This window comes from Synchiropus splendidus, chromosome 5, assembly GCF_027744825.2.
Source record: "Synchiropus splendidus isolate RoL2022-P1 chromosome 5, RoL_Sspl_1.0, whole genome shotgun sequence".
NCBI lineage: Eukaryota > Metazoa > Chordata > Actinopteri > Syngnathiformes > Callionymidae > Synchiropus > Synchiropus splendidus.
Window position 1 is genome coordinate 8,055,098 of NC_071338.1, and position 144,179 is coordinate 8,199,276.

A 144,179-nucleotide genomic window follows, 5' to 3' on the forward strand; every position below is an offset into this window, starting at 1 on the left:
TCATTAAATAAACCACAACAACCCTGGATGTGAAGCAAAGTACTTTCTTAGATTCTGCTTTTCTTATGCATTGTTTTTAACCACAGTTTTGGGCTGTAGCTGCACCACTAAATCAATTTGGTACATCAGCCTGAGTGACTGCAAAAGTGCTGGACAAGTTGTGTAAATTATCACCTGGTTCAATAGATGGCTCTTGTTCATTTATTGCATCTCAATGAACGCATTTTTATCCACAGCTGCTTTAGTTTGGATTGCTCGTACAATTGACCATACTGTATTGGGTTGCTGGAGCTGATCCTAGCTACTGGGTCAAGGGTACACTCTTGATCCGCAAATCCCCACTCTTTATTTGCAACACATCAGCAATCGTCTAGTGGACATTTGTGTCCAAAGTTGAGGCAAATGTCAGCCTTCTGTGTTGCATCTTGATATATGGGTGTTTCAATGGAGTCAAACCCTTCCTCTCTCAAGTCATGTCACTGGTAAATGATGTTCCCTGGCATATATAGCACCTTAGATGGCTTTCCACCTCACTCGCTGCCAAACACAAATCACGTCAGGTGCTCTATAAACTAAGAGACAAGAGGTAAAACTAGTGGCACCTCATGACTTAACCCAAACCACATCCATCGCCTTTATTTTACATGGTTTTCAGCCAGGAAATGCTGCACAACATAGAGTTCTTTCACTTTTGAATGCAAATGTTTAATGAAGAATAGTGGATATTTGACTCCTTAGGAGTGAGACTAACTTCTTGACTGGCTGGTCAGTTGCATCTTATGGATGTTTACAATTCTGATTGCGCCACTATATCCTGAACGGGCAAACCCTGAAACTGGATACATCCCAGGAAGTAGGCAATGATCATCTGCCATGTCAAATGGGTCAATGAGAAACCGAATGTTCATATTGTCCAAGATGAAGCAGCTTGAAAAGTCCAGTTCTAAAAATCTAGGAGATAAAAGCAAGTTGTCAAAGGTCAACAATGGAACCCTTTAGCCTCTTACAGTGTTATTAGCTTGTATGCTTGAGAAACAGTTACTCTCGGCTGAAGAAACAGATTGTAAGTGGAATCTGAGGACTTTAAATCAACAAGCCAGAAAGACGTGATCTTCCTAGTATTGGCCACTGATGTGCGACCTAGTAAAATGCATAGTTGTCTACTATGCCACTCTTAAATTCTTAGCTTTACAGCAGAACTGGCACACTAGGTTAGAAGAGTGGCAAAGTTCATGAGAACGGCGGCATTCTGCAAAGCCATGCCTGCTATACTGTCGCATGTGAAATTGCATAGGAATGCTAGAACACATACCTTGAGGACTGAGACTTTAATAAGCAGTGATTTGTGAATGATGATCATTTTGAAGGGCAACATTTTAAAAACACCAAGGATGCTTCTGCATGAGCAGTCTGGTGTGGATTCCAGGCTTTACACACGGAGGAGCCATTGCTATCAGGTCAACACGTTCGTGGCATTTCATGGAGCACTCATTTGTAACAAAGGTTTGATTCATAGCCGGGGAAACTGGCGACTCTTAGGTGACAAACTAAGCATGCATATTCCAAATTACAACATGGCAACAGTTTCCAATAAAAGCAATCAACGTGGTGATTTCATTTAATGAGAGCGCAGCAACATACAAGTGGTTTCTGGTTGAGGCTCCAAAGAAGTGTCACCATTTGCAAGCACATTCTTGTGTCGGAAGCCACAGAGAAATGTGTCTGACAGACGTTTTCGTCTTCCTGTGCCACCACCACAGTTGGTAAAGTAACTAATGACACAGCAGTTAATGGTCAACATTAGGGAGGAAGGAATAATAGACTATAATCCACATATCGACCTCATAACCCCAGCTCTAATTGGCCACACATACTGTGTAAACTTGCCCAGGTTTTCAGTCACACGCTGGCATCTGTGACTTCACCACAACAGACAACCATGGCGAGGAGACGGGCGGCGCTCAGCAGAACGAAGGTGGCAGCGTAAAACACACCAGAAGTCTGTCTGCTTCTTCCCTCTCCTCACTGTCACCGCTGCAACCAGAAGCATCTCATGCCACTGCTGCCAGCCAGGCCCGGGACAGCTGCTCGCCAGAACACCCCGACACGCACTTAAGAACCAGCCAGCGACTAGAACCAGGCCCTGAGACCTGAGGTAATTGGGTTCTTTCACTGCAGCAGCCAACAACAAGTAATGGCACATTCCTGTCTTGCCACAATGGCAGTAAAAAAATGGCACAGTAAAAGACAAACAAACATCCCAGAGGACCGCCGGCTGTGACATTCAGATGGTGGCAAACTAGGCGATAAACTCAAGCCGAGGAAGAGGGAGGCCGAAACATACGGAGCTGATTCAGTTATACGCTGAGCAACTTTGAAACAACTTGAAGTTTTGATCATTAAAATGGGAAGACGGCAGCATAATTAAAGAAAGATCTCAATCCATATTAAAAACATAAATGTAAAAAAATGACATGTACCAGTCAATTTAGGAAAGGCAAACAAGGCGAGACTGTTTTAGATGATTTTTCAAGGTTGTAGCCGTGTTCATATTCATTCTTCAGTAGTTGCCACAGCTGCACCTCCGTATAAACCTTTCAACGTTCAATCTTACTAGTCACTCTGGTCCCCTTCATGTCCTCCTTTACCAGAGCCACAGACCTCATTGTTTGTCTTCCATTTTTTTCATTAACGTTGGGTCCTCATCCCAACATTCCTTCTTTCCTAACTTTGTCACCAAACATCTCCCTTTGGAGTCTGCACGTGGAACTAAGCCTCACAGATTTTAAAATAAATGTAGATGCTTATTATTCAATGTATTTTATTTGAAATATTGCAGTTAGCAGACTTCCCAAGGGGGCATTTTCCGAGAAGTTTCTCGGTCAATCTTGAGCTATCATTACTGGTAAGAGTTGAGCTGCCTCAGCTAGTTGATTCTACACGAGGCACACTAATAGCCAAAGCAACAACCAGAGAACATGGTCCAGTAGTATCCTGTCCAGTATGTTGGCTCAGCAAAGGGCTGCACATCTCACTGACTACAGGATTTAGTCTAGTTCGGTATTCATGTGTATTTTGGGTATTGTTTCAAGGTACAATGTTGGTGCAGAACCCTAACACAGTCATGGACCTTAAATGCAATTGTTTTTTTTGTTTGTTTTTTGTTTGCCATAGATGTTTCAATAGATCAATGTGCAGAGTTACTGGAATAGAATATGAATGATCTGAAGGATTTTTAATTTTCAAACTTTCTTGTTCTGTCTTTTTTTAATTCCTCTTTTAATTATCAAAAGCAGAACTTTCACTTCCCACTGTTTGTTTCTGGGTTACCCAACACGTGACCCCAAATCGACCTAATAAAAACATGGCCTGGAAAACAGGAAGCACAAACAGGAAGTGACACTGGCCTCTCATCTCTGCGCGCGCGCTCCATAACGTGGGATAAAAAGAGAAACTAATATGAAGAGAAAAGAGAAAGGTAGGGTTGTTTACAAGTGTCTGCCTTTAATTTGAGAGCGAACTGAAATGGAAATTGAGGACAAACAATCAATGCCTCATTATAATCTGGCATGGCGGAGCACAGGCTTGTTTTTATACCCCTGTCAGTTGACTGTGAGAGACTAATTTTGGCTTGTGTTTGTTATGCTGTTGCAATTACAGGCCGACGTGTCCTCATTCTTAATTTCTGTCCCAGTTCCTTTCTTTTAGATATTGTTTATCTTGCTCAAATATACTTAGTATTTACTTTGCACCCGTGTTCTCCCAGCCCCCGCCTCGACAGTGACACACTTAAGCAAATGACACACCGATCTGTGCTTCATATCTTCTTCTCATTCTGCGTGTGCTCCCAAGGCCAGGGGAGTGTTGATGTCTGCTCACTTTGAGCCCGACCCTCAATTACCGCCTTGTCTATCTCTACCTTAAACATTGCTTAACAAGAAAAATATGCCAATACGCCGCAAACGCTTTCATTTGGGCTCTGAAATTAAACAAGCTGCTCGGAGCCATGTTGTAAATTACCCTGAGGAATGCGCAACCCGGTGCAGACACAAAAGGCAGCCGCGTAGACCGCCGCGACTTATAATTTGTAACATTTTGAAGATATTTATTATTTTTTTCTAACCGTCTCTTGTCTGATTGGTCCGATCCCGGAGCAGAGCTCTTATCTGATGAGCGTGTCGTGTCAGAGATTTGTCAAAAAGCGTCAAGATTGCACTTTTGTCGAGGCTCTTTCTCAGCATGTGAAGACACGGCCGGGTTCATGCCATCACTCTCCTGAGGCCATCTTCCTTTTTAATAACTCTGTCTTCATTTATTACCATAAATCATTTGAGCGAGTTTGACTTGAGTTCATGACGACGCAAGTTTACAAGTCTGTAAACATTGCAATGCCAAGAGTAAATAATATTTGATAAGAGTCTAATGAACTGTTCAACAAGACTTTGTGTAAGAGAAAACATATTTTTAATGCTTCACATGATTACTTGTCCAATTATTTTACCATAATAAATAAATACAAGCTCCTAGTTGTTTATCGTTCTTCCACTTTTCTACTTTACTGGGTCACGGCATGGGAGTCTACCCTAGCTAACATACATTACATACACACTCAAATGAAGGCCAGTTTACAGCGACCACCTACTCAAATGTCTTTTGTTTTTGGCATGTGGGATCAAAGCGGAGTGCAATGAGGACTATTGGTTTTCCAACTGTATTAAATAGATTTTAAAATATTGTAAAAACACAGTTTGTTGGTTAGTTACGTTGTTCCTGATAACTCCATGTTGTATGTTTTTTTTTTTTTATGTTTGGATTCAAAATCCAAACATACTGAAGATTTAATAGAAAGCAAGTCCTACACGTACCCACTATACCAACTTTCATATCGACGTTTGGAATCTCTCCAAATTAGAAAACAGGTTAAAAGATAAGTAGAAAAAAACATCTAATGCTGACACCGGACAGACAAGAAATATGGCACATATATCAACTTCAGTTTAACTGCGTTGTGTTGGTAGTTTTTACAGCTTCAGGTGAGGTGGCTCTAACTTTTACGTGCTATAAAATGGCCTCATAGCATTGAAAACGGATGGTTTCAGTGAAATAATATTGAGATATAATCGGCAGGAGTGGACCTGAATTCACCAACAAACTATATTATTTTTCACTTTTTCATCCGCCTCAAATGTTACACATCAGTGTTCAGTCCCAGCTGATGGACAACAGTGTCAATCGCTTTTGTTATTTTCATGTCCTAGACCAGCAAATGAGGAGGACAATGCAGTGCCACCAGTCGTGCCTGACTCTAACCTGTACTTGGAGGGTTGGCGGGTGTTAATTTTAACGTCATGACCACAAGTACCTGAGGGCAGGACGGGGCCCAAAACAGGCCCTAATACCTGGCTCCGTGTCCTGCCTGAGGCTGCTGTCAATGCATGATGGAGCAGACACACAGATGGCTTTATCTCTAACAAGCATCTCCGAATCCTCATCAGAGCACTTACCGAATCGTGATTAATTCTCCCCAACATTGCTGACAGACAAGGTGCTTCATCTGTCGCCGCTCACTTGCTTGGCAGGGCCCCAAGCAAAAACACAGGCGGAGATAGAGCGATACACGCAGAGACCAAAAAGTAGGTGTAATGCAGTTTAGCTGCTGGTAAAACAAACAATATCGAGAGGAGCATCGCAAAGGTGGAAAAACAAAGCGTGAGTGATCTCTTGGCAAACCTTTTCATTGAACAAAGGGAGTACTGTGAGACCAGCAGAGATGCAGCGCGGGAGGAAAAAAAGAAAGATGGAGACATAGAGACGAATGACAAGAACAAAGCAGGAGGCAAAATAAAGAAAATGGCAGGCAAACAACAAAAGGATTACGGGAGAGACATGATGAGACGCGGAGATGTTGGTTACGCGCTAAGCAGGGTAGACAAAGACAATCAGCTTCTGACACCTTTACACTTTAATTGCCAAAATAAGAAATTAGTGCTGGCTCTTTTGTGTTTTCTCCTGAGGAAATACAGGCAGACAGCGAGGGAGGAAGAAACACAAATCGCGAAGACACAGGCCCTGTTGCCAACACATAAGCCTCTGATACACACCCTGCATGAAACTTTGCCAATGTGGAGGTCAACAGTTTCCGAAAGAAGTGATGGACAGATCAAAACATACAGTGCTAGTGAGTAAAATACTTTCCATTAAATGACATAAAATTTGAGGAATAAATGTCACCCCTTTCGCTATTTCCATCCAAATGAAATGAAATAATAAAAAAATATATTAGAAATATTCATTGAAAATCACTGATCTTTCTCTATTCAATGTTGAATGGATAGTGTATAAATGGTAAATATATTGAATATATTAGCCTAGTTTTAATGGATGTTTTATGACCTACCACAACTTTGCCAATGTGGAGGTCAACAGTTTCCGAAAGAAGTGATGGACAGATCAAAACATACAGTGCTAGTGAGTAAAATACTTTCCATTAAATGACATAAAATTTGAGGAATAAATGTCACCCCTTTCGCTATTTCCATCCAAATGAAATGAAATAATAAAAAAATATATTAGAAATATTCATTGAAAATCACTGATCTTTCTCTATTCAATGTTGAATGGATAGTGTATAAATGGTAAATATATTGAATATATTAGCCTAGTTTTAATGGATGTTTTATGACCTACCACAAAGGCTCAGCAGAATCGCAAATACATGAACTAAAAAAAGAAAAAAAAAGCTCATTGTTATGATGCAACTGATGCTTTCATTGAAATATTCCGATCATATTTGAAGTTACTTCAGAAACAGAACCACCTGCACTAATCGTTTCCTGTTAGTTAGTTCCATGGATTTCGTGCTCGATTACAACGTGAGAGGTTTAGGAGCAGCCGTTGCCTCAGTGGCTGGTCTCCAAGGCTGAAATGGAGCGTCGGTGAATCAATGCGAGCTGCTTCAGCCCTGTCATCACTGATATCATAAGAAAGTGCTAATTAACTTACTGCAACCCCTGGAACAGCTCTGACCAGAGGGCTAATGTAGCCTAATCGCTCGTGGGGCCCAGCGCTTGCTTCCCCAGGACTTTCCCCCCCTCCTTCCCAGTCGGAGTTAATCGATTGTAAACTGCAGCTGGGGTCACGGAAGCCCACAACTTCCCTGGCTGACCCTTCCACACCCCCGGGCGGGACCTTAATGGAGCCTTGCTCGCCAGAAATCAATACTCAAACTGGGCATGGATCACGATACGAGTCTTGTCCTGATGGGATCTGACAAAAAGGTTGCACCTTGAACGTCTAAACACAGGAAGCAAAAAATCACTCACAGTCAAATTTTCTCTCTTGTTAACTGGAATGTTATACCAGAAAATGATGCTGCCAGCAAAAGGAATCATAAAACCGCTGCATTCTTCATCTGATTCTATTTGCTCTGCAGTCCAATTCATTGGCGCCAGCATTTAGAGACTCAGTATAGTGAGGCATGCACGAGAGAGATGTTGACTTATTCCAGGGACAAGAGCCGACTGCAGCGCATCGTACGTTCTGCTGAGAAGGTGATCGGTTGCAGCCTGCCACCTCTTCATGACCTGTATGCCTCTAGGACCCAGAGACGTGCAGGTCGGATCAGAGCTGACCCTTCTCACCCTGGACATGGACTGTTTGTTCCTCTTCCCTCTGGCAGGAGGCTACGGTCCATCCAGACCAGAACCTCCCGTCACAGGAACAGCTTCTTCCCCTCGGCCGTCAGACTGTTAAATTCGTGAACAGCCTTGTTGTTATGTTATTCTATTAATTTTATTTTATTTTATTTGTTTTTTGTTGCACTTTATTCCAAGACACTTTTCTAGTCAGTGGGCTCCCCACTGACCATGGCAATAAATCTGATTCTGATTCTGATTCTGATTCTGATTATTGACTTGGATTAACTGTGTTGAAGATCCAAACAGCGACTTAGTCAGCAGGATGTTCTGGAAACAGTAGCCAAACTTGAGCCCTGCCTCTGCGACACAGCAAATGTGGCATCAGCTGTGTGGACGGTTCCCTAGGGAGTGGTGACGGAACATCACACATATTTGAGGAACACAGAAGGAAGGCATGGGCTTCTTACTACCAGGAAGATGTGTAGTCAGAGGGTGCAATTTTTGGCTTCCTTCCTTTTTTTGCTGCAACACAAATCCACAAATTATATATATACAAATGATGATATTTATTTGGCTGCAACGAAAGCTCACACACGTAACATTAAGCATTGTTCTTATTCTGAAATCATGTCTGACATATAGAGATCACAATTCAAGCACATTATTGTGAATGAGTTATGCACCTTTTGCCACACGTCTATGCAGCTCGAACCACACTTGCCTACAACCCGGATTTCCAGTCAGAGATTGCCACAGCGATACAAAAGCACTAGTACATTCAAAGACCAACCTTTTCATTGGCTTTGGAAACTGCTTTCACAAACTTACAAAAGTCATAGTTATCCAGTGCTATATATCTCAGAACACTAACAGTGAATAAACAATAGGGTTTAATTTTAATCTGCGATGGAACACAGGCACATAGAATCAAATGGCCGCCCCCCCCCCAAAAAAAAAATCCCCCAAAAAACAGAAGCCAATAACCAATAATGCAACCACGTTAAATCCTCTTCACCTTGGGAGGACCTGTTTGAGTGGCTGTGTCACGTTAAGATTAATTCCCCCCTAATACTAATTGGTCCTTTGGCTTGAAGGGCCCTGAGGGACGGGCTCCCTCTGGTTCACACTCAGAGGGGCTTGCCACCATTGGAGGGGTGCTGATGAGCTTGCGTTTTTATCAGCGGCAGCATTCCGCCAGAGCTCCCCCGGGGCGCCGCGCAAGCTATAATTAAGTCTCACACAATCCATAATTGCTGTGTTTACAATTGATGTAGAGGAGCAACAGAGAGTGAAGAGGGAGCGGAGACATCGTGGAACACCATTGTCCTTTCTAGTTACGTCCACGTCCGACTTTATGGTCGATTATAAGTTGAGATGTGGTGGTGGGGTTGTTTCACAGGGAGTTGGAAACATAGAAACAAGCACACATGCGTTGTAGTCACAAGAGAAAACACTAAACAGCAGACGTGGGTTAGAGAGAGCCACACGTGGCCATTGCACACACAAATCTCAGTCTATTTGCTCATGGCAAACTCACATTTAAAAGTTTGCACCATTTTACAGTCTAGGTGACCGTGCACAGGAAAATGGCATGGAAGAGGGAGAAAGGAAGGCAGGAAAAATCGAGTGTGGCTGCACATTAAAAGGTGCAAATTTCATATTAAAATGGCTTCTCAGCTGCCTCGGCTCACTTCCCTCCACCTTAATAAGCTCTCTGGGCTGTTTGGCAAAGGCTAAAACCCATCACTTATTTATTTTCTCCAGATAGCCCTATTAATTTTCCTCAGGCCCGGAGTGCTCCAGCAGACAGCGATGTGGACTGGAGCTGTTGTCCCTTGGGTGCTCCTTGAGGAAGAGCCATAAATGACCCAAATAAAGGGGTACTTTTGAAGGCTGAGGAGAGGCGCCGGGACCATTAAAACTAAATGAAGTGTTTATTAGCCGTGCCGACAGCACTCTAAACAGCGCCAGATCAAGGGCAGTTACAGTTAATGCGTCGCGCCGAAGTGCTCACTGTTTGTTTGGCCTCTCCAATCTACCTGAAAGAACCAAAGGGCGCCATTTTTCCCACTTCTTCCAGCTTTTTTTCCCTGACTTTTTTTCAGACAGTGTTTATCGCTCTCTCATACAACTTTTATTTATTATTCTATTGTAATTTAATTATTAATTTCACTATTATATTGGACAAATCCAAGACATTAGTGTATTTGGATGAACTTTAAGCTACATTGATAAACATATGGACCTCTTCTGGACAGTTAAGTTTTCTGAGGTATAAAATAAATATAAACAAATACAAAACCAAACTATGCTCCAAGTTGCAGCCTGGCTGAGGTTTGTCCTAGTGAATCAAATACAATGAGGACAGGTAAGGCCTTTGACCCCACATGGTCTTGATGTCACTAAAGTTTTAGTTATGGATTTGTCTTTGAACAAAACATGGATCACCACACCAATATCTCCCCACTACCTTGGGCTGCAAGACGGGAGGATTAGGATATCTAAGTCAGGTGCACCGGGTCCCTCTGGAATCCCCCACAGTTTTCAGACTAAAGGAGACTGTTACAGACTTTGCGACAGGCCACTGCCTGGATAGTGAATCCTGCATTAGATTTTGCGAAAGATTGGTGGAACTCTGAACCTTTGAGGCCAGAATCCATATTTAATATTGGGTTATGAATCCAGGGGTACAAGAAAACACTCTCATGAATGGATCTAAAATGAACCAGAAAAGTCTCATGCCAACCCGAGACATACGGTAATAATTTGTGTGAAGCTTGGTCCAACTCTGTCCTTTCCTCATTCAAAGAGCAACTCGATGCACTGAGACCAAATTGCAGCACAGTTATGTTTCAAATGTCTCAAGTGTGCTTTCTAGCACATAACTATTATTTTCAACATATGTTCCTTTGTCCCAAAATGGTGAATGAAGCGTCCGACTGGAAAAGGCGGCCTGGTTCTTCTTTAAAGAATTTGCAGAGAAAAAGTGCCACAGTCGACTGGATCAATAGCATGAAATCGTTGGCCGCGGAACATCAAAACACAAACTGTTTCCTCTATTGAAAATCTTCAAAATGCCTCTCCATTTCAGTTAGGGTGGGGTATGTCGGGAAGTACCCAAAAGTAACTGAACCATAAAATAGATGTGCTTTTTCAACCAATTCACTGGGGTCTTTGAAAAAAAATGGGCGATTTACACTTTAAGGAGGTGATAATGAGGTTTGAGGTTCTCAGTGTGTCATCTTGATGCACCAAAAGCTCCATATACAACCATGCCAAAGAAAATGTGGCGGTTTCTCGGGACCCCTTTAATGTTAGGGAGGTGTGACAGCAGCTAAGCGCACCCCATTAGCAGGAAGAATAAAAACAGTAAGGAGTTGTATGTCTCTCCGCCGAGCGGGGGCCATTACACTGTGCGACCTGACACAGTCTGTGGCTGGGCAAGAGACGTTCTGATGGGGAACCAAAAGCCGCTTTTAAGGCTCTGATTGCTTGGTATTCTGAAATTCCCCTTAAAAGTTTCCCCTTCCCTCTAATTACATTCTTCATTGCATTTGGCCTTTCAGACAAACTGCCAGAGAAGCTTTTGGAGAAGGCAAAAAAAGTGAAGTCGGGCTCAAATTCACTTTCTTCTAATATGAGCCGAGGTGTAATGAAAAAAATACACTGAAAATAGATAAACTATGGAATAAAATGTACATTTATCTTCCCACTAATAGGCAGAATTATTACACAAGTGACATTGACAAGTTCTTACATTGATCCATATACATTTCATCGAGGAGGGGAAAAAGAAAACGCTGTACCTGAAAGGACTCGGCAGTAGTTTGCGACAATCCCTCTGCGAGTGTTATTTTCTCATTAACTCATATTTAACTTTTTAATGTGATATTTCTTTCCCATAAATTTGCCTCCATGGTAATAGAGTGTGTGAGTGAGAATAATGACGCTCATTTAGAGCTGAATTAAAAGTTCAAACAAAGAAAAGTTCCATAAATCCAAAACACATTTTTTTCCCCTCATACTGATCTCTAATTATTTTTCATATCCTCAAGCAGTGTACGGTAATATCGTGACTTCCTGTTACGGCTTGCATATCTGAAGCTCACACCACGCGGAGCACCATTTCTGCCCCCTCTCCCCCCACCAACACTTGACTATTCCTGAAAGAAATTATCCGAAAGTGGCAGCAAATGAAGTTGGTGTTTAAATTGCAACGGCGTTCTATGAAGATTGATGTTGGACACAGTAGACTTCTGAAGTCGGAGGTGGCAATTACGATCCGGAGTGATTATCCTTGCCCATTAATAGCAGCAGATAGCATGTCACAATCAAGGATGTGCATAATTAATCAGCGGTTGCTCTTTGTAGCCCCCTCTCGCTCTCCTCTGACTCCTTTTCCTCTGGGCTATTTCCAATGTAAAACAGGGTTACGGACAATTCCCTAAAGTGGAACTAAATGCATCGCCCAGAGCTTACAAGACAAAGCGAATGCCACCATTGACAGAAACATCAGTGGATAGTCATGAACTCAAAGTCACGTGAGTCATTCCTTCATTCAAAATCCATGAGATGTACAAGCAAGCAAGACGACTTTTTCAAAACTTTCAAAACGTTACCCTAATACCTAAGAGACACGGTCTGATGGTTGGGTCAGGATTGCAGACGTTTGTGGGATTCCCCTGAAACATTGTTGTTCATTCTCCTTAAATACTGACAATGATAAGAGCCATATGAGTCAGTGCTACATCAGTATTGTCCTCTGAAATGTTAATACTAGTTGCTTTATTTGACACTGGTGCCCCAAAGTTACCAAACGCTTCACCTTGAAACCTGGATTTTCCATTTAAACCAGGATTGAACATTTGTTGCCTATCTCGCTCATGTAAAGGTGCTGACAGGTAGCTATAAATCCTGATGACTTGTTATTGTAACGTTGATTGTGTGACAGCTGTGAGAATTCAGGTTTTTTACTGTAACCAATGAGTTTAGTATACATGTTTGATCTGGTCTAACTCTTGTTTGTTATGGTTATTTGTTTGGCAGTGGTGCTATGTTAGAACCGTAGGAGTCATGGGGTGCTGTGTCACCATTATATAATAATAATAATGATATATTTTTTTGTACATCACCTCTACACCATAGTGGAAAACACAGTAAATAGCGCTTAAAGACTAAAAATGTCCTTTATTCTACCTTACCTAAACTCTCTGGTCAATTCTTTACACAGACGAACTCCTCAAACTTTTTGTAGCGTACACAAGACGCTCTTCTGACTGGTGCAGTGGAGACCCAGAGCTTTCCATCAATGCCAAACCCTAACTGAGAACCTCCAGCTCAGCCAGAGTGATTTATTTAAGTTATTATAGCCCATTACAGAACAAAAACGTAGCAAAAACCCACTCCATAATAGAAGCCATTCAAACAATGGGACTGCAGAAGCCATCGCTGGTGTTTGGGCCGGTGACGTCCAGCACACGCCACAGCAGCCACTCACCCTGCATTGTCTTCAATCAAATTCTACACATGGTTTCGTTTCAATCCGACTCAAAAGCTCTCGTGTTAACAAACCATAACAGATCTCCCTTAATCCGCCTGGCAACAAAAGATGGATGCAAGAGACACTCCGCCTCTCCGTCCCTTGAATCACTCCTCATTTGCATACAAAACACTTGCTTTAGGTGAGGGCATATATTAAAGCCATTATTTCCTCTTGTTCCCACTGAAGAAAAAAGTTTGCATAATTATGTTTAGCACAATGTCTTATGGAGACTCCGCTATCCAAGAGCAGCTTGACAAATCCTTCCTGTAGCTGACGGCCATCCAAACACTGTCCTGCAGATAATGGAGGCGAAGACACATCCAGCCATGTCTCTCTCTCTCAATAAACAAAACACACCCGAAAGCAGTGAATGATGCGCTGTTACTTCTGGTGACCTTCCGAAGTGAGGATTATTTAAAATATTATCTTGGCGACACAGAAAGGCAAGTTCTACAATATTCTGAATTCATGGTCTCGACCTGGATTAGATTACTAGGAAAACTCTCTGGTTAGTTTTACCACGGGATATTGCTATTCTTAACAGATGAAAACATCTGAAACGGAGAGCATAGGTGTGGAAACAGTGTGGGATGCTCTGAGGAGGGGCAGCAAGGCTAAAGTTTAATAGGATTGCAGTGAGACCTGCCATGATGTTTGGTTTGGAGACGGCAGCTGTGACACAAAGAGAAGAAGAAGTGGCAGAGTGGAAGATGATTAGCTTCTCATTGGGAATGACTATGAATGGCAAGATACTAGTATATCAGATGGACTCATGTAGAAGTTTAGAGACAAAGTAAAGACTCAGAAGGAGAGGAGAGACAAGGAGCATGGGACATAGAAAGTTTGAGATGCAAACACAACAGATCAGAAGAATATGAAGGGGAAGACCACCTTTGAGGTGCAAGGAACATGAAGAAGACAGGCGTGAGTAGGGAAGACGAACTAGATGGGCCAACAAGAAGAAGTGTCACTAAACTTCCGTAACTGGGAGGGATGAATTCACTCACACACCACTGTCTCCTACTGCTATCAAGTATTGCTGCATCACCTGCATGCAACAGTAGTAAGGTAGAAATAGGAGGAGGGAGGTCTCTTACTTCTGTTAGGGTGGAACGCAGGCTTCAAATACAGTTTAATGCCATGGTTCACAACTACGACATTTGGCCAAAGATCAACAAGTCATGTGTTCAAGATTTTTGCGTCAGGAAAACAAATCTACACTCACATTTACAGTCTATTTGCCGTGAAGTACTTTAGTATCATTTTACTTGACTGTTGTCCAATAACAATTTCAGACATGGCGGACCAAAATAAAAATGTCATCATTTTCCCTGGGCATTTGTTGTAAAACTAATCAATCAGGCTTGCGATCACTCACATGATAAATCCACCAGCTATTGTGGAGGCACAGAGGAAAAACCTTCATTAGTGGTCGCCTCCTATGCAGTAAGTGATAGAATAATGTGGCAGATATTCAGTGTATTGCTGATATTTTTCTTGTTTCAGCATGTCATCAAGTCACCTTCCTTCCTTCTAGGTTACCTGAACTTGTTTCCTCTCCAAAGTGGCAACAACAGATCAGCGGTTGTTTGATATATGTTTTCTTTCTTCACTGTCACCCAAACTCTATAATCAACGCATAAATGTGTCAACCTATGTGCCTGACAACATAATTGCACGTTCACTCAAAGTCTGACCTTTTATTAAACACTGAACACAGATACCATTCCCTGACTGACAGCTCAAAGTGACATCGGAGTTCTATAGCATACAAAGCGGATGGGCGGATTTAGTACTAACAATTCCAATCCCATTACAAATCCTGGAAAGGAACTGGAGTGCGCTGTTTTTAAATACAAATGCGGGGGAATTAGTCAGCGCTAATGTGGCCACTTTGCGAGATCAAACGTAAAAGAGGTGCGTTCCTGGAACAGGACTCGGTAACGGGTGCCGAATAGCAAGTCGGTGCAGGAGGCCTGATTTGCACAATCTTCATATTCATTCGCTAATGATGAGTACCTGACTTGTACATCTGTTCCTGACAGTCACCCCAGGCAACGCCGGTTCGATGAAAACATAATTCATGGCGCAAAAGTGCCGTTTTTGTTGTTGTACAGACTCTGACCCCAGTCCCTCTCACAAACGCTGTTCACATGTGCGTTGATCGCTATCTCTGGATACGCAGAAACTCACCCGGCTTGACTTGCCGGGCCCTGTTCTGCTCTCGGTGGCTCCAGGGGTTTTACCGCACACCTGTGTGGTGACGTTGAGTCCTCTGAACGGTAGTTTCTATGCCGTCCCTGCCTCCTGGTGGTTTAAAGCGGCATGAAAAAAGCCTCAAACGCAAACATAAAGGCCGTGGTGAAGGCTTTTATCATGTTACACATTAGCCCAGCCCAATTCATACATGTGAGTGTATTCCCTTAAAGGTGTGCTCATATCGTTTGTGCGCAGCCCTGTCATCTGCATAAAAGCAATCGCACACATACAGGGAAAAACACGTACACATTAGCATGTTGTCGTGGCTGTGTGAGTGGCAGCTGGGTGTAAATTGTGCACGGGTCTCCCGTAATGAGGACTGATGGCTTGTGCCGGCTGTATATTCCAGGAGGGTGTCTTCTGACAGCTTTGGGAGCCGATAAAGTAATAACTAATAATGTGCAGATAACGGCGCCGCTATGTGACAACTGTGCTAACGCTGAGAGAGTGTGAGGTTGTGTGCGCCTGAGTGATGGAGTGAGAGAGAAAGAAAGAGGAGGAAATCGAGAGAGGAGGACCGAGTAAGAGGGGGCTGATGAGAGAAAGGGAGGGAGCCTGTGCTACGGGGGCTTCCTTTCAAGTTTCAAACACAACCTCCGGTGATGGTTTCAAACCTAATTCACTACCTCCAATAAACACACTGGCAGAAAGAGAATACATAAACTGTTTAACAATCACTCACTTTGAAAAAAGGGAAAAGAACAGAAGGGGGGAAAGAGAAGGTATCCACCCGGCATTGCTTTTTTATAATCCGTCAAAACTATAAACAGAAATTGAAATAAGAAGAGATAAGGAAGGTGTGTAAGAGAAGCACCAGGGACAGAGAAGGCTGCTCTCCTCCTCTTTCTTCCTGCTGGAGTGAGTGATCCTATTCAGGTTCTTACAATGTGCCGACTTCTCTGTAAATCACAGTTCGAACTCAGGAGTGACAGAAGACAGCGTGAATGTTGCTATTTTCCCTTTCTCTTATCCCAGATGTACATTAGCGTAGGCCCTTGGAGTCACAGTTAAAAGTTGGATTGCCGTGTTGTCCAGTAGAGGAGGACTAGCAAGTTTGCATGAGGATTGAGTACGGGCCTGTGTGGACCAGCTGTTTAGAACGCAGAATAGATTGAACGCAATGATCTGCTCTGATTTTCACACTGTAGACATTAGCACTACGAATCTGACGGCTAGAGCCACAGCCCCATCTATTCGGGTCCACTTTATATGCTGGACGTAGTCAAGAGTCCTGACATTTTTGAGGGCTGGCTGTTTAGAAAAGAATGTGTTGAAAGAAGAAGAACGGATGGCACGGATGAAATTGCCTATAGTGTGACCCTGCCCTAAAATTTGAAGTTTTCATTGATGGCCAGCTTCTGCTTTAATGGTGCATGCGTACAAACTCAACACCCAAAATACTAAATCAACCGGCAAAGCAGAAGGCTACGTCACCAACATCTCACCCACACAGGACTCAATGTTACCTATTTGTGAACAAATCAAATTTGACCTGTTCTATTGTTGTAATGTAGAAGGGTCACGATAGAGACGCAGCAGCACAAGCGTTTCAGCGGGAGGAAAAAGAAAGTGCAAAGACATAACAGTGCGGTTGTGTTTCGAGAGGTAAACCACAGGTTGGGTCTGGTGTCTCGGTGCTGATCCAACTTTTCCCTCGGTGTGATTGGGTCTCTCATTAGGAGCCAGGGCCTGTAACAAGAGACCGTGCTAATGCCTAGCTGTGTTTAGAGAAGCAGAGAGCAGCAGTAGCAACCTTTTCAAAAACAAGGCTTCAACCAAGGGACAATGACTATTCTCGAGACTACTGCAGAGAAAGAGACTTTTCTTCCTCTGCTGCAAAAACAAAAGCTTCAAAAGTGAAAAATCATTGCGAACAAAGTTACTAAATAAACATATGCAAAAAGGCAAACTGAAATGAGCTGAAATAATGAGACACTACTGGCTATTTGTTCACAGAAATGAAGTTTAAAATGGCAACCATTAACTTGTAAATGATCGCCTGGTTTGATAGACAGCTTCTCATAAAAGAGCAAGTCAGTATGCATCTCAATTGAGAAGGACCTGAAGGCGACAGAGCTGAATTGGGCACATGCAAACTCCACATTCCACACCATCCAGAACTGAATTGCGCTTCAACCTCATCCCTTCTCCAGCATGCTGTCTTAAACTTAAAGCTCAAAACCCTTCATGCCACACAGATCATGTCAGGATAAGCAGCTGTCTCTGTCACTTATCAGTAAATGACGACTACTACTTTTACCCCTCTGTCTGAGTCTACACAATATGAGCTTGTTTTTGTGCCCGGAGCCGTGTGAGTGTTGTTAAAGACAATCATGTATCACAAAGACTTGAGTTTCACTGACATCAACAAGCATAACCTTGGAATTTTCCATTTTAATGAACCCACAGAAGACGCCGTCCTGCCCCGACTTGCTGCGATGACTGTAATGAGGATGACTCGGTGTAGCCACTATGTTTTCAAGTTAATCACAGAGGATGTTCAGAGTGGACGTGTCACTTCAAAAATAGCAGAGTTAGTCAAAGGGGTAACAGGGTTTGGGGTCAGGAGTGCGGGGTGTGGACGCATCCAAAGTTCAGAGCTCCACGCTTCGGGGGACAGTCCATCAAAAGAGCAGGCCACCCTGTTCAGAACAGCAGCCAGGGCCTCAGGGGCCCCACCAGTGACAGCTCCCATGTCACAGTGAGTGCTGTAGAACACAGGTAGTGCACCCTGGGGGCCTGCTGAGAGATAAAAATGCACCCGGACACCTGCATGTGAAACTGTAATTTGTCTTCTCTCATGTTCAAGGTGTTTTATGAGCGTAAGAGGACAAGGTGAAACAGCGAACAACACAAGCAAGCTCACGTACGCATCCGGAAATCCTCGCTCTACAGCTCTGCGTTTTTTTTTTAAACTTAGTTTGACCGTTGAAGGGGAATGTTGCTCACACGTCAATAACTTAAAGGAGTAGGTCTAAGGTTAAGCAGCATTTGCAGCCATAGAGAGTGAGCTAATCGACTTGCCAATTGAAACTGTAACTCACGCTACATGTTGGACTAGCTGCTTCGCACGAAAGCTCTGACATGTATACGTTCATCCATACGTTCTATCACAGCTACTTGAGGCAAGTAGTGGAGGACACCCTGGACCCTTGACTGGAAGCCCTGCTCCAGTCAATCTCAAGCAAACATAGTGTAGATACACAGTCATGACATCGGACACATCATCTGTTACCCACTCTATGAGTTAGGACAGTGGAAGGGAACCAAGCAAGCACCTGGAGAACATACAAACTCACAGAAAGGGCCCAAGTTCACTCCAAGAGTTTGCCCAAATTACAACCGAACCTGCTACATACAGTAGGTTGGTTTGAAACCAGCTTCAAAGATCAACAATGAGCATTTCTATCGCAGAGGTCATAAACAAAACCACCATGTGCTTCACAATTGATAACTTTTCCTCATCTAGGTTCTGAGAAGAAAGTTGTGGACCAGAAAAACTAGCAGGCAGCAGAATTGAGAAAAAAGTTCACAAGGAGCATTTTCCCTTGTTGTGCAAATGGCTGTGTGCGTGTCTATAAGCATGACTGTGTGTGTATTGCTCGGGGTGACTGCAGATCCCTGCCTCTTGCTGTATATCTAATGCTGAGGTATTAGTGAGGGTCCCTCCCAGAGGCAGTGACTACACAGGCTCTACTGAGAAGGAGCTCATCAACGCCCCGACTTTCAAAGGCAGCTTTAGCCAGTGCCATTCAAAGCAATCAGCCCAGTCAGGGTCTGCCCATCCAGCCCAAATCCCTTCATGGCTGTAAGAAGAACTGTGAGTGGAGCCCGCTGGGCCAACGCAGAGATGGAGGGTGGGATTTGCTTATGAGGGATTGTGAAAAGCCCGTGACACATGCTTATTCATGCCCCAATAACCCACAACAAAAATATATACGGCATATGAAGGCAGTAATGAATTATAAAGAAAACAAAAGCGGGAAAGACAGCGATGTAGAAAAGTCTGCAGCCGAGCCACACTAACTTCACTGCTGGAGCTGTGAATCAAATGGAAATACCTTGGATTTGGAGGTAGACGAGAAACATTCAACAGGTAGAGAAATGTTCGCTAAACACAAACAGTAACTTTTGCAACTTGAATTCATTCACTGCTTACGGCATATTGACTGCCGGTGGGAAAAACCCCAGATGAGTTTGTCTCATAAAGTAGTCAGATGAAGCATCTCTGTAATACAATAGTAATAATAAAACTAATAATAGTTTGTACAACAAGGAGGAAAAACAGAGCTTTTATTGTGACCCAGTCATGGTGAGAAGAACAATTTATGAAAAGCTTATGTTGAAATTTGCCTCACCACAAGTCTGACTCAAATCTCTCGCCTTTCATTCATGGAATACTTCTAATGGATACAGACAGCTAACCACATATTGCAGGTGCAGTTCTGGAAAAAAAAAAGTCAAGAAATTTGATAGATACAATTGAGAATAATGATCAAAGAAGGAGCCTTTAATCATACATGGCAAAGTAGAATTCTCTTTGGTTGGCTTATATTAAGTTACGTGCCTCACCCTGATAATTGTCATCATAATAAACCTGTTTTTTGTTTTTTTTTCTTATTTTATGAACGCTTTGACCTGACATTGCTTGAAAGGGAGCAAAAAAAGAAAAGGGGGAAGCTTCAAGGTACCACATACATGCTTGTCGAGATGAGTCATAATGTATAAACAGCGCAGGAGAACAGGGAGCATGTTGACCTAAAACAGGATAAGGGACAAGGGGAAGGGCACTTACAGGAAGGAGGTTATTGGCCCACTCTCTTAAAACAAAAACTCTGCAGAGGAGTGTTCAGCAAGGATGGATTCAATTCTCCTATTGAGATCAGGGAGCATTTGGCCCTTTCAAGCCTGGGACAGTTGGGATATGAGGAAGGTAAAAGCCTTATTGAATGCCGAGCCATCTCGCCCTGGCACTTAATCAAAGGAGTGAGAGCATGGGAAGCCAAGCTCGCAGGTTATCCTCCAGGAAGCATACCAAGTAGTTATCAAAAACATGCAAGTTCAAAGCGGCCCAACTTTCCTAAATCAGAAGTGTTTTGGTCCAAGCCCTGAGCAATGATTATAGACGTTGACACATAAAGAAGGAGCCTGGCATTTGCTTGGACTTGCAAACATGCAAGACACTTTAACCGATCAGTTTGCCCATATTTTTTACGGAATAATTTACGTTATAAAATCACAATAAATGTCCAAATAAAACATACTTATGGTTTAGCACAACTACAGATGCATTCTCTTTCACTTCACTTTCTGTTACATCTCTCCTCTTTGCACTGGCTGTGCCTACTTCCATCCTCCACCTTTCTTTTACGCAACACTCTGCCCAGGGCTTCAGTATATGCAGTGCAAGGTGGCACGTACATTTCAGTTGAAAGCTTAATGCATCAACATGCAAATGCAAATCATTGCTATTTGACACCTTGGATGTGGGAATATGTTGGTGAAAAAGCATACATGTACACATACAGTTGACCGATGAAATGGTGCCACGAGCAATTCTAATTGTTTTTGCAGTGAAACAGTCGATATGTTGCTAATATAAACAAGGGTTGCATGAAGAGCTGCCCAGTAGGATGTTACAAATGTAAATTTTATTGCTTAAAGTACTGCAGGGTTTCCAGCTTTAGAGGGAGTCAGATCTCTCGTGCCCCGGTGGACGCCAGGCTCAGATGCCCACCAGATGTAGACCAGAACCGGAGCGGTTGTTGTCTCATTCACTTGATCGCTAATATGTGAGATGTTGGCTACAGTACTGAATGATGATGGCATTGACCATGAAATGCCTAGTAATAAATGCCGTCCGAACTGAACCATCCTATCTTCTCCAACTTGAAGCGGTTCTGCCACAGACAGTGTGACAAAAGAGCAGCCGAGTGGAGTGAAGGCAAAATTGCGTGGAGCACTCTTCATATATATATATATATATACTTCATATTTTATTCTGGAGGAAACCTTGCCTCTTGCAGCACGTTCATTACAGAAACCTGTAACCTGTCAGGGTTTTCAGAATGTTCTCATTTAACCGAGTCCATCTGTCTGACCATTGAAAACAGATGGACCTTAATTTGTATTTTCGTCCACATTGCAAACTAACTACTTGGGAAGGCTAAAATAACACACAAACAACATCAGCTATGCCAACAACGAAGAGAGTACAGTACCAGATCAAAACCAGGAGTTGAGCAAATTCAGCTAGGCCCTTTGAAAGAGGATCCCCCAACTATTACCCACCTCCTATTGATTCGCTCAGCAATTTCGTGTTCCTTCCACCAGTCTTGGTCGAACTGGCCATCCAGCAAACACTCATCAGTTTTTCTTTTTTTTTCTTCCTACACATGAATGATTGATACTCTGCTTCTTTTCAAAACAATAATTGAGGACCACCTGAAACTGATACTTACTGCAGAAGGTGAGTCTCAGGCCGCAGTTTTGCCAATTAGCAATGCCTAGAAAAGTTGTTTTGTTTTCGAGACAACACAGTGTTTACCAATTGTTTTTTTCATTGCGACCTAGCAAACTTACATCAGCAAGTTCTGAAAAGAGCTTTTGAGACGTTCTAAAGGTGAATTGGGAATTTGTCCCTCACGCTGGTGCACTAGTTTCCTTGCAGTTTAGTACGTGGTCAACAGTAGAGGTGGGAATCCAGTGACTCAATATCATGATTCACAAATGTCAAGCAATATAACAACTATTCTGATTGTCATTACTTCGTCGATATTACAGTGTAATTGTACTGGCTATGGTGAAAGTACTGCAGAATATGTTTCAATAAAACCACATTTTCATCAATGGATTTGGGTGTTGTCTTAGATTATAGGAGTTCCATTTATGATACTGCATGTGATTGTCAGTTTTTAAAGAGTCAAATCAGGATCACAATTCTTGAAACTTGAAACAAAAAGCTCAGTGGATTTAGCATCAGAGCAACAGGAATGAGTCGCCCTGTCTGATCTGGAACAGAATTTGACCCTGTGATGCCTGAACGATGACACAGTTGACAGAGAGCTACTGTTGTTTTAAACTGAAAGTCTTCATTGGTCCTTGGTGAACAGTCTAAAACATAAATGTATGTACCTCATTTAATATATCAACTCATCACGCTTAAGAGGTCTTATTTGAATAACAATGCAAACTTCTAAAATGATGTGTTCAGTGTAGCTCCCAACTTATTATTATCTGTGCAGGAAACAACACATGCTACCTGAGCAAACAAATCTCTAAAAACAAGCATGGTCATAGCGGGAATCAGATGTGTGTGACATTATTTAAAACCAATAATTTCCTCTGACAACAACAGTTACCGCCATGCTAACCGTCAAGGTAGCTATTAGCTCAGGGTTGTCCACTGTCAATGATCAAACACAGAACTCTTTCATCACTATACCATGGTGTCGAAGGGGTTCGCTCGCCCTAATGCCGCATTGTCTCTGCAAACATTTCAACTAACTCCACTACAGCCAGATCTAGTAGGTTTTTACTTATTCCACAAACACAAAACCACCTTCAAAGACAGTTTCAGTTTGTTCTTTTGTCCGAATTGAGTCTTGATCTTCATTTCTAGGAAATGACGAAGTGTGCACAAAGAAAAAATTAAATAAATTCCCCATCAAATCAGTAAAAAAAAAATCAAATAAAAAAAAAATCAGTAAAATTACTTCAAATTACCTTGGATACTTGAAGGAATGTATTTGGATGAACCCCAGGTGACAGACATAACAGGAGGTGAGCGACCAGCCTTGAATGTGCTCAGGCGAGGATTTGTGCACATTTGCTGTCGGGATCATGGACGAAAAACATTTCCAAAGGAAGATTGATGCTAACAATAGCCAGTGGCTGAGTTATAATATCATTTAAACTATACAATATATTTGATATGCAGTGTATTTTATGCAAAATAATGCATAAAGAATATTCACTTTTGACCCAGCCATTCCTCTTCTGTCTGAAGGTCGCTGTTTCCCCACAATAAACTGAAAAGAAAGAACATATATTGCACTCCAAATCTCATCACGTATAAACAGTGAGCTCTGAGCACATCTCCAATTCTTTTTTCAAAGTAAGTCCTGCTGTTACATTTCAAATACCTCGGGGTTATGGGTCATAATGCTGCTTTCCAGCTTCTGAACACATTTTATTCAGGCAGCCTACTGTAAATAGGGGGAGATCCAACATCAAATATCTCTATTCCCCACGCTGCCCCGTTCGTCTGTTCCGAGTGGATTTGTGCTTTTGGTGAACAAAGTAATGGTTTCTACTTTTCTCTTAACAGACTGTGAATAGCGAGCGACAAAATAATTGAGGCAACTGTGTGTAGTATAGCTCACTTTGATGTCGCACTGCATTAAGCAAGACACTAAAATGACTCGAAATCAATCAGGCTGGCAAACATAACTGAGAGACAACATAAAGCCAATATATGTCAGAAAAATTAATTAGAGTTGCGTGTGTTATGGCTCAACGCTCTGTGGCCATTAAACTGGTAATAAATGTGTTATAAAGCTTTCACAAACCCTTGAGGCTATTAAGGATTGAGCTGCAGAGTTGTTTACGAGTTGGGCTTTATTAGAGGCTGAGCTTATCACCGTTTACCATGCAGGGAGCCTCAAATAAACTTCATAAATAGCAGGCACTCGGCAAAGCTAAACAAGCCAAGGATATGATAATTGTCTGAAATGCATCATAAAACAATAAAGAGAAGGAAGTGGAGGAGAAAGAGAGGGTGGCACAACAACCCCGTGGCTTCACATTGCCTCTGGGAGATGGAACAATTTCAGGAGACAATTGTTAAAGTTGACTTTGTAGATTATTTGTTCAATATTCAGTCAGTTAAAGACGATATGGAGTTCTCACTGTTTGAGGTTCATATTGTCATTTCTTGCACATGCAAAACATACAGTACAAGCTTTCAAACATGAAAGCAGACTGACTGGTCATCTATCACCACGTATTGCGGCATTTTTTGTGTCATTTAAAAGATTGTGGGCAGTGCTGAGATTTGTGAAGACAGTTTTACTGCAGTAAGTCTGAAGAGGATTATAAAAAAAAAGTGTTCTTGACAAATATTCAACGGAATACAACCATGTTGGAGAAACAATTATGACCATGGCTTGGAGTCAGACCGGGAGGTTGGCAATGGCGAAACGTTGGGCAATGTTGAAACCCACAATGGGGGCACAATCCTTGTGTGACCCCTGTCAGATGAAAGTGAAAACTAAAGCAATAGTTTCCATAAACTTCAACAAGAAGAGCAGAGAAGGTGAATAATGACCATTGACCTATTTTGATTGGTCCATAATATCAGAGCAGTGAAAGTAAAGCCAACTGTCAATCGTGCCCTCTGTCAACTGAGGTGTGAATATAAGACAATGTCTACCTACTCAAACCTTGGATTGATGAATGTGACATCCTATTCAAAATACCTCGATAGAACTCAGCCACATGGAAATAACAAGAAAAGTACTTAGAGAGCGCCAGCCTCCGCCAAGTTGGGCATTCCATGTCTTTATCATGCAGGGTCACTTGAAAAAAGAAATGTTGATCCTGAACCAAAATCTCATCACCTGTTAGTTTGCTAACAGACAGCTAATCGTGAACGATCACTTGAACTCCTTGGCGAAGCCAGTAATGCAGCTTTGAAAGCAAAACAAACAATATGTTGACATGAGACCTTCGGAGTCCCTGCACTGGATAGATACAGAGCAATGTACGGGCATCGGTTACCACAATGGCATATGCTCATTTGCTTGAGTCAGGCGGCGTAGACAGCTCGCCGCTCGCTATGTGCAAGCCAAACCACATCTCATTATTAAAAGTAAACACTGATACCATCACAATTGCCTTCTTTATTGCATCTTTTATGCGCTCTGACCGACACCCCCTCCTTCATCTCCTAACAGTCAGACAATATAAACATAAACAGCCGCGTGCCTCATTTGGATTCGAAGTGAATGAGAGAGATTTGTATGAAGCCTTCGCAGCCCTGTGTGTCCCATTTGCATATGAGAAAACCGTTTCAAAGGACTTGTCTATAATGCATAAGAGCCTTTTAGGCTGTGTTTACCGCAACACTCGATTCCTCCCACTGACAATCCATGCATAGGTTTGCATCATTTTGTGAGACATGCCACTTTTGAATAATTCAGCCACTCATCTCTGCCACAGCACCACATTTAACAAACACAAATGCACACTCACATATGAAAAGACAAGAGTGGTCTACAAGGAAACTACAACAGTCACTCCCTTTGGAGAGACGGGAGTTTCATTACCTCAACGGCAGAACCTGTCAGATTCCTTTTGGCTTGTCGGGCCTGTGTTGTTAACAGGGAATACGATGTACACCACCGGTCCATTTAGAGGCAGCCTACGTCTGTGTACTTTAATGGGCCTTGGGTCTTGAGTGTCATGAGCAGAAAAAAAACGCTGTTCAATTTCCCTTCACGAGAGCTTAAAACAAGCGCCACCACTGTAGCAGTGCAATGCATAATTCACCACCTCTGATGTGTGTCTTAAATGCTGCTGAAATATACATGCCGGCATATGCAAATGTGGCAGCGCTCGCACATGCTGTAGTTGCTAAACAGACAATCAGAGAATAGCATGTCATGCAGAAAGTCCCTCCTGGACATGCAGAGAGTGTAGTGCAGTGTGTAATTGTGCGTCTGTCTTTTAAACGGGGTGTTAGCGGCGCACATTAGGGCTCGATGGTGCTGGGAAATGTGGCAACGCTTCGTTTACCTCAGGAAACACTTGATCGACACTGAGATGTTTGGTGAGAGCACTTTGTAGTTGTGTGATAATTGCAGACACAAGGGTCATAGGAAAAGTTTTCTTTTGAATATAAAAGTTTTTAAATACACACCCCAAGAGTCTGAACCGAAACACAGTGGAGACACTGATTTTCTTTTTGTTTTGTAGGAAATGTGTGATTTTTATTTTTTAATAAAAACTATGTATACTGTCTTTGAGTCGATCTAATATATATAATTCACCATCATTGCAGCTTTCCTGTAATACAGGAAGTTTATCTTCTCTGTGTGCATACAGTGCCATCGTCTATAAAACTTTTTCCTCAGCTACTCAGATTTTCTTGGGGCTTCCGTCGATGACTGACTTCTGACGTATTTACATTTTTAATTTATAGTCAAAAAATGGATGAAGTCATCTTCTGCAAATCACCATTGATGTTTGGGAGATGACACAAAAAGAAAAAAAAAATGTAAATAAAACATTTAGAAGTTTGCTCATGACGCGTTGTTTTTGCGTTGACGTTGCTATACAGAAAAGTAGTCATTTTATAAAACTGTTTACAATATGTTTCACATTGAACAAACAAAGCAACAGCAAAGTAGACGCGCAACTGGAGACAATATTTATGTTCTTGGACATAGCATGTGGAGTGTTGAAATGTTTTTGATATTATCAAAAAGTGTTTGATGAACTGGAAAGAAAAATACATGCTGCATCTAAGAACGTAAATAACATGTTCACTTGTGTGGTCAATATTAATCTTACTGTAAATAGTGTATAGTGCGACATAGGTCAAGCAAACTTCTAAATTTATTTTAAATTTATCAATATTTTGCTTTTATAGATGTGTTATTTACATTATTGCACATTTATTATACACAAGACATTAACAGTGAGTTGCAGCAGATTAGTTGCACAGTTTTTGTACTGTAAATTCCCAAAAAAAATAGATGTATCAGATGTTACAGTCATCACCCGAAATGCCGGGGAGCCCTGCCTAGAGAAAATTTCAGTGACAAAAAAAATAATTTACAAACCCCGGATGAATAAATCTCTCCATCAATAAAAAAGGCAGACAACAGTTATAGTCAGTTTAATAAATAGCAATATAAAGAGGGTTCAAATTTGGCCACTGGTGTGATTCAGTTTGACAGCCCAGCTTTAAAAGCAAAAAAAGTCAATATCATGGCCAAATCAGTTGGAATAAAAAGATTTTAAAAAAAAAATAAAACAACCTTGAATTTAACACAGCAGTTTAACTGACAAAAAATCCCATGAGTTATGACAGAGCACAAACCAAACTGTACATGTAAAAGCAAAATTTAAGAGTGTACAGGACAAGAACAGCAGCTTGTTATCTTTACACCCATCGTCCGAGTTTATGAGGGAAGAGGAGAAAAGGCAGATTGGTGATGTCAAACGTTATAAATGAGTAGATGTCTTCATCCCAAGTTATGGAAAACCCCCACCAACCTTGCTGAGCAATCCCTCCCGGTGGGTGCATGCATGTGTGTGTTGCGGTTCGGACCACACTCCAGCTCAGTCCGATTCCCAGCAGTGTATCTTAAACAGGGCCTTCCTGCCGTGCTGCCAGCCTGTTCCCCCCTGACAGGACAACAGCCCAGCTGACACCCCCTCAAACCTGCCAACACAACATGAGCCTTCGACCTGCAATCTGCTCGACTGATCCCGCTTGAAGGTGGGGATGGGGAGGAATATCAAACTACAAAGAAGACGCAAAAAATATTGCCTGATGTGCCTTACATCAGAATTGAATCCTATCTATGTATTGTTTAAAAGGAGGTAATGATAAACCAAGAAACACTGCAGCAATCAGAAAAGAATATGAGGCAAAGCTGTGAGATGTTGGCATCAATCCCAGCTCACATTAACCCAGGTGCAGGTACATCCTTGGCAGGAAGAGAAATCATGCTCCTGTATAAGAAATGCAGAGGTAAAACAAACAAAACAACGGTTGTATGGTAGCTGAGAGTCACGACTGCCGGTGCTCATGGCTGTGGGAAAGTTTGGAAGACTTCATCTCATGTAAGGCAACCTTTTATTAAGCCCAACTTAACTTTCAGTGCCTTTCCTGATAAAATGGTAATTCCCTCTAAGTCTGAACAGTATGTGACAGAGTTGAAGCTTTTCCCTTTCCCTTCAAAAATGTAAAATGATTTATACAAAATGCAATCTATAAATGTATTATGATCGTATCAATCTACAAAGGTTCAAGATCCATCAGTACAGTATTTCTTTGCAATACTGGTCAAATCAAGATTATATTTCACAACATTAAAACATGCAATGACTTAATTATTTGTTTTATCACATTACGATTATTACTGTTGGTATAAATATTATTTTTTCATTGTTCTTTTACCATAAATTTTGTGCTGGCTGTTTTATTTTCTATACAACAGCAGAAAAGAATTCTTGATTTGACCTTGTTCCACTCCATGTCAAGTCAAATGTGTGGATTTAACTCAGCCGACGCAATAATACACCTGACTAAACTTCTGACTAACCCAACGGCAGCCATTAGTTAAACTAGCCAAGAGTCCATTATGCATGTCTGTTTGAGTGGGACGGTGAGATTGGTAAATGGTTAAACCGAACAGGAAGCTCTGTCGGGATGCACGGAGCGTTGAACAGCGTAAATCGCAGACAGCTGACTTTTATATAGAGGAGGTGGGTGGTTATGGTGTTTGGGGGTGTGCAGGGTTTTATAAGAGTGTGAATGACTGATTCCCAGACACAGAGCATCCTGAATGGGTAAATGGCATTTACTCAGCCGGTTAGTCTGGGAAAACATATGGTGCCATTTGGAGGCCCAGACTGGTGCACGCTGTTCTCCTGTAATTAAACCGGCCCAGCAGAGAAGCGACATAACTGCCGCGTGATATTGTCGTGCAGCCCGTCGTGCTGCCACCCAGCTCGGGCTGCAGCTACGCGGCCAGAACTCTGTGTCATACGTCCTGTTAACACACTGTTCGACACCAGTAAACACCTTTGACACGTGACGCTGGCAGCTGTGCACTTTGGGCCGGTTGATCTTGGTGAAAGTCAAAGTGAAAGTGAGATGATGAACCTCTTTGTTGAAACTTTAACAGGGGTTTACAGGAGAGAAAAAAACACTGTCTTTCCACAGTGTTAATGTATTGTACATATTAGCATTAGTTTATTAAATAAAACCAAGGTATGAATCCACAATTTCCCCATTGTGGGAAGAATAAACGCAGACCAATCTAATATACAGCTGTGACTCCATTGTACACAACGGAAGACAATGTTTTGGGGAGTATAATAAACTATATCAAAAACTTTTGCCATAACAAAACGAATGTAATAAAAAAAGATACATCAAATTTCATTTTTGTTGTAGTTGTTTCGGTCCATCCAGCAGGGAGAAATACCAGCTCTGTTGATGTGGGGGAATCAGCACACACATACACACCTACTCGGGCTGTGTATTGGTGGACATCTTAAGATACGTATCCCGATGCAGTAGTGGTGACACGTTACATTGCAATACTGCATGCTCAGCAATATATTGTAATAAGAATGCTCATTTTGTTTGTTGTGACATCAGTCCAGTTAGACTTTAAGGTCCTTGCACATCAGACACCTATTTTTGATGCACATATTTCACACATAATTTGTTTTTGGGATCTGCTGTTTTCCATTGCAAGTTTGCACAACAGTATTATTTCACTGAGCGAAATTGAGACGAAACGCTCGTTGTTGACACGTCACATACCAAAACATTCAACATGGCGGAGAGCTTGATTGTGTTCATATCACAGCAGCCGATTCTTTATACAAAACAGGTAAAAAAAAAAAAAAAAGACAATGATCCGAAAGACAATGTTTGGAGGAAAATTGCTGCGGAGATTGAATATGATGACGGTGTGTGTGTAATCGAGCCCATGTAAAGTGCTAGCATTGTACCATGGACCAGATCGGCATTGAAGGCGGATAAACACAAGGGCCACCCACTGTAAACGGAGGGAGAAGCCCTCTCGCTAACAGGCAGAGCTCCGAGCAGCCGTCAGTGCATCAGGCTCTCCATGCCTTCAACAGCAGCTTCCCACCTCACAATTCTCCTTGTCCTCACATGTCCCTTTCCACACAAAATATTTTATCAGCGATACTCCAAGTAAATTCCGTACGTAATACAGTGATCGCAAAAAATAGGACCCTGTGACTTGCGTGCTGCGAATGTTATGTATTTAATCGCACCGCCCCCAATGTGCAAAGACAGGCACGTCAATATTCACATTAGAATATTTGCCAATTTCATGCCGTTTATCGGCGTCACTGTCAGTTAAATCATGGAGTCCAACAGAGAAATGAATCTCTCCCTGAATCAACAAAATAAGCCCAGTGTGCAAAAGAAAACACCAGGCACCAGTGCAGCAGTATATCCAAGTATCTATGTATTAAATATCAATATGGACAACTTAAAATATCAAGACAATATCAAACAACCAAGTAATGCCAAATTTCAGCAAAAAACTGAGTGAAGTATCATGATATTTGAGTGTATGGATCATTTCTTTCACCCCTTTCACCTACAGTGCACAAATCCAATCCACAGTCCACAATCCAAAGACGTTACTTTGATTCTCTAATGGGGTTGATGTCCGGGACCAAATTGCACGTTCCACTTTTCAGCAAGTCGAATATTTCAGCTCAAATATTCTTTATAATACAAAGTCTAGAGACCAGTGACAACTTAAGCAATGGGCAAAAAATAATATAAATACTTATCGATTTCGGATTTCCACCATAAATTAGCCATTGAAAGATACAGAATTTGAAGGCAGACGGCTGAGAGGGAAGAGGATTTTTTCTAAGATGTTATGGATGATTATAATGGCCGACTGTGTTTAGTTGATCTTCCAACAATGACTGGATGCTACTTCGTTTGCTTTAATTTGAAGTCAGATATTTCCGATGAACCCTCACTGGCAGAAAACCACAATCACACACTGTCACTGATAAGGCGAACATAATTCTTTGTGGTTGTGCGAAGCTGACAACATTCGTATCATGACCTCCTTTTTTGGGAAACGCGAGATAGACCTATCAGTTGGTTAATGAGAAGCGACGGAGGCTGAGGAGCTCACAGATGAATATCGAGGGCAGAAAACAAAAAGAGATTGTAAGTAAATATGGACTGTAATTACTATGACAAGGTTGAAAAAACAGATAACACACCACGGCAGCCTGAGGGCCCTCTCACTCTCCCTGGCATGTGCAAATGGAAAGTCGCACCAACACAGACACTTGACAATCTCCGCTCACTCTGGGAACAAATCACATGTTTTAATCAGCTTGCTACAGCACCTAATTAGGATCCACTAAGCCGCAGCTATCAGCCGCCATCGGCCACTTCCTTTCGCCTTCAAAGAGCTGATTTTTCACTTCTTCTGCAAGCGACTTAGCACGGCAGCTATCGTGACGGAACACTCAGATGTGCAATAAACCTGAAAAGTGTAAGTGATGTCTGAGGAAAAAAAAAAAAAAAAAAAAACGGATGTGTAAGTCGACAAGACGCTGCAGCCTGCAGGGAAAGTATGAGTTGTAGCAAGTACATGATAATAGGATTTGGGGATTGCAACTGAAGAAGAACTTGTCTTTAATGCTGGACATACGCAAAACTAGTCTCTCCTCCCACTCCTGTCTGCCAGTGCTGGTGACCGCAGCGTGCATCCGCCACAATATGCCTTCCAGAGATTTCTGACTTATCTGAAATGTTTTCATGATGATAAGGACAAAACTTCTGAAAAAAAAAAAAAAGTTTTCCAGGCTAAAAAGTGGTGCACCGTGGAGGCTTGATGTCCTCAAATCAGATGAGCTACAGTGTCCTGAAAATACAAAAATAAAATAAAATAAAATAGATATCATAATGTTCCATTGGCACCAGTCACAAGGCAAGTCCCACGGTGCACGGAAACAAATTAGTTTTCAGTTTTTAAACATGTGCTCCTACTAAACAATGCTGATCCAGTTTCTCCAGTCAAATTACACACCCCCAAAACATTCATTTAAAGCCTTAACTTGACAATAAAAAGATCTGCAAAAATTACACATTATTTCTTTACAATACTCCTCAGTACAAAGCTTCTAATCTTTATATATAACCACTAACCTATATAGATCACACTATACAAGACAAAGAAGTGCTCCTGTATAAGTAGCATTTTAGCATGTTTTTTTTTTTTTTTTTTTTTTAAATAATATTTACATTAGCTTAAATGAGTGTTTATCACTTTAAGAAATATCAGGTTCATGAACACACATTCAAATCACATCTTAGGTATAGTCCATGGACACTGTGACACAATAAACTCGTGGGTAGTGAGTTCCTCAGACACACCCTGCTTTTCAGCTACTGCCACTAGCCCCTCAACGGACAAACAAAGAAAACATTTTGTACCTGATACGTATTGTACCTGAAACTCAATTTTCCAATACCATTTATTTGTCCTCCATTTTTTTGTACAGCACCTTCGACACTTGGATTAAAATATGCTTATCGTACAATAAACTATTGGATAAAAAAGGAAGAAAGAAAGAAAACATGATACACAAAAGAAAAAAATATGTATATATTCAATGAAATTATTAAACAAAATGATGGACAATAAAATGCCTCTCCATTAAAAAAAACAAAGTTTAAAAGGGATCTCATGGAAGTCACAGACCGACATGAATTGCTCATGCCATCCGTTACACCACAATTTCTCTTCTAAGCTGCATATCCGTCAAACTTTTACTTCATTTTTGTACAGTACGATGCGCACTGAAACGACTACATGAACACCTGGCTATGACTTCAGGCTTTAATTCATTCATTCCTCTTCGCACTCACTTTCGAGAAACTCGCCAACTGCTGGTTACTTGGAAAACTGGTGAGGTGGTGCACTCATAAATCAAGGGCCCACTATGCATGACGATGCGTTTTGCTGAGGTCAAATCTAATGTTCAAAACGTCCACATAGAAATATGTGACCTGACAGAAGATCAAATAAAAAAGTCAGTGATAGCATCCCTTGGAAACACAATGGGAGTTACACATATGCTTGACCTGAAGGAAGTTATTGAAGCTCAATTGTGCAAGATGTGAGCTACACACACGATCTGCTGTACACCTGCGCTTCTTTTTACACCTACGGGGTATGAAGCTCCTTAAATGAATGTCTTGGCATGTTTGTTGAGCAAGAGTGTGGGAACCAATCACCAACATGACAGGAAATGCAAACTGTACAGGAAGAGCCTAAGCGATAACTGATCTGCTCGTTCGGTGGCGAGTACTCCTTTGAGGCATGAGTGTCAACGTAATTAAACCTTTATCGAAAAGTTAAAGCATCTCTGATTCAGATCATAAATCTGGAGACATGCGTGGAACTTGCATGCCTTCACAACAAAAGTATCAGATTTACGCTTCGCCTAGAGAGGATGATGCTTAAGATTCAGAGCTGTGTGCACCTGGACTCTCCACACCTGCTACAGCAGAGCACGAGGTGAACACATGAATCAGTCAAGTACAGACGGCAGGTATGCTGAAGAAATTCTTCCTCAACGCTCCAGGTGTGTGAGAGACTGTGCACCGGGATGAGATTTTCTGCAATGCTGACCTCTGAGGAAAGTGACAGCAAGCCACCAGCTGGAGAAGAGGTGACCCTGGCACTATAAAGTGTGGACATTTGACCTCTTCTCTGTTCAACCTAGAGGGCAGCTCAGCCTACGTACTTTTCTTTCCTCATTCCTTACTGGACTTGCCAAACAGGAAAAATGTTGATAATAAGCTGATGGCTTCAAAGAAATGAAGAGTGACCTTTTAAATCAAAAGGGAAGGCAAAATGAATTAACACAAGAAGGGACACAAATACCACCTTGGACAAGTATGTTTTGTCAGACATGAGCATCCTGTGCCAAGAAGAGATACAATAGTCCTTTATTTGTCCTATAATAGGGGAAGTTGGCTTGTCACAGCAGTAAACCAAAATAGACTCGAAAAAAAGATTTATAAATAAATAAATAAATAATATAAATAAATAATAACAATCATAATAATAACACGGTGAGTCCAGTCTGAGTATAGAATGAAGAGACACACACCAATTTGAACAACTTTTCAAATGTACCAACCACTGGCAGCGCTTTAGACAGACTATACGTCAATATACTGAATCTAGAGATCCTCCAATGGGATGTTTGATGGTACAACAACCAAGTGGTACATCAACCACCAGCAAATCTCAAGGCAACAGAGCATTAATTTGTGTATATTGGAATCTACAGTGTCATTACCTAGCTGGTCAAAATGTAATAAAGTTTTATTGATGTTAATGACCCAATATCACCTAATAGAACCTAATTTAACCACATTGAACAGACTCTTTTGTGCTGCAAGTCCTGTCTTACAGGCACTTTTCAACATTCCCTGGACAAATCACCCAATGACACAGTGCTTGCCAGTTAGGTAAATCAAAAATATGCCTTCATCATTCATAAGCAGACATATTTGTACCTCTTTTTCCCTCACAGCTCACCCCCCATCATGACCACTGGAGAGTGATTTAACCCAAGATCCTAGCAGAAGTGCTGTCCATTCCATGCCAGAGATTGCCAGGCTTGTCACATAACGCGAGCTAACCCTCTGTAGCAACACCCAGTGCAGCCTGCCGTAAAATAAATGACGTTGTTAGCTTCCATCTCGCAGGTGAAATGTGCTGCTGCTACCATTATTCTAACGCCAGCGTGCCAGAATGCCAGGCATACCAAATGCTGCTGTCAACCCAGGGGTTTAATTAGTTTGGCACGTGTGCCACTTATAATCACCTGCCATTACCAGACCTGGCTGCATCTGCTTACACTTCTGTCAGGCGATGGCAGGTCACGTGTGTGTGTGTGTGTGTGCGTGTGGAGATGAAGGTGTGTGTTGGGCCAGGGGTTAAGGCGAATATCCTTTGGCAACACACATAACTCTGCTGGAGCAAACAGGATTTCAAAATCATATATGGGAAGCTTTTTCTAGGATGTTTTTGTTTGCATCCAAAACAGAAAGGACTCTGCTGAATTTCTTTTTCATGATGTCAGAGCTGTGAAAGAACTTTCCCAACATAAAAAAAAAAAAAAAATAGTTATCCACATTTTAACTCCCAAAGTGTAATGTATTTATACCAAGAATTTGTGCGTAAAAGGAGCAAGTGCTCCCGGTCTTAACATCATTTCCTCCGCAAGAAAATGAACAATCAATCAACACCATTTCATGAGCTAGAAATGAGAATATTACGCTCTCATTCTTCCATACCGAATATCTGGACATAAATATTGCTAACTGTTCGGTGCAAGCTTCCATATGGTGCCAAACGGCGCGATGAATCCAGCTGCACCTCAGGCTGAATACATCACATTGTGATTTCATGAGTGCTGCAAGAAATGAAAACTTCAGGCTGGCACGTGAATCGCAGCCCAAAACTGCAGAAAACCGAAGTTTAAAGTGATCATCCGCTCCCGCTGGCGTAGCTCTAGCTACCTTTAGGGCTGAAGGAAGAGGCGGAACAGGAGGAGAAGCAAAGCCTCCAATCCCTTGGTACTAAAGCACAAAGACCAACCGGAGGATATGTATTCGGCTATTAGGTCACGAGGCCTGTGTGTGTGTGTACAGGTGGTTGTATACACTTGTGTGTTCTAGATGGCGGCTGCGTTCCTCCGCTTCTTCACCTCCATCTCCAGCAGCACAATAGCTCCGACTATTCCCATTATTTCCACAAAGTTTCCATTTAGCACTAAACCGATGCTTCAATATTGTGTCGCCTCCAAAACATCTGTCGGGGACTTGTGTGGCTACACTAATTACAAATATCTGCAGTAATCCGCCTCCGATAACAGAGTCATTACTCCGCCAGACATTTATCACTATGGGATTGATGACCCATTTCACAGGGAGCCTTTGTATGGGGAAGTGAAATCGCTGATATCCCCTTTATCCTACATCATTGCTGAAACCATCCATTCGTCAGGAGGCAAGCTAGTTAGAATTGTAATTAACAGCAATGGACTTTGCCCCTAATAGAATTTTCACAGGAAACTGGCGAACACACTGGCGAGGAAGGGGAGGTTAATACAGTTTTCCTTTTCCCAACTCATTAACATGAGGAGAAACTGTCTAAAAGACGCGAATTATCAGCGCTGCCAAAACTCAGTGCCGGAAAACACCATACGTGACGATTGTGCATTTGTGCATTGTGCAACACTGAAGTCTTTTTAAAACAGAAATATATTATTATTTTTCACGGAGTTCATCTATCATTTTCTCCATTCCATTCTCAGCTAGTGACACCCTCAAACTTGGAAGCTCACCGCACCCTTTAACAGACAGCACACAAAGCTGAAGTGCCTACAGGACACACATTTAAGCATATGGAGAACATGGAAGTGTCCCCCAGTTGTTTCAGACTGGACTCAAAAAGTGTGGTGCCCAAGATTGCGTCCCTTGTCTCAATAATACCGGTAGTAATTATGCTTTATGTGTAGAGACATCAATCCAAGAACCCCTCACTATAATCACTCACATCCGTCGGACATAAATCTGCATTTTCCAACCTAACCATGTACACAGGCCCCGACTTAATGCTCAAACTTGCACACAAAGTGGAGCAGATGATCACAGTGGGTAGAGAGCAAAGGTCCAGCCACCTGCTGGCTGTGTCCCGTCTCTGTAGCCGTAATGAACAGAGACAGCTTGGGGACCGCCCTGTGAGACTGTGTCCCCTCCCAGTCTCGCTGCTTCAGGGCAGAGCCAGGGGGCCCTGAGGTGACAGGGACGCCAGAGATGTTCCGCGCACTGACAGCCGGGTCCTACCTGGCCAACCCACCGGACATACTAACACGCAGCACACAAAGACAAGAGCGGGCACTGCAGAGAGCATAGTGTATTTTCATTTGCACACACCAGCGCGTTAACACACCCACGCTGACCCGGTGTAATTTCTCCAGCGCACGGCTGGTGACAGGAGCAGCTGCGGCCGCTACGGCAGACAGATGAAATTTTCATAACTATCTCCTCCAACTTCCATCCTCACCTTCAGGATAATTTATGACCTGCCTGCCAGCCTTGAAGAGACAATATGCTCAGGATGAAATGAAGTGTTCCAGCGGTGTAGGTTATAATTAACACAGGAGGGTAAGAAAGATGTGTGTGCGCATATCTGAGGGGAGGGGTGGCTGTGTCAGGGCAACCCAGGTGGGGTGGTGAGCCAGCTCAGGTGTGTTTTCGACTGTGTATTACACAGTGGTCATTACTTCACTGAATATTATGAGATCCGCCACGAGTTCATTTGAATCTCAAACAACCAACAGATAACTTTCACATGTGATGTCACAAAGGTTTGATGGAGGTTGAAAGCTATTTGTTTCAACTTTTTGCAGTTGAAGTCCATTATCATGAGCACAATGGACTTTGGTTGAGCAAAGGGATACATATCGGAATGAACCACTGGTGACAGTGCCAGAAAAATCAGATATTTTCCTGGGACAACAAGCTATGTCCTCCCTAGCTTGTCCTTGTTCTCCCAAGGGCCTTCTTCCACTTGGTCATGTCCAGAGCAGCTCAATAGGGAGGCAAGTGGGAGAGACCGTGACGAGCTGCCTGGGGCACTGTGAATACCTTTTCAGCATCTACACTGAGGCTCTCCTCACCAAGACACTTGGTATCCTTCTCATTTGCCAGGGCGTGTGTTGATCCAAAGCATGAGCTATGACAACTTCAGACAGAAAAGGATCCTTTAGAAAAATCGGTATCGAGAAATTTCACCTCGGTGACTCTCTCTTTTTAGAAAATATTTTTGAAAGATTCCAGTCAGGTTTTAGATCAGCAAAAAACAATGGAACCAGCTCATCTGAAAGTAGCCAACAACCTCCTCTAAGCTGGAAACAAAGGTCCATTGTAACGCTGTCTTGGCACCGTTGATCATGACATTGTACCGCACTGCCTGCACTCCTGAGTGGGACTAAAAGACACTCGTCGTATGCTTCATCCATATCTCTGGGACAGCACATCTACAGTCACCATAGGGAACCTTCCACTATCAAAATATACCTGTGGTCTTCCGCCAAGTTCTAGTTCAGGTCCCACCTTAATATCCATCGACATAGCAACTACTGGCCCAAACATCCAGCACACAGATGAAGTTGCTGCATGTCTTGATCGTGTCACCAATTAAATGGCAACAAGTAAAGCCTTGGTCTCCTGTCTAGTAATGTAATTACCCAGAGAAAGTGTTTCATTGTCCTGTCACGCACCCTGATGTGACTTGACTGTCCTATGTAAATGGGTGATATGCAACTGGTTTGAATAGACAACAAGACATTAACCAGTTTTGGATGCACCAAACATGCTCCATATCCACTATAAAATTAGCTAAAATAAATGTTTTTAGTTCATTTTTTTCCATATCTATTAAAAAGTTCTTGTTGAAGGACTTGGTTTTCATATGAAACATATAGCGAAGCAATGGCTGTGTGCTACAGCGATCACACCCTCCCTTTCAGGAACCTGTAATGTTATTTTCAAACAGTTTATTTCACTTGCCTGCCACACATCCCCACCAAATCATACGCTATCAGCTCCCTGGGATGTCGAGTCGCACCACAAAGAATGTCCTCATTTTCTCAACTAGCAGTAAAACGGGCACAAACCCATTCCTCCTCGCCACACGCACTTTTCCGAAAACAAATCTTGTTTCCATATTAAAATGTTTAACAGGCATCTGTCTCAGCGACAAGTGCATTTAAATATTTGAGGGAGTTTTAATGGCTGTTCGAAACTTTCCTTTTCTCTCTAGTTTGGTTCGACGCTTGCCATCTATTGTGATGCGTAAAAAGGTTGTTAGTTAGTTCTTAATGTGTGCAACTCAGTCAAGAGCGATAGATACGGATTCCCTCCATGAGCGCAGCGTGAGAGAAAGCAAACGCCTCAACAGCGAATTACTGACTTGCTGGAGTATCGGTGCATATTTACCCAACGAGAACATGTTTGTACAGTAAGTGGAGGGTGAGGGAAGAGCATCATCAGTCATCTCGTTCAAAGCACATTCCTGCAAGCATAAGACACACTCGTGTACTTTCCAGCCTGGGAGCGAAGTAGGATGAGAGGACGATGGCTCTGATAACAGCAGCTGCAAGGCTCCGCTGAGGTCAGGACGTGTCATGCATAACTGAACGGTTGCTAAACAGGGGCGGATCCGCAGAAGAATTCATAATTTACAATCAAGCGCACACAAACACCGCTCTCTCCCCGCACAGGCCGCAGTCGGGCTCTCGCTGGATACACATGTACCTTGTCTGAAAGGACCACACAGACATGTTTTAGATAAAGACAGACAAATTAGACGACAGCATCGTAGGCTAACCACGGGGCCCGTGCTAATTACAGGCTGGCCGGTGATGAAAGAGGCAGATGACATGGCCTTATTTGTTTTCTCCTGCCGCAGCGAGTAAACACAGGGACGGCAAAACAACTTGGCCCATGCGGAGACAGACGAACTGCAGGGACAGAAAATGATTTTGGGACAAGGAGTCCACCCACCAGAGTCGGGTGTAACGTCCCACAAATGAACCGTTTACAGCAGTCATATTACATTTGTATGGAATGTGTGATCAAACTCAGCACTCCACTGTAGTCCACGACTGCACACAACTACTGCACCATATCCAAACTGGATCATTCAAAAGGGAATAATAAATGATGGGTGAAATGAACATGAATTGATGTTATTGTATTTTGAATTAAAGATTGAGGATAAAAAGGCTAGTATTACTTAATGAACTCTAACTGTAAAAAACTCAACAATTATGGAAGTAGCTAGATCTCATGTGAAGGAATTTTTATGTAAACATGAAATTTAAAATATATATATATATATATATATATATATATATATATTATGCATGAAACCACACTTTGTTTGTCTGAGAAAAAAGTTTATTCCTTCTAGGATAAAAAATACAAATAAAACCTGGACAATGTGGAAGATTTAGAGTTTCAACTAGAAGACATCAAGCTTGCAGATATGGTACAAATATTAATCGAGATAGTGAAATACAACAGCAACTCATCATTTAAAAATGTCAACACAATCATAGCATGGTGAAATGAAGTGTCAGCTAATCCCTGACGTCTCTTCTCCGTCTGGCGTTGGGAGCAGGTATCAGTGAGTGGCAGGGTCTGAACTGTGGACCAATGTCAAATGAAACACTGCGTTACATTTTGCTTTCCTCAAAACTTGAAGGTATTGAACCTCATCTAGACGTGGTGAAAGAAAGAGGTTACATTATCATATTAGAGGACCTCTCAATCATTGTAAGTGAAAGCACAACAGATGCCAAAGAACCCCAGAGTGTTTAAAGGACTTGAATTGGGGCATTAATGTAATCTCTGCCGTGTGTTCCACCATTACTTAGACTTTAAAAAAGTCATTCACCAAATTAGACAAGGCTGTCCCCTGTCTGTCTTAATAGAGCAGACAACATTGACAATGTTTCCAACTCCCATCTGGGACCGGCTACCTCTATTGTGTCCTAATGCTTTGTCCCCACCCCAGTGAAGCAATGAGGGTGGGATGTAAAAGAGAGACGTGACAAAGGAAATGTCACCACTCTTGGAATGAAGTGCTAGCCAATGAGGGTCCACCGCTTCTTTTCATGGGACTCCTTGGAGATGAAACTGGTAGCAGACAACACTGGTGGGGTCATCCCCAACTGGGCACCACTGTGACTTCAGTTCTCTGGCCCTCTCTGGCCCTGGTGACCTCTAGTTTTGATGACAGACTGCGTCTTTTGTGGAGCAGCACCCCATCCAGGTGAGGACAAGAGGAGAAAACAATGCCAGGAAACATAAAGCTGGCGGAGGCTGGAAGACAGTTCAACAGGGTCACAGGTCAAGCCGGACAGCTGAGTGATGATGGCAGCTGTGAAGATGTTGACCTCCTTCTAAGTCCCTTAGCCATGTCAGCTGATGATGCTTTTGTTTTGGAATAAAGACCTCAAAGATCTTAACAACTTTGAGAGAAGTAATAAACACAGTCAACAGATGTAGAGAGCGTATTTCTATTACGCTGACGCCAAACCACGGCGTCGGCACGACACACTCAGTCAAGACGTTGGACAAATGTATATTGAGGTTATACAAAGATAACACTAAAGTAAATCATATGTCCACATAAATAACTGAAAGACACAGTATGTAGTAAGAGAGCAAAAATTCTCAATGAATGGACTGAACACTCGTGTACGATCTGGATCAGGGGTCACTACCGTGGTGGCTTATTTTTTGCATTACGCATTCTCCAAATTTTTGATTTGATGTTTTTTTTTCGTTTTTGTTTTTGTTTTTTGAAGCACTCTTTACTATTTATAAAGAATCTAAGGTCAATCTAGCAATTCTTGTTATCTCAGTATGACACTGGTAGTAGCCCATTAGACCATTACTGCACTTGGAGTAACTCCCAATTTCGAAACGCCCCAACAATATTTTCTATATCGGAACTTCAATCATAAATGTGAGTGTAGGCTGCATAGCAGTTTGAGAAGTATAAGTCGTGGTGCAGTCATCACTTTTTGATCAAGTGACAGTCAATGTCATGGTTATGAGGACTCTGTGAGTCTCCAAAACACAAAATGTAATTTCATATTTTTAAATAGTACATTGTACTTGACACATGAACATGCAAATAAAATGTACCCGTGTCAGTGCTTTACTGTCTGCTTGTGCCCTACGATGGCCTGGCCAGGCTGCCCCCTGTATCCCAAGCCAAGCAAACGTGTGAATGACTTTAACAGACTCTGTTTTGAATGTATTCCTATCATGGCACGCAGTGACTGATAACAGCAACTAGTGCTACAAGGTTTTCATTCGCGGCTCTTCATCTGCTACCGAGGCCAGAGGTCATCCACCGTCTCCTATCTGACCAAGCCAACACCGAGCTGCGGGAGGTTTGCCAACTCAGGCGCAGAGCTTACTTGGGTCATAAACACTTCCGCCTGTCGCCCCCTCCGCTCCTCTGAGGTGAGTCGGGTTTGCACTCTGTTAATCGTTCACTACAGGCCCCTCTCTTTTTCAAGCGGCCCACTGGAGAACAGAAGAGGGGAATGAAATGGGGTAGTAAAAGATGTGGCCGGATAAAAGAGCTGCAAGAAAAAGCTATAGAGAGGGCCAGATGGGCACCTTCACAGTCCATTTATCAAACCCAATGTGGCCCTTCCCTCCCCTCCCTGCTGCTCTCATGTCCTAAACCCCCATGTAATTCTGTAATGATTTTCATTATCATATAATGACCTTACAAAGCCTACAGCAGTTTGCATGGTCAGTACAAAACTCGCAGCTGTTCCCTTTAGTGTTTGCCCGCAGCTTGTGACAAAGCTTTTCTGGGTTTGTTTTTTTTTTTTTACTTTGCCAATGGTCAAAGACATGATCTTAGGGCTCACGAAGTTCAGGAGGAGGTCAACGTATCATAACTCAGGGTGCTGTCACCGATCGAGGAACAAGTCCACCTATTCCGGTTGTAGTGAAGAAGTTTTATTATTTTAAAGATACCCAGAAAGATATTCCTTATTGAATCAGTCGATCAAGATTTTGTAGAAAAGGATACCACTATTCAGGACTCGGAAAGTTGTGCATTGTCTGTCAAGATGTGGCCACATATTTTTGTTGGTCAATATGATGTACATGTGTGATGTTTCAGCATACACTGGCCGTGCTGCAACAAAGAAAAAGTTACAACCACCTCATACCCCTGACTGGCTTCTTCTGTCCTTATAACGTTCATATTTTGCTTGGCTTTTCACTCTTCCTGTGCGACAAGTGCAAACTCTCCAAACAGCCGCCCTCTCACATATTAATCCATCTATTTCCCAGATACTCAAGGGGCATTTACCACAGGGACACGGAGGGCGGCATCTATCAAAGAACTCACCATATGCATGGGGCGGAAATCCAGTTACTGGAAAGGCTCATAAGAATAAAAAAGATCTCATAACTTTGTTGGCCTGGTGTGAATGAATGGACTGCTGCTGCAAGCAGGGCGATCCCAAACATCACTCACTCTGAGTGCTTATGAAAAACCACTGGTCACTGAGCGCAATTTTTCTTTCGAGCCTTTTCTGCTGGTGCTAAAAATGCCCCGGAGGCACAAAAAATGGGAGCGAGCAGTTCTCTGCTCCAGCGCCGCTTTAACTGGTGTTTAAGAAACAAAAGTCAGCGAGAAACTTAATCAATCAGTGCTGGTTGTTTATGTTTATCTGCCTCCAGCGAACAGTCATCAATCATGCTTTTTTATGTCCTCAGCCATTTGCAAGGATTTGGAGCTGAATGAAAGCATGAAGGAAAGAGCCATTATGATGATAAAAGTCTGCCTGTTGAGCGGGAAACCTAATTAGAAGAACCAATCATAAAAGAAAAGTTAAATGAATCAGCAAATTAATTTCAATTGTACTTTTTGGTCGAGTGCTTTCATGGAAACAAACGACGGCATAAATACAAATATCTGCAATAAACGCCACTCTTCCCGTCGAGACACGAAAAAGAATTATTTCATTAAATGTACTATTTAACTAATTCTTTCAAAAGGCCCAAAGTGAATTGAAAGACAGAAAGTGCTGCATCGGACAGAAAAGTCATCATGGTTTATGTTAGGAAGTTATGTTTAACAAGCAACATTAAGTATGTAAGTTCCACACATAACACATACATGTAAATAATGTTGATTTTTATCATCACAGCTGAAGAACTGTACAAAAACTACATACACAATAATATTAAACTAGTAAAAAGTTCTGTTTACCATGTCTTCATTTAGATAGAAAAACAATATATATATATATATATATATATATATATATATATATATATATATATATATATATATATATATATATATTTTTTTTTTTATATTAGTATTATTGTTGTATTTTACTCTTTATTATTCATCAAAACTTGTTTCATACATTTATAGAGTCGTGTTATTTAGCTTCACCTTGTCTTTTCCCAAAGACATCATATTCTATATTCTTTTGTGTTTAAGAAACAAAAGTCAGCGATTTTATTTTGGCAGCAAAATATTTTTATTCACCCCTCCCCTGTGGTGTTTGCTTTTATTTATTTTTATTTATTTTAGACTTTTAGATTTTCTTTTTCTTTCTGTCTTTATATGTCCTCCTGTGCCTGTGCGGCACTCTGGTTTTCGCCCAACAGTCCCAGAAAGTGCAGATAAAAATTTGTGTGGTGTGTCCTGGCGACTGTCTCCCGCCTCTAATACTGAAAGTTTTGATCACTACAATGGCACTGACTAAACAATAAATATATCGAGTAAAAGGTGAAGTGAATACATTTTTTTATTGGACATGTATTTCATGAGGAAATTGACGGCGTAAAATTCCTCTGTTGAGCACCGGTGGGTCTCACTTAACATTGCAGCATGGCCATGTGTTTTGTTTTGTGTAAATGCTATCTGTTGACAGCCACTTGAAAGGGTGACCTCTGGCTTCTTGAGAGTGGGGGGCAGCGGGTCTCCATGAGAGATATTTAATGTGGGTAAAGGCAAAGAGGAGATATCAGCAGCAGCTGGAGTTCAAACACATTGTGGGGGATGCTTGCCCTCCTTGAAAACTAATCTAATCAGTCTTTCACTGCAGATAGAGAAAACGTCTGTCTGCCCCGCTGACAAGGACGAAGCATTTCCTGTCCCGGTGTGATACTGCACGTCAAGATCTGAGGTCAGCCCTGCTAAGTCAAGAGTAAGACGCGACTATAAGTTAGCAACAATGCATTGTGGGTGGCAGGGCGGGAAAAGAAAAATGTGTAGGGGGGTCAGTGATGATGATGTTTGGCTTCGGGTGGGTGGGGCGAAATGGTTTCTAGCTTTCAGCACCTGACGATGGAATGTGCTATCAGAGCTTCCTAACAACTTCAGAGATGAGAGGCGGTAGGCGTCAATGCAGCAGAGCAAGGTGTGTCGAAACAGCATGTTTACAAGACTCATATGGACGGGACAAAGCTCGGGGTCAACTGGAGGGGACAACCCAATACAGATGGTAGTAAAGGAGAAAAAACGCCAGACGTTGATCTTCGATTTTACACAGCGTTCCAACAAGACACTTGCAAAAGTCACAGACAAATAACAGCAATGCAACTTCACCAATGGCATGTTTTCAATCCCCTTTCAGCAAGTCACAGTTACTTCTATTTCTCTTTTCCTATTCACGCCAACTCTGACCAGGGGGTGAAATATGCATCTGGCAATACTCTCTTCAACAGAAAGCTTTCTTCAACAGAATTTCGGTGTTTTCTGGTAAAAGTAATTGACCTTTTTCTGCCTTGGTTCATATTTTAAATCCAAAAAGGCCAAAGGCCAAAATGTTTAACAGACTATTAAGCTTAACTCAATCTCAGCAAACAAGTCAGTGCCAAACGGTAAGTGTGTGTGTATTTGTGTTTTTCTGCAAGACACTGTGGTCAAATCTGTTCAGAAAGACAATAAGCAAAGAATGGAGGCATGGTTTACACACGCATGCCAGTGTTTGTGTGCCTTCGCCAGTGCTGACGGCTGAGTGGTTGAGAGAAAGAACAGCTAAAATAACACAGATGTGTGAGTGTGTGTTTGTGTGTGGCCCTGCTGTGTCTAAATGAATGGCCAGTGTTCTAATCCATTCGCTTGCAGTCCTTATCTGAAAGGAAGGAAGTGAATGGACTTATCCCAGACACATGTCGTTGGTAAAGCTTTGATAGCTGCCAAGGCCAAGGACTGGACCAAACATCAGTCCACAAGCGTGTGAAGAGTTTCTACGACTCACTCCTCTACTCAACAATCATGACGCACTGGATTTCACAAAGGTGCCTTCATGTTTATGGTGCCGACGTAAGTACAGGCAAAAAAATATGTGTTCCGATATCATCATAGTCATTTTGTTTTAATGTAGGTAAACAAGGCAATGGCAGAACATTGCTAACCTGTCTCTCCATGTCTGTCTCTGCTGTTGTCTCTCAGTCAGGGCTGCCAGAAGGATCTCTGCCATCTCCCTCCTGCCCTCCTCTGCTTGGCCTTCTTCCTCCACAGTCGCCAGGAACAGCATCGTCTGAAACAGGACATTTTCAAGTTGAACACTTGGAGAATTCATTTGAAATTGTCATTCTGTAGAGACCTAAAACACTTAATAAATCAATCATTTAATAAATAAATCCTTAAATAAATCAAAATTTGTAAAGCTGGATAAGTTGATAGTCGACATTAGAGTTTGGTGTGTGAATCCAAATGTGACTGCAACTATTAGAGACACGAGAGGTTGGAGCATTTGACGCTTCTTTAACATAAGCAAGGCGCATGCAAGAGGGCATAAGGTCCTAATTTGCGCTTCCATATCATTGCGTCCGTCACCCCGTTCCTGGATTCAGCACAGACTTGGACTGGCGACTTGGACACACCTCTCCTCCTTGACCCTCAGAGGTCACCAATGGTGAAGATGTGTCAGTCTTTGTTGCGTGTGCATTCTCTTTTGGCAGGAGTGAGCTGTTATACCAAAAGTAGACTTTTGGTTTGATGGTGTTTTTTGGCAACTCGCAGAGGATCGCAGAGTTTGTGTTCTGACATACCATGACGTCAGTCCTGACTCGATCATTGTGGTGACTGTGCTGTGTTGTTTAAGAGTAAAAAAAAAACTTTCCATCACCAACTTTCATGTGTACATTTTCATGTGTAAATGGCCTACATTTCGGCTATGAATACAAGAACATGGCATCGTGAATACCATTCAGTATATTCAGATGTATAATGTCGTGATGTGAAAACTTCCGATCAGCACAGACAGTTACTTTATTTTGGTTAGATGAAAACATCTGTTTACAAACATTATGAGCCTTGGTTTTCTGCTTTCTACATGTTTTGTGAGGAACTCATGTCGCGATTTGAGTGGATTTTACAATGATATTGGATGCCTATTGAACACATCATGATGTGTCTGCACAAAACACTTTTTATTTAAATATTTACATGAGAAAATGTGCATAAACCCCGCCCATCAAAAATGCTTTGTTTCGAGGGAGCTAAAACCTTGTTCTCTCAAACCACGCCCACTTTGCTGTGATTGGTCAGGAGGACGCCTTGAGGCCGCCACTGCTCACGATCACTGACAGGGACGTCACATTGTGCTTCACTCTCATGATCTCTGTTTTCAAGAGAACTATATCCAGCAGTAACTTTAAAATGATGAGCAACTTACTGCATCATGGAGAGGAGGACCTCAACATTAGTAACCATATACATGAGTCAGGAAAGTTGGATTTGGAGATTGGTTGCTCTTGAAGAGCAAAATGTTCATCGTGATAAGGAGTTGACCTTGTCGGTCATAATGTTATGGGTCTATTGGTAAACGTCAAGTTGTCTATTGTTCTGCAGACGTCATCATCAGACATCAAGCCAATATCATAACTAAACACATTTCAAGGATCGCATGCTTTTAATGCATTTTGCAGCCGGCGATGAATAATTGCTGCGAATCCCATTGAAATATTCTTGTAAACATTTAAGGCTTAATTTTCTTCATAAATATTCAAACAAGATGAAATCAAGCGGGAGGGAAACTCGAGCGAGCAGCTCTGTTTTTATCCTTCAGTCGGAGCCAAGACTCCATGAGAACATCCCTGGGACAGCATCATACAGTTAGTGGAGTATAAAGTCAGTTTCACATCAGAGGACGGGCAAATTACACCCAATATTAGAGTGTGAGTCAATTAATCACGTCCTGCACAGCGGAGTGTAATGTGTGAGTATCCCCCTGTTGAACATGAATTACAGGCAGGCTTAAAGTGTGACGTGGCACATCAGCGCTAATCTGAGACATCCTGGCAAACCTTCGCCTCCAAGTCCTCCGCAGCCTCTAAGCTGGTTGAGAGGGAGTCAAATGAAAAAGGATCTGGCAGTCCAAATTAAATGCAGCGCTGTCAGCCACACTCAAATCCCCGTTTCCCCTCGCCGTCTCCCTCGTCTTCTCTACCCTTCACAGACTCGCTCCCTCTTTGAATATCCTTAAATGTCTCCCCCTCCTTCACTCTGCTTCTGAAAAGTGATGGATCTGTAACTCTGACTGACTCTGACGCCTTGTTAAGAACAGTCTCTTCCTGTCATATGCACCAGTCAAGCGCATTCATTTTCCCCCATTAACAGTCATTCGCCTCCCCAGTCATCCAACACTCCTTTTCAAAAAAAACCCACAATGTTCAGGAGCCTTCATTTCTTCTCCACTGCCTTTTTTCTAATCCATTTCTGACAATCTACCTGTCTGTCTCAATTCACGTGAAGCAAGGATTGATTGTCTCTGTGTGTGTTTCCGACGAAGCGGAGTGTGATTTTCAAAGAGAGTTACGCGCCTACTTCCTCCACGCCACAAGGACAGGTGTCAAAAAATGTGGCAGCGTGTGACTGATTACACCTGACTCGGGGTAGACACCAAAGATTACAGTGACCAGAAGGAAGCAGGCTTGCCGATGTTCCCTATGGAAACTGTACATCTCTGTTTGGATCAAACCCAGGCCTCGCAGGCTGAGTGGCAGGGCCAGTAAGTGCCAGGAACACATTAAGAGTTTATCACAATCTCAGATGGTAGACGTCAGACTAACAAAGCACCCGGCTCTCCTCAGTGCATCAGGACTAAGAGGCAGTTGTGACATTGCTGAATAAACAAGACTAAAACAAAGACAGAGGGCAAGGAGGTAGGGCTCGTGGTGTCACAATGATGAATGCAATTTCAAACATAAGAAGATACTTATCAAGTTAAAAAATAAGAGTTTACTCTCACTATTTTAGCTTATTTGCCAACTGCTACAACACAACAAAATACTTAAACAATGTTATTATCATGGATTACCTTAGTATTGTTAGCGTACAAAGAGAACAAAATACAGAGATTAATATTTAGTGAAGGAGGTAAATACATACGGTCATTAATATGTGCTTTTTTTTTCTATCATAAAACAGTTAAGGAACCACAAAAGAAGGAATTTATATTTGAAGATGGACAACATGGACTGTGTTTAAAAAAATGTTAATTTTCAGTGGAATGGAATATCTGTGTGATGGACAGAGGGGCAGACAGACACACAGACGGGTAGACAGACAAACGGATTGCTCTAAAAGCAATGTGTGTGTGGCACTTAATATGTCACCTGAACGTCCGATTTAGTATTGAACTATTTATTTAACCATCGACGCCAGCAAATCGTGCTTATTTCTTTGTTATTGGTGACCAACTGTGAACTCCCATCTGCCACCCAACCCATGCAAACATGTGGATATTTGCTTGTGTACCAGGTGTGTTTGTGTGTCATACTGTGTTCAGACGACTCTGTGTTGAGAGAGTCCTTCAGGGTTTGGCCCCAGGCTGATCTCCGGGCCATTTAGACACCCCGTCGCTTGTTTACTGGTCAAGTCTGGCCCCAGCCTTAGCTGAACGATAGCCCTTTATCTCTGAGCCAGTGTTAGCACTAATCAGTTCCCTCTTCCCATTCTATTTACTCTGTGATGGCAGTAGCTGTCGCCAGCCCTTGCCTCCCTCCTCTGCCTCTGCTGACCACAGACGTCCATCTCACGACCTCGCCACACCTTCAGGTGAAACAGAGGACACGCAGGATGAGATGCCCTGTTGTCGAACACAAATATCTACCTTTAAATGTGCATCTGCACATTCACATTGAAACTGTGGTGCTGTTTTTGCTGAGCTGCTGGAGTGACGACAGCCCGGCCAGAGGGCAGCCTGGGGCAGCTTACCAACACCTCTGGCAAGGACTGCAATTTAACACCGACAAGCATCTGTCTATTCTTCGATCACATAACAATGTGCCACTCAGTCACAGCAATCGAAAAGGAACAGTGTGTCCGAGAGAAGATCACATAATGATGTGCTCTAATAAACACTGCATAGCTGAGGATGAGAAAAAAGGTGCTATTACGTGGCACAAACCGAACTGAAGGTTTGCACTTTGCAAAAGAATACAACTAGCTGACCACCAGCATTATAGAAATTGTTAACACCCCATGAGTGCCTTCGTTGACTGAAAACAGGGCTTCAGGCAACCAGAGTTCCCAAGAGATCCCAGTCAACGGCCACACCACTTTCAGGCCGGAAAAAAATGTAGTTTTAATAAAAAGTAGTTGAAGGACTGAGGCTATTGCAGGATGAGAATACAGTGAGAAGGGGCAATGATCAGCAGTTGATCACGATTTACAGGAATATTTTGGCTGGGTTGTTTTGGTTAGGTGAAGGTGCTCCTCAGAAAGCAACGAAGTCTGCGCCCTCCAACAACAGCTTGGTTGGTTTAACCAATAAACCACTCCACTTTTCAGACTACCTGTATGTAAGGCAGACGTTTGAAAGACGAAAGGAAGTGACCCTGCACGAAAACCCTTCCAGTTTCCTATAAAGATTCTATGGTGGCTGCTGGGAATCTGCAAACTTGGTGGGTGTAACTGATACCTTCTGCTAAGTGAGCGCTTGCAACGGTCAGCAGCTCTGTTGGAGAGATCAGGCGGGTGGCAGGACACTGTGGTGTCAGTCTCCCCAGGTGGAAATTCATGACTCCAGGAATGTATAAATCCATGCCAAATTTACTTTTCTGAAACGCGCGAGGCAGGTTTGCACATTTTTCCGTGGTCTGTTTGCCCTCTCGCGGTGATTGATTGGCCTGGAATTGACACACGTGGAAAGTAAATAGAGATGTGCAGTCAAATCAATATGTGTTTGAAGGTGGTGTGAGAGTGAAGGATTTCAATCACTCTGCCACTGCTGTCAAATGACGGCCGGCCTTTCTCTTTCAGGGGTTTTAAAGACACTGTAGAGGCGGGCACGGAGGCCGAGGGAAAGACTCAGGCTCTGTCTCGGGCATGGCATTAACAAATGGTGTGGGATGAGAAAGAAATCTGGATGTACGCAAGAATTACTGAAATGCCAACCTCACTCATTCAAGATTAGACCTCTGTACTCTCGTAGGAGTGTTGGCAGAATATCTGCACCGCTACTGGTGTCTCTCTCCCAAGCCATTCGGCCAGACTGACCCTTGCTTTGCAGCCACCATCAATTATGTCGAGCAGTAAAAAGGGTTTCGCCACACACAGCAAATTATATGGAGTGTAAAACATTAGAAAAATGTGTCTGAAACATCAGAGCAACATGTTTGAAGTGACAAAAGGCTGAAGAGAAAGAGACCACTCCCATAGAAGGAAGACCCCAGACAAGTGATTTTGTTTGAAGGCATTGTAACACAGTCGAGAGGGCAGGGATGCTTTCTACGGCCCCTACAGCAGTCCATCTTCTGGGCAAGAATACGAGCGGGATGGAGCGACATATGCTTTCCACAGGATCAAATGAAGCAGAACTCACAGGCTTTTGTAGAGCTCTCTTTTGGCCGTTGGAAGAAAAGGGAAATCTGTTGTCGGGTCGTGGTCCCAATAGGCCCACAAATATCATAAAGGTTTACCAGCATGGTCTGAGTCAGGGTCTTTAGGAGCGTTAGCTTGATAGTTCTTCTTAAAAGAAAGGAGCATCCTAGCATGCAGCGAGCGAGAGCACGCCCACTCTTTACTGGCCCTGGCAGGAATGCACAAGCCATCCATCACGAGAATGTATAGAGAGATGGTCTGACTAATTCAGGACAATGAAGACAGAGCCGGACTGAGACACTCGTGATGAGCGTGACACTCAGGCACCTTCTGTTCAGTTAAAGTCAGGTTTCTCTCTTTCACTGTATGAAAGCTGAGTCGAGATTCTCACTCGATAGCAGATTGCGATCAGCCGCTCGCTCTCCTGCCAGTAAAAAGCTTTCTGCTGACTGGGTCAAGTGCCAAGTACATTTTCGGAAAAACCCAAACGTCCACTATAACAAAACGGCATACTTGTCAGACTCTTTGAAATGCTTGAAAATGATTTTTTTTTTCATCCGTCAAGTCCTCAAGTCACATACGTCACTGATGGGGTATGAAGTGCCATTTTGTAATCCTCAACCATAACGTTGTTACCATTACAACACACTATTTTAACCGCTGGTTTATATTTATGTGAAGTATTGCTAATTTTAAATTCACATAAAAACTCTCTTCTGTTCTCTTAATTTTATTTAAATACATTAATGACTGTTTTTCCATATGTATTACTATATCTTTCTTGATCCATTTTCAAAAATGTTCTTTATTGAACAGGCACTGCAGACAAAAGAGATTTCAATGCTGTGTGTTACATGTGTCAAGGACCCTAGAAACCATTGAGTTTAAACACTTGAATTGTGCAGTAAAATCTTACTATATTAAAAAAATATAAATGGAAAAAAAAGACAAAGCAAACATCTTACAGGAAAAAAAGAATATTTTGATGCAGCACACATTTATTCAATAGAAATGTACTATTTTCAAAAAAAATCTAAAATAAATTACATAACAGACACATTTTACACAACTTATATTTAGAAAGCACGATTACTCCTTATTTTGAATTTATTGAGTTATTAATTTATTGTAAATTAAAGAGTAAATATATTTTATTTATCAAAAGGAATGATTATAAAGACGTATAGTTTGCATATACAAATGTAGTTTAATACACATTTTCAGTCGTCTCGGCATTTTAAAGTACATGATGTCTATCAGAAATAAATTGTTTTCATGAGAGAAGGAGAGAAAAAGGAGAGAGACCTATCGAGGTGAGTGTTACTTTACAGGTCCTCTGTGTATTACTAGCCGGCAACTGTACAGGTGCGTGATGGCTCCCCACCCGTTGAGACTGATGAAGAGCAAAAGGGTGTTTATGAGACTGTTTACCAGTAGAGAGTGCCTCCCTGCAGCTCTTACCCAAATAAAAGCCTCATTTATTACATCCAACATGACCCTCTCATTATACACAAATAGGAATTAATGAGTGCTATATCTGGTTCTCCCAGTGGAGCAAAGCAGTTCCGCTTAAGGACGAGAGGTAATTATACTGTCCTACATCTCACCCATTTAACACCATGCATCAGATCTCTCTATCGAGCCACAGTGGAATCAGGTGGAAGTGTTTGACTCACACTGAAGACTTTCAAAGGGAAACGGCTTTTTAAAGGTTTTCCTTCCAGGTTTAAGACTGTTTGCAGGTGCTTCACTTGAGGCAGGTTAGAGCTAAGGGACATGGGTTAACAAACAAATAATAAAGGAATTCTGTTTGTGTTCGAGTTCGTGATAATGGGCTATGATGACAGAAAGTCAGGAATAACGTGAAAACGTCTCTCAAAAATAAAGTTGTGTGGTACAACACCAGGGACAGTACTGTTGTTGTCACTCTCACTGAGTGAAGCTACTTAGATCTTTGTCTGATTTGTTTGTCTTGTTTGATGAAACATTTCAGAGGACGCAAACCTGATAAATAGTTCACATGCATTTTTCTTGAACACACTTTACAGTAGTGGTGGCCCTAGACAATTTTTACTGCAGGGGGGCACGAGGTTCAGTCACGGGGGCTTTACATTGAAGTTTAGAACAAGATTATACTCAAAACACTGAAACTTGAATTTCACATTCACTGCACACCATTGAACAAATTACCATCAAAACATGCGTGCAGTGAAATGAACTACACAGTAAAATTACTCTCCACTCACTTTCAGTGAGTCCCTTGTTTAAAATAACATCTTGTCAGTTTGATGAGACAATCGATACGATTTTGCATAAAACTTAAAAAATTGACTGAAATGGAAATGTTCTTCTCTTTTCAGAGTTTACAGAATAAGTGACATGAATAAAGAAATGCACATAAAACTTGCAAAATGGATTTGTGATTTTTCTTCATTTTCGAGTAGTGGTTTTACGACATTTTGTTTCACTCAGGTTCATGTGTCACGTCATGTCCACTGCAGGACACTGTCCGCGAAAGTGGCAGCTCCTACGACACCGTTCACGGCAGCAGAACACCGTAATGCTCCATTGGCACGCAAACGCAACAATTAGGAAGGGTTGACTCCAGCGCACCCCTGTGACAGTCTCTCTCCCGCCAGAGCAGCGTTAGGGTGTGTTAATTCCCTTCACATAGCTGAAACATGGATCGCAATGTCTGTCAGCTCACAGGAGCACCAGCCCCTTGTGGCCCACGTGAAGAACTGCCCCTGAAAATTTAAAGTAAATTTCTAAGGGAAGCATTAAGAACAAAGTCAAGACAAAACTTTGCTTCACCTGTGGACATGAGCATCTGGGTAGTGACCATAAGATTAGGATCACCACGCATCCCTTGGATGGCCGAGCTTCACACCCTACCTCTATGGGACAGTTCCATCAAGTAGAGCTTTACATTTGACGTGCATCAGTACCGCAGTCTGGTGAGTCGAGGCCAACTGGGAAAAGAGAGTGGGCAGATACCAGGGAGTCTACATCCCATTCCTTGAGAGGCAGAAGGAGAGAAAGGAAAGACTAGGGATCTTTGCATCAACTTCTGCCCCCGTGATATTACTGTTTACTGACTCAAGAAACATTTCCAATAAGCACTTCTTATTGAATTTCAATTGTGGTGTTTATTTTTGTGTTATGAAATTATAATATATGTGAAATAAATGCCACGTTGTTGTGATGTCTAATTGGATGATCCAAACTGACAAGCGACTGCCAGTTCTGGAAAAGTTCTGTGACATCTACTGAAATTTAAAAAAAAAGAAGACCCACAGGAGATTTCAAACAAAAACAAAAAGGAAACATCTGGGGTTCCAAGTTTACTGTTGCAGCGAACTCAGAGTCCAATAAACTATTATGATGGACATTGCCTGGTTCAAAACAGCAACAGCTGAACCCTAAAACTGACACTGGAACATAAAATATTAACACAATCAATAGGAGCGCTGGTAGAAATCAGACTTGTGTTGTTCGAGTGGGGAATTTTTCTATGCAGTTTTGCTCTTAGATTGTGTTTTACCAGGAAACTCAGATACCTGTTTTGATGTCTGTTTGGTTATTCTCTTCACACTGCATATGTTTTGTTTTGCACAATGCACAGAAACACAACAACATTCCCCGGAATGCTCGCAGGACTTGTTCTTCTTCCTGACTCAACTTATATCCACTTCTGCACAGAATCACTTGCTTTGTTTTCTCTCAAGCGCTCTGATTCTGACTTAAATCTCGACTCTTATCTCTCTCTTGCGTTCACCTTTGATAACGGCACCTTTTCCTTTTTTCATCTTAATCCTCTCTAACCCATTAAAAGGAGACAATCATCATCATCATCTTTTCCTCGGTCTTATTTCATATCTCTTCATGCGAATCAAACAAATTTTACACCGTCTTCCCATCTGGATCAAGCATTCATTCCACTCATTGTTTTCAAAGGCGGCTTTGTGTACTTAAATCCCGAACATGATAGATGCTCTAATGGTTTTGAAGAATTAGAGGTGCCGCAGTATTAAATACTTGATGTTTTCAAAGTCACTGGACCAGAAGCTGATTGCGGATCAGCTTATCATGATGGCAGTTATTTCGGTGGTGCTTATTTTATGTATCACAGATTAGGATGGGCCAAGTTCGACAAATAAACCCCTTCCTTTAACCTGATGACTTTGACGCAATCTTGGAACACTGGAAAATTGTTTATCAAGAAGTGTGATGAATAATTCATCTTTGTTCTGTCAATCCAAGAATGTCATCGATGGGGGTGAAAGCCTGTAAGGTTACACCCAACTATAAATCCGTAAATGATTATCAAAGTGATGTTGAGGAACCAAGTTGCTTTATTCCTTAGCAACCAGGTGAGACTAATGATTCAATTTCATTGTTAGATGGCCTTTATTAGTCCGACACTGGACTATTGGTGAAAAGCAATACCCACGTAGAGAACACATGGGAGTATGTGATGGGTGACGGCAACATGGTTTGAAACGGACAGGTACAGTTTCGACTGTAAAGGGAGCATAAATGGGCCTTTAAAGGGTGATGGATACACACAAGTTCACTGTTATCCACCATCATGAGCTAAAGAAGCCAGCCCTTGTCTGACCATCAAACTGCAGTATTTACTTTCTAAACTACTACAGTCACTCACACAACATTGCCGGAAGCCTCACAGAACCATCACCACCAAGACAAGCATGCTAGTTTTCACAACCCGAAAACAAAATCCTGCCATGCTTCAGCATGCTCAACATGCTAAAGAATTAACATGTAGCAGCCAAAATCTTGTTTAATTTCTGTTATTTTCATGACTCAATCCCTGTTGAATGACTGTGTTTCAGGGGTGAATTCCATGAATGAATGATCGAATGTATGATGAATGCTTGTGCAAGCTTTATGAACTAAAATTTACCACCTGCCAATGCAGTCGACTGACTAATACATGCATACACACATCATCAATTAACCAGCGCTTAGTCCTGTTCAGGATTGCAGTGTGTTGGAGCCTATCCCAGCAGTTATTTCTGTCATTACCAGGACAAAATTTATATCCCAGTTTAAAGGCATCAAATGTGTCTTTGTGATGCATCACTCTGTGGCACTGACCCAAGTGTTCCTGGAACAGTAAAGATAAAGACAAAACAGGCAACAGAAACTGTTAAGTATCCTAGAAATATCACATTCACCATGATCACAAACTGTCTTTCCGCCTTCGTTTACTTGCTATTCCATATGATTAACCTTTCACACAAACACATCAAAGACTGTAATTTTGAATGACAAATCCATGTGGTTTTCTTGTGTTCCTATCTCACTAGCCACTTTGACGCGATTGCCTGCGAGAGTAAACAATTACACCTGGATCAAAGCTGCGGCATAATTATACATGTCTGTCTCTATATGAGAAGTAAGAAATATGTCAGGCGCTGATTCGTGGTTATGTCTGCAGTCGTGAGTTATAAGAGGGGCGGACTGCGCTGCGAGATCCTCTGAAATCTCTCTTTCATCATTTCATACTTTTCCACCACATCAAGGCACTTTTTCGGCAGATAAACACACACAGCCCATCCTTGCATCTCTCCCTCCCTGTTGATACGACACAGGAAGGAGCCAGAGCCCGCGGCTAACCCCGCCGTCCGCGTTGAATGCGATTAAACTGAGCAGTGATTAATCTGGGCTGCCCCATAATTCCTCTTTACCACTTTAATGGATGTTATCTCTCCTCCTCTGAAGGCTTATCTTGCTGATCGGGGCCTCGGATGAGGGGAACGAATGGCTGAAGAAGAAGGGGGGGGGTAGAAATCAAACCAGATCCATACAGGGGAGAGTAAATAAATAAATGAGTAAATAAGTGAGGAAGTAAATAAATGCAAGGATTGAGGGAGCTGCTAAGCGGATAAGGAAGATCAGGCGCTGTAAAGTGCTCATTTGTTTTCTAAGAAGACGAGACAAACCGCCCACAAAGCCTGATGACACAGTTAAAAACACTGTCAACGTTACAATTTGCCGGCTAGCTCAATGATTTATCCAAATACCGCTTGTCGCAGATCTACTGCAATTGAAATGGCGATAGAACCTGTTTAGACAAGTCAGCTTTAACCAAAAGGAAAAACGGTGCAGTCAATTTCTCTTTCTACCATTACTTTGTTATGACTTGACCTCTTGGTTATAATAAGAAATTAATATTGCATGATATTCCAAAGACGTTTCCTAGTTGGTGGGATCCTGGGCAATGAAGCTGATTCTGATTCAGATGTAGTGGATGAGGACTTGAGGAGGATAGATGTTCAGATCATAGATGTTAGATTACATTTTTGGGCCATTTTTCACATATCAGTCCACATTGTTATCGGCCTTCATCATATCTGTCTCTGCTGATGTCTGTCTACTGTCTTTAATAGGCACTTATTCAGAATATTGCCCTGACATACACATAGAGTACTGGCCCACATGACTAGGTGATATGTATGTGAAGGGCCATGGACAGATACACATCTGTATCAGGTGGAAATATGCCCATCATATTGGAATCTCAAGTATCTCTGGAAAAGGAAAATGTGAATTAATGATCAAAAAAATGAATAAACGCAGTAAAAAGCCACACTTCATCTTTCAATAATTTGTTGAAGTTGGTGCTCCAAAAATGTTCTAACCAAATTCTCTTTCCTTTCAAGGTGTTTGTCAAGGTATGTTTGACAATGTTGTCTGTCTACTGTATGGAGAGGGGGGCATTTTAAAGGTGAGTGTCCCCAACTGAAAAGGCTCTTCTTCAGTAAGCTTTCGCTAGGATTTAGTCACCACCAGCTGGTCAACTGAAAAGTGATTTTCTACTGCCCATAACAAGGCTGTAAGTCGAGTCTACCCAGTGTCCTTTTATTGTGTCTTCTTGGTGTGTCTGTATGTGTATGTGATGCTTGCTGAATGGTGCCACAGTGAAACCTGTTCCCGACACTTTTCTTTTCAAGCATAAATCCTCGTGGCGGCGAGATCCTGTTGCCGACAAACCTCAGTGGGATTCTACTCACGACGAGTGTACATCTTGAGGTACAAAGCTGCGGGCTGCATTGGCTCCAGGTAACATAAACGCTCCTTTTTCTTCGAGCCGCCACATATCTGGCCATGAAAATTCTCTAAAGGGGTTTAAGCATTTACGCAGAACACTATCAGGCACCGCTGAAAATTCAGCTTACCCTGTTGAATGGGGACTTCAAAGAGAATAGCAAATACCTTTGCACTGCTACATTCTCTCCCTTCCTCGCTCTCCCTGATTCTTTTCATTATATATTGCAGCATGATGTAAAATGTATTATCAGGCATACATTTCCTCTTTAAATGAATAATAACAATAATCTTTGCGTAATTTTTTTAATACAGCTGTCTAAATAGGGTGCATCCTGCTCACTAATACGGGGTTGCTTGGTAAACAAGTAATAGCAATTATAAATATCGGTGAATGCACGGCGTCCAGGGAATCAAACGTACCGGCTTTCTCACCCCAGAGAAAACACGACTCAGACCTACAATCAAAGCTGGAGAACCGGAGGATCTGCTTCAACTTATTTTTCAACGTTCAACTTATTCAGAAAAGCTGCTTAGTATGCCATAAATGTTATATTTGCATAATACCTTGGATTAAAACACTCTTGTTGAGATGTCCGAGGAGACGACAAGTGACAAGCAGATTAAAGATGGACTTGCAAAAGAGACACAAACATCTGAAACATGTTTATTTTAGTGTTTATTTGAAGATATCGCAGAGAATTTACAGTGTTACGAATCAAAATAGAATGTGTTATCGCACGCCTCTTTCAAGGTAAAGAGGAGCTGTATTGCGCTTAGAAGAGGATAATATTTATTTTCTCTGTGGTGTGTTTTACCAATGAGTTTAAGTATTTCTCATCAAGCTAGCCTGGGTTTCTCTGGGTGCCGCTCTGTATTGTTGCAACAGTGTCTCATTGCTATGCAGTTGTTTTATTGAGTGACTCTCATGTGCCAATACTTTTAGCATCATGAACAAGTCAAACATTATTACTTGACTGAAAGGGTTATTACTTGATTCGTGCAAGTGAAAAATAACTAAAGTTGTTTTTTTTGTAACACTTTCAAATTACAGTACTGTTCCATATTGCATTTGGTCTTCCTCAAAAAATCTTAGCAACAGAAATTAAACATATGTAATGAACAAAGAGAAAGTTGCGAAGGCGGAAAAGGATGATTCCACTTCCTCACCTGAATGCACAGCTTCACAATACATGTGTTTTAGAACAGAACTAGCTTAGAACTAAGTAAGAAAAACTATCGGATGGTGAAAGTTCTTTATGTCCTTTCGGTGATGAAAAGATGGAGGAGGAAAAAATAGCCAAAATCAACATATCACCTTCAAAGTATCAACGTGAGTTATTAGTTGCCACATCTCAATCGCCTATTTTAGAATTAGGGCTGCACTATATATCAAAAAAACACTAAAATACATCTCAACTCTAACTGAAAAATATGCTTATGTCAGCCATTACATTAAATGTTTAAAAAGTGATCACACCAATTTTACATCAGCTGTAAAACAAAAATGCTAACTAATGTATAGCTAAAGTAATAATGGAAAACCCTTGCTCACACTGTTGGAGAAAGAGTCTTAAGGCATGGAATGTGGCTAGAACTCACACTCATTTAAATGTGTACAGTATGTCTATGAGCACTACAGATAATTGGAATATAATATATGTATTAGACCATTTGAGCTGGATAGGGCTTGAAATGCAAAACATTATAATGAATAAACACAGTGTGATTTAATGTAGGAGATAATAAATGGCTTCATAATGAGCAATAAAAATGCTCTTTAAAGACTTTACTGCTTAGTTCACACTTATAATTAATCTGGGTTCCATGTGTGCATATAAAGTGGGCATAAAACTCGAGAGCAGCGAGAGAAAAATGACTGCCGGTAAACATCTGCAACAATGACTCAACGACGGCCTCTCGCTTTTCGACATGTGCTGCCTTTTATTTCCTCAGATGGTGAGCTCGACAAATAACACACTGCACAAAAAAAAGGGAATTATTTACGGTGGAAGGCACAACAGAAACCATAACATTTGTAATGTTTTACAAAGCCATCACATAAATGGACTTGGGATTAATTGCCCCGGCCCGGCCTTAAAATAATTATTTGGAGCGGTGCAACTCCAAACTCCGATGAAATTGATACACTTTGATAATTAGATTCTTGGCACTGACCCCTTGAAGTCAATAAAGGTTATTAAGGCCAATTGCTGTCTAAACGCATTACAGGCGGGGCAAACTGTCCGTCGGAGGCCCCCGCTACTCCGGTGCCAATATGATAATCCATTCTCCGTCCTGGAGGTTTCTTCCCTAGCGCCTGTGTCTCCACTCTGCCATACAAAACCAGATTGGATTCGCTTAACCTTTCCAGGACTTTGATCAAATGAGCTCACACAGCAATAACATTTACATTGACCCCCCCCCCCAGCCCTGCTTCCACTAACACACACGCTCTCTTTTCTCTCTCGATGTGAAACCTCGGTGCTGCACTTCAACCGCCACACAGCACCTGCCCCTCACACACGGGTCGAAAACCTGTCATCAATAATCAGCTATCCATGGAGACTTCAGATGACGGCACAGCTGCACTTGACTCTGCTCATGTCAGCTAAGAAAGTTATTTTTGAATTTAATGTTATTTTTTATGTAGTGATTTCCAAGATGATTCTGACGTGTCCCTACTGTATGTCTTGGTATCCCTCCAACCGATTTCTCTGTATGTGGAACTACAGACACAAAAACATGATTTGCTTCTTAAATCGACACTTAGAATTGTAGTTCACTGACGAGTGACTGCTGCACGAACTTCCCTAAGACCAATATTCACTTTTCCTGCAGACTTCTCCAAGTTAGCTTTGCCCCACACTCAGCCCTTCTGCTTGTGAACCTTTTCTTGTTTCACCAGTTTTGATGGTTAGTGGTGAGGGGTAATCACCAATGTGAATGAAAACATCTTCAGAAAGCTGTCCATTTAATATTTTATCTATTTCTGTTTAAAAAAATCAAGCTATTATACAGCAGCCATTTAAATTATTTTAATCTGGTCCACTGAATATAAACAATACAAAGACAATTTTGTCCAAGAGAATTTGAATATGCACAGAGTGAAGAATGACGACTTTTATTTCTGCCACTTTGTCTGTCCTTTCGACATTTTTTCACGCTACATTTCGCAGACATGAATCAAATGGACAGTGATGACCTTGAGACTGCAGTAGAATATGAATGTTAATAGGCATCTGTACATCCAACATCAAGTTCTTCTGATTCTTCTGACTGCTTTGTATGAGCTGAAAGTTTTCACTGACAAAAAGCACTCATTGAAATCGCAATTAAAGTTGTCCAACAGCACTATAAAATCAACACAAAACGTTTCCCTGCAAGATATAGAAGTAAAGTGAGTTCAAACTACTCGCAGCTACCTATGACAAACATTAGTTTACCATATACTGAACAATAACATATTGTGGTCATTTCAAACTGTGTACAATCAGCAAAACAACCACCAACAACAAGGAGTGAGTCAGTTCTCTCAATGAATATTTGTATTTGATGGACCACGAGTCCACATCAGAATAAACTGAAGAATTACAGAGTAATATTTTTATACTAGCTTTTAACTATACGGTGAGCTACACTTCAATTTGCTTCAAAAAGTCTCGACAAAGTAAATGTAAATAACTTTTCTTGCCGTCATTCTGGCACACTTCAGCGGTTTCAGAAATTTCATTTCCAAAGGAGTTACAAAAGTGGTTTGAAAAGAGGCACTGTGGCTGCGTCGCAACAGGAGGGAGGGGGTGGAAATTAATAATTACAGCATATAATGTAAACCCAGCATACAGCCAGCTGAATAGCTGTTGTCGCGCAACAGAAAAAGCAGTGAGCAAATGCAAATGCATATGACCAAACTGTTCGAAAACAGGCGCTGACAGTCTGGTTGAATGGAGAAGAGCAAGACATGGCCCCGATACCACTTCCTGTTTTGTACATCTTGAAGTATACAAATGTATTCAACTGAGTGGCTCCCATTTATTTTTGAAAGTAGATTAATTTCCTTGATATGTGTTGAAAAGACTTCCATCTACGAGCCTGGTTCTGCTGTCAGACGAGGGAGGAAGAAGAGAAAACAAGCGAAAGAAAGAACAGCCAGCGAGAAGGAGAGAGAGAAAGACCGGGTGCATTGAAATCTCTTTGCATCCACGGTGGCTTTTGAAGCTGTGAGATGAGCAGCCACAGAAGTCAGGAAAGTGACAAATTAGGGAAAAGGCTGTACTGTGCGAGCAGAGCTGCTAAATCAATTAAAGTCATGCCGAGTGCATATATTAACATCAATGGCGCACGCACATCCTCTCTCTTTCTCAAGGAGAATAATGTGCTCACGGGCTCGCCACTGCTTTGTAAGAAATGCCACACATGTATTTAACATATTCAGCAGGAATATTGTCACTGTTGCCTGGACTGTCACGATGGTGTGATGGAGCTGATAGACTGCAGATGGAGCAGGAACCGGTGAGCCCGGCGGGTCAAAGTGGACCCTCCATCACAAGGGAGAGTAGAACCTTTAATGTCCTTCCCCCCTCCTGCGTAAAGATTATTCACAGAGCTGTCTGTTTTGATCAAGAGAGCACATGCAGGGCCAGGTTGGCGATGCTGGGAAAGCAGACAGGTAAGAAACTGGTTCAAGTTATTTATCTATTTATTTACGTATTTTATCAGAATAGAAGGATAAGTATTTGCATGACAGGAGCAGAGGCGCAGGTCTGGGTGGGGTGGGGGGCAAATACAGAAGGGTCTTCAATCTTGCAATATATTTATGAATGATGACGGCAATAAAGAAGCATATTTGTTGGTTTGTTGGTTTATGTTTTCTAAGCATCACCTCATATATTAAATCGGCCTATTTAAAACAACATGCAAATCCGGATGAATAAAAAAGCACAGGAGGTCACGGATACTCACAACTGAATTACAGCCAGCATGGATATGTACAGCCGCACGCAATAAAAGAACGAGAGATCCCAACGTCATTTGAATTACTGGAGGTCGTCGAGAGGATTTTAATCTAAACCGCAAAAGCGGCTGCGGCAGAGTAAGAGCTGCAAAATCTATAAGTCACATCAATAAAGTGCTTTTCATCAACATATCAAGGGTCGATGCATGTATGTAAATATTGCTTGTGAGAGCAATAACGCTGCGGCTGGCGATGGGGAATCATTACATCTGCGCCGTCACAAGTGTATTATTTTGGTTCAATAATGATTTCAGGGGAAGAAATATTGTCTGAGGTGACACCACACTGATATATGAATGTGATGCTGCCATAAATTATGAAAAAGGTTTGGGATTTTTTTTTTTACTTAAATAGATATAAATGCATCTATTTGGATTTTAACTGAACCAGTTTTGGGTTTCGCATTCTTTAAGCATGGAGGATGGAGTGCAGTTGAAGTGAATAGCGTCACAGATGCTTGCACAACGGTTGCAGTTGCTCATAGAAAACAAAAGAAAAGAAAATGAAAAATGTATGGCACATACTGTATATAAGTGTAGAAAAAGGTTTTTAATATCTAGTGTGAAAAGGAAAATCTTGGACTGCTTGTCTATAAATTACATTGACGCATGTTAGCAAACCAAATAAACTCCAGTACTTTTGTTACATACATTGTGATCTTTAGAACTTTATTATTGATTCATTTCTGGCATTACACACCAAATAAACAAAATGAAAGTGTGTTGTTGTTTTTTTTGGAACGTTTACTGTCGCATTGCACCACGTTTTAAAAAAGCCCAGTTGATATGAGAAGCATTCTTTGAAAACACATGTACACACACACACACACACACACACACACATATATATATATATATATATATATATATATATATATATATATATATATATATATATATATATATATATATATATATATATATATATATAAAATTCAGCAAACAATGACATATAAAGGACCTCGCCCAAATGCAGGCCCCAGTCGCACACTTCTAGGCCTTGAGGTGGAGTTTAGTCCCTGTCTACTAAAGTGGACCCCAACCACCCACCATCCCTGTGCCAGAGTGTGTGCGAGAGTGAGAGAGCGGTGGAGAGCCCATGACTAGCGCTGAGCAGCACGGTTCTCCTCCAGCTCCTGTCTTTATCCCCGCCTGAGCATTAGATGTGATTACTGCTCAGCGCTCCACACTGACAGAGACAGAGAGCTCCCAGAGACAGCAGGAGTGGGTAAGTCACATAAAGAGACAGTAGGAGAGAGAGAAAGCCACGGATGGCTGTTCCCTGCTTCGGTGATACAAGAGTGCCCCCTGCTGATTCTGCTCTCCGAGCGCTTAACACACACCGCCAGTAAGAGCAGCCTGTCTTTAACACTCATCTCAGCCGCTGCACAAATAGTCTTTGTGAGGTTTGTTCTCTACAAATACACCCAGTGACTAAGGTGACTTAATTACAAGTCGGAAAAGTGATTCCTCCATGTGTGTAACTAATAGCTGTGTGCCCACGCGCTTCTCCAATAAAACCTTCGGGAGGCCACAATAAAGCAAATGACACATCTTTAATAACGCACGGCGGTGAAAAGTTAGACAAGTCATCATGTCGTTTTAAACACACACCGCCTCACGTGGAGGGTGATTGGGCAACAGATGGCTGGTGGAGGTTCAAGTGGAGGCACGCAAGGCCTTGTTTGAGGTTCAGACTGTTTTGGATGACAGTCATCCCTGTGATGCATTATTATAGTGATCATGACTACGATCACTGAAGTAGTTGATATAAGGCAACGTAAAGGAAAGTATTTTGATGTCATACAGTAGCACTGTACTGTAGCAGAAGCAGCAGTAGTGATGGAGGATGTGTTAGTCACAGGAGAGGAATAGTGGTTTAATTCTAGATAGACATGCGGGTTGCCATTTTAGAGCAAGACGGAAGAGCTGTTGTCTTCAGAAGCATGTTTGTGGTTAAGAAGAAGCACTCGTGCTTGTGGGTTTGACATCCCAGCATAATCTTACCATGGTTTCCATCAGCTTCCAGTCCTTCTCCAGCTGCTCCATGGGCCCAGTCCACCAACTGCAGAACCGTGTGTAGCGCTGGCCCTGAAACCAGTACTGCCGCAGCCACTCAAACTCCACCTGCGCACACAAACGCTTGGCTTACAAACTCTTCTCTTCTAGAGAAACGATTGGATCACTTGGGGTGGGAGTGAGAAGCAAGCCTTATTCTTATATACACTTATATTGGAAAACACATTTGAAAATTAGACATGAAATCACAATCACACACCTTGCTGTCAGCACACCTGAAAACTCCGCCCTCGTACTCTGTTCCTTATTGTCCTCCTTCATTCCCCGCCTCTCCCCCTACGTTGCTCCGTCTGGAGATGACAGTCTCAGCGCTCCCCTCTCCTCCACTGGGACTATTTTTGTTTCCGGCTCTTTTGAAGTGCTGATTTAATCCTCGCACGGATGCCTCATATAGCCAGGTGTAGCCTATCTATTTCTAAGTGTGTCTGTTGGGGTGTTTTGTGCTTGCGTCTGCCTACATAAGTATTTGAGTGGCTTTGTTATCGTCTCTGCATAAAAGTGCCAATGTAAGCGTTTATGTCAAAGGGTGCCCTGCTAGCTGCCACCCTAAATGCAATGCAAGGTGAGTTGCCCTCCCCTAAAGCGCCCTACAAAGCATCATCCACCCAAAACAATGCAAGCTGGATTTTATTTTGACGTCGACAACGGCGCATAACAACGTGTAGTCGCGTATAAAGGGCTTGAATATCAAATACAGCTCAGAATGCCATTGTTCCTTTTATGAGTGTTTTTTTCTTTACAGGCTTGCTAACAGAGTATTAGCCACACTCACGCTGCAGTTGCGTTTAAATGCTGTGAAGGTGCAAATCCTTGCAGCAAGAGTTCTAAGGTCAGGTTTCTGTGACCTCCCAGCTCTGTTCTTGGCTTCTCCTGCCTCGACCTTGCTCGGTCCTTGTGTGAATAGAGAAGGCAATCATCTCCCAATTTACTGTATATCACAACAGCAGAATTGTCATTAAAATATATATTTTTTCTAATTCAGCATACATCCGACTCCCTGGTTTCCAGTTTGGAGCCATTTAATGAATGGGGGAATGGTGGCCATTTTTTGTTTGTTTATTTCTTTTTCTACGGTGTTCAAAGCCCATTTAAATTACCAATAAATACTGATAACTAACACCAATAATACTCACATTATTAAGGAATTTGTAATAATGTATAGTTGTAAAAATACATATAATTTAGATAATACTGCAATAATGACATTTACAGCGTGAAGCTGGAAACACAGAAAAATTCATATAATTGTACTTGATTGAAAAATATGTCGAACTCAATATTCATTCATTTTCCGTTGATGAATCCAGTCTAAATGCTAAAATATTCATCCTTTAAAGACACGTATAAAATAAATAGTGTCATTCTAAGAATATAAAGAGAAACATTTCAGTTTTGTAGTACACAAAAAAGAGGCGATATATTGAACGCATGCTATTAATCTTTGGAATGTCCCAGGAATGTTCATTATATTGTTAGAAAGACCACGACTTTTGAATATGACAATGACAGTATTTTGAGATGAGAGAGAAGAAATTGTTTTTAAACAGTATATATATTTTCACTGTGATTTATAGTTATAGTCTAGATAATGTAGTTAAATAACTAATTTTGTGAATGAGTGCATGTTTGTGTGACAGCAGAAAGGAAAAACAATAAATGATTAAATTACACTTTTACATTTTGAATAATTATTAACAAAAATTAATGAAAAAAATTCACTATCGAGGAAACACTTTTGTAAAAGCCTGATTAAAACTAACATTGTAAATATGAATTCCATTTTACACTCAAAATTGGGTTCCTGCCTCTTCGTATCAAATACCGGAAACCATTTGTTCTATACAGTATTGACTATATACTTGAATTAAATCACAGAGAAAGCAACATTTTAACACAGCTTAAACCTCCACCGTTGTGTGGTTTCAACAATTCAATGACAACAATCACACCATATATAGGGGAAGTCATAAAAATTCTCAAAGACATTACTGCGTATTATCTGAGGCCAGCCAAAACAAAGGGCAAGACATATTTACACAAACAACTTGAGTGAGGTGTGTCGAAGCTTTGCCGAGAATCATCCTCAGAAACGCTCTGATCACAGCGGGGTTGACATGCAAAGACCGGGGCATGTCAGGAAGAATACACAGCCAGTGGCAGCCCTCGCCAGCCCCTCACTCACTCCATAGAACACACCCTTCAAAGAAATGTCATCCTTTATGGTTCCCTCCGAATCCACTGCGCTTCGATTACTGCAGCTCAAACACAAAACAAAGCCACGGAGAGCCGATATCGGACGTCCTTTTCTCTCTGTCTGTCCCTGCTATGATTGTCTGCCTGTCCTTTCGCGGGAAGAAGCCAGTTGGTGTCTCCGCTTTGAGATGACACGGCTGCCGGTTCCCCACTGAGCAGGCCGGATGCATCCACAAACCAGGCCATGAAAAGCAACCAAAGGACATTTGCTGCCCAGCAGAGGCACCAGGTCGTAAGGAGAGTTTGTTTTATTCACATGTGACTGAAAATATTATCAACACTGGAGATTGCACAGTTGAATGAACAATTTAATGTCTTTAACATTTTAATAATGAATGAAACCATTAGCACAAAGATTACGGAATTGCATAGAAGCGGTTAGTCACGTTTGGTTACTTTTGGGTGAAGGATGAACAACAGATTCCCTGACACTCACAAGGATGAAAAAGAAAAGCACCATGTGCATGGAGACTGGAGTTTAACACTTCTCATGCAGGCCAGATGATAGATGGTCAGAGGAGAGCACGCAAAGCTACTGGTCCCCCATAGCCTGCCATATCTCCAGAGGATGGACATAGGAACTGTACATTATCCCCACATTAGTCAACCACCTGAGCGGCTTGAGCATTACAGAGAAGTAGCCCCCCATTTCTCCAATTTAAAGAGGCCCTCTTCTTTTTCCTCACCTTTACTGTGGTCCCTCAGTGGGCCCAATCAATTTACAGGCCAGCGCCTGGAGGTGTGAGCTGATGAGAGCGGGATCGATTCCTCTCAGCTGCACTGTGTTTACCTTAATACCAGATGGAGGAAGTTGGCCGCACCAGCTCCACAAGTGAACACGCTCAGACATCGGATTGATCTGACACACCGCACGTCAACACATCACAGTCGAGGTGGGAGATATGACGTCACAAGTCAGTGACAAAAAGGGATTTCTAAAAATTCAAGAGAAAGTACGCATATTGAGAAAAAGGCATGTTATAAGTCAAGATAATAATGGAGAAAAGCCATTAAAAACTCCAAAAAATTGAGATGCATTGAATGCACCTTGAGGAAGCAGTGAAAACATTGTCAGTCCATCAGCACGGGTCTTCCCTGCAAGATTTTGGCCGCCACATTGGAACATAGCAAAGTCATACAGTACTTAGACATTTGCATTCAAGATTTCTGTCGGAACATGTGGGGGAACTTTGTCCCTCCTCTCAATATTTGCTGTGGGGGTACTAGATCATTAGAAAGGGTCCCTCAGGGTCTTCTGTCACACACCCACCTGGTAAGTGACATGGTATCTTTAAATGAGACAAGACGTTTGCATCTGGCATTAGCATTTCAAAGACAGACATGCACGCGGTGGCCGGGTGCTTGCGACGGAATAGGTCGACCCAACCCCCTTTGACAGGAGGTGAGCCAATATCGAGACAGTGACTGGGACCCTCTTTGAAACAGGTGGGAACTGCCTTTGTCTCCGTCAACCCCAAGCTACCGCACGAGCCCCCCCAAAAATTATTTGGCAAGTGTCCACCTATGTCCCTGACTATCTTACAGTACCCCACATTGGCAGTATGTCTGCAGTAGCTTGTTCAAGGAAGGGCCAAAGAGACTGTGTGTCTCAGGGTTGTTCACTTCGCTGTTGTCCATGTTCAACATGGGCTGCACAACACACACATCCGAATACACGCTGATGTGGGCCGGCATCATAAATAACTCTGCTAACAATACATCATTTAAGTGGGTGTTCTACTCTCTTGGGCAGCTCCAAACAAATGGCTACATCCATCATAGCGAGTGCCAGGTAGGGTGGGCCGAGCCCCTGAGAACAACTGCAACACAACACACACAAATCGGTATAAATAGGGTTGTTTTGGGTTTTTTTTTTTCAGAAATAAACCTTTCAGAAAAGAGAATTTTGCTTATGTTGTTGTACATACGGACATATTGTACAGCTAAGATCAACTTTTGTTTTATGTTTCATTTGAAGAATTCAAAATGACATTGAACTGAATTAATGGGAAAAGAATCATTGAAATGGTCCAGCAGATATTGCTCAAGTCTCCTGGATCCTGGAACTACAAGTCTATGACTTCTACAATTGAAAAGAAAAACAACAGCACCAACGCATGACAGATGTTAGTGGCTTGCAACTATCCAAAGATAGTCCAATTATTTGGCAGTGCTAAATAATTAATATTGCTGACAACCTTTAAACAACCTTACGTCGGGCTCATCTGTCATGGCATCCCACCGAGGGTTAGTGAAGATGTGTGCGCTGAGCTCAGGGTTGAGAGGTGAAGTGCTATATTAACTGTTGGCCTGCGGCAAGCTAACACCGAGGGCAGCCGTTGGCCCTCGTGTTCCTCTCTGTTGACCCCGCTCTACCTCTCAATACCCAGGACCAGCATCATTCTTTGTTGAGAGGGGGAAAAGGGTAAAGAAGCAGAGCAGGGCATGACTCTATCTTGAGACAACATATGAGGAAGCCATTGTTTCTCCATCCATCATCAGCCAGGACAAATGAGAGCAACTGTGGTATTGTAGCAGAGGTGTTTCCCTGAGTGGGTCATGCAGGTAAGACGAGGGCGGAACGCTTGACTGCCGCAGTTTACAGGACATTAAACTGCTGTTGGAGAGCTGGACAAATCCCAGGCTGAGCTGTGCGTGATGTAGCAAAGCTAAAGGGTCTAAACCAAACCTGGCTTCTCCAAAAAAAAGTGTGTCTGTGTTTATGATGACAGCTATACTCCTGACTGATATGGTCTCATCGATAAATAAAAACAATAATAATTTAAAACAACAATAATAATAGTATAGTATAGTATAGTATTATAGGATAAATGTTTTTTTTTTTTGCACTGAATGATATTAAAGTGAGTCACCTCCAAGAGAGAGGCTTGAATCATTCTTTTGAGTGAGTGGATACACTTTAATGAAAGACAACCAAACAATACAAATGTAAAACAAGCAAAACAGATGTTTAGCAATTAATGTGTTCCTTGCAACCATCTGAGTTCAATCCGCCTTTTCATTTTATTTTTGTTTATCAGCCATAAAAGCCTCCTTTGACTTGAAGTGGAGAAAGAATTACCCACGAGCGAAACGTTACTTTCAATGACACAGTAAGCGCAGCCAAATGTTGTAAAACACGTTGCTAGCTCTGTAGAGTTGCTATTCTAATATAAGAGTCAGGCAGACTTTTGTGTCCCTCGCAGATGGGCGCGCACGTTTGAACACACAGGGACATAAGAACACAATGTCCTCACCTCATTGTGAATCTCCTCACAGTGCTGCAACATGGAAGGCCGCAGGGCGAGCAGGCTGTGGGACCCCGTCTCTGGGTCAACGTGCAGGTTGGACAGGGCGTCTTGGCACCGTGACCGGATGTAGGTCAGAGTGCCGCTGGAACACTGACAGTAACAGGAACACACAAGTGTTTAACACATCCTTGATGTGTAGCTATTAGAAACCTTTACTTGACCCTTTGTCTCTTCAGATAAAAACTTCAATCAAGTATAAACTGCAAAAAGCTGTGGAATTCATTAAATTATAATATAAGCTGGAAACTACATTTGGTATCCATTAAAAGCTATTTTTCTTTTTCTTTTTTTAAACTGGACAGAAATGTTCTGCTTGCTACATAAAGTTTTTGAGGCCAAATGACATCATTTTAAAGCTCAAATAATAATTCAATAATAATTAATAAAAATAGATGTGGTGTCGCCTTGGCTAAATAGCATTGTTTATAGCATAATCAAAAACACAACATTGAAAACATGTTGACAGAGGAAATAAAAATTCCTTTGAGTGACTTCAGTTGAGTTGACACAGATAACAATAGAACAGAAACATATGACCACAGTACAATTGACCACTGAGGAAGAGAAATGCAGCTTTATGACTTTTACGCTAATGATGCTAATTCTATTGCAGGTGCAGGTGGAACAGGAGAGGTGAACACTGTGAAAGGGGCTCACCTCTGCAACTCTGTGTGTTGAACTGAATCGTGCAGCATCTCCCGCAAGGACACAATGCTGGTGTGTGGCGTTCAGGTTCTCTGAAAACACGTGAAAACGGAAGGTTTAAACATAACTCACGATTACAGTGCAGTAATTATGAAAACAACGAACAATTGATGAATTGAATATAATAAAACACAACTTAAACTCAGTGAATTACACACTAAATTGACACGTATAAGCATGGACTTTTGTGCGGCCTACAAATTCCAACTATAACTAGGATGGTTATTGTTATTGAGTCATTTTGGCCTGGATCGGGAATGAGCACAAATATTAGCAGCCTAACTTTCTGTGGAATGCCAAACTGTATTTTTGATTTCACAATGGTGAGTCAAATAAGTTGAGTAGTTTGTAGTAGTAGTAGTTTGTTTCTTTTATTATTTCAATATTGTGGCCCTTGTGCTGTCAAAAGCGTCACAATTTAATAAAGCCAGATGAGTTGTGTACCACTGTGGCGTGGTGTTTTTAGGTGTCAGCATAAAGAAGTTCACATCCATAAACATTATTCACAACTTTTTGAGTGACAAGTATGCACCAGAATGGATCGGAATCAGCCGAGGCTGCACAAACGGTATTGTATGTGAAAAAGTGGTATTGATCTAACCTTAACTGCGACATATGTGCAAACACTTTTAAACGCGTACAAAACATATATCCCTCCATCAGGTTCCGGGGGCGGGAGCCTAAATAAAGAGGTTTATCCATCTCCAGGATCCAGCAGCTGGACTACAGAGAGGACCCCAGGCCAACCGGAAAATGTCGAGCGTGTCTTTGGTCCCGTCACCTACTCCCACTTTGGCATTCCTAGAACATTTTAGGAAGCATCGTGACACTTGACATTTGAGCCACGTCACCTGGCTTCTCTCGATTCAGAGCAGTTGAGGTTCTACTTTGAGTCCAAAAGATTGAGCACCTAACTGATGTCTACAAAAGAGTCTAGCCACCCTGCTGAGAAACTCAACTCACTCAGTTGCTACGCAAGGTGACCCCAGGTAAGAATAGGTGTGGCTTGTAAATCCGTAACTTTGTCTTTTTGCTCAGCTCTTTCGTCAACCGTAATGCAAAGGGTCATCCATCAAACAGGACCTAGTGATGAACCAACCGCCATAGAACATTCCAAACCATTGTCTCAGATCAAGAGTGGCATACAGAAACCTGACTCACTTGGACTGATAACAAACAAAACAGACCAACACTGTTACATCGAGTTTTACGGCATGTGCCAACCCTAGCCTCAGAAACATTTACACATGAAGAAACAGCAGAAAACACTGCACTACGCACGGAGACACGCACTTTCATAACCCCATATTCGGCCCAAAATAAGTGATGGATTCACCATATATCATGCTGGCAATGTGGACTGATTGAAAGTGGATCACTTCCTGCCGTCAAAAACAAGTACGACTGATGAATTAATAAAGACAAAAGGGAAAGCTTCCCCGCCACACAAACTGATTACTGAGCATGCGGCCGATTAGTGAATAATTCATTAAAGAGGGATGAATATGAGGACTAAATGATTGGTCTCAGACAGATTGAGCTCGGTCCATCCCGGACTCACATGCTGTCCTCTCATTGTGCAATAATTTTAATTAACAAACAAAAGCAAATCACTGTTAATCTGTCAAGATGGAGGAGCCATACCAACAAACATTTGTCCAATATCGCAGCAGCTTAAGTGAGCAGTCGTACCGCGGTTCGCGGCGCATCCCTCAATGTGTTTCTCTGTGTGCATAGATGTTTCGCAGCTCTGCCATTATTTGCCTCATACCAATAATTAATTTAGCCATGACAGAGCTGTCATTCACAGCACATGTGCATATTTACACCTGCCTTGAGCAAGAGTACACCAGCTAATGCCTGTGATTTGAAAGTCAAACAACCAAATGCTTTGGGAGAGCGATATTATTGTTTGGTGGGCAAGAGGGGGGGAAGATGGTGACAAAGAAAACAACTTGGCGTTGTTTTCTTCACTCTGATGAGATTGTGAGGGATTAGGTCTCTGGGCAGAATTACTCTGCGTCTTTAAAACTGTTTATATCCAATAACAAATTATCTCCATCAATCTGCTCTTTTCCTGGCACGTCTGTTGCGTCAGTGGGATCAGGAGGGAGTCGAGGCAAACTCAATAACTGTAATAAATATTTATCTTTCTTTCAACCCCTGCGCCTGCTGCCACTTGTCCTCCTTTTCCAGAAAGCAGGCTTTTAAATATATTGGGTCAAGTCTTTTCTCCAGTCCCCCCTGTGCATTGGGAGCTGGGAATCTGATTATTGAACAGTCCCGGTGTCAGGACTTGCATTGTTCTTCTTTAACCACCCAAATTCCATTTGTGTGGAGATGATGGTGATTCAATTTGCCTGAAGCGGATGCGACATTAGCAGTTCAAAAGGGCCACCAGACGACAAATGGTGCAGGAAAGAAATGACATGGCTGTGGTTAGACGCCGCTCTAGTTTTCTTATCACACCACAGAACCTTTGATTCGGTGAGCCGTGTCTCAACGTCGGTGTTTATTTCATGTCTATGAGCTGTGTGTTCTTGTGATGTAGCTGGGGCCGGTGAGGTAAGAGGTAAGGCTATCAGGACGACGAATCAAGGAAGAGAGAAATAGGATAGAAGACGGAAAGAAAGGAAGTTGTGAATTGTCAACAAGGGTGATGTAGTTTATTGAGGGGGCTTTCAAACTGGCACCTGATTGGTGTGTGAGCTGGGTTGGACTGGCCCTTTGAGCACTGGTTTGCCCCCCCTTGGAATGGGGTCTCGGACTTAAATCGGTGCGAAGAGGCGGATTTGGTCCAGGGTTTCGCTGACAAAAGGGCGGCATAGTAGTTTTATTTTGCCAGAGTGAACTCTGCACAAGACACCAGTGATGTAAGCAGCATTACAGCGTTTAAAAACAGCGAAAAATGGAGTTGTCTCATCGGTATTTGGGCTGACATGGAGACGGAGACGGTCGTATCAAGTTCTGTGTCAGATAGGTTTTTTCTCCATGCAGATTCAGCGTTTTCTGTATTACTTTTATTTGTCTGACAGTTGACTCACTGGTGGCAGTACACAACTATTAATCGATAATTCACACGCATGGCATTTTATTTGCACGTATGTCCCTTGGCCGATGACACGATGTAAATCACAGACACAACATTTCTGCCTATATGCCATTCAATTTTAAGAAAACATATACTTTAACTTAAAATCTAAACTACCAAGGGCATGAGAGCAACATCCAAAAAAGACTATGCAGGTGGGAGAGCGCATTTATTTATAGGGGCATATGGTGGCCAAGATCTTAATTCAGGTAGACCGATTGGGGCGACAGAGAACCAAGGCCTGCGTAAGACACTATCATGGCGAAGCAGTCTGCCTCTCAAGGGCGTACTCACCAAGTGGAGCATAAATCCCTACTGATCCGCGACAGTCAAGTCCCATTATAATGGTCTGCACAACAGCCCATCACTCTATTATCATGGCTGGCCTGAAACTGACTGTTCTATTGTAAATCTTATCCCGCTAAAGGAGGTCAGCTTCAAGCCCTGTCAAAATGAATATTAGGTGCAGACGTCTCTGCTCTCTGAAGAAAACACAGGCGCTTCAAAGAGTCAACTTCAGGATTTCATTAGAACCTTCCTACGTTTTCCTTGTTCCAAATGATTCAGATTGACAGACACCTATTATTGCTCTCTGTAAAAGCTCCCCCAAAAAGGAAATTAATCCAATCACGCACAATGCGACATACATCTCTACAACGTTTGCTGATTTCCACAGAATCTTTTTATTTGTAAATCAGCAGCTACGCAAGTTTGTGTGGAACATCTGGACTATACATGTGTTTCTCCACCTGCAATGTGCCAGAGCTACAGTCACTTGAGCTTGAACGATAAATCACTTGCAGATTTAGAATCCTGATCCCCTACCTGGGGAGACTTGAAGAATGAGACAATGGGCCAAAACAGAAGATAACAGCACAAATACAAGTGTAAGCAGTGTCAACATCTGCTGCGCTTGCTTAAAAGTCCAAAATAAACTTGAAAGTGATAGGACTACAACAGCTAAAAAGGCCAACGCTGTTCATTGTAATATTCATCACAGACAAATTTGACAACCATTTCAGGCTTTTGTGGCTGTGCAAAATAACTGAACTAAACCTGTGCAGCAGAGCAAACTTTGGTCTTTCTGTTGAGAGTCCTCTCAACATTTTAATACCCAAAATATAACTTAATCACAACAAGTACCTTTAAGAGAGACTAGATAAATAATTGTTTCTCTTCTCTTGTGTTTAAACTTTGATGTGATTGCCCACTTGGTTAAAGTCAAATAATGACTTTCAAATGACCTTTGTTAAGCGTTATTTTTCCTGCAAACTCCCAAGTGATGCAAAGGCAACACCTTTAATCTGTATAAACTAAGTAGAATAATAGTTTTACAAGGCTAATGGAAGTACAAAAATCAGTAGAGTGTGCTGTAGCCAAATGTCCTCGGCCCTTGTAAATCTCACCAAACACTTCTCCAGCAATGTAGATAAATGTCTGCACACTAAATATGAGAACACTTGGGATTTCCTGTGGAGACTGAAAAGAGAAAGGCTGAGGTGTGTGCTGATGCCAAACGCATTAAGCTTTGATTTACACTCCTGTGGCTTGCACTTCGTCCGCTCCATAGAGACATAGACACCGCTAGGTCGCAAAAAATAACGTTTTTCTAACCTTTTAAATGCACACAATTTCATGGAACCTTAAAGCGGCTTGTGTTGGCCATAACACGTGCCAGGCTGTCTGATCTAGTCCAACCATAAATTACACCTTCACTCTCCTCGAATGGAATTCAGGATCTTATGTCTCCAACAGTGAAAAAAAAGAATAATCTTGGCAACGGAAATTTTTCTTACACATTGACATAGCCACTGACTTCAGCCCAGGATTGTCAATTGACCTCAGCTGCATGGGGATGTCAGATCTACTAAAAAAAGAAATGAGTAAATAAATTTAAGAATATCTCAACCAGCCACTGTGGTAAACAAAACCCTATGCAGACTATGGATTCCAGTAATGCGTAGTTTAACTAACTTGTTTGCTTAAATCAGAGTGGAACTTCAATACCACCGGCATTTACTGATAGATTTATGGCTCACTGCTACCCTCACAATGCATGTAGACTCATTTTGCTAAACTCATGGCCTATGGACAAAATGGCAGAGTTGGCTTGCAATGGCAATTATGCCATCTATTTGTTTTATTTTCTGATCTTTCAGATCTGAATTGTCATTTTTAAGAAGAAAACTTTGTATTACCACTTTCACCCACTTCCATCAATTCTCTTAGCTGCGGAGTGACTCTAAAACACTAAGACTCAATGCAATAATATTTGCTTCTTATAATTTAGTCTAGTTTCCAGTAGCTATTTCGAGGTCTATGTCTCAACAATTTCAGCCTAAGATGATGCACCTCAGCAGCATCCAAATGTTGTCATTCACATATCTATTATCACCTCTAGGGGTGAGGGATCAAGCTACATGACACTTTCACTGTGTTCTTCCACCATTGCTTACTATTGGGCTCAGGTACTAGTAGGTTAAACGTATCACTGATGAATGACTGACCTCAATGAGTGACAGAGTGAATTAGATCGGGCTGAGTGAAATTGATTTTGACAGAATGTTTGTGTCAGAGTGTCAGATATGGTGGCGTTTTCTGTCGGTGAAACAGCCCCTTTTAGGAACTTTTTTTTTTTTTAATTAAACCATTGTAGGTACATTTGTGATTGAAAATGATTGTGTTCCCGCCCCAGCTATTTTATCATAAGTCTTCAACACCAACAAAAACTATAGCTTCACAATGATAACATTGTACCAGGATTTTGGAAATCTTAACACAAAATCTGTAAGCTTTTGTTTCAGTGATAATTGCGATTTTAATTTCCTTAACAGTTTACGTGCCAGAACAACTTCTGCCAGGGGTTAAATTGCTTAAGTGGTTGTGAGCCTGTGTCATATAGAGGCCTCTGCTCAGACACCACTGAAGAAAACACAGCCAATTCATTTCGCCACGGTGCTACACCGCTGTATGATCCTCTATCACATTGAGTTTCTAAACTCATCCAGTGACACTCAGACGCAGTTGAGCTCGGTTCAGCTTCTGCCTACCCAGGAACGGATCTGATGTCAATGCCACCAAAATAATGAATACTATTGATACCTGAAATAAAATCAGTATATCATCTTTTGTTTTGTTTTGCTTTTTTTGTATTCATTTTCATGTTGCTCACCATGTTCTTGTTCTACTATGGTTTGTATACATCAAACAAACTGATGTACATGCACCTACTTCTCAGGTTTTTGTTAAAGCTGTCTCACACAGCCCTGTGTGTGTACTACATTTTTTTATAGGGAGGCATATTAATCCTGATATGACTTGGTGTTCATGGAACAACAAAAAAAATAACATCAACTAGGAAAATCTGTCATATCATTTTGGTGTGGACAATGACTCAAATACAGCAAATGTCGTGATTAAATGTCGTATGGTGTGGGCTTGTGTACAATTTAGACCTGTACACAAGAAGCATTGATGCATTACCAAATTTGTACGTCATTAAACAATCCAACACACAAATAAGTAGAGGGTAAGTATCACCTAATGATCAACTCTTAGGATGAAGGTGAGCGTGGGGCCGGGTGGGTCAGTGTCTACACGGACTGCTTCAGTACCTCTCATGTAGTAGCAGTCTCCAGACTCCAGCGGCAGCATCAGACCCGGTGTATGGATGTCCCAGGCTACTTTGAGTCCAATCCTCCAACATGTCTTCTCACCACTGCCTCCCTCTGCTTTCTCATCTGCAGAGGACACATTTGAGGCCATTATCATTCAAATTCACGTCCACGAAGCAAACGGCTTCATGAGCTGCAGCTGTAAAAAAGAGGTAAGCGTTATCTAACTTAATATAAATTACTTCGACCCTTTTAAACCTGATAAGGGTTTCAGTAGCAAACAGCAATCGCACCACGTGATGTAATGGAAAAGGGCGCTCCACCAACAAGACGGTTTTAGATAGAATAAAAGAGGCCTGCTTTCAAGAGTTAGGAGCACGATGATTCAATTTCATCCTGGCAAACAAAGTATGTCCCGAGAAAGGAAGAATCACTTAACAGCACAGCGAAGCTGATATGTGTTCCTGTGGTATTACTAGCTGTTAGCATCGAGGTCATTATGATATCATTATGCTGTGCAAGAGGAAATTGTCAGATAAAAGCTTTTGATGTTGTTCCGTAAGTGTGTGAGGTTGTGTTATTAGGTGGTAGAGATCCCATGATATCCCTGTTTCTGGACCCATTCGCTGTAACCACCTCGCCTGTTCTTCGCTCGCCCTCCAGTCGAACACGGAACACTGAGAAAACAAGATTTAACTGGGCTGGCCAACACCCTTCAGCACGATCAATACTAAAGTCTTTCTGGGCCTCTCTGCCCCACAGCTGCCTTTTCCTTTACTCAGCACGGATAAATAGTAACTTAATTTCCAGCCATCGTGCTCTGAGAGCCAGCTAATGACAGCAATCCCCAAGGCCTCTGGGATGGTGGAAGATCATCCTCAGTGCCGGAAAACACTCAGCCACGGCAGATTCCTTTGGATCGGCACAGCAGGGAAAAAAAAAAAAAAAAGATTTTTTCGGAACATTTCTATTGTTGAAACTGATCCTACATTCCGTGCCGTGCTCACGCAGAATGGAACTTAGAATGAAACATTTTCAGGTTTATACAGAACAAGTTTTCTGAAAATACATCAACCATTACATTACCAAAGCCAGCAAAGCCCTTGCAGTTGTCCACCACCACGACAAGACCATGCACAGTCTTTGTGGTACAAGAGGACAGTCAATCACTAAATCGTGTAGGAGCGGTGAAAATGTCCGCAAATTAAGAAAGTCATGCAGAAAAAGAACCACGGGCCAACAAAAACTTGATCTGAACTCACAAATCAAAAATATGGGATATTTTGTTGAAAAAATATACCATTGTATTTTCTCTCAGATGAACTTTTAGAAAGTTTTAAATCATTGAAACAATTATTTGACATATTAACAACATCATTTGAAACAATTACCACTACAGGATTGTGATGGGTCTCCAGCCTATCCTGCATTGATCGGTTGAGAAAAAGGTGCAACCCTGGAATGGGGGCAGATCTAGCCACACATACAGAGAATTTAGTTACCAATAAACACTTGTATTATTTTTGAGTTATACGAGGAAGGACCCGAGTGCTTGAAGGAAGCTCATGAGCTTGACCCATTCAAATCCAACCAAGCAGTCCGCACAACAGCAATAATGAGAAGTACATTGGCCTTGTGACCCTCTCTGTCTGTAAGCAAACTAAGCTCAAAAGTTAAGACGCAATTTTAAATAAGCTTTCAGGAAACATATTGCCTCCTGGATCCTGGTTCCAGAACTCAATCGCGACCACCTCTCACAATAAGGTCATTTGAATTTGACTATAGATGATAGTAGTGGTATTTCAGATGACAAAAGGCAGCAAATTGCACAAAATCAATGTAAGTCAATAATATTAGCTGAAAATCCCAATAATGCTCCAAACTCAGTGATTTTTCTTGCAGTAAGACAAAATGTTTCGTTTAATGTTTTGCTGGGCTTAGACATTAAAATCTTTATCATCAGAATAAAACGACTATAAGCATGTTTCAGGTTACATATGCTAATATTGTAATTGTAAAATGCACAAACGCACCACTGATGGAGGATGAGTAGAATTGGAATGTGTTCTAAGAATTCATGAGGAACCCTTGCTGACTGTTTATTTAATCGGAAAATGTCTCGTCTCATCAAGATCACTCAGTTGAGAGCGGGCTCATGCCATCATTACCAGACATGGCATTATCCATACAGTACAGTCTGGAAACACTTATCAAAGTTCATGATTCCATATCAGATAATTGTGCATTGATCATTTCTTGGGGAAATGAGTTAGATAAGATAGCACCATTCAGCGGGTGTTAAGAGCTCTGATCCAAATATCTGCGATCGCTGCATGCACAGTAAGTGATAAGGTTGAAGCCAGTCAGCGATGGCATTTGCGAAAGCCTCAACACTATCGCATGGCTTGATCTGTTGGTCTGCTGACTGGAGGCCATGTCTGCAGCTTCGAGAACTCTGCTGTCGGGACATAATAAAGTAGTATATTTTGCTCTTTGATCTTTTGACATCATTTACAGCTGAATTTTATTATTGGGGTATACTACCTTGGTGGAACATCGCAAAACTTTTTGAAAGAAAAATATATTTCAATAACAAGACCGCCAACATGCTTTTCAAAATGATACCCTTCGAAATGTACTTTTGGTCTAAGTTTCCTGCAATAAAGTTTTGCAGCCAAACAATTGCACTTACTATTTTTTTGTTTCATACCTGCAGCATCGCAACAACTGTAGCTGTACACAGCCACTGGCGAATGGCAGATCAGATTCTCATCATGGTGCCACCCGACAGCCATTTTCCCCATGCCGTAGTACGGCTCTTCTTTGAGCTGGCTGACAGCTGCTGGGTCCATGTAGTTGAGCAAGGTGACATTGAACTTGGTTGGAACGGAGCACACCTGCAGTGGACTGGGCTTGGTAGAAACTTGCTCGCTTGACAATGTCTTTGTGTCTTCAATATGATAATCAGACAAGCTGTGCTTAAGATGGTCCACAGGTCTCTCCAAAGACCCCGGCGCCACAGGTTCAGCCTGTGGTTCACACTGTGCTGACTGTTTTTCTTCACGGTTTCCCTCACTTGCCGCTACATTTGCTTCGGTCAGCGTACTTTGAGAGGATTCTCCTTCCTCACTGCTGTGTTTTGACCCACTCTCCCATTCTTGTTTTGATCCACAACCGCCTTCCTCACTGTGTTTTGACTCAACATCCCACTCCTCACTGTGCTTCGACTCTGTGTCCCCCTCCTCGCTGTTCTTGGATCCAGAGTCCTCTCCGTCGCTGTTCTTAGAGTCTTCACTGTCTTTAGACTCTGTATCGCTCTGCTTGGTCTCCCCTAACTTGGGGAACTGTGTAAGCTTCTCCCCCTCTTTCAGCTGGTTGACATCGGTGCAGAAAAATGTATTCAGCTCCCATAATGCCTTGCACGCAACCCTTAAGTCAAGGTCACAGCAGTTTTGGCCTTTCACTTCAGTGTCCTCACTGTGCCAGGGTATGGCAAAGAGTCTTGTGTCCAGATAGCGATAGGTGTGGCCCGGCTCACCCAGCAGAAGCCGCGACACGGCAGTGAAAACATCGCGGTCACGTATGCGAACCAAATCTCGCAAGAGGCAGCCCCTCCGTCTTAATGTAAGAAAGGCAGCCTGCACTTTGCCATGGAGCTCAGATGGCAAGGAACTGGACCTTCTCAATGCAAGACCACTGTAGCTGGTGTCCCACTAGAAAACACAAGACATTGGTTCAGAACACCAAACAGGTTTTTATTGCTGACAACAAAATTGGGTCAACCTACCAGCTCTTGAAAGCCATGATCTGTCGGACCCAGAAATGGAATCTTTTGGTCTCCCAACTCCTGCAGCAGCTTCCGCCTCTGTCAAGAGAGAAAATGAATTAGTCGCCAAATGCATTCCCCTTTCGACAACAAGGAGATCAAGAGGGTACTACAATGTAATGGCCGCCAAGATGTACTCTTATTCATTTAGGTTGAAACAATCATCCCCTCAGTTCATGGATCTCACTCGTGCTTTTGGATTAGAGCAGCAACCATTTTGTCACTGTGTACCAGACCGCTACACTTTTTCCATGTCAGTACAATTGGATGCCCTTTATGTCCACCACTTGTCCTTTCATTGAAAAACGAATTAAAAGAAATCTGCTAAATTTTTGTTATTATCTCAAGCAGCAAATAAGAAGCTGGGATTGTCCAGACACCAAGAAACTCATGGCCAATGGTGTGAAGATAGATAGATAGATAGATAGATAGATAGATAGATAGATAGATAGATAGATAGATAGATAGATAGATAGATAGATAGATAGATAGATAGATAGATAGATAGATAGATAGATAGATAGATAGATAGATAGATAGATAGATAGATGGATGGATGGATGGATGGATGGATCAGTTCCACAGAAGCCTTATAATTTTATGATTTTGTGAAGAGTGCCAAGGGATAGGCAGCTGAAATTCCAGACCATACTTAAAAAAATAAAATACCACCCTACTGCAAGATTAAATTGCCACATTCCAGGGTAACCCATAAACTCACAAGGAGCTGAAATAAAATTCACAACTGTTTCTCTTTTGAGCAGACTCTTCCACTCACTCCCATATGTGTGAAGCATGTAGATAATCCTGTTTTATCTGTGAGCATGCGGCTTCATATTCCTCGTAAATGATGCACAGGTGCAGGTTATGGAGGTCACACAGCTTCTGGTGACGTCTGAGGAGTGCATGAGAGAAAGTGGCAGCATATTTTAAGGTCTTAAAAGCTTTGAGTGAAGAGTGTGAGCGTAAATGACCAGGCAGATGACACAGCCTTTCCATTTATATTCACTTTACAATGAGTCTGGCATCTGGGAGGTGTAGCTAAGGGTTAAGTGTTTCAGATTTTAAGTTGCACAGCCATTTTATTTGAATGCAGGTCGGTAACAAAGGAATACAGGTTTGCCATAATTGTCAGTGAAAATGCTTTTTTGCTGTTCTTAAATTGCCTTACAATAAGTGGATGACAGTGTAAGAGAATGCTTCCACGCTTTCCACCCAGCCTTCACTCTCTTATTCACCTCTCTTGATCTCAGACTATTTTTTAAAATGTCATAACTGCACGGTATCGGACGGAAACCATATTGGACTTTATAGAGATACCATATAGAGATATATTTGACCGCCATCCTGTTTCTCATATTGGAGACATTATGGAGTGATTTCAACACATTGCTTACTGACTGTTTTCCTACAGTCTTCATGGCCAAAACAGATTTCCTGTCTTGAGGAGATCGACAAGGCAGCACATATTTGGTTATTTATTCATTCTTTTTTTTCTTAACAAACACTACAAGAATGTGGGTTATAGTTATAGTAGTGTTTCCTGAAGATGAGCATGTGTGCCTATTATTTCGATCAAATCTTTGGAACTATGCTTAAGGAAGTTCTACTTTACAGAGCGAGTCTCTGCTGAAGCGAGGTAGGGGTAGCAGGCGTGATGCCTCACTCTCAATTGCACACCAACCAGGGCTGTCACACATATGTCAAATACATCAAGCACCAAAGAAATTCCTCCAAAAAAACGCGCCGAGTAACCACAGATGGACTCTCACTGTATCAGACCACTGTGTCTCTTTTCTTGTCTGCACCTGAGGAGAACCACATGAGGGAAGAAGAAAAAAAAGAGTCTGCATTTACACTCAAAGCCAGGGAATGAGATTACCAATCCCATAATAACACGGATGCTTCATGGTAGCCACGCCGGCCGTCTGCGCTGAGTGATATATCTGATGTTTTTTTAATCTCTCTCTTCCTTGATGGGATTATCCTCTCGACCGGACTGTTTATCACAGAAAAACATATTAGGTAGAATAGAACTCAATTGGTTTGCTTTGATCCTGGCCTATAAGAGATATCAAATTGTGTACCGTATATTTATTAATTTCATTTATTGCCATCTGTGACACATCAATGGACAGTTTCTTCAAAGCTCTCCTTTCAGAGTGGATTAATGTCCTAGCATCAGTAGCTTAGAATAGCCAGATAACTTCACCACAGTAGGGATAAAAACACTTCCAGCCCGAGTGATGTCTGTGTCCACTGGAATGTGCTGTGAGGCAAGTGAATATCCACCGGCTTGTGTTGGTTAAACTGTTGAAAATTATTGACAGCATGTACAGGGGCTAAAAAAAGAAAAACTCATCTTGTTTTGTAGCTAAAACATTATTATACTACAGACCACCAAAAAAATAGTATCATGGAATATCAACCTTTGGTTTGCCCTTTTACTTTCGTCATCTGGTCAAAACTTGAAGTATCAGAAGTTTCACTCATCAAAAACCTCAAATACTTTCGACAGAGCTGATTGTACTTGAAGAAAAGAGCGATCCACTCCAGGAGACAAATTAAACCACCGGCAGTGTTATCAATGGCTAAGCTCTGTGAAAGAATAAAAAACTTTATGTTTTTTATATTTGAAATTTTAGTAATGATTCCAAACCAATAATGATTACATAGTTCTTTCTTGACAAAACTGTCTTTAATGGTGACAAAAAGTGCAACTATGTTGAGTCTGAACCAGTAAAAGCAGGAGGGATAAACTCATTGAGAATTCAAGTTCAGACAGCATGAATCCAATCCACAGATTCTTCACCTTCTATCACGAAAGCATTCGTCCAGTTGCCTGTTGAGAACCACCGACTTCGGGAGCTTCTGCAAATAGCACCGTGGCATCCGTTCGAGGCTGACATGATGAGCAATGACTGTGTAAAGCTCCCCTGTGTTTGGACGCTAAACCATTCGTGCTTGTGTGATACCTATTTCAGAAATGGCCCGCTTTTGCCACAGTGATGGTGAAGCAACACTTTTGACATGCTGGCTGTAAAAAGTCGAAATGAAACAGACAGAATATCTCTGGGCATCAAAGAAGCTTCCGTCCCAGCCTGTTTGACACAAGGTTGTAGAATGTCACGAGGCCCTGTGAAGTGACTCAATGTACTGGGAAGGACAATAAACCCATGGAACATTTCTTTCTAAACATGACTGGCAAGACGGGCACATAAATTCAGTTAACAATTGCCTGAGATTGGCTTCAAAAGATTTTCTATAGTTCATCTATAACTTAAAAACGCATTTTTTTTTTATTTTCACATAATAATGGGACTCAGGAAAATGACACAAAAGCTGTTCAAGGAGTTCTGGATATTTTCAGTAAACAAACATGTTTAGTGGCAACGTGAGGTCTAACTTTGGCAACCGGGTATAAATGACTGACAGGAATGTGTCGGAGTTGACCTGTGTGCTGAGTGCTTGGCAATGTTTAACACTTTGGCCTACCTGAGGCTGCCATGTGAATATGAATGAGAGTTCTGAGATTCACTGAATGGAAAAGATGACCTGTCCCCTGAAGTTCTGAGTGAACTGCAAAACATGTTTATTTTTAGTATAGCATTACATGCATCACTACTGAACATATAGCACCATTGCTGCAGCGAGTACTATCAAAATACAATACAATTGGAAGCTAGAATGGTTGTTGACTATACTTTGGGAGCAGAGGCTATGAGTGGGTATGTACAGTAGTGTGAATCCATTCATTCAGAACTTATAAGCAGCAGCATAGGAAGTAGGCTGCATCCAAAATAATGAATTATGAATAGATGTACAAGTTACATTACGTTTCAAATTAATGAACTGAAAGTGAAGCATATATTTACAGGCATGGTTTCCACCGGAGATAAATGGAAACAGGCCGAGAGCCTATTAATTGTTGTCAGAATGCAAAGGCAGCATTGATAATTTCACCTCCCGACAGGTCGATGGGGGACAAGATCATTAATACTGGAACATTTTCATCCATCTACATGGACAAGAGGACAGGCATTTAGGCCTGGCGCTGGGTAGCTCTTCCACGCCACGTTCATAACAGTGATCTGAGCACATTACAGGAGCTGTGGGGGGACGACTATCAGTTATGAATTATCTCTCTCACTCACATTGAGTGGCACAAACATACATTTTCAATCACTGCATTCTACAGACAGGTAGGAAAAAATGTCACTGATGCTTGATCAGTTACATGAATAGATGTGTCAGTGGAATTCAATCTCTATTGTTAAAATTGTGTACAGTATATCGTACAGTACACCGTCTTTGATACAGCTCTTTAAGCATAGAAAACCTACAAAATTGCTATGAGGTGAAAGACAACGTTTTCTTTGGCACTTATATAGTATACAGATCAATCAAGAAGTATTTAAAAAGCACAAGAGCTGTGCACATGGTCGCTCAGTTAAAGTGCTTCTGCCTGTGTCAGAGATGTCAACATGCATTTCACACTTATCTGCACCTCAAAGGGGAAATACCATGTAGCATGTGACCTTTAGCAGGTGGCAGAGTTGGAGAAATGGAGATGGACAGCAGGAAAAGATGGTTAGAGGATGAGTTAAACCTTTTTATTCATGTGGAAATGATCTAAAACTTCAGTTCCCATCCAACAATTGGTTAAACAGATGATAATTGTCCCTATAACTTAATGTTGTTCAAAGGTCCCGCAGCATAGGAGTCCGCACAGGCTCCAAACTAGAGGTGTTGTTGTCAATGACGCCATTTCCGTGAACCTTTATCATCCCGGATATGCCAGGCCATTAGCAATTTTGCCTTAATTGTTAGTTTGCAGGCCAGGCCATAATGTTTCCATTAAGACCATGTCGATCGAAAAGAGCGTTTTAGTTTTCACCTTCAAATTACACCACACTTTCATGAGGTCAGCTGTTTTCCATGCGGAATGGCCAGTTTTAATGCAGACACAGTCCCTTGGTATTCAGGAAAGGTCCAGTTCAGCAAAGGGGAAAGAGTGAGAAAATGGCTAAGGGCGAAAAATGGAGGCAAGAGATCGGAAGAGAGAGTGGTTAGCTCTGATTGAAAGACTGCGATTAGCAGTGTTCTCCCGGAGAGCCACCGAGTTGTTCTAACAAGGTTGTCACATCTTGAGGTGCAGTCAAGGAGAAGTCAGTGCTTTAGAAAGCATCCTCGATTTCTCCCATTTCCCTCCCCTCCCTCATTTGCTCTTACCACCCAACCACACTTTCCAGCCCCTCCAAAAAAAATCAATATGGCTTTGCAAAGTGCAGTTTGGTCCATGGGGGAGGGACGACTGACTGTAGAGGAAAAGCAGGCCTAACTGCATAGACAACAGACGTCCTCTTGACCTGTACGCAAAGGCATCGCCAAGGACGGGTCTGAAGACCAAAGGACTAAAACACCGAGATTGTACTTTCTCTCTGCATCTCACCTTCGCTCATTGTTCCTCCCTCTCTCTGATTTCTGGGCATGGTGCTCTCAATGGGGAGGAAGAGATCAATAACCAGGTGGAGCGTAAAAAATCCCCTGCTCATCGCTCTGACGTGATTCTTCCCAGAGCCAAAACAGACCAACCAAACACTCACAGTGCAATAGGCTGAATGAACAGATGAGTGTGTACAGTCCTCGCACCTGGTCTGGGAAAGTGTGATTTGTGACAAAGGGCAATTCAGCTGCCTTCACTGGTCCAACGGTGTTTGTTAAGGTGGAACAAATCACAACGATATCAGGTGGCGGGAGGTAGCAAGTATGCGTTATCCATATGGTGGGCTTTATGGAAACTGAGTGAACTTTGAGTTTTATATGAGGAGATAAGGGCAAGACTTTTGCTAGGGTAGTCCTATCTATTGAATTCAGTAAAGACTCGTGGTTCCACTCGAGTCCTGTCAGGAGATGCCATGGGGTGGTTCAAAAACCATAAAGTCGTGACGCCATGACTGATACTTTGGTTTGGCGTTCATAGAAGCAATGTAAGCGGATAAGAGCATCAAAGATGGGCTGAACTATGCAGTCTTTGTCAACAGCCAAGTTCCTCATTTCCATACAGTGGGTCTGAAGATGAAGCCTGAACATGATGTGGTTGAAGTGTGCAAGGAGGATTTTAGTCCTGTCGTGTGTCTCCATGTGTGAGTGACTGATCACAGTCGAAGTGGCTTGTGTCTCTAATCCAGTACCACTGTTAGACAGTGCAAAGACCCAGCTCTGTGTACCGCAGCACCGGCTGATCAAACCAATCATGTGACAAGCATCCACTTCAAATGACTATGATGTCCCAGCTCTGTGTCCTTTCGGCACCACATTAGATCAGCTTCCGACACTGCGGAGTAGGGTACTTCATCTAGGATAAAGATGATGCGCGATCCAGCCCGAGAGGTGGAGAGTCAAGGGTAAACGTGAGGCTAAGACTCAAGTATTGGCTGTCAACTGTGACAATTACCCCGTGGAATATTCTAACCTGACACGAAGCATCAGATCTGATTCCAAATGTCGGCAGACAAACGCTTCAAGTCTGTTAAGACACACTGCGTATCATGATCATATAAATCAGACACCCAACTGAAAGCAAAACTCGGAAAACCGTACAGCAAATCAAATACAGAGATCATCTTGCCTTGTCTAATTCAGCAGAGAACGTGCCGGAGCTGTCAATCCCTCGAAAGCCTTTATTGCAATATCTCATGTCTCTCCTGCGGACAACTAGGACAAACTCCTGAATTATTTATGAAGTCCAATGCTTTTTTAATACGGTATTATTAACACATTAGAGCAGTGGCCGACAATCACCTCTAAGCCATCAGAAAACACAAGGCTCAAGATAAATCTACACCCAATATTTAGGTCAAGTCCAACTCTGTTCCATGTACCTATGACCCAAATAACCTGATATTATGATCCACACTCAGATTAATATGAAATGAATCTCAGGACTTGTGAGGCTGTTTACATTGTTTCCTCAAGCTTTCCTTTTCTCAATCGCAGCGGCGTTGAAAGCTGAAGTCCACCAGGCAGCAGTTGTCTTTCTGAACGTCTATTCTTTATTTATTTTTCCTTCACTCATTGTGAACAAAGGGAAATATTCTACTAGGAATTGAATAGCTTAATCCTCTTTTCACTCTTGCCAGTAGCTCGAATGGTGACAGATTAACACGCTGGAGGTTTACAAACCCAGCCATTTGAAAATGTAATTGCTAGTGACACACTGCATGCATGTGATTAAGAGTAGGGTTAATATTGAAACTCAAACGACACACTTGCGCACGCCGGTCAAGGAGGGAAGTGGCCGGACCGGGCGGCTACTCTGTCATGTATGTGTCCGGGATTCACAAGCTGTCCCAAAGGTTTACTGGGCCGCACAGTTACTGTTCACTTCTGCTAATTATTACAGCCCATCAGTGAGGTTAACGGGGCGGAGCCTGGCCAGACCATGTTCTGGGGCATTTAACAGCTGGCAGCAATGGAGGTGAATGCATTACACACTGCCCTCATCCAATAAAAATAAAACACCCTGACATCTGAGGTGTAGCTTGCACGGAGGGGAGGGAGGAAGTGGTGAAGGCACGGAAGGAGGGAGGGCAGCAGAGGTGGACAGAAGAGATATGATAACATGATGTCCAAGTGCCACCTAGTGTCAACACCCAAGGTTTCTATCGTCTGGATTAGGCTTCAGATGTGGACAAAAAAGTGACTCAAGCACAACTCCAACAATCGTGAAGTCAGGAATTACAAAGACTTGGTCACGGTTAAGCAGAAAAAGATGAAGTATTGTTTGTTGGCCAGTGGTCATTGTTGTCGCGCATATACTGGAGTGCACATTTATCAAATTAGATAAAGTACCCAGACCTGCATGTGTTTGTCCAGGAATATACAGGTGGAGCAAGAGCAAATGTTGAAGGAAGAGCCGGTCTCCTGATAGCAGAGATTTGAAAAGGTTTCAGGACCACACTTGTGTTAACGCAGAGTACGAAACGAGAAATAAAACAAATGTCACGCAATGGACTTTGGGTATCGATGCACCCTCAAAAGTGAAAATTCAAACTTGTTATGAGTGTCAGCTTGCAGCCACATGTTAGCATGTTAAGAATGTCATGTTTACTTTTTTCACACTGTGAGCAGCACAAGTGACAAGACAACATGGAGTGATGAGTGCAGCCTCTTTTTTTTGAGTATAAGTCCAAAAAAGCTGAATATATTCTCTGTTTATTACTGGATAGATCAAGTTGTTGAAACAAATGTGCCTCACAATTGCAATTAAGATAAGGTTTATTTTTGTTCAACTCCAATGGTAAAAGCCGTACCCCATAAAAGAAAGGCATTTTGTGACTTCCCTGCTGTCTATGCAACGTAAAAGCCAGTGTTTGACTCGGCCAATCCAACAGCCAATGATCTGTCATCCTCCCTCAAGGAACCTAGCTCATCTGTTTCGATCAAGACACAGATCTATAACAGTGTACTGGAAGGCCAGTGTCCACAGGGTCCTGGGTCCCCTCTCCTCATTAGCCCCAGTATAAATCACACTCTGCCAGTGGCCAGAGGTGCGAGGGATGAGAGTGGAGGTGAGTTTGAAATAATGCTTATGTCACGGCAGGTCAGCCCTCCATTATGGCCGTTTCAAAAACTATTAATCTTGCTTGTAGTCAGTGGCCTAGAAATAATTACTTCATCCAACCCATGTAATACAGCATGACCAGCAGTCGAGCCTGGTCAATTTGAGGCTGGGGAGGCATGATGGGGGAGATGGAGAGAGAGAAATGAAGAGGGAAAGAAGGGGCAGAGCCACAAATTATGGGGGCCAGACTCCAGCGCCTGGGTGACTGATGTCCTCCTCGCTTTAGAGATGGCCTTTTGAGCACCAAGCCCTGATTTAGATAGGTACACAAAAACCTTCAACAGGTAGGTGCATGAATATGAATGACTGTATATTAAAAAGCTAAGAATAAGAACCAGCAACTGCCAATGTACAAATTAATTTCGACAAATGTTCATGTTGATCATGTTAAGCTCTCAGCTGAAGGCATGGTACGCTACTGGGATACATTTTGATTCCATGGATGTACATGCCTGTGTTCCTCAGAGCCTTGTTATCTATTTCAATGATGAATGAACTTCGTCATCGACTAATTTGTTTTTTTCAATTTGTCAACTAATCGCAATTACCTTTGTTTACACCTCTTTTGAACTTCTATTTAAGCAAAAGTCGCTGTGATATTCCACTGTGGTACACCGTGCATTTTTAAACAAGTGTATTAAAATAATGGCACATAATCCAGGGACATGCTGTGAAGCATGAACCATGAAACAGTCGACAGAAAGCGCCAGTTCTTTAAAAAGGAGCTCTTTATTGGTCCTTAAAACCATCAATGTACATATATGTATCTCATATAACTATATCTGATGGACACGCTCAAAGGTCTTTTGAATAATAATCCAAAACAATGCATTTAGTGTAGCTCCCTCTTTAGTTCTAGTTTTATTATCGGTACAGGATACGACGCACACTTCCCTACATCAATGGAAAAAAAAAATCACTGTAGTAGCTCAGATGTGACGTGTGTGACATCATTAAGAACAAACTGATATACCACAACAACAGTTAGCTCTGTCCAAACCGTCAATCCCAGCTGTTAGCTGGAGGGTGTCCAGTGTCACAGATCAAACACTGACCACTCTTTTATCATTATACCATGACATTGAGGGGATTTGGTCATCTTAAAAATACGTTATAATTGCAAACACATGAAGCCACACTTTTGAACACTGCACAATCCGTCGCGACTCGCGGAGCCTGGGGCGCGCATCAACGGCAGCGAGTCGGACCTCAGTCAGGAACCAATAACAGAAACAGAAATTAACATATCTTAATGTTTACCGAGATTCTGACAATTTCTCACTGCTTCTGAATAACAACTCGATGCCCATCCTGCAGGCCGTGTGTGTTTACAAAAACAATAACACGACGTGTTGATGCACAGGTTTGATGTCGACACATTTTTGTGGTCAACATTATTGATGACATATATATATATATATATATATATATATATATATATATATATATATATATATATATATATATATATTCCTTTCAGCAACATTCAAAATGTTTTTCAATGACAGCCCTTCGCAATCAATTGCATCCCCCTTCTTCCATGAAAGGCAACACATAGCCAGTTGCCAACCAGTGACATCATAGCAAACACAGCAAAGACAGTGGTGGGAGAGACCCACGCTGGGAATAAGCATAGGCACTTGTGCAAACTCAGCCTCTATGAGCGTCACAGGAAGTTACTGTGGAGTGACACAAATAAATGCAGCACTGCAGTGGCTGTCACAACTGGCATTGCAGGTGCAAATTTAATTAGTCAAGGTGAAGTCTCCCTTGTTGTCTGAGAACGGGGGGTTCTCGCCGTGCACGACTGTAAACACGAGCAATGTACTAATCAGGTGTCACCGCTGCATTTGATCAACCCGCAAAAACTTGTCATGAATCCTCTGCAGAGACTGGGCCGAGGGGAGAACAAAGGAAGGGAGCTGTCACCAGAGAACGTGGTGGTGCCGCTGGTGGATGAAGAGAGTCTGCCCATTAGTGGTCTCTGTCGTCTATCTTTCTGCCGCTCCGCATTCTGTCTCTCCCCTCCTTGTTTTCTTTCTTTCAGTACACTGCTCCGTACACAATGCAGCTTACTCTGTCTTGTCACGATGTATATGCATCCACTGTGAGGATTTCTTACCCGCTTACTTTTCAAACAAAGGGGAAAAAAAGTAGTTCACTTTTTGTTTAGCCTCAATAAACCACAGAAATAAAGAGATACTCGCTGTGCGCATTCTGTTTTATCAAGCGCTGCTTCAACTTCTCATGTTGAAAACCTCGAGAAGTACAGCAAACATGATTCTTTCCGCAGCTCTCAAACGGAGCGGGAACATTTAGATACAGTTTACCTTTGGCGATATTGAATGTATTAGCCAATTGAACCTCCTCAGAAACACAGGCGAGTGACAAGGCCCAATCGTCTTTGTGAATACCATGGTAACCGCGATTACAGGCGAACAAAGAGCAGACAGGAGGAAAGAATATTTAAAACCCGACTAGTGATACATAAATTAATTAAAGGACAAAAAAACAAGTGGAGAATTAAAGTTGGAACATCTGTCAGCGACTTAGCTTCCCAACGTAATACCAGTGTTAGAACATTTATACCCTTGAAGTTAATGATCCCCTCTTTAATTGACAGTCAAGAAAAACGGGCTGCGGCAGCATCCTGCCAAGGCACCGATAAGAGTGCCCCCCACCTCCTTCCCCAAAAATAAAATAGAAAAAAAACAGTTTAAAGAACCTTGGCACTAATCCCTATTGTCATCCCAGCGAAGCAGAAGGACTTACAAACACAGATAACTCCGCAGAAGCTGTCTATTTCTCATGAGTTATGGGGACAGCAGAGCTGCTGCGCTCCTCGAATCAGTCACTCAGATTAGCCCAATCCCTCTGTGCTGTCAGTCAACCGAGACACTAGCCTGTCAGCACATTTACATGAGTCCATCTCATATGTGACAATGCCCCCTATATGTGACAATGACAGTGAAGAAGGGGTCCACTTGCTGATATGTAGCGCTGGATTAAGCTCTTGGTGTCGTTGACGACAATTTCAAAAAGTCTTAGCCAGTGCTGTTATGCTATATTGGAGGCAGCGCATCTCCAGATGATTCACACGCACACACCTTCACTGAGTACGGCATGAAAATAAAAACTTCAGAGAACGGCTACATGGGGTGGTGTGTACAATCCCACAGCAGTTCATGCACGGTCACAATCCTGCTACTTAACATATAAAAAAAGACTGAAGGACATTGATCCATCTCGAAATGCAGACTACTTTTGTTTTCATGAAAAAAGGAAGGTTTGGGTATATGGTTTATTGCCATAAAAATATAACTTGGATTCATATACTGCATTCAAACAGAACAGTTCAACTTGGTCAACCCAGCATTATGAACCTTATTGGTCGTCTTCATCTTCTCCAGCTCAATTATTCTTCCTCTCCATGTATGAGCTGACCCTCTGATTTTAAATGTTTTTTTTCAGCACATGTTCTCTAAACAAACATCACATCACTGCCACAAATTTAGCCTGGGCAATCATTATCTAAATGCTGCTATATAATATCCACATACTGGTACTGCAGACTGGTTTCGGGGCCACATGTGACAGTTGAAGCACCATAATGGAAGGGAGTAGCAGCACCATAATAACCCTGGGGTTAGCAGGGGTTAGCGCTGATCATCAGATAAAATCAGAGTCTCTCTAACTACTGATGTCATCGGATGGAAACTTATTCAGTGTTTTCTTGAATGAAGGACATGATCTATTATTTATCTGGGTCAGAAATCAACTGATCTAAGCGCAATCTCATCAGGGGAGATGCACAGCTGAGTCTCAGTAAAATGCGAATAACATCCTATTCTCATGCCTTTTCACGGGCTGCAGTACAGTGCTTTGTAAAACTAGAAGTGGAGCGAGACCCGCCACGGTGACGCACATCACACTTCCATTTCACTTTAGCTACCACTCTTCTGTCACACATCACCCCTGGCAGTGCACCCGTTCCACCCAGTCTGCACTCTCCTCATCACCTCCTATGAGCCAAATAAAATCATTCAGTAATTTCAAAAGTTCTGATGTTCTCACTCTAAAAAGTGCAAGCTTCTTCAATGAGATGGTAAAGGGCTATTACACAAAATGAAGCTGCACAGGTTACATTAAATATTGTTATTTAAGTTCAATATTTATTATGCATAACAAATGACATTGAACTACAAGACAAATCGTCACAATGCTACTTTGCTCCAGTGCCGACCCTTTCGTTTGACTAGAACTTTAGAGACCCCTTGTCAAGAACAGACAGCTTTGACTCACGCTTAACTCATGAATGTTTTCTTCTTCTTTTTTTCTCTCTGCATAGAACTCAATTACAAAATGCAATTGTTTTTGCCAGTCATATTCAAGTATACTATTGTTGAACAGTAAAGTGACTATGATTGTTTATCTGGTTCTTAGACAATTGTTTTTTTGGCAATTGACAAAAAGTATAACACAAAATGAAAGTATTTTTCCGAGTAAATAAAAATGTCTCTTCTCCTCTGAATGCTGTTTCCAAGTTGCAGCTCCCAGATAGAAAATCATTGCCCAGTTTTGATCTGAGCTTTGACAAGTAGTAAGGACACATCCAAGGATCGAAGTGTGAGAGCTGGTCTGAGCGTTTGTACTTTTAAATAAATGTGAGAAGAACCCCAAAGGCACCTGGGAGCTCACAGAGTGCAGGCTGATTTTTTATGCTTCTGTGACTCAGTTGTCTTCAAACAGTCCAGCAACAAATGACAGTGGATGCCCTCTACATAACAGGGCCAGGGCAAGCATGACACAAGGGTTGACAACTGAACCTTCACCACACTCCCTAACCCCGGATGCCAGGGAACACGCACATACACACACACTGAAAACAGCCCAGACATGACCACTCACGAGCCCTTTCTAACCCCTCCTTGTGTTTTTTTTTTCTCTCTCCATCTCACTGGAGACAGCCCTCAATTCAGGACCATTTTAGCCCGGCGAGTGGATGTGACCCGCTGCCCCCCAGTCAAGCTCATCTGAATAAACAGAGCCAAAGAAGCAGGCGGAGGAGGAAAAATCTGCCTACATTACGAAAGGAAGCAGGAAGACGGGATTCAGCCAAGGGTGTGCTTTTCTTTTATGCACGTTTGATCAAGTGCTTGACAGCGCTGGTGGATGGAATTACGGACTGTTGAACAAAAAGTTAAAGTGTGTGTACTCCCGTGTGTGTATGGGCAACACAGTTTTGGATTTCCGCTGGGCATGTGACAAGCCCAGGGCATCACACCGATACGTACAACGCGCCACCCGCCCACCAACTTTAGTAGTGGTCCATCACTCTGGATGGCCAAGGGAAGTGCCATGAGAAGAGGTCAGACGTGTAGGCAAGAGGGAGGGAAGAAAGAAGTGAGGAGAGGAGGTAGAGGATGGAGGGAGGGCTGGTCAGGGGTTAAGTGTAGAGAAGACAGCGATGAAAGGCAACTGTCATGCACCAGTGCTCGCCCAGGAGCACCTGTCTCCAGAAGAACATGCAAAGTGTGCCGGTCACGTCCTGACAATACCCCCTCTTTTTTCGCACGCACATCTCAACACACATACGAGCACGATGGAAGAGGGCTGATGCTCCACCATTGGAAAAGGCATCGCGGCGCTGACAGCATGCCAGTCAAGCTGTCATTGGCTTCTTCGCATATGCAAGGAAAAGTTAGGCTGATGAAGAAAAAACACGAGAGGGCTCAGAGCAAGAACCACTGAGACATGAACAGACTACCTGAAGTGAGCAGACACTTCTGAGACACTTGATGCCGAGTAAATGCTGGAACGAGCAAAACAAAAGGCTCCACACCCTTTAAAAAGCAATATTTTGTCAGAAGTTAGATCTCAAAGTTTGTTCCAGAACTAGGCTATAAAATTACACAGTTACACACAATTTGGGGGGAAAAAGCATTTGTCATTAATACATTCATAAACTGCTTAAAATATTTTGCATGTGCAAGTCATAGCATGTATTACATGTCAGTTTAAACCCAAAACAAATAATACTACATTCATATTGTATTCATTAATATTGTAATTCATCATTTGTACGATGAAAACTCCTGACTTACAGTAGCATCACATGGCTTATCACCACTGCACAGTCAGAGGTTAGATATTTCAGATGCGAAGAAATAAGTCTTTAAGAGATTTCAGCATTGTTGTAAAGGTCACCAGTCATCAAAGATTGTTTTGGTCTGAAGTACGGCTCATGCAGTTTTGAAAACTCACTTGAATGTGTGATATTAAATCAGGCAGTTTGAGCCTTTCGCTTTCATTCAACTCACAAATAGGGGCACCGGTCTGAGTAATCTTGGTATCAGCTTTTACCCAAATTCAGTCATTGGGATCCGAGTGGAAGTGAAAAAAATCTGTGAATCGGTGCATCCAACGCACCTCCTTCCCAGCTCAGTCAGTAATTTCACATTTGTACGATCAAAAGCAGCTAGAATGGGAAATGCTAAGCATAGACTATATCGACCTATATCATATGACTCTGTAACCACTGGTCTATATTACAGGCCCTCAACAGAAAGTGAAAATCCGCAAATCAGGAATATGTCTCACTGTTCACATTATCCAAATAACTGAAAAAAAAACAACTTGTGTTTGCGTTTGAGGTCCACCTGCACGCACTTATCACCTCACATTCAGGCGTGAACGACTGCTTACACCTACATCTTCAATAATGCTTATTCTTTTATGAACAAACACAATAAAAATAACTAACATGAAATCCAGCAATTTGCTGAAATATTAAGCCAAAAAAGACCTGTATCTGGCAAGGTGAACTGTGACCTAGGAAAGGACCACTCTGTTAGTTATGATGAAACACAGGAATTAATATTTTAGAATAGTGTTCTATACATTATTGACATGTTGGTGAAATGACTTACTATTATGCTTTTCCAAACAATATACTGTAATTGATGATTTGTCAGAACTGTATTTAGATAACTGATCATTCACACTCAAATTTACCAAACTGCATGTTTAATTTACTACTATAGATTAGAGTGAGCATACTTTAAAAAAACAGACATAATATAAAGTAAAAAATAAGTGAATGAATAAAATCCACAGACGTTTTTCATGATTGTTCTACAGAAGAAGCAGACTATTCTCACCCGCTAGCTGTGCCAATGGCATAGCTCCATCCTGACTCACTTCCTATTTATGTTCAGCCATTTAAAAGCAATAAGCCAGGTATTTTTACACACTTTCATTGTTCATGTTTATGGCAAAAGGCTTATAATGTTCAAATTAGCAGCTCGTCGTTACAAGGCCTCGTGAACCTGGACTCCAGCAGCTTTCCTCAAAGAACAGTTTTGGACTTTGCATTAAAACCAGATGTTGGCCAACAAGGTAGAACCAGGTGTTTTCCTTTCGTGCAAAGGTGAGTCATTCCTAAGAAAGTAAACTGATAAATTAACAGTGCATGTTTTAGTCTTGGTTGCTGGCAGAGATTTTCTTTTCTTTAATAATAGACCATAGAAATTGTAAACTGTGCGTGAGTAATACTGTTTGAAATTGAAAAGGCCTGTAAAAGTCAATAAACCATCATCTAGTAAGTAAGTGTAGTCTGGTAAATTAAGTTCAGTTAAACAATATATGTCTGAAAAGGTTCAGATGAACCATTATCTTTAGAATATTGACATGCATGAAGATGTAAATAGAGACGCCTGGTGCAGGGATATAATGCTTTGTAGTTGGGATGCACCACAATGAAAAGTGTTGGCCAAAACTGAAAAACAAAAATGAGGTAACCAAGGCCAAAAACTGAAACTCTGAAAGAACTATTATCCGGACCACTACATTCACAGCTTAACACTCATCAAGGCATTGCAAACACATGGATCAGGATTCAGCTTCACATAATACACTGGTGACAAAATTATGAAAATATTTCTTTAGCACTGGCATTTCAACAATGGACTTTATAAAATGAAATGAAATTCAAGAGGTCAAACTTTACCCTGTCATGAGTGACTGCCATGGCACATATATGAACTGTAGGCATATGTGACAGCGAGGGTGCAAACAGAGGACACAAATATACTGTTTTATTCTGACATCCAAATTACTTATATGGTATTTCTATTGCAGCACGGAATAAGTAGTCACAATGAAGTGTGGATTACTTGAATAGATCTCAGTGTGCTGACAGACTGAGTCTTCCTTTCATTATTTCACTCCGTGGTCAGTCTCTTAGCTCAGACTGACTCAGAAGACGTTTTATTGCTGCAGTTAAAGAATAAGGTCTGCGACAGATATATCAGCAGAGCAGGTTACCCGCATATGATCCACTCTTGTGACTTGCATAATAACAACAATCACTTTTTGCCCTTGTTGTTTCAGTACTGAAGGACTTTTTGGTAGCCCAATTTTTGGCCCATCTGCAGTTTATATGGCGGGAAGGTTTTGGTCCTCAAGTCTAAATCTTTGCGAGGCATCTGTGTATACTCTAGATTCCAGGTTAAACTCTGTAACGTGTCACCATCTGAAGTTTTATCACCACTGCATATGAACTGTTCAGACTGTTTCAACCACAGATGGAGAACACCAGTGACTACTCAACAGTTGTAAGAACAAGAAGCATGTGACAGACCCTTGCAGAAAAGGAGATCTCTAATCACCATGCATTGGAGAATGAAAGCGTGGACTCCAACAAAGCACAAGTCATTCACCTCAACAGCTGACAGTCGGACACCTGACAAAAAGGCGCAAATGCACAGAGGTCTTCTGAAAGAAGTTGAGGCCCGGAGCTGCAGAATTCAGCAAATGTTTCTTCTACTCTGTAGCCACCAGAGGCTTTCCAGGAAGGATGAAGAACGAAAAATGCCACCAACACTGGGAAAAAACACTTTTGTTTTGTGAAGGTGGTGGCAAGATGGAGCAGGAAAACATTGACCAACCCCAATGAATGGAGTACACCTTCTGTCAGAGACTCATCACCTCCTGGATTTCTAGTTGACACTTGAACACGTGAGGAAACAGCTTGCTTACACTATAGCATTACTAGATTCAGTACCACGCGGCTGCCTGGCAACACATACATGAGATGTGTGACTGGACTGACTACAGAATTTAAATCAGGTTTACCTTGTCATTGAATTTAGAAAAAATCAAGATAGATTATTGAAACTGTATGTATTGTCATTCGGCCAAACTTTATGAAAATAAAGTCATTGAAAAAACATATTAAGAACCTTGTAATAAACCTTTGACTAAAACTTCCCCTATCTGACATGGTTAGTGAGTTTGTTAAGATGCACACAGGCATTGACACAAAAACACAGATATGGACAAAGATAGCCTTGCGTGTCTAATGAACCCCCAGGAGGCTGTTGCCAGGGTGTTTGAGGTGAGAGGGTCAGTCCCATGTTTATTCAGCAGCATCCAAAGAGCCACCACCATCTATTGATTGAACTGATTATTCCTTGTCTCTCTTGTGATGGGACACACGCTTGACAGATGAACCCGGCTTGAGCAGGTCCAATTCACGGTAATCTCATCGAATCTGACGGCTGATTTGGCCGCACTGTTAGCGTGAGCCACATGGTGGCCTTGTTTGCGAATGTACCCTGACATCCGTGGCTAATGGCTCAACAGTATGATGAGGCGCTCGGCGGGGGCTGTCAGATACGTGAGCTGTCAGGAGCTGTTGAGACAATGAGAGACAATGAGTATCTGCGTCCGTGGGAGAAATCCACGCAGGTGGTCAATTGGACGACCGACTCGTGAAGAAGATCCATCCATCAAGCTTCAAAATGAGCAAAGTATATGTGATATACCAACAGTCCTATGGCAACATCTGAAAACAAACCTCGCTAATTAACTTGACAACAAATATACCACCAATAATTATGTCGTATCTGACACTGTCAGTGTGGATTTAAGTGCCCTGGCAGAAACCTGTTTATTATCGCACAACCTGCTGAAACGTATATGACCCATCAGTTTGAGAAGGGAGATGGAACTGGACAGCCTTATGACTGGATGATGCATCACTGTGTCACCTCTTGTTTGCCTAGTTCTGCACCGAACTAATAACCTCCACCTAAAATGTCTGTCTACAGTAAGTACATAAAATATGTGCTAATTTGAAACTTCATAGAACAGCATGCGTGTTATTATCACTGCAGTTAAACTAGTTTACTATAACTAATAATAATTTAAATTAGAGTCAGTATACCTACTGTATTCAGAATCAAATTCTATGAGCTATTAGCTTTTACTTCTTGACGACTGTGTCATTACCACAGCATTATAGCAAATCATTCATATGTGCTTATTTTTTAAGTGTTATGGTGAATAAAGAAAATATTTGACACTAAAAATGATTTTTTTAAAACCTCTTCCTCTAACAAAAACAGGTGACTAGCAGTATCTGTATCTTAACAAGCAATATATGGTTGTATTAGTATAATACATTATATGTACAACACTTTATTTAGATCATGAGATGTGTGACTGGACTGACTACAGAATTTAAATCAGGTTTACCTTGTCATTGATTTAAATAATACCAATCCTTGATCACCGGATTGGTATTATTACTATTATTATTATTATTATTATTGTTGTCATTCCTTTAAATATTGTTGTCAAAAACTACATAATTTTGTTTTGTTTTGTTTTGTTTTGTTAAAACTATTAGGGATGATGGAATAAGGCCTTTTTTTTTTAATTTTATGAAAACACCCAGTGGCAGCCGTAGAGTATTAAATAACCTTTACATATATATATATATATATATATATATATATATATATATATATATATATATATATATATATATATATATATATATATATACATATATATATAATTTTTTTTTTTTCTTATATATGTATATGTATTTTATTTATTTATTTATTTTTTTTTTTTATTTCAAGACATCCTTCTCCATCTCTTATGCTATTGGCAGGGCATTGTACTCCAAAACTGTGTTAGAAACACACCCATAATTGTTGCTCATCTTGAAGTCAGAGGTGTAATCTGCTTGTGTAAAGTAGAAACTACATCAGGCTTCAAATTTGTAGCTAGGCTTGTTTAAATGCTGCAATACTGCTCGTTGCAATTTTGGCGCCCAAAGTGTTAATCTTCATGAAAAACAGCGCTGGTCACTTGGGAGTGGTCAGTGGCTCCACTCTGCACCAAAGGTTGGTGACTCCGTCGCACATTTACTTGTTATTGGATTTTAGGAAATGTTTGTGTAGTTTCCTTGTAGCTTTAGTTCTTTGGTTGTACGTAATGTGCATCCAATGATATGTACTGTTGAAATACATGACGAAATGTCATTTTCAAAAATGTTACGGCACAATGTGAATGTTGCACTGACGCTCGATTTGAATGAAATCGAAATCACACTATCCTCCACACACATCGCAATTCACTTTATTCCTAAAAGCGTTCAGCCCTGGTATGCACAATCTGTTTTTCCCATTCTGCTCCGATCACAAACCAATTACACACCCTGGACATCTCACAGACCAAGAGACAATGCAGACGAAGCTGTTAAAGTTGATACCCTTCCAGATGCAAACCAAATGTGGACACCGTGAACCTTTAAAATCATCCATTCAACGCAGGCTGCTGTAAAAATGTCTAACTGAAACCAAGGAGAGAGCTGATAGCGTTGTGCACATTTATCATCATTTCTCAGGTCGATTGAGCCCACAAGTGGAAAAACATCTGAAAGATAACATCATGTGCCTTATGCTTCTAGTCCCATGGAAATGTGGAATCAAGGTGTCTTGCACCTTCAATCATTAGCTCCCCAAAATAATTTAATCTTAACTTAACTTTTTCTCCATCCACATGGTCCTAAAAAAGGAAGGCATCCTGGTACAGAATCTTCCGTACTACTCAAATCACCTCAATTTAAACCCATTTTTCACAGAAAAGGAACATCTTTGCTGCAACAATTAAAATGCCACAACCTGGAATATAAAAGTGACTGAATGAATCCATCCGATTGGCGATAAACCAATACACTGAGTGTGTCAAAAGCTAAAGCAGCCACCAAAAAACAATCTTCCTCGACATGTCAACGATCCTGATGCACAAAGCAAAATAAAAACTGCTATGTCTTCAGAATTCTGAGGTTGATCATGTGAAAACACCACAGCAAGCAGAAAACTCATGGAAGTGGACATGTATATGGTGGTTTTCTGTGTGTTTTTCAATGGAGAAATCCCAGACAAAACATCATAATGACTGACAGGAGCAGTCAGTCCTCACGAAACTGAAGTTTGCGCATCCCACCAGGACATTTGATGGGACAAACCAGGTGCACACGGCTGCAGATGATGAGATTTGCGTGTCATGATTGAAAACTGGTGTTTTTCTTGTCATCAACACTGGCCACATCACACACATTTTCACTCACTGATATTAAAAATATGTGGTGTTGACACTGCTAATGTGTTAGACCATTTAAAACAAAACGCAAACTGCTGCTGATTTTGTCGATGAAATGTTTACTTGAGCATAAAAGCATAAAAGGATCAAGACAAGTGAGGATGTGGACGCTGGAGAAAAACCCAGAGTGGCAGACTAATCAGCCCCTTCCAATGTCGACATGGCAGATCAATGAAAGACCCCGGGCCTCAGGCCTGAACCATATTACACACCAAAAACTTCATATTCATTCATTGATTTTGCTTTTCCGAATAGTACATCATTGAACTCCAATGGGAACGAAAAATAGAAGCCGGGACTGAGGTCAACCCGTGTATGGTCGAGCATGACGCATTATTGATGGGTCACGGGGAAAGAAATGACTTAATATCTGGATCGATAACAATGTTTCCCAGCAATGACAGGCTGGTCCAAATGGAAATGTATAAATACATCTTCTAGGCTGCTGGAGTGGCGTGAACGAACAGGGCTGAATGCCCCCCCTTAAGGTAAACTCTTTGATTAGCCAAGGCCAAAGGTGACTGCTGATGCTAGTATGCCACACTTCCAATAGCTCAAGGACGCTAATGCACACAGGGGCCCTGTAAAGAGGGCAAGAATGTGACAGGACGCACGCCCTGGTGCAGCCCAGAGCCAGTGGCCTGACCCTTCTTTTCATTTGCAATAATGTTGGGGCCTGACGTATCTACTCCCTGTCATGTTCATATAATACTTACAGCTAATTCTCCAGCAAATGACTCCCTTATTACGGCATCATAAACATTTCTGTAACCAGAATGTTAAGAACGACAGGAAGGTTTTAACCATCGTATATTGTCATGAGCCGATGATGAAGCAAATGGTTTCGTAATGTGACCCAATATGCAATTACCTATTCATTCGATATCAAATTCAGCCTGAATGTGACCATTCAAAGACGATTAGGTGCTTCTCCCGATGTATCAATGGCCGCAATTTTCAGCCGAGCTAATGTTAGCAACAAAAATACCTGGCAGACATCTGCCTGTTGGACTGGTGACCAGAATCACCTTGAGCTTGAAAGCACTGGTGTCAAGCTGATCCACAGAAGAGCTGCAGTGGGTGCGGGCTTTTGTTCCAACCCTGCACGTGCATATAGGTTAACCAAATATGTGGATATTGGTTAAATAGGGCTGCAACGATTAGTTGATGTCATCGACGTCGACGACAAAATTTCGTACACGTCAAAATCTGTGCGTCGATGCGTCATGTTGCTGTTGGTGTAAACACACGCGGGCCGCAGGATGGGCATCAAGAACTGGTTGTCATTGAGAAGGAGTGAGAAATTATCACATTCTCTGGTATCATTAAGATACGTTCATTTCTGTTCCTTTAATTCTCCAACTGGCTGCCGTCGCTGCGCGCCCATGGCTCCGCGTCACCACCTCTCCTGCTGGCAGACTCGGTCACAGTCACGGAGGAATTTGAGCGGCAGTGGGTTGTAGTGTTCTTAAGCGTGGATTCATTTTGTTTGCGAAGATAACGTGTCTTAAGAATGAGCAAACGCCTTCAACACCATGGTAGAAAGATGAAAGAGCGTTCCGTGTTTGGTCTGTGACGCCACACACTCTCGAGCTAACAGCTAGCATGTCGATAAATAGGTCCAAACATTAATACATAATTGTGATTAGCCCTCTTGATAAGTTGGAACAAAAACCTTCAACCACAGTGGCCCTTTCAGGACCAGTTTGAGACCCCTGGTCTAAAGACTTGATGAAATATGACAACGCAGAAGCCATTATTATTTTGGCATTTTCATTTCATTTCAGCAGAGAGGTCAACCACAACCATTCTGTCATCCCTATCTGGTACTGTGGTGCAAATGCCAAAGACCAAAACAGTTTTACCATCATTATACATTGCGCAGATCAGAAGGTGAGCCTCGGCTCTCCACCATGTCCCCGAAACATTATCATCTCAAGGACATTTATGCTCTTCATGCACTACATATAGAGCAAAAACCAGCTCATGAACACCGCAAAATTACTACAGTACTTAAACCAGACGAGTAATTACACAGGAAAAAAAAAAAACAATGTTGGAGATTTTCCCCACTTGTGTTTTTCTTTTACTATCATTAAAAATAGCATATTTTAAAAAGACAATATCTTCATTAGATGGCAATATACGGACTAAATAAACCACTATATTTTGCCCCGCTCCTCATAGCCGAAAGTGAGCCGCTGTAAATCCAGCTTCTAACAGCACAAGAGCGGCTGACTCTTATTTACAGCACAATTACAGGGAACAACAACCATCGTCACAGCTTCCCTCGCTCAACAGCAGCCAATGGAGCCATAAAGTGGGAGGAACCAAATCATTGCCTGCTCCTTAATTAAATGAAAGCTGTTGGGTTCATTTGCCTGCCGTCTTTTTTTTTTTTCCGACAGCAAACTGACCGGCCCTCTCTTCAAGACCTCCCAGACGCCATCCCTGCTCGGCCCTAAATCATGAGTGGATAAATGGGCCAGTGGGTCCCCTGTCGGCCTCCCAGTGGCCACCCGGCGGCGAGGCCAGGGCAGGGGATGTGGTGGATCGACACCTCACCAGCGATAAGTAATTCTGTAGAGGATTAGCAGCATGATAGCCTGATCAATACTGTGTGCTTAGGCCATTAGGAATGCAGCGAGGAAATGACCCCCTCCGGTAATAAAGTAGGGCATCAGGGTTCTCCTTCATTTGCCAGCTCCATTAGTGTAATGGTATCATTATCTGCCACAGCCGTATTTTTTGGAGGTCTGGCTTTCCCAAAGTCCTGTCGGTGGGGGTTTGATGAAGCTGTAAGAGCCCCCCCGTTGTGTGTGTTCCTTTTTTTGGCCGTTCCACACGAGGCCAAGGTGTAAATCCAGCGCTGCTGGAGCTTATGGGATAGTCAGCCTCAGGTTTCTGCGCCCATGCTTTATGCCACCATCCAACACTATTTCTCCATTATTGGCCCATTAATAGAGCGTGCAGCGTTGAGCTTGGGTTAAGAGGGAGAGAAAAGATGGTGGGCCGAGTGCAAAAGTGCTGAATGAGCAGAATGTGACACCCCCCCCTCCCCTTGCTTAAACACCAGGTCTGACATGACAGGACGACAGCATTAGTCGCCATAAATCGTTTCCCTTACACTAATTCACAAGCTAACATTTTGTGGGCAAGAATCGATTAACCATGTCTGGATGTGTGGCCACATAATCAGCTTTTACCTTGCTAGTTGTTAATTTAACCGAATGGCCAAGGGAAACACAAACCATTTTAATGAGTGTTCGGAAATTAAAATCCCTAAACAGCTTGCACAATGTGCCACTACCAGAACAAACCAATGAGGCTGATCTAAGCAATGAGCTGGGCTGAGCCCAGGACCTCACAACATCTGGTGACCCTGTGCGATCATTACTTAGCCTGCTGCTCACACACACACACTTCCTGTTTCGACACAGCACTTTATACTTGTCATCGCTCTCCAAATGGTGAGCATGCATCAAAGACAGCATTAGAGTTAAAGGACGAGGTCAGCGTTGTGCGCGCACTTGCCAAAACATGAGCAGAAACCATCCTGTGCTGACAAGAACAATATAACATTGTGAATGTTGAATACGGCGTGTGGATGGTGTGATGGGTTTTTATCTGTTTAAACACGGGACACTTCAGTATTATTTGGAATATCAATAAATATCACTACGCTAGTCGAATCTCTGATTCTGGAGAATGACAGTAGAGAGGTTTTTGTTCAGTTCATGAAACAGTCAAGCACAGCACATTTTAAAAAGTGTGTCAGCATTTATCTCTCATCAGCTTTTCTGATCCCAAACTCCAATAATACACAGCGAGATTCCCTGCAGCATCATCCAAGTCACCGTCTTAACTGTATCATTGTCAAATCACAATTCTGACAAAAACAGGCCAGAATCTGGGCAGCTCGGGAAGCATGTACTTATGTTGGATCCACGTTTGCTCGTGCTCTTCTTTTTTTATTTATCTACAGAGAGAGGCAGCTAAGCCATTAGGTCTGTGCCGTGCTGCCTGAGTGCCTGAGGGCCAGCTGGAATGAGTTCTCTCTCTGAGCCGCTCATCTGGCCGCCATGGCTGCTTTCATAAACAGGAGGAACCACGTCCTACATAGTTTCACTGCTGTCTAACATGATCCAAACACATGTGCCACAGCAGACAGCATCCAAGTCAGGAGATAAGAGGAGAAACAGATGGAACAGTCAACAGACAGAAAGATACACAGATGACTTAAGGCAAAGAAAAAAAAAAAAAATCAGGATGCCCTGGGCGTTGCAAAGTCGTTTCCTTCCTTACAGTCAAGAGTTCCATCAAAGTTATGCTGAGGTGAAATATAAACCAGATAAATGGACTTAAAGGTAGCTGCTTCTTTCAAGTTATTGGGATCTAATAATCGACTTAATATACACAAAGACACTGGCACCTCACCATGACGTGGATGAGCTACATTTAGTTAGATGGACAGTGATTCCATACGTGATGCGACTGAACAATTCGAGCAGTTTGACTTTACTTAGTAAATTGTGTTTTGCCAGCTTTTACATACTCAGGGAACAGCATTGAAGCCATTGCATTTGCAGTCAAATTGAAAACATGGTAAGTTTTAAGTGAAATGAAAACAAAATTACACATACCATTTTTATGGGACTTCACACGGATTAGTCTTTTTATATTTTACATTTTGTTTTTAAATCAAGTGAACAATTTATAAGTGCAGATGTGCAACATGATAAAAAAAAAAATTACACCACAACTACAGCTTAAGTAATATAGCACATCCGAGTATAAATAAGTATAAATAAAATATATTATCCCATTAGTGGCATTTGTAATACATTTTTTAAAATAGTAAAACTAGTATACCATGTATATTGGCAGAATTTCATGACTACTTTTGTTTGTTTTTAAATTTAAATTTAAATCGTCATTGCAATGTAATACACCGTCAATTTCGAATGTCTACGGCTGCAATTTTAAACCCTTATCTTGCGTTTGCTTGTGTCGGTGGTGTCAAGCATGAAGCAAGGCCGGCTCCATTGTCAATGTGATTGTGAGGATGTGTGATTCAAAGCCATACCAGATCCACTTTGCTTTACCTCGACTGACTCCCTGCCGGTGAGATGCATTACACTCTATATTAACATGGAAGCAGTGTAAATGCAGAAAGAAAAAGAAGCTCCATGTGTCAGAGTTTGCGGGGTGGCCCTAAACTCAGGGACAGTGACAGTTTAAACTTTAGTTCCCATGTTCTACAATACCTCTCTGTAATTTTCCAGTGAATAATAATTATAGTACATGCTTACAAGAAGAGTTTTTCTTTATACAGTTCAACCATCAAATAAAGATGTGTTATTCATGCCAACACATGCATTTCATCTCATCTCCTGACTTACTGAGTTTTTATGCGGACTGAATCATATTTCCTGCTACAGATTACACATACTTTAAAGAAAAAAGAATACAGTACAAATGCAAAAAGAAATATAACTTAACAGCTGCTTTCAGTTTCACACAACTATGTTACAATTAGTTTAAGATGAACAAAAAAACTGTGAAACAATATGAATCCCATTCATTTATGTTCTTCCTTGCTTTCTTCCACTCACACAAACCCTCACAACTAGGAACAATGCGGAGTCATTGGAAGGGCGGAAATCCTGAAACGTGCCTACACACAGAGAGCCTCAAGGTGGAATCTAACTTTGCTAACGAAAAACACATACATAAAAAGTCATGCAAAGTCTTTGTTCCCAATAAAAGCAGGGCCCACAAAAGCATGACCCCAACCAAATGACTCACTTCCATAACACTGAACCCATGCGATGAAGCACGACACGCATATCACAAGCTGATTCTCAACAAAACAACATTGTGCGTATGAATAAACAAACCATGCACAAAGTAAATGAGTCATGCGCGTAGCATTTTATTTAAATTACAGACACACACAACAAGAGTGGAATGTCCACACAGATTACCTTATAAACACTGATAACATGAGGTGCATATCAACCAAAACCAACTGTCGACTACATTGTAGAACATTGATTCGATGAAGCTCAAGGTCCACAAACAAACAAAAAGTGGAACTGAACCGATGCACTTTTAGGCAGAAGCCAGTCCATAAATCAGCAGTTAACCTCATAAGTAAAAAGGCCTTTGACACTTCATCACATCACTGCAGCAGCCTGACTTCAAACCAGTGGTTTGAGACACCATCTGAGCATCCTTGAAGTGGCAGCAACATGTGCTAACTATGTGTTTGCGGGGAAAAAGGGGGGGAAAAAACTGAAAAGAAAGCGTTGCAAATCGATGCATGTGTTTATTGGTTAATGTCGCCACAAGAACTGACTCGCTTCTCAGCATCTTATCAGATGGGAACGCACCTAACGGTACACGCGATGATGCGCTTGTTTGGGGCAGAATGTTGGGAAATGGACACACAAAAGAGCAAAGAAGACAATGTGAGGTATGCGCTGATATTAGCCACTTTGCAGACGTCAAAATGCATCCAGCAGCACAACACCAGGAGCCAAAGACATTCACTCAGGCACAGGGCCGAGAAATATGCCAGAGCCATCGGAGAAAAACGCTATCAATACCTTTCTTCTCTTCTCCCTCTCACTGTCACCCGATCTTTTCATCTTCCTGGACTTGTGTTTACACCGAGTCGCATTCCGACCCTGTGGTTGTGGGTATTGTAGTCCGCGGCGGACCAAGATCAAACCCACAGTAGAAGACAAAGCGCCTTAGAACGTAAAAACGCAAATGGCGTTATTATCAAATAACAACCACTTCAAAATAAGTAGAGAAACCTTCAATCCAACGACGCGGATGCCGCAAGAATCCAAACGTTTAGGTTATTAAACTACATATTCCATGATGGCCGCGAGGTCAAAGCGGAAGTGACGTTGCTGAGTTCCAGATGTCAGGCAGCGCCGCTTCAGCGCAACTATCACAAAACAGTGATCCTCCACCTGTTACATCCCTGAGATCAGATCGGTGTTAAATTTGGGGCGTTTAAAATATATTTTATAAATAATTATTCATCTGAATAATATGTTTCAAAAAGGCGTTTTAAATATGAACATTTATAATCAGCGGTCCAAATGCATATACTGAGATGAGAGCGAACACTGTTGCATGCATGATGCGTGATGCATGGTGTTTGTCTTTTTTGGAGTTTTTAGTGTTGTTAGTGTGTGTGTTGATGTGATTTATTAACACGAATTATGTTTTCTCTGCTATTGCTTCCCTTTTTTTTCATTTTTACAAAATAAAAACAAAAGTATGAAGCTGATTTTTTGTTTTTTTAATTCAAGTAGTACATAATATCTATTATACAAAGTTCATGGGTTAATGTGTTGTGTGGACATATTTTGGATTATAACGACAGTAATAATAGCTGCATTATTCAAGCTATAAATACATATTTTTTTTTGAAAGTTCTGTGAGATATTTTTCCCAAATTTCTCTTTTTCACGTTTGATTTTGGTGAATGATTCTATTTTTCCCTTTTTTGTGTGTGTGTGTTTTAACACAATCTAAATTGAAATCAACTCAAACAAATTGAGGTGGCAAACAACAACACATTTCCTGGTTTATCTGTAGGACTGGTTAGTCCATGTCGACTATTTTGTCTGCAAGTCTGCACTTGTCTGGTGTGGATACATTGGGCCTACATAGCCCCTGAGTTATAAATGCAAAGGATCATGCCTATATCTGGTGGAAAAGATCTCTGCAGCTATGATGGCTATGAACGTCTGACATCTTGTAGGGAAAATAGCCTGCTTTTTACGTTTCTAGTTCACAGTCTGTTCACAGTCACCTTTGTATGGCTCAGTCTGTGGAGGGTGGTTGTTGTGCCACCTAGATTTTCTGAGTTTTTCCCCAGATTTACATTCCTCTTTAAGACAGTTACACAGGTGTATGATAAACAAAAATATGATAAAAAAATTAATTCTGTTTTAATGGGGCTGTTCCGCAATTGGATGATCAAGGAAATCATAGTGCCCGAGTAAACAAGTCAGAGAGACAAGATGCTTGCGCCACCTCAACTGACAACTGTTGATGTGGCGTAGCAGCTGCATTTTGAGTCTCCCCCAGACTTGGAGGTTGTCGCCCTATTTCAAGCGCTGTGCTTTTTATTTGTGATGACAACAAAAGCAATAGTCATGCGAGCCAAAAACTTCTGCATCCTGTTTACCCTTGGGGGAGCCATCTTGGACTGCGTTCTCAGGGTGGTGAGGATCAGGCGGCACCACGCCAAGGCAGAACTGGGAATTTCCCAGGTTTGTTTATGGTTTTCTTTTTTGGATTCTTTTCACCTTAGTTAAACAATTTGCATAATGATTGACCAGAAGTCTAAATGACTGTAGGCGCTGCACCGTCTGTCCATCTCATTCCAATGTATTTCTAAAGTGATAATATTGTAATGCGGGGAAAATCACAAAAGGAGCAACTTGCCAGGGGTCTGCACTCTCTGAGTATGTTAAGAATTGTGCTAATTCAATTCTGGGAAGTTGTGTAAGAGATGCTACATACAATGTACTGTACCATATGATAAATGAATTAATTGAGTAATTACTCAGTAACTGTCTGCTCTTATGACAATCATCACCATTCCAAAAAGGGGACATTCCCCCAGTCTCCTGAAACACATAACATCACATACATTCCTTTGCCATCGTCCACCTTAAATGCCCTGTTAATAAGCTTCAGAACCACAGCTCTATTTCGGTAAAATGGACATGTAAGCATCATCACCATAATATACCAATATTATAAGTTGCAGATTTCACGTTTTTCTGCATTTGTAGAGTGTGCAATGTGAAACGGTGCCAGTTTTATTAAAGGAAACTCGTGCTTTGAACATGCGCCAGCTCACGTCCAGCCAGCCTTCTTTCAAACCCATGCATAAATCTCAAATCCAGGTGCTCATCTGCCAGTGTGGGCTTCAACCATGTCAGTCCTTTCAACTCAATTCGGGTCATGAACGAGCTCAATAAACACAAGCTATCGCTGAGGCTGGATTTATGTCTCGGCCTCAGTCAGGGTTCATCCAGATTTCTCTTAACATGTTCTGAATGGTGCAGAAATGTGCCCTGTCTGGTGTTGCCGACATCGCACATGTTAAATACATGAGAGATTTTCACGGATGAAGCAGCCGCGATGATGGAAGGGAAACAGTCCGAAACACCTGCTACATATTACCATAACAGACTTTGATCAGTGTCTTCATTAGTTTCCTTTGTAATAGTGTTCTTTCTTTTATGGTAGAGCTGACCCAAGTGGTCCAGCCACAGCGATTTAACGCACGTTTCTTTCACCTGTCTTGTAAAATGCTCAAAAGCTCCCCGACTTTCAAAGTTCTGGAATCCCTCTCTAATAAACAGAAGGGTTTCTTTTGATACCTATTTATAGCCTACATTTCCTTCCCCTTTTCCTGCTCTTCCGAGAAGAGCTTGTTTTTAAAATAGCCTTGATTCCTTCTATGAAAACTAAACCCATGTGCTTTGAGCTCAACAACCACAACATCCACCCCTTGTCCCCCACTGGCCCATACATAGACAGCGTCGATCACAAACAACCCATAGAGTGTTGTAGATATATATTTCCATCCAAGACGCTTTCCACAACAAAACATTACGTTATATTCCGTTTATTTGTCAAACCATCTTTCACGTAGCAAGACCATCATCTTCAGGGGAAACATTTCCGTTGTCCAGAGATTCCGCATCTCAGAAATAGTGTGCAAGATATAGAGTCTTCAGTGGCAGGTAGGTTAAGTGACATGTACAGAAATCCCATCCGAGGCTTGACTTTCTATTCCACTACTGCAAGTCTAAGAAGTTATTTCAAAAGTACATAAACTCATTTGTGCCGACAAGAGATTTTAATTCTCATCTACCATTTACAGAACAACCCCTTTATGGTAACAGTTTATAAACTATCATATGTAAACTATGATGAGATTACATCAAGTGTCAGCTTTATAACATCAAAACGCAGTCCAGGCTTACTCTACTTGTGAGTAGATGTGGTTGACAGCTTGTCTCTGTCAAGAAGACAATTGTACTGGAGGCAGAGCATTCCTGCTTCTCTGCTGCTATGCCTGTTTAGTTTCACATAAAACCTGGCAGCATCTAGTAAGAATGTGTCCCACATTATCAATTGCACATCCAAAGACTTGAATACAGTTGCCCTCTTCAACTTCAACGATGACCAATCATGTTAAGAGAGGAACATTTCATACTCATCTTCAACCACTTGATCTATCATCAGGGACCATCAAAAGCATCCCTTCAGCCAGTAAGAATAAAGAGATCCAAAAGTCAGTGAATACACAATCTGCCTGTCTGGTATTTGTTTTGCTTCATGGTTTCCTTTCCGCTGGATGCGTTTGAAAACACAGCCATGTTGCATTCTGTGATCCAAACGAACAGACCTCTTAAAATGTGGAGATACATCAGCTCGACGTTGAGTCTCATGTGAAAGACAAAGGGTCAGATGTGAGTTACACTGAAATGGTCTGCTTTGCTTTAAGATAGTTGGTCATCCTACTGTCCTTTTCAAGGTCCAAGCACTGTTCCAACACAAGGCCACTCGCCTACAGATACTACCCCAGTCATCCTCACATTTTTCTGACCACTGGTTCTCGACAGTCCTTAACTTCCCTTGCCATGTTGTCTTACTAATGGTGCCCTATCTTCAAACATAATTTCACTGTAACAGCAGGTGATACTTTTTAGAATGTCAAAGTAGACGTATAAATGATTAGAAACAGTTGGACGGCTGTTGTTGAACGTTGAGGATAAGCGCATCCCATATCACATTCTATTGAAGGGATCCATCCCTGCTTGTTTCAAGGGCTTTCGGAATGAAATAGAAGTGTGTTGCATTATATTCATTTAATTTTTTACAAGACATTTTGTAATTCTGAAATTATGAATGGTACAAATACAGCTTCTTCTCTCTACACTTGGGCTCAATTGGGTGTCCCACTGACCATGCCTACTCTGTTGAGACTGGTCGAGGCTGTGGCTCAAAAACAACAGACGGACAAGAGAGTAGGGTTCACCTTATGAACCAAATAAACACGTGACAAAGAGAGTCACTTATTTTACACACTATGTTACTAGAGATTTTGTATTGGTTCTCTAAAGCAAATTTAAGTGTGGGGTGAGTTGAATGAGGAACTTAATGTCGTGTTTCCCTTTCCCATGAAAGCAACCCATGAAATGTGTTTGTGGTAAAATAATCATTTTCATTGACTGTAATGCTTAACGAAAATTGCAACAAAGTCAGTGTTTCCCATATGTATGTAACATATTTTTAACATAACAGAAGTAGTGAAGCACACTGAGACTGCAGACCACCACCAAGCAGCTCATTGATCACATCACATTACTTTTATTTTGTCCATATTATTAGTTTAGTTTTTTGTTTTTTTTTATATAAATCGTCAAATTCAAGTGAACTCAATGTGACAGAAGATGGCAGTGGTTTTCAACAACTTGCTCTCAAACCCTGTAGAAACCAAGCATAAACGACAGGACTGTGTCGGAATTATGGCAATGGAGGTGGAGACTCAGGACCCAGGTGGTTATCCAGGACACCACCAGAAGTGAAGCATCTGTTCTTCCTCCCGTTACCAAGCTATCTTGAAAAAGTAAATAAAATATGTGTATAACTTTTCAATTTCTTTTGCTAACAGATAGAAAGAAAAATACTAGCAAATACATAACCTCTTTGTCTCCAGGGCGATTGCATATACATATATATAAATATATATATACGTGTTCATACATATAACAACGGATCAGAGAATGAAGATGTGAGCTTGCACATAATGTTCCTTTGTGATCCTGAGTTTCCAGGCGTTCGATCCAGTGAGGACATGCGTTTGAACCGTTGGAATCGCCTTTGATATGAATAAATTAGTAACTGAGGTAGTGCTTATGACTAAAAGCTGTTTTGGGTTACCTTCAGAAGGATCCAGGGTTGTGTCTGGCAGCGTTTTGCTCATATTCACTGGAACGATATAAAAGAAGCATAAAACTTCACATCTTGCTGTAGTCACAAAGTTATTCGCAGTGCGCTGTCATAATAAATTAGGTATTATATTTGAGCATTTTAAGTGTGCACTCTTTGTTCTCCTCACACCCAGAACAGTTTCCACGTCGAGGCGTGAAGTAAATCCGTCCCTACTTGATTTTACCTCAGCACACATGTCGAACTCTCGTTCACATGTTGTTGCTGTCAGACGTATGCAGGCGAGCTGCGCCGTTTTCACTCAGCGGTTGGATCTGAGTCTCTGCGAACAATTACAGTTTACAAGTCCTTTACAAGGAGACAAGCCAATTACCTCCTTCAACAATGCCTGTCATTTGTCCTCCAGTGAATCAGCCTCAACAGCAGACACCTCTCCTGTCATGTACGGCCTATAGGGGTTCAGCGTTTGGCGAGGTCATCCCTCTGCACGCTCTGATGTGGTATCATATGGGATGGATGGGTGCAGAAAAAATCACTTTGAACTTTTTTTTTTTTATTATTATTAGATTTGGTCTGGTCCGATGTTTCCACTCTTGATAGTGGTATGTTTTCTGTTATTGTTCATTGCATCAGCGCTGGATGACCCTTTGACAAGGCTTCTTTTTGTGATATAATGAGCATCTATAAAAGCTGTGGAAGAATAAAAGATGAGGCGAGCTCTGAGCCAGACTGTACTAAAGCAAAGTAAAAGAAGACAGAGACCATTGTGTTTCATCTGAATTAAATCCAGAGCTCACTGGCCAGCAATTATCTGTTGCTCACGCTTCAACTACAGTACGACATGAAAAGGTTTTTAAGTAGAGCCTGCCTTGGAAAGTATTTTTGTTATTCATGAATTGTTGCCGCGCCAATTTGATTTCAGAATTGCACCATCCCATTCGTGATGTGTATGAAGGTTGTAAATAAAACATTGTGATGTTTAGATGTATGAACAGTTATGTGTCCATATATGTGCTTATACTTCACTGAAAGTAATGAATTATGGCTATACCTACAAGAAAGCGCTGCAAGAGTCGATATAGTTATGATAACAAGTCCAAACAAGACAGTGCAGAGGGAACGTACTGTTTGCATTGTAGTAGTTTAATCGAGGGAACTAGGCTTAAGGATGACCAGCAGTATTTACGTTAAAATGTTATCATGAGTTTCACCCTTGATAAATACAAAAAAAAAAAGAAAAACATTACCCCAGGTGATTCAGTGCAGATAGATGTGTGAAGATAATCTTATCTCTTCTCAGATTTTGTGGTCGTGAACCATGGTATTAAACTGGACTGGAACCGGACTCCTGATTTCCTCCTTGGTCCAGTTCTGCCTCTAGCATTTTTTACCAGCCACCGCAGTTTTAGCTCTCATCGACGCCATGTTTTTTCTTTGGTGTGATAAGAGATCACACACCTAAAGAAATGCAATGAACAAACGATGGCAGAAGGAGGCAAAGGTATGTGTGTATGAGGATTGACCGCTCCCACTCGTAATAATTTAGCTGTTATTTTTTTAATGCTGTGTGAATTGACCATTATATCTGACGCAATGTTGAGCTCGGCTGAGGAGACAAGGAGAACCACATCAGCTCCCACATTCCATATCAAGAGCAAAAAATTGAGGTGGGTCAAGAAGCCACGGGGTTTCGCCCTGAATGGTTATGGACAATGAATGATGAACATATGGACAAATGAATAATTTAAAGAGACAATTACTTCAATTAATCTCCCTGGGGAATTGCTTTTTGTGACAGTTGCGTGCTATAGCTGCGATTCCAAATTGAGGTGGATGTGACAGGTAACAACATTGAAACATTAAACATCAGTAAATCCCTTTTTTGAATCATTTGCGCTAAAAAATGAAATGGAAGACTAAAAACAGATGGCAAAAATTGGTGTAAAAATCTAGAAAAACAACAAGATAAAAGACACTTAGTAAGACTAGACAGATATCAGTTGAACAAAGACATAACTATTCTTTTTTTCATTTATATATAACACGTTTAACCTGACGTAATTGTCTATCAGTACTGTAGAAAACAGCGCTTAAATCATACTGCAGTGCTTTATGTTTTTCCTAAGAGCAACATCGTAGCCAGGTAAGTGTCCATGTAAAGAAAGGCTCTGAGAAACAGCAGGCTACTTGGAAAACTGAAAACATCCAGCACTGTGTGATAAAGTTACTGTTAAGAATTGCATTTCTCATGCAGCACATCTTAAGCCAAAGACTATCCTCCACATGCTGTGTCAATGTGAGCAAGACAAGCTCCTTTTTATTTTTATTTATAACCAATGAGCAGATGGGCCGAGTATGAGTCTCTTCTCCAGCGTCAACGCTGAGCCGTAGGAAACTGTTATTAGTCAGTGCTATGAAGCAGATTGCAGGCCGGTGGTTTCAATTAACATCAAAGAGCTCTTCACAGGCAGTAATAGCTATATCAAAACCTGAAATGTATTATTAAGGTTACGTGCTGGAGTAAATGATGATGTCCTGGTTCTGAAGAGGGCTTTTCTTTTCTTGCGGACTTTTTTCCATGCCATATATTTCGCAGCCCTCGCCTCGTTTCTTTGAAGCACGCCCACAGCAGCCTCTGTGTCGTCTCTTTGTAGCAACAGGGTACCTATGTGGCTCGCACCCGGCGGCCTATTAGATCCTCGGCTGAAAGAGTGCCTTTGCAATTGAGATGGAGGAGATCAAACATCCTGTGAGGGGGTAAAGGGTTTGATTTAGGAACATTTTGGGGAGAAATATCCACCATCTGCAGCCGCTCAGCTCCCTGTGGATCTGTCATTAGCATGTACTGACGGTTCAGCTACATCATTTACATGACATCAAGAGGCAGGGGATTGTCAGTATTCCAGAATATCCAGGTCTGAAGAATGAGCTTGCTAAATTCATATTTGATAAATCAGCAAGCTGAGATTTATGAGGTCAACGAGAACAAAGTTCATGTCTCTTGGAATCAAAAAAAATCTGAAGCTTAAGGTGTTTGATGTCAGTTGATGACAACTGCTAAACAATGTCTTTTGTTTTGAATGTGTTTGTAGTCTTATTATTGTGTTATTATAGTGTAATTATTATTATTTCTTTGCCTTCTGAGTTGTTTCTGGCATGTCCACATGGGAATGCATTATTGTTCTCTGGACCGCTCTACTTGTGCAACTTTGCTGATGACCAAATTATTATTATTTACTTATTGATTTATTTTGTCGTTTGCTCAATTTACTCATTCTACCTATTATTTACATTCTGGTAGTTCAGAAGGGTCGAAAACAATAATAATAATGATTATGATTGACATACAAGAATTATGATGACAATAACAAAAATCATGTTTGTTGAGACACCGCCCTGACCAAATGTTACATGACAAATTCAACTTTCACAACTTCTAGGAACTATTAAAAACTTTGTGTTTTGGAATCACACTTTTAGGTTAATATCATGTGCAGATAAGTCTTACTTTAATACTAAAAATAGAGTTCCACTTCCTATAAGAAATAGAAGATTTCCTGCCGACATTCACTTTTATTTGATGCTGTAGGATAATAAATGTACCTATATATTAACAGTTCAACTCTTTAAAGCGTGTTGGCCCGGCTACATTAAGAGTGAGTTTCCAAGTTATAAAACATTGTACCTTTCCTAACAATGACTGACAACAGAAAGGCCCAGACAGACCGCAGTGGCGCTCAAAAGTTCAGGACTTAGCAGAACCTGCAGCTCATAAAACTACCTTTCTTCAATTCCTGAGGAAATAAGAATCTTAAACCACCATGAAAGTTCTGCACAGCCAAAAGCTTTTTTGCTCCAAGTCCTCGGCTGGATTATCATTAAAACCCTCACAACCCCGTGGCCGGGGCTTAGCGCGCACAGAGGGCCCTTTAAAATGCTTCAAAAAAGTGCATACAACGTTCAGTACATGTTGATTAAGCCTCCATAAATGATCATATAGCGCCGCAGGAAAGAGCCCATCGGTTCGCGAACAGAGGGAGCATGCAGCTTTCTTTTAAGATGTGGTACACCTCCTTGCCTGGGATCACTTCCAGATACTGAAATGAGGAAGCGCTTTGCTTTAGCTGTGATCTGAATATCATGATCACTGAGCACTTTTATAAGAAACCCATTAAAAGTGAGGTTTTGACTTACAAAAGAGGCTGTGTTTAAAGCTCACGCTCGCTCCCAGGCTCGCGGAAAACTCCGACACATACGTGATCTCTTAGTGTCCTCTCCGCAGCCAGTGTTTTATGTATAGCCAACATATTGCTCGACACATTGCTTCAGATTACCAGCACATTTGTTCAGCATATCGTGCCCCTGAAAACCAGACTAATAACAGACTGAAACATGCCGATTTGTCAAAACAGGATCTGAGGGAATCAGTCACTCTGAACAGGACCAGCTGAGGTGGACATCGCGGCCCAGCGTGACCCTGCGCTTCACCTTCTCCTGACAGTGTTTATAATGTGCCAACTCCTCTCATTAGTGCTCCCATTACTCCAGAGTTATAGCAGTCGCGCAGATCAAACAGAGTCGCAGCGAACAATGGCTGAAATGGCATTAATATGATATGTAAAAGTTGAACAAATATCTGGAAAGATCGCTTTGATGGGGACTGTTTTACATTAGAGGCTTTTATGAGAGCTTTTTAATGTGCATGTTTTCCCCCTGACTCATTGTTACTGCGGCTTTAGGGTCTTGTTGTGTGACCGGTCGCTGAATTAGGAAGCACATACGGCGCGCACACGTCAGAAAGTGCTTGTACTCACTCAGGATGGATGGAGATGTTGATATATAGAGCACATGTTTTTACGGACAAGGAAAAGCACCTTTCATGGGTGGTAAAAGACTTTACTTGGACATACATAACTTGCTAACTCAAGGGTTATAGACGCTCTAAATAAAGCCCTTCATCGGTTTTGGCTAAGGATGCAATGGAGATATTTACTTATCCAGGGGTTCAGTATTCCCCTTCTGGTTAGAGGGAAGAATTGACCCTCTAATGGAGTGATCCTGAAACTGGGCCAGGTTTTTGTTCCAACCCGAAACAAAGCTTCATCAGAGGGGTGTAGAGTGGAACCACTTGACTGCCAGTCTGACGTTGCTTGTTACAGCTGAAATCTCATTGGCTGAACTGTGTGTGCCAGCACCGACCTGGCCTCTTGGGGTCCAGTTTGGACACACAAGCTCTAACCAAAAGGCAGAGCACAATCTTCAAGATAGTCCATACAAACACCTTCACACTCTACAAGCTCTAAGCCTTTCAACCAGCCCATCTTCCACCTCATGTCACCCCATGTTTGCTGAAACAGGTGCGCGCAATTTTCAAAGAGCAACACATCCATTCCGAGCTTAGACAGAACATTTGGCTACTTGTTGTAGAATGGGTCTTGACTTATTCCTTTGTTTCTCATGCTTTGAGCAAGCGTAACGGAGAATCCATTCTTGCAAGAGAGAGTTTCGATAGTGGAGCACTGAAGTGGAAAAGTATCTTTTTGAATGATCAATGGTTGCTGTGTGAATAAATCTGATCATGTTTAAACAAACCTCTTCACAAGTACTATTGAACATGTTTTTGAAGGTTGAAAAGAAGAAGGGGAGCCTACTCTTTTGGTATGTGAGATTTGATTTCTGGTAAAAGAAAAAAAAGTACAGTTTTTCAGCATCACACATACAATAATACTACTTGCAATAATAGTCTCGAGCTTTCAACACTTACCAAAAGCAGTGAGTCAAAATGCTAAAGTGCACGGGTCTGTGGTAAGTAATGACTTTCTGACATTATAATCGTGTTCTTGCGTTTGGTGTGTGATTGGCAGTTGAATTCTTGGCTCTGTGTGTGGAGTGGTGGGCCCCCACTCGCAGAAACCTGTGTCCAAAAGAATCGCTCAGTGTCGGATTGGAGCTGGCGAGTGATCTAGAATCCATCTGACAGCCCAAACCCACGAGTTTGACCACCGAGACGAACTCTGAAGAGTGTTTATTTATCCATTCACATTTCTCCACATACTTCCAAATGAGTTGACATTACCGAGTGTGTCGATGGTGACAGGTACATTTAACACAAGCTGAGAGTTATAAATCAAACCCCAACTTCCTATATACAGCGTTTTTAACGCTGCCTTCACATCTAATCACCGTTCGGCCAAATGAACGTCAACTTCGTTTACAGTTACCCTCTTTCAAGGCTCTGTCACAGAGGTTAAAACAAGATTTTCTAGATAATTCTGTCTTTTTTTTGTTTCCTTTTCCTTCATGTCAGTGTTCTTTAGCTTTTTAGAACAATCTGAAGTTTCCTGCTTCATAAACGGTATTTATTTCTGATATTTCTCAATAACTATAAGCATCGTTCATCTCAGCCTGGTCCGGATGGTCCCCTGCTCCGAATATGGGTCACTAAAAAGGAGGGAGAAAAGTGTTACCGTGATGTAGCTTTGATTCTTGACGCAGTATTTAAAGAAAACATCCTTTGTGCGCGGCGCCACATGTGTTTGGATGTCTGTTTGGTTTGGCCAGAAAATGACAGCAGCTTCTGGTTATATCCAGAATCCATTAGATGCTTTGATCCCAAATGGGCCTTGTTTCCATTTGCTGGGAATAATGTTCCATATTTGTGTTGCGGTACACGGACCGAACCAACTGTGATTTGTTCCAATGTGTTAACTGGGATGTTTAGCGAGATCGTTTTACATTGGGTAACAGACACCAAGTGGTCTGCTTTACATTCGATGGATTAACAGCTACCAGCTTCGATCCGGCATCTCCTGAAACATACAAACATACCTATCATTTCAAAGTACCAACGGCACAACCATAATCTCACATCTCATATTTTCAGTCCCAACACTCTAGAGAAAACTCATTTCTACGTTTCTATAAACTCCTACTACATATTCTGTGTGAACCATTCCAGTGAGCCTTGCACCAAAATTCCTCGAAACTATACAAAAGCATTGTCTCAACTGAATTGTTGAACTCAATTTTTCGTTCGCATAATACCACAAGAAAATTGGAATACCTGGCAATGTTTGGGTGTGTGAAGCCTCGGACATAACAAGGCTGTCACGCAGCTCATTGCACCAGGTCAAATGTAGCAAGAGAAATTCTCTGTACTTTTAAGTCAACCGAGGACTGTAAACAGTCAGCACTGAAAAACAACGTCATTCTTGAATTCATGATTCAAGATTCAGATTATGGTTGCTGGACTAAAAATGGCAAAACACTGTTGTCCATCTTGCTGGACCTGACAGCTAGTCAATTTCACACCTTTAATCTGAAAAAGTTGATGGTAGTTTTTAAGACAAGCATATTCATGTGCGGGAAACTCTGAGGAAAAGTGTTTGGTTATGTGCTGGCTGTAAATGGATTTATAGACAGCGCACAAGTTCACTCGTGTCTTTTGGTGATGTCACGGTGTCAACTAACATCGTGACCTTTGGAGATCTGCGCAACGTCCATCACAGTACCACACACCTTGAAGTAATACTTTCCATGCACCTCGACACAAAAGCATTTCTAGTTTGAAGCAATTATTGTAAATTATGTTGTTTCGCGGTGGACGGTTCGGGCGGATTAATAGAGAATGCAGTTTGAGGACAAGCAACTGACAAAGTCTTTGTTTTTGAAAAGCCACAGCTTTTAGACACATGCAGATGCCGTGTCAGGGAGCCAAGTCGCCCATTTCAACATGGTGTCAAAGGCTGATCTGGACCGCATCCCGAGCTCTTTGCTTGTTTGTCTTTTGTAAAATAGGGACAACTACCCAGCCAGTGCCAAAACCCTAAAGCACCCCGGGCTCTTTGATACCAGAGAGCTTAACAGTGGGACTGCTCCCTACTCAGCTGGTGCACAGATGTGTGTGTACAAGGGGAGCCCACCGTCTGAACCGACACACAGATTAGTGACTTCTTTTTTTAAATTCCTAATAAATAAAGCCCAGAGCATGCTGGGGTATGTGTGAGGGGGGAACAACATGCCACTAGCCAATCAGAAGCAGGTGGTCGGGCTTGGTGGCTGAAAAAGCCTGCGGCCTTTATCATAAAACAACTGCACTTTTAACTTTAATTGTAGTTGTGGATAAATGTTGTGGTTTGGTTGGAAGTGTTTTATTACATCAGACTGGAATCAAAGTGGCAGAAATGTATTCATGACGTTTTTTGCTGGCACGGTAGGCGAGCAGTTTTTTTTTAAGTGGAGGGTTCATTATATTATGGCTGCAGTAAAAAGATCAAAACTGAAACTGAACATACTTACATTTTGTTACATTAAAAAAAGAGCAGTGTGCGGTACCAAGTTGGCTTTTTTAAGTCCCATATGAAAAGAGGTTTTGACTTATCCACAGTGTTCGACATGATGTGGGAGGAAGCCTGGCAGCAAGTTTGTTGTGACTGATGCTGATTGATGAAGATGCAACATCACATGCAATATTTGATTCTAAAATAATACCAAAGGCTTATTGGGTTCGTAACAAGCTACACTGGAGTAGCCTGATAACAGGAAAATGGGTGGATCAATATTGAGTCATGATGTTCCAACCATGGAATTGGTTGACTACTTGCAAATAATCAGCCAAAGCAATTGAAACTTTGTGTCACCAGAAGGCTACAATATGTTGCCCAACTATACTCTTCGAGATAAACAGGGGAGAGTTATTTTCATCTGAGGAGAAAGCTAGTTCCACAATGGTTCCACAATGTAGGAGCCACCATTGCCGTTTCTTTTCAGGTGTACACCACCAATTGGACTGGAAACTTTAGAGAAAGTTTCAAACAGACTTTTTTTTCATTCCTTAGTGATCACTAAAAGTAGCAAGCAAACCATACAATTCTGAACTGAAAACTGTTTGGAAAGCTGCATTTAATTGACAAAATAAACAGTGTTTTGTATTTGTTGTCTTTGTGTTTTATATACTATGATAGCATATAAACTGTCCTATTATATACTAGATGTTTACTATTCGTCAGGAACAACAGCCTGGAAACTGTTTTTTTTTTTCACTTTACTGAATAAATGACTGAATAGTAATCATAATAGTACACTTAATTTTTTGCACAACTAATTGATATTTGTGTATAAAAATCAGTTAGACCGATGCAGCTATTCCTTCACGAATATTACTAAGTTCTTGTTCATCCATATTAATATGTTTCTTTCTAACTGACAAATATGAATCAGCAAAACAAAGCCTAAACATGACTGCACATCAATATGCAAGACTTGTATATATTCTCTTCTCTTGTGTATATTTGTAAATAAACATTAACTTTACTCCACTTATGTCCATTGTAGCTTTTAACAATGCAAATGCACAATAAAAACACGGATTTTTTGCGATTATTTGCTTTAACTTATACCACCGCACGTTCCAGTGCAAGATGGCGGTTGTTTTGATGTGTAAACCTCCAGAAACACAGGCATTGCAGTATTGACATATGATCACATTGACTTCAACAGTTAATCTCAATGTAGAATATGTTAAACTACAGATCCCAGTCTTCCAAACTTCCATCCCAAAGCTTCCGTTTGAAACTGAAAACCGACACGGTTTTTGAAGATCTTCATGGCACCTCTCGCTTCACAGTAAATCATGGCAACTCTGCTGTGAAGTGACTCTTCATCGATTGGCGTTATCAATCATCTTCAGTGCTGTGTGATCAGGCGTTTCCTCCAATGAAGACATCTGACGACACGGCAAACCTTCCATTGATGTGCATGTGAAACACCTGAGGTGACTGACTCTTTCGGCAGCCCAGTGCGCCGTGACATGTATGATTCTCCGGAGAGGAAAAAAAAAAAAAGAGGAGGCTGCTTAATGCCTCTGTTCATGATGAAGCAGCGAATTATGGAGACAGGGTGTGTCATCTTATTCTCTGCTCCTTTCATCATAATCTCCCCCACCACGTTCAGAGAAAAGCTCACTGGAGGCCATCAGCCCGGATTGAACCCTGGAACATCAACCACCAATCTACCTACGGCCCATTTCAACTATTCACTCTAAAGACGGCTGCTGGATTAAACGCCACCGTTTCCTCTGTGCTGGAACTTTAAAAAATAAAAAGTCAATTGTGGGCCTTTATGTGCTTCTGACAGCATTTTGGAGTCCTTGCTGATGATTGACTGACGCCTACATAAACAATCAGATGCTCTAGTAATACGGACTAAAGTGGAGAAATCAAACATCCTTTAAACATTCTGCTCGGCGACTTGCACAGCTTGCTTGCCTTCTTCTCTCCTTTCTTCCTCCTCTTCTTTCTTTCTCTCCTTTTCCTTCTTCTTTAGGGGCCACCCCAGCAAGTCAGTCAGTCTCTCTGCCCTCCTTTGCTGCACATTTCTTTTTCATATCCTCATTTGCCACATCCATGAACCACATTGTCTTCCTCTTCTTCTTTGATGTCCAACATTGGCCTTATTTTGTCTACATGAACTGTCCTTCTTCTGACATACCGAGTCATCATAAACCTGGTATCTTCAACTCTGCTTCCCCTGAGTCTCACGACTGTCCTATAGAGCTTCCCTCTCACCCTTGCTGCTACTCTTCAGTCACCAACAGTTGTTGCCACCTCTTCCACCCTGGCTGCATTCTCCTCTTCACCCCCCTTATTCTCTGGATGACTGACACCATATACCTGAACTGTTCTCACTACCGCTACTCCCTCATCCCCAGTGTGTCTCCCGCCTCCCTCTCATTCTCTCGCACTTTATCACGCTCCCATCTTCTGATGTTCATCTCTTCTTTCCAGCTCATACATTACACCTCTTCTGCTTCTCCTCCATCTCCTCCTAGGGTTGGTTGAATTAAGATTGATTCAAACCATAGCATTACGATGAGTTTTCCTTGATTTTGTTATATACATTGTATCAGCCACACAATCACTTGTGTGATATTTGAGGCTTGGCTTGGTGGCAGCACAACAGGTTCATTTCTAAAATGTAAAGGTTGCTTAAAACAAAATGAGTATATGACCGAATCAAACGTCACTTTTAGGTTCCACAAGTATGTGTCCCACAAGTTGACTGGTGATCTTTGTCATGTTCAAACATTTGTTGAAACAATACATTTTGTTGTCTATATAAATTAGAACCCCATAATAGCAGTAATATAAGTAGTAATACCAGTTATTTTTCTGAGGAGCAGCTCTTGCTATGCTTGAATCTTGCATGCTCTTCCTATGCTTGTGACGGTTTCTGGGACGCCTTCATACTCCTCATCTGAGTGATGCTTCTGTTCCACCGTCCTCCTCGGACCAACAATTTAAATCTAATAATTCAATTCAACACAACTCTAACGCTGTGACATTAAACTACACCATCACATTTCTGCTTCCTTATGCGGTCAATTATCCTCAGATAAGTGAGAGTGGTTTCCATATGTGTTTACAGGGCACATTCGTCGACAATATAGATAAATGTTTGACCCAAGAGTGACCTGGTTCACATCTGACTCCAGTCTCAGAGTGTAAATCAACAGACAATTTGAATAAATGTTTAAAAAGCCAAGCCATTCAACTTCCTCGCCACAAAAACATCAGGCTGCCTCTACTGCTCCAGTTCGGAGCCGTTCCCATAACCCCTTGCACTCGGCAATTAGTCAGGAGTTGGCGATAACGCAAGCGATGGGAACAGAGAACAACATGGGAATGGAGGACTGCAGTTAGGGACGGCAGATTTCTCTGGGAGACACCGGTCTGTCACGGGCGGAAATGCTTGCTTTATAGGTGTTGAGTTAGTGACCAGCATGCTTGGAGAGGCCTCCATTTGAATTGTGACCATGAGATGAAATTGCTACGTGAGTTGTAACCACACAGTAGGTACTTCAAAATGGACAACAGTTGAGACTGCAGATCACACTGAGGTCAAAAAGTGCCTTAGATTAACTCAAATTAAAACAAACTCAAATATAAATATAAATGCAATATCGGCTCCAGCACTCCCTGCAACCCTGAACAGAAGTAAGCACTGGTAAATTGACGAAGTCTGTATGTATTATTGGTGAGTTGACACATAAAAAGCAATCTCAACATGGGAAAAAAGAAAACGAAAAAAAATAAATAAATAAAATTGTGTTTAACCCGATCCATGGGTATTTCTGGATGCCAGTCAGTGGGTGTTTCAATATCAAAATTCCAGCTAGAAGATTTACATTGAATTAGTTTCTATCAAAAATCCTGACAAACAACTAGTTCGAAGACGCTAGGCAGGGTTTGTCTTCTGCTTATTATTTTCCTTCAAAATAGAACCTCGTGGACACAGTGTGATCTAAAATGAAAAGAAAATTTGACAATTTCATTGACTTTGCTTTGGCGGCCATTAAAAACAATTCATTTCTATTACCCTGCTGTTCTGCGGCTTGAAAACGATTCACCAGGCCGCCACATTTTGTTCCCAAGTGTTGATCACTGCAAGAAAGTTCACTTGGCACTTTCTGGTCGTGTCTGCGGTCGCTTCCCAGCAGAGATGAACGACTGTGCTCTGAGCTCGGCACAGCTTTCTGATCACTTTGTGGACGGATGTGTCTTTTTTAATGTGTGAATTAAAGCTCCATCGGAAGTTTGTGCAAGTGCAGTGTTAATGGTGCGTGTGTGTGTGTGTGTGTGTGTGACAAGTGGATGGCGGCTGGGCGGCAATGTAATGTCAACAAACAACAACAACAGTTACGCCGGCTGCTGCGCAGCCTCAGCTATGTTGTAATTAGAAGTGGATGAAAATGTGGGACAACAAGTTCCTCTAACCATAACCAAACATTTCTCTGAGGATGAGGATTATAGGGGGAGAATGAAGGCGGTACGCTCTGTGTGCCACATGTCGCCACTGCCGATGCAGTTTGTCTTTCCTGCCACTGGCCATTTGGGTTCTGCACCCCAGATGTATGACATGGTCAACTCCAACATGACTCACGCCCTCAGTGGAGCTGCATGTGTGTGCTCATCCTGTTTCCCTCAGTCTATGCTGCCACCCACAGGCAGGGCATGATAGTAACAAAATGATGTTTCTTCAACCCTCGCTCAGGAAAGACTAGTACACGATTGTTAATGGTTTGAAAACACCTGCTTTGAATAATGTGAAGAGACAAAATTATTATGAAACTATTTTCTCTGCATCATGACAATAAGATAAGATAAATAATTCATTTATTTCATCTAACAACAGCCGCTCTTGTATTTAAATCTACAGATTATTTCATCAAATTATGAAGTAAAAAAACCTTATACATTTATCTCTATTTTAATTTTTATGTATATATTCAATATACCTGACCATCAACTCTATAGTTTTATATTCTAAATATTTTTTTTGTTCTTTATTATTTTTTTCAGTTCCGAAAACAGTCATTGTATTACAATATGAATTACAAAATAAATTCAAATATACATACCATTGTGTGCACTGGGGAGTAAAACGTATGGTTTTGAATTTCATCACACCACTAGCATAACTACTGTACAATGACAGACTTTGGGCTGTCGTCACAATAGAATAAAATTCTAAAAAAAAATCTACCTATCTATCTATCTATTTATCTATCCATCTATCTATCTATCTGTCTGTCTATCTATCTATCTATCTATCTATCTATCTATCTATCTATCTATCTATCTATCTATCTATCTATCTATCTATCTATCTATCTGTCTGTCTATCTATCTATCTATCTATCTATCTATCTATCTATCTATCTATCTATCTATCTATCTATCCATCTATCTATCTGTCTATCTATCTATCTATCTGTCTATCTATCTATCTATCTATCTATCTATCTATCTGATTGATGTTCTGTTGTGTGTTTTGTTTTGTTTTTTTTCCAAATGTGAGACAACAATAACCTGTATTTTCCGCACTAATAAAGTACAGTGGTGTTGAAACAACAGTGGAGCCACGTCTGTCCTGAAGTGACCTGAATCGTGTATCTGCCATTATTCCATTCATGACGTTCCATGAGGAATCTTCAATTTGTTCACATAAACAAATAGAAAACACTGACGTTTCCTCCATTCGATGTGGATTTTCTTGTGACCGAATAAGTGCTTTTGAGCTAAAACAAGAGCACCACATGTGTGAATGGATGTCGGGCTCCACCACTACGTCCTGGCACCGGCGGCTCGACTGAGCAAACTTGTAAACAGTCGACCATAATCACACGTGGCTTGAACGAATACATGATTAATCTAATCCCAGGCTGTCTGAAAACGTCTCTTTCTCTCTGGAGCTGGGACAGACCCGGCTCGCCCACCGAGTTTCATAAACTTTAGTTGGAAATGATCGAGTTACCATGGAGAAGTGCTGTGGTCTCTATTCCCCCAGCACATCTCAGGTTGACCTGTCTGCATCCTTTTACAAAGACAGATCGAATTTGAGAGTTTAATTGGCGGCAATGAAACAACACAAAGGCTGCTTTGTTTACCAAACACTCTAAATAATGAAGCCCACCGTCAGAATCCAGAGCACAGGACTGGATGCCAGTGGGAAAGTGGGCAGTACAAGTTCAGAGCTGGAGACTTCAGCTCAGCCCCGGGTCAGGTGGGAGAGTGGAGCCCCTGCAGAAGCACTCAGGGGGTTCCAGTGTGGACAGAATGGTTTGCTCAGCAGCCTGTTGGTGGGGTTTGTTTGGAGCTGCGGTCCTCTCTGGAATATGTAACCAAATTCCTTTCCCTGTCCCACAATTGGAGTTCGCTGCCAGCTTTTCTGGCAATGAGGCCCCGAATTAGGCCCAGTCCTCCTGCTCATCCCACAAACCCTTTCATGTTCCCAAACCGCAGCCTGAGCGAGGCGCCTCGGTTTCAACAGCAGCAGACCAGCATATGTTTGCCTAATTCCAGAGACATGATGACAGTGGTCTCCTCGCCACGAAAAGACAGCTTCAGGTTTTTTTCTCACCACGCTGTACTTTAATTATTTTCTGTTGTTGATGACTTCCAATAGTTACACACCACATGTTTTCTCATTACATGTGATTTTAGTCTGGATTTATGAGCACTCCAGGCCTGAAAACGTTCCCCCTCCGCTTTCACACTGCTGACCCTGTAACCAGTGCAAACCATGGAGCAGCAGGGGGAGAATTCTCAAGTGCACTGCAGGAGATGGAAATATTCCTGAGCATCATCCACAAGTGTTGGGTGTAAGAGCAGATGAGATGGACTCCTGACACAGGTCACTGTGATGGTACACAAACAGGCCTGGCCTCATAAAGTCAGGGCGTTAGAGGACTACACCCAACAGCTCACCCAGAGATGCACTCTTGAACTCCAATTCACACTTACTGGTAGTGCATGCATTCATAAAGTCTGTCTGCGCTCCTGATCCCCCTCGAAAAATGAGTGTTCGATGAGAGGAAATCAGAGAAAATCATTCAAATACAAAAGGTTGGCGCAAAAATATAGTCCTGGAATTAACTATAAAAGTAGACAAATGAGAATTCTATACAATACTTATTAGAAATGTTAATGCTGAACTGTTAATGCAGAGAAGAGTGAAACCTACCTCAGCAACAACTCAACAAAGAAAATCGATTCATAGTATCATGATCATTGTATGCATCCTGTGTGCACACTTCTTTTTCTTTTATTGGATGCAGGGACACAAAGAATTTCACCATGCGTTGTATTGCTTATACCTGTATGTGTGACAAAAAAACCTCTTGAAATCTTGTATTATATTGAACACAAGGTGCACATTGAGGTTGTAATCCAATACAATAGTATTCACTCCACCGACAGAACTGCCAGTACTGACATTCGCATTCATGTTGTTGAAAGTGCAATGAACAGTATGCAGAATGAAGAGTGAAGAATGAAGGGGCACCTGCAAACCACCTGATACAGACGCGATGAGTTCACTGAATAACAGCTTTCCAAGGACACATCAGCCGCTCATATCAGCCAGTAGGCTCTGACCTTGCCTCATAGTAAGAACAGGTTATGATCCCACCAGTCTACAGGCCGATGCCTTCCTACCTTTGAGTCACGTTAGCTGCAATGCCCCGCGACATGGAAAACTTTCCTGCAAGTTGACTGTTTCAGCAAAAAAGGTTAAGGTCTTGGACTGTAAGTCCAAGCCAAGTTGTTTTTAAATAAAGGACTGCTATCGGAGGCGCAGAAGTCGAGTGGCACATGTGAATCGGTGGAATGCACCATATAACAGCTAAATGAGCTGTACAACAAAGAAACAATAAAATTTGATAAACTATTTAAAAAAATGGCTTTGGCTTTGTGACTTACACTGCTCCAAGAAAACAACGCTGTTCAAGTGCATGCTAGTGGGGGAGGGAATTATAAAAAAAATATCTAACTAAAAATATCTATCTAATATCCCAAACTCACAAAAGTATGTTTAGTGTTAGATTATATAGGCTGTTTGTGGGGTGACAAGAAAATAAATCAGTGATTATATTTCACAAAATTGTGATAGATGTCACACAGAGCAAATAAATGGCCTGGAAGAGTTAGAATGGATTTTCACTCTATGCAGTGCCATCTGTAACATGGCTCCCTCCATAATTGCGTGACTGCTTCATCGTGTTGAGAAAGTAATGATTTCATGTGTATCATGTGAATTAAAACTCACTATAAAAGTAACTGGTACAAACTACTGAAAGTGAAAATGGTTGGATGTTTGCAGAGTTTCGATGAAGTCCTTAAAAGTCTGAAAAACTGAAATAGCAGCTGCTAAATTAAACCGTAAAAATCATAAAATCCGTAAAAAGAATGTGAGTGAAAATAGCCGACTTAAATAAATGATGTCTAATTCCAGTCTCGGCGGGTTATTGAATCAAATTAACAATGAACTCTCTGAACTTCTCGAACCTTGATGACTATTTTCAAAGAACCGAAGTCATAAAACAACAAGGGTGACACCCATCTTGACCTCCTCGTCACATTCGCTGGCGCCTGCAGAAGTCAAGCATTTATATTTTGTCTTTGCCATCAGTTGTGGCTTTGTAGATGGTGTGATGATCATAAAAAAAATACCCGACCATTTAATGCCCACACAATCTCCAGCGTAATCATCAGCCGCTGTCTTATTAAGAACAGAGTTTATATAACGCCGAGGTGAAACGGTGAGCCACGAGTGCGTTACGGTGGTGGGACCTTGTGAGGCCAAGAAAAACAAGCGGCTGAAGCCCAGTGAAAATAATCAAAATTTGAGGGCACATGATGGCTCGCTTTGAAGCTGAAGGCATTCATATTTTCTGCTCCTACTTGCATTTATCAGTGGCCCTCCTCTTCCCCTTAAGGCCCGTCTTTTGGGAAGTAAGACTCCTTGGCTCAGTTGAATCGCCTGTGGCTGTCATTGCATGTGTTTAGTTTCACCGCTAGTTTCCGATGGCTTACGGTGCCCCTGCGCTCCTCTCGGATGGCGTGTGACACACTCTTATCCTGGGCGAATCAGCACATCCCTTCCTGCCAAGTCAAACACACCGCTTACGTCTAACTCAATATCTTTGGACTTTGAAAGATGTGTGCTTTTCCCTCCAATGAATCGGACCACATTTTCAAATTCTCAATCGTTGAATTCTCAGCCCTTGCTTGTTTGAGTTTATTTTATTCCTGCATGTTCAGACAGCCGCAATACATTTTTAGCAGCCGCAGCAGGAGCCCTGTGTATTTTAACGCAGCGGCCATATGTGGCACTCTGACCTCTTTCATAAACAGAACAGTCTGCAGTGCACCACAAGTTTGATCCACCAGTTTGGGAAAAGGAAGAGAAGGGAGTGGTAAAGGGGGGCTTTGAGAATGGGATCTGTTAGCTTGGCTTGAATGGAAGTCATGTTGGAGCCAGTCCCCTTTGAGAAAAGATGGGCAACACTTGAAACTCGGTGTTTAACTGAGGTCCAGCTCATTCTTGTATCCGATAAGCCAAAGACTTCATCCGTCTGTTCACCAGAAGGTTGACAGAATTAACTTAAAAGGGATTCCCTGTCACTGAACGGCCAAGAAACCGCCAGTCCTTCAGGCGCGTCCAAATATATCGGACTATTTCAAATCCAAATCTTTGTGCTTTGTAGTGCGGTCTTGGACACAGAACAGTGGCTAGGTAGAACAATTAGCTTCCCCATGAATAAACAACTCTTTCTCTTCAAAACAAATGATCAGTCTCTGTGTTAGAGGGTCTCTGATTGATGTGGGTGGCCAAAGTGGAGTTACTCTCAGCGAGCCCCCAGGCCTCACAGCCCTATCATTGCAGAGCCCCCCTGCAGCGTCTACCTGCGGGTATCAGGTGTTGTGAGAGTTTTCTTGAGGGGGTGGGCTTGGGGCAGGGCGGGGTGTAATTACACTTGCATGCGAGGCAAAAAGTCCTCTGAGGGTAATGAGGTTTGGAGGATGCTGCCATCTCGGCGGGTGGTCTCCTCCTCCTCTCTGACACCGATCCCCCCGTGTCTCTGTCTGCGGCTGCTCACGCGAGTCGCCTCGGTCCCCTCGGTTTACCCGTGCCTGGACAATCCGCACCCCCCCCCTCATATCGCCTTCTGTCGCTTCAGCCAAGCCAGCCCTCAGAGTCGCTTCCAGGCATTTCATCACATTACATCAGATCAAAAGCAATAAGCTAATTACAAACGACTGCGACCACGCAAGTAGTAAATACAGAATCAACATAATTGATTTAATCCTCTCAATTCGAAGTGAAAAATGCACGGACAGGCCAAGATTACTGCCAAGGCATCCGTGGCACTTGTGTGATGTCGGACTTCAAGAGTTGCATTGCGGTTTTAGGTTTGTAGATATAACATTTTTGAAGGTGTGTGTTTTGAGCACTACATGACTTGGTATATTTGTTTTTTTGTCACAGCTCATACCTGCATTTGGACAGGTCAAGTGTAAATGTACCAAAAATAAGAAAGGCAAACAAAAGGTGGTCTGCAGAAGAAATAGACTTCAATAGCTGAGGCCCAAATCTCTTAAAAGAGGTAAATGAATCGAAGGAATCCCAAACCTCGGTTCACATTTAAAACACATCCCTGACGTGTTTTGGTTTGTTCATCTGTTGTCTTTTTTTTTTGCCGTGAAGAGTAGTTTCTTCCATCATTTCTCGTGGCTGCAGAAAACCAAGGTAGAAAGGCGAAATGTTTTATGCATGCCTTAATATGCATCTTAAAAGCAAAAGCATTAGCAACGTTAGTGAAAATGCAACGGGTTTTCGTCAACGTTTACTTATTCATGACGCGCTGAGAAAAAGCAACATATTTTAGAGCAAATCCATGTTATCACTGGAGAAGCTCCCCCACAGAAGTCATTTTCCACCTGAGGACATGTGCTTTAATGACAGTTTGAGGTGGCGCCGCTGGAGCAGAGATACAGACTCTGTGTTTGCAACACATGCAATATCAAAGCGGAGAGGGAGGAGGGCTTTCCATATGAAAATGCTGCTGTGAGATAAGGCTGCATAGGTTATCCTCCTCTTAATCACAATACAATGATGGAAAAGAAAATTGAATTTTCTTGAATCGTCACTCACATATCTGCATGAGTCTGGTCTCTGGCCTCTGACACTGGCTGGGATGGGAATATTGTATTTGAGCCATATAAGGCGATTTAAAGTAGAGTCCTTCAAAGCTAGTCATTCATGAGTATTGGTTAGTGCTGGTGACTCGTACACGCTTGAGACAACTCTGTGGGTTCCATTGATGCAAGGGCTGGGGGGCCCCAATCAAGCACACACAGTTTAACCAGTGAGGTTTCAGATGAAACAAGCAGCACCAGTGTTTACACTATGAAGACAGCCGATTGGTGAAAAGGTTGGAACAAAAATCTGCACCCGCTGCGGCCCTTTGTGGAACGAATTGTCCACCCCTGGTCTCTGTGTTGACCCAACATGTTGACACAATGTTTTGGTGTTTCGGTGGAGTGAATTGTTTCTCCTCATTCCTGGACTTTCAAAAAGGCTTGGAATGATGATGTTATTTGATGTCAAAAGTGCCTTGTGTGCCCATGAGCTTGACTCACAGTGTCAAGATCCCACTGTTGGTGAAATGAAATATCCATGATACGAATGACCTGAACCATACGGAGTGCCAGCCCAAGGCTTCACCCTTACACTGACCACTTAACTGCATTAAATGTTGACACAAAGGTGTTGCAATGAAGTCAAACGTTCCCCCTTCTGCACAATGTCCTAAAAGAGAGCACCCTGTCACCACGAGACTCAAAGTCTGCTTCTCTATATGTGATGATTTGGAGTGAGAATATGCTTGCGATAGGCCAAGGAGTCTACAAGAAACTGAGATCAGCTTGAGCCCCAATGGCCAATATACGACTAAAGAGAAGAAATGAGATATAACATGATCAATGGACATGAAACACATTGATCAACATCTGAAGGAAGTTAAACCCATCATTTGGATTATGTGGTGTGTGTAGACACGCTTGATCAAAAAGAAAAATATGAGTTAAAATGTCACATTTCTCTTAATACCTTTCAATAGTGCAGTACAATGCATCCGAACACAGCCAAAGACAAATGTCTTTTCGGTCCAGAGAAGAGACTCATCCAACACCATCAGAATTGTGGCCTCAACTGAATAAGATCAATATTTGCCTCCATATGAAAGTTACCGAGGTCTGACAGCTGAACTAGCGAAATTCGTCAGTAGATTGTTTGTGGTTGTGTAGTTGCAGCAGAGTGTTGAAATTGCAAGCGGGCAAAAGACAGAATCGGTTTGTCTAATTGGCTGGCCTGCTTTGTTCTCTGCTGGCTCGGGCGCTGCGATGGCAGCCCTCTCGCTGACCTCTCATGTGTCATACGCCGCACTGATCCAGCATTGTTTTCCAGGACGATGTAGGCCAAGGCCCGATCATGAACTCTGAGTCCCCAACCTCGGCGGCATATATGAGTTCGCAGCACAACCAAGCCATCTATTGGACAACACTGGAAACGGTTTTCATCCAGCCGCCCTGAGCGGAGGTCCGCTAAGCCACCAGCGTCTGGGGCTTGTTATTTTCTTATTCATCCTGTATAAATAACCACAAATTATCCATAAAAACAGAATGTCTAAGAATTCTACCCACTTCATCTGGCTCTGATTACCGTCTTTACAGCATGGAATTAAATGTTCTGGCGACACGACCCGTGCATGTATTGCCTCGGCGGAGGAGAAGGCCGAGTCTTCTGAGAAAGAGGGGGGGAAAAAATCCCTTTGTTTTCAGTAAAGCGACACGTCGTTTTTAACTGCTTCCATGTGGCCACAGTCAGAAGAGATCTAAGGAGAGAGGTGGCAACAGATAATAACGCAAATAAAACACATGGCAGTTAAATGTACCAGCTGTGCCGTTTGAAACGGCTCGTCGTCACTCAGCCAATTGCCTAGGCGCGATTGCTGGAATGGGACGGAGCGAGGTGCGATAAACTTACAGCCTCACTTATGGAAATGTTTGCATGAGCTCTTGACGGATGAGCAGGCGCTTGTGTCGCTAAGAGAGTTGCCTATCTGTGTCTGAGAAGGCCGCAGTAGCAGGTGTCTAATGTGAGCGTTTTTGGTTATTCAACACATGAGTCCATTATGACCACTGAGCCGTGAGAAGAAGGGAAAGAGGGGGAGAAGGCGGAGGGCGGCTTCTTTAAATGGAATCTTTAATTTCACAGCTCTCTTGATATCCCTTCGCAGTGGCGATTGTGTAACAGAAAAGAGGAATCAAGGCTTTTGAAAGCACATTAAGCAGAAAGCAATTAACCAACACACAGTAGTTAATTTTTGTATTAATACTTCAACAGCTGGTGCAGATTGCTTCCTCATTTTTATCTCTTCTCCAGCTGTTCTTCCGCCGACAAGAACATTAAAGAGGATTTGTCTGTAATAAAGTGGCTCCATATATAGACACCTCGCTGAGAATAGGGAGCCGAAGGGAGTGTGGATTTACATATAGAAAAAGCGGAGGGGAAACGGACATCACTCGAATGCCTTGCCAGCGCCGCCAATGGGAGGCTTTTCTTCCCTGTCTAGTGACGGCTGGCGTCGGTGTACATTTCAAAGTCCTCCATTGACATCCTCTACAGATGTGCTGCTCTGAAGATTTCTCTGAACATTTGTTATATTATGACTTGGGTCCACGGGTGAAATCCTCAGAACATTTGAATAATGCTCGGACATGTGGTGTATACGCTCTCTGAGTGTATCTGATTAGAGTAATAGTTGTATTTCTCCAACTACTTCTGTCAAAGATGATCCTCATATAGCGCAGTACAGATTGTTCTGGGCATCCCAAACCTCCAGTGTGGTCAGTGTGACATAAGAAATAAACACAGGTGTCACGCAGGTGTCTGTGTGGTGTAGCTGTAGCACAGTAATTGAGATCAGACAGGGGGTACCACTGTCCCTGATAAAACTGTTTTTGGCTTTTATACAACCACACAGCTGGTCAGTAACTTTAGTGTATCTGCGCTCTTTGAATTTTATGTATTTATTGTTTTTAATGTCTGTTTTATCTTGATTTTACAGTTGTACAGCACTTAGTGACAATCTTGTATTGCTTATTAAGTGCTTTATAAATAAATGTGGTATGGTATGGTGTAACTCTGTAAGGTAAGCTGAGCAAGAAAGTATATTTTCCTTGAATGCATTTCACCTCATTCATCAAATTTGCTGGAAGTTTCTATGTTTAACCCTTTTCTCTCTCGCTTTCACTCTCTAGCTGTTATATTTGTTAACATAAAATGCACCTGTACCAAACACATACATGATAAAAACATAGTGCTGTTTAAGGAGTGTTATGAAATATTTTTCATCCTTTTTTTTAAACATTTGATTTGAACACAGCAGGAAATAAAATAGGAATAACCGACCTCAACTCTTGTTTTGCTTCCTCTCTGTCTCAAACTGGTGACCTTGGTGAGTAAATCTGAAATTAGAAAAATATGTATTTTGTGAGCCGTCTTACGTTACCTTTTTTTTTTACTGGTTACAATAATAATGTTATTTGTTATTAATAATGTTAAACATAATAATAATAACTGGTTATTACTGATCTATTTCTATATTATGTCGGACAAACAGGTTATGTGTAGTGTGGCTGACTTGTCGTGGTGATCAAAAACAAACAAATAAATAAATAAATAATAAAGATTTATTTGTATAACACTTTCTGGACTGATGTTTACAAAGTGTTACCGGGCAGAATGTCTGCACCTGCTTGACTGAGAAATTGGCTGGCTGATCGCTCAGAGTATAACTAAAAAAAAGTTAAGAGAGAGATTCAAAGATGGTCGTGACTGTTGTGTTGCAAATCTCATCTGGCAGACTGATCCAGAGTGGAGGGGCGCTGACAGAAAAGGCTGTCGCCTTAAGATTTAAATCTATACTTGGGGACAACTAGCAGAGACCCTGCGAAGATGCATTTTTTTGTTTTCATTTTATCCCAAGAACTGACCTGGAAAAAGATGCCAATTAAATCCTGGCAAGACTTTGGCGTTTTATTTAAACTGTAGAGCAAATTTCAAAGTGAACAATCCACTTGAGAAAAAGGCAAAGGTAAGCGTTAAACAGCGCTCAAGTTTCAACCGTTTTCCATTTTAAGGACATCTGTGGCTTTTCTTAGAGAAAAGCCCAATGTTTCATGTTTTCTCGATCAGACGCAGCCAGAGCAAAAGAGGCCTGCCCGTGGGGTCTTAGAGAACTGTCAAAACAAACATACGAGGAACAAGTGGAGACAGGCTTCCACCAGTGCCACATCCGTGCTGTCTAAAACCGGCGCTAACCACAAGACGTGTACTCATGCAGCCGGCACTTGCCGCACGCTGCCACATGTCGGCTTGATTAAGTGAGCTCTGACAGGGATGAGTGACAAGCCCTGGGCTGCAGCAGCTGAAGTGCACTTTTGCCAAGACTCGCATCATAACATGGAAGGTGATTTTTGGAGCACCTATTGCAAATGGTGAAATTTAAAATAGAACTTTACACCATGATGTTTCTCTTCAATATTTTCTGCTTTGTTGTGTTTAAACAATCTGTTATTTAAAAAAGAAAAATGTTATTTATTTGATATGTGTGACGGAATTAACAAAAAAAGTGTTTCATCAATGAGTCGAACATGTTTCCTGGTTCTATGTCACCAACTCAGGACAACATAGTGAAGCTAACCATGACTACTGACGTCCTGAGGGAAAAATAATTTTACATTGCGTTTGCTCTAAATTTGCTGAGGTAGTGGTTAAGTAAGTTCCTGTTGACTTGTGGGAACAATGTTTTTTGAATCAGTGAGAAGTTAACTTGACTAGAAATGTCTCATTACCTCTGCTAGGGAAGTGATGTTTTGCATGTGAATATCTGTCTGTGTGTTGACAACATAATCTGAAAATTTATGAAGTTATTTCAATGTCAGTTCCAGGAAATGTTTATAAAGGGAGACGAAAGAGATTAAGACATTTCGGTGGTGTCCCGGACTACAATCTGGATCTGGGATTCTTTTGCTCTGTAGCTGCGGACGTCCTGTGGTGAGAAAGCCCTGCCGAGTTCAAGATGATTTGCGAGAAATAGGCTGACTTTAATTTTAAAAAAACAGCATACAATAAAAAAAATAGTGTCACTGTGTTGGTGCTCATTGCTAAAGGTTTCCAAATTCAGGGACTCGGTTGTCCGTTGTAATGATGAGCTGCTTGGTTGTGGTCTGTGCTCTCTGAGCGCTTTGAAGTTTGTGCGATTGACAGAAAGAGTTGAATCAACGTGCAGCGATCGGTGCAGCCAGGTGGGCAAATAGATTATCAAACTAAAAACTCAACACTGTCACAGAAAAAAAATAATAATAAAAATAACAGAGCCTGCTGATGCACTGTGAAATCACTGCTTGGTAAGTCATGAGTGTCCCAACTTTTCACTTCTGGGTCGGTGAAACAAGGAGACTGGAGACCATCCTGCTAAAAAAGATGAAGTTTAAGTTACTTCACACCTTTAAATACTTGTGGGGAATGGAACTGCAGGACGGGTTCTTCTTAAAAAACTCAAGAGAATACCACCTTTGCAAGAGAGTACTTTTATGTCAAGCAAGTGTGTGTACTGTATGTGCGTGAAAATTACAGCTCTGTGTCTGATAGTTTTACAGCAAAGAAAGATGGCCTGTCTGTAAAACACATGCTCAGGACAGAAGGATTTATTGGTGACAGATAACCTGAATTAACCCTGACACACAATCAAATCGCATTCTTTCAGAAACACACGCTACACCTGACCTTTCATGTTTTTACTATCACTACAAAGCCCTTCAGATCATCTCCTCGGCTCGGCTAATGCACTCTGACGGCCCCCAAACTACAACCTGACCCGCTAAAGGCCCGAGCCGCGAACTAGGTGTTACTTCCTCCAGCACTTTCTCTTCTTCGTCTCCAGGAAAACGAAGGCGATCCAGCACAGCTCCAGAGAGGATGGAAGACATTAGGGCCCAGATGCAAAGTCAACATCTTTGCCCAGCTGCTTGACATGAAAGCCAGGACACATATCAAAAGCATTGCTGCACATTTATTAGGGTACTTTCTTTGCTGAAATAGCCACGTACTCACTTTTTACTTGTTGGACGCAGCTCGGGAGATAAATACAAGTATTTCCACGACACGCTGCAGTTTCATGCCGCCACTTCATTTGTCTTCAGTCAACTTTCAAAATACCATTGTATCTGCATTCCTGTCAAGTTGGCTTGTGTGGTGAACGGCTCTCATTATTATTGACTCTTCACGACTTTTGTCACTACACCTTCCTGATCTACATGGCAACCTAGTCAGCGAGTGAGCCAGCTCTTATCCTGTATCCTTTTGAGTCATTTTTAACCAGTGAAACATTTTCTTTGATCAGAAATGCACTGTTTTATGAAAATAAACATTAAATACATTTTTTTAAAAAGCAGTCGGACATGAAATGTAATAAAACAAAAATATTTTACGTATATTAAATTGTAATAAAAATCAAAATGACGTGAATACTCACTGTGTAGAAATAATATTTTGCCCTAGAGTACCGAAATAATAATAATAATGATTTTAAAAGGATTACAATTATTTTAGCGTGTGTTTCATGTCTAATTTCCCCACTGTAGTACTAATATAAGATAACTAAGCTCATCTAGTAAGTAACACTGATAGATAGACTATTGTTTTCATTATTAAATGGCTCTTTACTTAGTGTCATAAAAATAATAATAACAATAATAGTGACATTATTATTACTAAATAATAATAATAATAATAATGTTACATAAATAAAAAATCATTGTATAGAATATAATTAAAAATAAAAATAAAAAGAGAACACTATTAAAACCCTGTTAAATACATACTGTATATAAACATATGAGTTTTGCGGATGGTCTCTACAACTGGCCAGTTGTGTGGCCAGTTGCACCACTCTATTTTCATTCATTTTGGCTTTTATGTGTGCTTTTATTAGGTTTTTGTGACCAGCTGGTTATGTTGGCCGTCCTCGCGGTAATAATAGAAATCCATGTAGCATGTTGTGTTCCTCTGGGAAATGTCTTTTACACAGTAACATGGTCAACCACCAAACACACACACATACACACACACACCACCAATTACTCTTAATTGACAGAGTTTGAGCTGTATATTTGTGTGTTCTGGCTCCAACAAATATGCTGGATACACGTCCATTGCCACTGTGTCAACCGCCGGCGCAGCTGCGGACAGTCATTACGCTGACTAACTATAGACTTTTTGCTAAACTCCCAAGCGCTGTATAAAATCTTTATGGTCCTAAATTCATATATATGTGAGAAGAGGTTTGAAACTCTGCCCCCTTTAAATCTCTGTCAGCAGCTCAGTCCACTTCAGCTGCTTTAATTCTCAGAGCGTGTCTCCTGGCTTTCCTGTGATCACCTGCGATAAAGCGTTTGAGTCTTTGAAACAACAGCAGAAATGATGATTATATACCTCGTCTGGTTATGAAGAGACTGAAGAAAGTTTGCTCCTTTGATTTTTCCATTTCAAAGTCTGGTATCAGACAAATATGTCGGGCAGAGATTATGCCTCTCCTCCCTTTCCCCCCCAAATTTTTTCATACATGCTGCTCTCATCACTGCGAATGCAGTGTATCTGTAATAACTTGCACATGTCTCACTTTTGTGTCTTTGTGGTTTTCATCTGCCTATAAATTGAAGGTAGACGGTTTTCTGTTGCTTGATGTGTAGGACAGGTTTAAAAGGATGTAATTTCACTTTGAAGACGTTGTATGACTCATTAAATGGTGCCAGTTTGCTTGTTGCTTGGTGATTTTTTTTTTTTTTTTTGGAGGGGGAGGCACACACTCCGAGTCACCCTGCTTCAGGTCTGAGGGAAAGCACGACATCTGGCATCTATTCTGGCGAGAAGTCGAGTGCCAACACGAACACATCAGGCGACGGCCCAAATGCTCTCAAACCTGATCTAACAAAGAACGCATGACAACCAAAATCCAAACCTTTCGAAGAGCTTTTGCACTTAATGCCGCTTTAAAGATTTCCCTCATTCAATGCCAGCGCTCGCTATAGTGAAATTGATACTTATTGAGTTATGAAGGAAGCATCGCACGGTCGTGTAACGCAGCCACTCTCAAATCCGCTGCGGTCGGCATGAAGGGGCTGGTTAATTTTTGCATTAGTGGAACTAGAGATGATTCGGTGAATGGCATGTTGTCACTGCTCTCCACATGACCCCTGAAACTCCTGGTTCCGATTCGACGTCCTTCACAGTTAAGTTAACAACACTCTCCGCAACACATGCGCCATTTTCCCTCCGCCAAATTGCACACAGCTCCGAAACAATGGCCCAACAATGCTATCATTTTCATAGTTTACAATTTTCCCATGGTGACATGCAGCCAAGCCTAACAAGAACTGTTTGTGGTTCGACTGCTCTCATGTATTTGAACTAGTTTTATATATATAAAATATAACTGCGCCTCGTAAAAATCTTGCTCTTAAACTTTTTATACTTTTAAGTCCACTGCATTTTATAGGATTCAAACTACGCTATTAAAATGACTTAAAAACTCGTTTTTTTGCTCGATGATTCTGCTTTGGAAGGAAAAAAGATTAGAGAGTCACGCTTTTGTACTGTATTTCAAATCTCTATCCCTTAAATGATAGGGCTGAAGCTCAGGGCCGAAGCCTGGCTGTCTGTTCTAGCCATTTTTTTTTTTTTTTGAAAGACAACATTGTGAATACTATACGCCTCATACAGTAGAAACAAGCCACATGGGACCCATTTTATAAAGCTTGAAAATACAAGCATTCATTCATTATCTGCCGCTCATTCCCTAAACAGGGTCCCTATCCCATTATCTCACCTTCTTGAGGAGAGAGGAAGGGGATGGAACTAGACATGACACACCCGATCACCATATCATTTCTGTAGCCCAAGTGAGCATAAAATGTCAATGATTAAACAAAGAATGACTCAAAAGTACAGCAAAAACTAGACCACCTGCTGAAAAC

At 41.7% G+C, this 144,179-nt stretch overlaps 1 protein-coding gene across 1 annotated transcript; it reads right to left on the reverse strand.

The window, feature by feature from the left end:
• Positions 1–8,604: 8,604 nt before the first annotated feature.
• fto (FTO alpha-ketoglutarate dependent dioxygenase) lies at positions 8,605–110,396 on the reverse strand. The gene is made up of 9 exons (XM_053865132.1): positions 110,346–110,396; positions 82,611–82,688; positions 81,534–82,536; positions 78,824–78,949; positions 72,071–72,150; positions 71,360–71,503; positions 65,778–65,897; positions 46,268–46,392; positions 8,605–42,391 (listed from the first exon to the last, which is right to left on the reverse strand). Exons 1-9 carry the CDS (start codon positions 110,385–110,387, stop codon positions 42,361–42,363), a joined length of 1,749 nt encoding a protein of 582 aa, XP_053721107.1. The 5' UTR covers positions 110,388–110,396; the 3' UTR covers positions 8,605–42,360.
• Positions 110,397–144,179: the final 33,783 nt, after the last annotated feature.

What these genes read in the sequence shown, in the direction of transcription:
- fto (XM_053865132.1), bottom strand. Translation starts at nt 110,387, where the DNA reads ATGAAAAGATCGGGTGACAGTGAGAGGGAGAAGAGAAGAAAG. An exon ending in GGAAGCTGATGGAAACCATG is followed by an intron (nt 46,393 to 65,777) that starts GTAAGATTATGC and finishes GTCCTGTTTCAG; the next exon opens with ACGATGCTGTTCCTGGCGAC. An exon ending in AGACAGACATGGAGAGACAG is followed by an intron (nt 42,392 to 46,267) that starts GTTAGCAATGTT and finishes TCTGTTCTCCAG; the next exon opens with TGGGCCGCTTGAAAAAGAGA.